The following is a 144179-nucleotide window of genomic DNA, read 5'->3' as shown; positions in this document are numbered from 1 at the left end:
CAACACTACACGTCACCACGCAACACTACACGTCACCACGCAACACTACACGTCACCACGCAACACTACACGTCACCACGCAACACTACACGTCACCACGCAACACTACACGTCACCACGCAACACTACACGTCACCACGCAACACTACACGTCACCACGCAACACTACACGTCACCACGCAACACTACACGTCACCACGCAACACTACACGTCACCACGCAACACTACACGTCACCACGCAACACTACACGTCACCACGCAACACTACACGTCACCACGCAACACTACACGTCACCACGCAACACTACACGTCACCACGCAACACTACACGTCACCACGCAACACTACACGTCACCACGCAACACTACACGTCACCACGCAACACTACACGTCACCACGCAACACTACACGTCACCACGCAACACTACACGTCACCACGCAACACTACACGTCACCACGCAACACTACACGTCACCACGCAACACTACACGTCACCACGCAACACTACACGTCACCACGCAACACTACACGTCACCACGCAACACTACACGTCACCACGCAACACTACACGTCACCACGCAACACTACACGTCACCACGCAACACTACACGTCACCACGCAACACTACACGTCACCACGCAACACTACACGTCACCACGCAACACTACACGTCACCACGCAACACTACACGTCACCACGCAACACTACACGTCACCACGCAACACTACACGTCACCACGCAACACTACACGTCACCACGCAACACTACACGTCACCACGCAACACTACACGTCACCACGCAACACTACACGTCACCACGCAACACTACACGTCACCACGCAACACTACACGTCACCACGCNATCATCACAGTGTGGTGTTATATGCATCATCACAGTGTGGTGTTATGTGCATCATCACAGTGTGGTGTTATATGCGTCATCACAGTGTGGTGTTATATATGCATCATCACAGTGTGGTGTTATGTGCATCATCACAGTGTGGTGTTATATGCGTCATCACAGTGTGGTGTTATATGCATCATCACAGTGTGGTGTTATATGCATCATCACAGTGTGGTGTTATATGCATCATCAGTGTGGTGTTAAGTGCATCATTACAGTTTGGTGTTATATGCATCATCACAGTGTGGTGTTTTTTCTATCATCACAGTGTGGTGTTATGCTGTCTCTTATACACATCTAGATGTGTATAAGAGACAGGTGTGGTGTTATATGCATCATCACAGTGTGGTGTTATATGCATCATCACAGTGTGGTGTTATGTGCATCATCACAGTCTGGTGTTATGTGCATCATCACAGTGTGGTGTTATATGCATCATCACAGTTTGGTGTTATATGCATTATCACAGTGTGGTGTTATGTGCATCATCACAGTGTGGTGTTATGTGCATCATCACAGTTTGGTGTCATATGCATCATCACAGTGTGGTGTTATATGCATCATCACAGTGTGGTGTTATGTGTATCATCACAGTGTGGTGTTATATGCATCATCACAGTGTGGTGTTATATGCATNGTCACGGCAATGTTTCTACTCAAGTACTTTCGCACAGCCGTAGTTAAAACCTTAATAATAATTATACATGAATTTGGGCATTTTGCCAGTAGAATCTTGACTAAGGTTGGTTCATTTATATCTTCACAGGGACGCATGACTGAGCGTTTTTGTAGTACACTGAGTATCAAGCGTAACGCTCGTTGTACGTTCTACTCCATGCATTTGATCTTACGCAAAACAAAAATGTACTTTAACACGTAATTGTCAATAAATTGATCTGTAAATAGACACAGTTAAGGACCAACTAGCGAGCACAGCATCAAGCTGGTCAAGCACAGCAATAACCTTCAGCTGCTCCTATTAAGCTTATCTTTAAACGCTGAACTATTCACAATGCACTGTGTCTAAAGGATTTACCGATCGAGGGGTGCTGGATCCGTTCAATTCGATACCGTGACTTTCTAGTAATAGGTAGCTGTAGTATTGTTATAGCTAGTAAAATCAATATCTTTTTATTATACTTTGATTGAGGAGTTAAATGAATTAGTTACGCAACTTGAACCATCTTCAGCGAGCCGTAGCACTACAACAACACGTGGTCATGAAAATGTAGTGACCGTTCAGGTAAATAACGTTGAAAGAGCGTTAAAAATACGCAAATTTAACTTTAAAACACTCGATCAATGATGATTAAACGTCAAACGGTAGCGTGACTTTACGCATGTGAAGGCGTCACGCAACATTCTTTAACATTCATACTCGACATCAACCTAATGAACTATGACCCCATCCAAAAAACTAGAATTCGGTACAATGTTAATAATGATGACACATTTCCATTATTCATGTCATTGTCCGATCACGACACGATCGCAATATGAAAACATATCCATCACTCAAAGTAAATACGCTTTATTTAAATACAATTACCGTAAATAAAAATAGCCTACAAGTTTATTACAAGTTCGATGCCCAGCAAAGCAGCTGCGGAGAGGTTGCTCTCAAAGGGTCGATATTCGGCACAATTCAGCCCACTACCCAACACTCGCTAACGTTCCAGATGTATAACTTATTTAACGAGTGTGAAGTCTTTACAAGACAAACGGCTATCGTGGTCATAATGGAAGAGACAGTCCCGTGTCCTAACTATGACAGGACCAGCAGCTCAGCGCACACCAACGTCACGCGACGGCGTCTAGCGCGGCACTGGCTCTTCCAGCTCACCTGAGTGGCCAGCGCTGCGGCCACGGGATGTATGACGTCTTACCCCATTTATTCACCCCATTACACGTTCATTTGAATACATCAATGTTGTACACATACTAATAATTTCGTGTGTGATTCTAGATAAAGAAATTGTCAAATGTAAAAAAAAAGGGAAACAATATGGGAATGTTAAGCTATGTGTGTCAAGGGTTGCAACACAAGGGGCGGGGTGCACGTGTGCAACACATGGGGCGAGGGTGCATGTGTACAGGTGTCTTGCAGCGCATGCAACATGCAGGGTACACTCAGAGAAATCAGTGAAACTTTGTAGCAATATCGATGCCTCTTTTTCCCTGTGGGTCATATCCTGACCCAGTTCAGCCCAGAAAAAGGTTGTTTTAGTGCTAGTTGCAGAAAATTCGTCACTAAGTGGACAATTTGAATCATTTATTTCAAGTGAGTGTAGCATGTAACATGTTACGACGCTAGCGAATACAAGCGGAGTGAATAAAACAGTGATTTAAAAAACACTGACTAGGATTCAGTGGAAGACAAGGTAATTAATATGTTGGTTGTAAATACCGTAGACTTTCTTGCATCAGCCGTCGAAACAAAATCTATTTGTTCTTTTGAATTTGAAACAGCACAGACCAGGAACTCGAGAGTGAGTGCCGGACCAGAGAGTGAGTACTGAACCAATTAGCACCTCAAATCTCCATCAGAAGGTCTTGTATACCAGACTCTTGGATTTGGGCTCCAAGAGATCGTAGGTAGACTTGCCCATAGACGCCTAAGGGACTGAGCACTCCGAAAGCGGCGCAAAAGCGCAACCGTGGACTCGGAAGTCCTTAACTCGACGTAAGGACATAAGTTAGACATTGACTTACCGGACAAGCAGAAGAGCAGGTAACCTGCGGACACTCACTGACCTGCCCAAGAAAGAGGCGAGTACAGGTCGCAGTGTCCACCACAGATGCAGGTGCAGGCAGCGACAAGCTCTTGGGGAGCCGGCGTACCGCTCCATGTAGAGTTCCTGCGTTAGAATGAGGAAATATTATATATTTTATAATATTTTAAAATAATATTTCATCCGAACTCTCTTGGAGAAAGTGACACTACAAAACCTAAGTTCCAGGGAAGAAACTACGAGGAAGCGTATCAGCAGTGGATTATTACAATGCCACAAATCATCTTCTGCTCGGTTATAAGCTTATCACAAACCATTTCTTCCTTTAAAAACCTACTATGTTATTAGGTTCAAAGGTAATTAACAATTATTATAGTCTATTATCATTCCATAACAGGACGACGATATAAATTAACATAAATAATTGCACCGAGATAGAACTTGAACAGAATTTCATTTGCAACAATGTCAAAATTTCCTCATACATCTTACCCTTTTTTGATAAAGTTGACCATCACTGAACGGTTTCATTGGACCTTCACCAGACACCAGACTCCAGTCCATGGAATCGTCCGCTTCGATATCGCGGTCCAAGCCGTACGGTAGCATAGAGTCGACGTCACTTGCTCCTTCACAACAAAATTTGAGGTCTTTGTTGTCCAAACCATCGGTGTTTGAAGCCAGAGAAATGGGCTCAAGAGAGACAACATCCACGTTAGACCATGACTCACGAGGACTAAAAAATTTTCCGCTGGAAGGCCACGGATCCGTAAGCTTCATGGATGAACCAGAACTCTGAGCCTCACTAGAACCTATAATTGGTACAAGAGAAAGCAACGGAGGCGTGAGCACCATAGGTGAACCAGAACCTGGAGCTTCACATGGACTAATAATATGTCCGCTGGAAGGTAACAGTTGCGGGGGCACCATAGATGATCCAGAAGAAAGCTGTAACGCTGCAAAATACTGCGCGTTTTGTTCAGAAACTCCGGACGTGATTTCGACAGAAGTCTTTCCCAAGTTAGAGGAAGATAAATTCAATTTTTCGGCATTGCCCGAGCCATACGGCGAAACGTCATCGTTCAGCGAAAACATATCTGTTGAAGGTTTCATTAGCCGGGTATCAAGCCGCAAAATTACAGGCACGCTGCCATGATTGCTTTCAACTTCGACTTCTTCGCTGCAAGAAGAAACAGACGCTCCTGGTTGAAGCTCGCAGTGGCTTTTAGTCTCTGACGCACGATTCTGTGCGGGAGAATTCAGAAGCTCCATTTCTAAAACGGATCCTTGAAGCACATGACGGAACTCGAAGTCAATCAATTCGTAGTCTTCTTCGCCGCCCAGATCAAAGTTTTCGAGGTTCGCAGAAGTTGCCATAGTTTCAGACATAACGCCGGGGTGCGCTATCAGCTTATTTATATTACAGCTCCCGTTGTGCTGCTGGTCCATTGGATCACATCGGTATTGTATAGAATTTTTGTTGTCCTGAAACTCCTCATGGTTTGCTGTTCCATCCCGATGACAATCTTCAAAATTCTCCTTGTGATCTGAAGTATAACGTAGGTCTTTACTTGATTTCTGCTTGTGGCCTGTCAAGTCCAAAAGGTGACACGTGTCATTCTGAGGTTGATGATCTTTAGTGGTTATATCTCCCTGCAGTTCAATCACTTGTGACTTATTGGCATGGACTATAACATTATACTCAGGTAGGCGAGGGATTATCGTCGCTCTTCTGTCGTTGGTTGGTGAGCGGACGAAACACTTCGACTTATCCCTGAGCGAAGGTTCCGACGTGCATCGCTGTACTTCTGTGCTGCCAGTTTCAAAGCGATTGATCAAGTCAGCAACTGAAGACGCGGACCCTGGCAAATTTCTAATTTTGCCAGTGGAGAATGAGGTCTTTCTTCGAAGTGGTGTCACTATAGCTGGTAACTCAGATCGCGGCACACCTCCGCCTTGTCGGTAAATGCCTTGGAAGCGCCTCAAACGTCCAGTATAAAAACCACTGCGACCGGAGGGTGAGATTTGGAATTCGTCGGACACTTCTAAATGTTCGAAGGGAAGTGTGGGAGAGGTTGCTCCTGCCGCAGCACTAGCAGTGGCGGCAGACCGGCATTGTAGCTCATCTAAAAACAAGCAAAATCGTTACCACAATGCTTCTAGAACAAAGAAACAACAGTTAAGGAACTCACATATTCAAACAGTATCACAACGTACTGGTATATCAGCCTTCCTGAAGAATACTCCACATATCGTAAAAACGAATATAAAAATAATCGATTCTGTTTAATTTTGCGGTCTCAAACGAAGCTACATTCAACATATCAATAAAACTGTTAATAAACGACCTTTATAAATGTCGAAGCTGTGCTCTAGTTTTCGTTTATATCGACGTTCAGGGAGGCCAGCAGCTTTGAGTACACCGCCCACACCCTCCCGCCAACGCGTCATCAGCTCTTCTTTGACAGCCTCGATGTCTTCCTCCGAGAGCTGCACACATAAAACTTCTCATGAACAACAGATCGATAGACTCGACACCACTTGAGCAACATCTGACGCCAACCAATCAAATAACTTATATGTAATAACACTCAAATAATAATGATAAGCGAGATACCTTCCAGTAAAAGCTTCATATTAACATTACAATTTGTTTAAAAAGTCAAACATGACTGACTTACTTCAAGGATCGAATTGCTCGATTGCGGGGAAGTGGAGGCCTGCGACTGCTGCGAGCAGGAACACGACGACTGAAGTGTGGGAGTTCGTGGCACATCAGGAATATCTTGAGACGACTGCAAAACCTGTGATGTTTCACAGCCGGAAGGCGGTCGCAGGAGACAAGGAGGCAAAGAAATGCTCCCTGGCGTTGAAATGGACGTGGCTGAATCTAAACGTTGCGGAGTGACGGACCCCTTGGTAGAGACAGCAAGTGGCGATAAAGTGGGGGAAGGCTTGACAATACTCGATTGATGTTGAGGTGAGCGAGGCTGGCAATAAGTCGACGACGGGTCTGGACTTATTGCCACGGGTCTGGAGGGCTGAACAAGCGACGGTGCGGACGAAGTAGAGCGTCCCGAGGCGCTAGCAGAAGGGCAGGGAGAAACGCCATCGCTCGAGTGGCAAGATCGCTCACAGAAGGGCAAGGTCGAGTCCTCCTCCATCTGCAGTAGCCACGTATTGATTACCTCTCTTAAAAAGTGTTAATTATATTTCCTAAAGCGTGCTAAATAGCACTTTTACTAGAAGCATCATTTACTCATTTAAATTACAATGATGAAATGAAATTACATGAATTATCAGAGGTCATATGAATGATCGGACATGCTCCCAATGTGAAGCAATTAAATGAAGGAATTTAATATTATATAGCATTTAAAATACTATAAAATAACATGGATACCTGATTAAATAGTAGAACTTTCCAATTTTTTAATATGGGATTACCTTCCGTGATAACAAAATTACATAAATTGGCAAAACAGAAAAGAATATAAAGAGTTTAGGAGATCGGCAGCTCACCGTGACAGCGGCCTGAATTTCCTTTTGTATATCCGAGCATTCGGCTGCAGACGCAAGATTATGAGAGTCCTGCAGAGTTCCTCCGCTTGCAGCACCAGGTCCCGCGCCCTGCAGAGTTCTTCCACCTGCAGCATAAGATCTCCTTCCTACAACATCAGGTCTCGCGAGAGGCGACTCAAGACGAGACGCAGCAAGCGGTGACCACCGCCGATTCAGGTGCCGGTTGAGCGGCTGTTCCTGCTGCAGAGGTAGGCTCTGAATCGTGAAGGTCTCTTGCGCGGCGCACTCACGCCTTGCCCATGACAGGGACTCGGCCCGGAGGTCCCGATCACCGTGTGGGGACACGTTGAAGGTTGTACCGCCGTTCTGAAGGAGGTAGCGGTGATGATGGGGCTGGATAGGTCCGGTATTGCTGAGCGCCGTGTGGATGACGATGGCGGGGGTGGAGTGGCTGACGGGCACCACACGTCCTAGTGACTGCAGCGTCGACCAGTCAACGTCTTCATGTTCCACGTGTGGATCTTCGTACTCAAACTCGGTGCTCAAGTCGCACTCCAACGTAGGCTCCTGAGGTCAAAATATTTACAAATAAACCTTTGTGGAGAGTAAAAAAGTAATTAATTAATTAAAAAGATAAGTACATAAAAAATAATATTTAGAAATAAACTTTTGTGGAGAGTAAAATAAATAATTGATTAATTGAAAAGATAAATAAAAAAAGATAGATTTCCATGTATGCGGATGGAGTAGTAGAAATCTGAGAAAATTGAAGGCTCGTGCTTCATCCAACAAACTAAAGCAGGTTTACTAATAAACATATTTGTCGACTTCTTAGTGCAACACAGACATTACATTTCACAGATTAAAAAGAAACATCTATTTAAGAAGCATAAACCTATCTTCACTGTAAACTTCCGTCCTATTCTCGACACCAGAGCGCTTGTTCAAGAAGCTTCTGCACCGCTCACCTCAGCGGTGCAGAAGCTTCTGCACCGCTGCCCTGAGTCTTACCCTTTTGTAGGTTATTCGTAATTAGTAATGCCCGGCGTATCAGAGCTACGTCAAAAAGAATGTCACAATTTGGACAATATGATCCTTTCATTTTTCTGCGGGGTTGTGATCAAATTACTGCAGTGACTCGCCTGCTGGGGGAGTGCTGAGGGCGCGCGTTCCTCCCTAAGGCGAGCACTCAGCTCCAGGTTCTCAGCCGTCACGTTCTGATGGACCAAAGAAATATACTGAATCAGAATTCCGAATCAGAATATACTGGATCAGAAATATACTGAATCACAGCGAACGCAATTGTATTGCTGCTACAGGCTGTTCATTTCCACAGGTGAGGCTAGAACCCTAATACTTAAATACGATTGTTTGCATTACTGATGTAGATTTTTAACGTGTATTCAATTCTTTAGTGGAACCTACACTGTCAGAAAAATCACCGTTAAACGGTCTCACCGGCGTTCTAGTGACCGGCCGGCGAGTGAAAAGAAACACCGTATGGCCGTTTTTATTCAAATTTAACACTCGAAACCCGTACATCTGGAAAAAACGGACAATCGGTTTATTTTCACTTGGCGGACGGAAACAAGAACGCCGGTGAGACCGTTTTTTACCGTTTTTTCGAACAGTGCATCAGTGTCAAATCTGTGACCCCCAATCCTGGATAAATCAAGGAAAATTTCAAAATCAAGAATTGCTAAACATTCGTGAATCTCAAATATACTTAAATAAACCGAGGGCTTTAACCTAAGCTTATTACTTCAGCATACACTCCGACAAATGCGTGAAACGTGACAAATTGACCCCTACGTGGGTCAACCTGGGCCAATTTGACTCGGCCAAAAAATATATTACATTGCAAAAGAGGTTTCGCTATTGGGACAATTTAACCCATGTATTTTCTGACTTTGTCGATCTGTAACACCTGTTCTCTAAGCTCGGCACAAGCTTCTGTTTTCAACATAGGATAGTAAAGTATAATCAGCGTTGAATAATAAGCTTTGAAATAATAAACATAGGATAGTAAAGTATATTCAGCGTTGAATAATAAGCTTTGAAATAATAAACATAGAATAGTAAAGTATATTCAGCGTTGAATAATAAGCTTTGAAATAATAAACATAGAATAGTAAAGTATGATCAGCGTTGAATAATAAGCTTTGAAATAATAAACATAGGATAGTAAAGTATGATCAGCGTTAAAGAATAAGCTTTGCATTGCAATGATCTTACCATATTGCATGGTAGATCATTGGTAGATACATACATATGGTAGATCATTGCATTGCAATGATCTACCATATGTGTGTCGGTATAACTAATAAGGGTGTGTTGGTGTCAGCGTCATCACCTTGTGCTGTTGTGCTAGCAGCTCCAGGTGCTGCTGCAGGAGAGCTATTTCAGCATCACGCTCCCCCAGGAGGACGGTGGTCTGCTTCAGCTGATCACGAAGGACGACGCTCGTTACCGCGGCCTCGTCTAAGGCCTTCTGCAGGTCCTGCTGTAGCTCCTCCGTCTGGGTACAATACAACGACATCATTAGGACGTTATAAATAAAAGAGCGCTTTCAGCGTTCATTAGGCCGTAGGCCTGTCGCCGATTCTTAACATAGCAGAACATCCACAGCTTGTTGCGGTCTCGAACGTGCAACTCACCGCTTCAATTCTGCTTTGCTTAACCGCCCGGCCTCCTTGCCGATTCCGACCAGAAACTGGCGCACAGAGCTGGGATCGAACCCGCGCCTCTCTGCGCCAATCTTGGTACTCTGAACTGTAACCGAACGACATACCAACTACAATACAACGACATCATCACGACGTTATGGCTATGCTATGCTAAAATATATGTTCAGACTTAAAATGCCTAGCACCTTATCGAACCCGGTGGAAGTCTTGTAGCTACTTCAAACTACCGTCAGTCTTGAAAAGATCCGGTCAAATGACACGATATTAGGTCTTCTGTGAACAAGGCACGAAAAGGAAAAGAATTGGCGACAGGCCACATCAGGCCTACACTTCAGCGTCAACATCACTATGTTATGTTATGTTATGATACTCATCTTTCTAACGCTGTGACACTGAGCATTAACACAAATAATGAACGAAACATTTGCCCTTAGTGTAAACGAAATAATGATATTTTTTTAATGAATACCGGATAGGCTAATCAATATTCTTTATGGAATGAGCAGGGTCTATAAATGCAATAAACCAGCGTCAGTGTTATTCGTACCTAAAAGCCTGGTAACGATAGTTACCGTCAATGGGTAACCTCAGTTTCCGGATACATTAAGCGGCTTCTACGTAATTCGTACCTAAACGCCTGTCAGTATTGTCAGTAGACTTAGAATGCAATGATAGTCATGAATAAATATTAAAAATATTAGAATGCAATGATGGTCCAGAATGAATATGATTAATATTATAATTTAAATATATAAATATTAATATTATTGGTCCAGAATTAAATCGCAAACAATTTTTGGCTCAGTGTCGTCTGGTGTCGTACCTGTTCCTGCAGCTGGAGGTAAGCTTCTTCTTTCTGCGCCAACTGCCGCTGCAGACGCTGCACCTGCAGACTGAGTGCTGCAGAGTTCTGCAGCTCCTGCACGTGTCGGTCCTGCTGATCCTGCAGCTGCTGTAGCTCTTCTGTTGCGTTGTACAGCTCAGTCTGCAGGCTGTGTGCACAATAGTAATAAAACAATACAACGTTCACAATACTCAATAGGAAATTAGCACAAGAAATTTTTAACATAATAAAAGTTCAACACAATAGAGTTAAACACAATAAAAAGTTAACACCAAAGAAATTTGGTGTTAAAAAAATATAACTTGAACACAATAAAAGTTTAACACAATGAAAGTTTAACACGATACATATGGAACACAACAAAAGATTAATACAATAAAAGTTTAACACAATTGGCGGTTAAACCAAAGAAAGTTTGACACAATAAAAGTTGAACACAATACAAATGGAACACAACGAAAGATTAACACAATAAAAGTTTACCACACTGAAAGTTTAACACAATAGGAGGTTAACACAATAAAAGTAGAACACAATACGAATGTAACACAACGAAAGAATAAGAGAAGTAAGCAGTACCTGATGGCACGCTGCTCGAGCTGAGCACAGCGGGCGTTGAGCTGACCGTTGAGCTCCTCAGCGCAGGTCAGCTGGTCCTTCACACGCGCTTCTCGTGCACGCGCGTCAGCACACGTCGCCCTCGCTGCATCCAGCTCCTCGCGCAGCTCATGCGCGTCTCTGTTAAAATGTTTTATTTTATTATATTATAATTAAAGAACTCATTGAGAGCGCAAAATATGCTGACGAAATGCAATATTAGAATGGATAAGTGTTGGAAAATTTACTACAAGCCTATTCTTAACTGGTTAATACTTCTACAAACCTATTCTCAACTGGTCAAGATTCCCATTCCACTGATGATCATAATGATCAGGAAATGAAGTCCCCGATGATGCGATCATGAACGCTGTTTCGAGTCTACTCTCAACAAAATAAACAGCTACTTGCTAGACTCAACAATCGGTAATTATGGAACATCTAAAACTGGAATTTGATTAACATCACTTTTGACGTGACAGCTACAGAACCTGATTGATATCGCAAGGTTTTCCGCAACAACAGACTTGATGGCAACCGAACACGCGTGTCGTCGAAAGTTTGCCGCAACAGACATCAATCGACAGACACAGATAGTAACAGTCGGCACCAGATAGCAACAGACAGCGCCACACAGCACCAACAGACAGCACCAGACAGCACCATGGGCACCAACAGACAGCACAGCACCATGGGCACCAACAGACAGCACCAGACACCACAGACACCACCAGACACCACCAGGCACCACCAGACACCACCAGTCACCAGACAGCCCCAGACACCACCAGACACCACCAGACACCACCAGGCACCACCAGAGCACCAGACAGCCCCAGACACCACCAGACACCACCAGACAGCACCAGACAGCACCAGACACCATCAGACAGCACCAGACAGCACCAGACTCCACCAGACAGCACCAGACAGCACCAGACACCACCAGACAGCACCAGGCACCACCAGACAGCCCCAGACACCACCAGACAGCACCAGACAGCACCAGACTCCACCAGACAGCACCAGACAGCACCAGCCACCAGACAGCACCAGGCACCACCAGACAGCCCCAGACACCACCAGGCACCACCAGAGCACCAGACAGCCCCAGACACCACCAGACACCACCAGGCACCACCAGACAGCCCCAGACACCACCAGACACCATCAGACAGCACCAGACAGCACCAGACACCACCAGACAGCCCCAGACACCACCAGACACCATCAGACAGCACCAGACAGCACCAGACACCACCAGACAGCCCCAGACACCACCAGACTCCACCAGACTCCACCAGACAGCACCAGACACCACCAGACACCACCAGACACCACCAGACACCAGCGTCACTCACTCGACGTGTCTGAGGTCGTAGGCTTTGGTGAGGTAGTGCGTGGGCGACGCGGCTATCACTCTGCGTGGCGTCGAGTGGTCGGCGGCGGAGGCTCTGCTCACAGTCAACAATCGTAAAAAAATTGACAAAATCATCTATTAGAAATAATGTCTTTTGCAAACATTTATTGCACCTATTGTTTTTATTAGTAGTACTAGTTAGGATATAGTAAGTCTTTTGATACAAGAACCAGCATTACATCTTAAATAAATTGCTCCATAATTATTCGCATGGCAGGCTCACGAAATGCTGATTATCTTGACGGCATCAAAAAACGATTTAAACATCTTATCTTGTTCGTACGACAACAAAACTTATTTTTACTGAGTTTTTAGTTATTTTCCGCAAACACAGACCAACGTATAACTAAAAAAAAGACGAAAAAGTAGTGCAAATCAGAACTGGAGCGATGTATTGAAGGATCACAAATATTAATACGAATGCGCGGTCGCATCGTCGGCATCAACTGGCGCCAAGCAGAATAAGCACCAGGCAATAGATACCAGATGCCATGATATCGAAAATATTTACGAGTTTTCAACTCCGTCAGCCAATCACCGACGGCTTATCAAGCTAAAATCACCAATTAGAGACGAGAAAGCGGCCGTTACATGCAGTTAGGCCTCTACGTGTGCGTATGAGAGTTTAGATAGTATGGCCCCAGATGCTACCGTCCCACGCTTGGCGCACTCGAGATAACATGAGATAAAACAGAATAGCGTAAATAGAGTACAAAGATTGAAATGCCAGCGATAAAAACTCAGGAAGAAGCATCAGGTGGAAGGAAATAGGAACAACAAAGGGGGAACTGAAGCAGGGGCAAAGACAAAGATCGTAAAAACAAGTGGGCTGATTAAAATAAAGTCAGTATTAGAACAAAAAAGAACTAATTTTTTAAAGCAAGATGACCATCATAAGATGGAGATAAACAATGATATACCGTACATACGGTCAAGTGGAGTAAAGGATAATAATTGAATTTAGGATAGGAGATTAAGGATTTAATTGAAGTATACTTAATTTATGATTCCAAGAGGAAATATAATAAGTTTATATAGTCATTAAAGGAAGCAGCTCACCGCGCAGGAGAGGACGGGGGCCACTTGAGAGCCTGCTCCATCACCATGCTCGTCGAGGGCTTGCCACAGAAGACCTGCCCGGGGGGGAATCAAACTTAAACTTAGTTCTGGACCGGGAGGGGGGGATCAAACTTGAACTTGGTTCTGGATATATCTAGTCGAAATTATATTGATAAATTTGTTAAAAAAAATTTGTGGATAAATCTATTCAAAAAGTTTTTCATAAATCTGTTCCTAAAGTTGTTGATAAATCTGATCAAAAAGTTGTGGATGAATCTGGTCAAAAATGTTTTGGATGAATCTGGTCAATAAAGTTGTTGATAAATCTGGTCAAAAAGATTTGGTTAAACCTGGTCAAAAAGTTTTGGATGAATCTGGTCAAAAAAGTTTTTGATAAATCTGGTAAAAAATTTTTGGTAAATCTGGTCAAAAAGATTTGGTTAAACCTGGTCAAAAAGTTTTGGATGAATCTGGTCAAAAAGTTTTGGATGAATCTGGTAAAAAAGTTTTGGATGAATCTGGTTTAAAAGTCTCGGCTAAATTTGGTCAAAAATTTTGGACAAATCTTGTTAAAAGGCATGTTCTCAGATTTCCAAAAGGCAATGTCAAGAACATAACATGTGTTGGCGACAGGCCAAACTTCTCCTATTCACTCAGTGCCCAAGGAACCAAACTATACTTGAGACATAAGGTACCGTAAAATCATAAATAATTAAGAATTTATTACCCCGTCAGCCAATCACTGACAGCTTTTCAACCTAAACACATCAATCATAAACGAGAAATCGGCCGCTACGTGTACATTGGCGAGTTTTGAGTAGTACGGCCTATGGGCTTGAATACATCTGATTTATAACCGTACAAGTGCATGGAAAACTAAAGCCTTTTGTATGGTCTTGATTTCTTGCACCGTTAGTGTACATGCAGACGGCTGGTCAGCTGCACGGCTGGTCAGCTGCACGGCTGGTCAGCTGCACGGCTGGTCAGCTGCACGGCTGGTCAGCTGCCGGCTTTTAGATACGAATAGCACTGACAAGTGAACGTTTATTTATTCTTTGCAGGGTTAAACCCTTTATCTACTGCCGGTAACTCTCGTTACCACGACTTCTGGTACGAATAGCATTGACAGCAATTATTACAACCGAAGAGAAGATCTTACGGCAGACCTGCAGGGTGTTAGGTAGGAATATCATTGACGACGGTTACTACAACCGTAGAGAATATGTCACGACTGACCTGCAGGGCTTTAGTTAGTAATATCACTGACGACGGTTATTATAACCGTAGAGAAGAGATTACGACAGACCTGCAGGGTGTTAGGGAGGAATATCACTGACGACGGTAACTATAACCGTAGAGAAGACCTTACGACAGACCTGCAGGGGTTTAGGTAGGAATATCACTGACGACGGTAACTTTAGATGAAGGGTAAATAATTAAACTACCATACACTACAGGTATAAGTTATGAATAGATAAATTATAATGGTATTGTCTGACATTTTGTGAGGTTCCGAGCGTTGTACATTGAAAGTGCAAATGGTCATAAGCAGTCATTCATCATTGGGAAATATTTAACTGTTAAGGAGTGGTCCCGGCAGCAGCACTAAAGTCCTCCATAAACTTCAACATGATAATATTGTGGTATAATGCAATAAAAATAGCATAAATTAAGGGATATTAATGTGGCATAAAAAACATAAATTAAGGGATATTAATGTGGCATAAAGCATAAAAACATAAATTAAGGGATATTAATGTGGCATAAAGCATAAAAACATATATTAAGACATTTTAATGTGGCATAGAGCATAAAAAAACAAATTAAGGGATATTAATGTGGCATAGAGCATAAAAACAAATTAAGAGCAGCACCTGGGCAGATGAGCGAAGACGTCGTCGGAGCGACGACAGAGCGCGTCCGTGGCGACCGTACCGTCCGCATCAGGCAGGCACTCGGCGAACACCCACTCCGCCATGCTCCCTGTGGGGATGAGATAACAACACACACTTAAAATGAGCAAAACTTGTCCACATAGCGAGGTACAGAACACAATTTTAATGGGCTCTCTACATGATGGCAACTTACACACAGAGAAATGGACTCGTAATGTTCTCCAAATAGTTACGTACTTAATATTCTTTTTTAACCACAACAGGAGCAGAGGGATACGCTCTCTTTTGCCGGGCCAAATTAAGTCAAGGTGATCCACACAAGAGCGTATCGCTATTTGGACAAATTTCCACGCATTACTCGGAATACAGCGCAGTTATTGACGTAAAGTATGTTGTATTAGATGAAGGCTGACGCTCACCTGGGTGGTAGAAGTTCTGCGTGGCATGTGATGCGTCAAGACCGGAGGAAGCCTGGGTTCTCAGGTCGAAGGCTGATCTTGNATTGAGGTAAAGTATGTTGTATTAGGTGAAGGCTGACGCTCACCTTGATTAAATACAGCGCAGTTATTGACGTAAAGTATGTTGTATTAGGTGAAGGCTGACGCTGACCTGGGTGGTAGAAGTTCTGCGTAGCATGCGATGCGTCAAGACCGGAGGAAGCCTGGGTTCTCAGGTCGAAGGCTGATCTTGAGGCTGACGCATACGGCGACTCAGGCGTACCCCAGACGGAGCTTTCGCCGCGCCCTTCGAAGACGCGACACGGCGTGACCAATGGCACGCACTTACGAGGCTCCTGTGAGAGGATGATAATAGCGGTTTATAATAGCGGTTTATAATAGCGGTTTCAGCGTTAGTAGGCCTGTCACCGATTCTTAACATCGCAGAACATTCACAGCATTTTTGCGGTCTCGAACTCGCAACTCACTGCTACAATTTTGCTTTGCTTAACCGCCCGGCCTCCTTGCCGATTCTGACCAGAAACTGGCGCACAGAGCTGGGATCGAACCCGCGCCACTCTGCGCCAATCTTGGTACTCTGAACTGTAACCACTGGGCCAGAAATAACGAGAAATTACATCTACGCATTAGATTTTACATGGAAATTAAGAAACTATAAACGCGGGGAACTTGTGAGGAGGCGTATACCATAGAGTAAATGCAAGCTATCGCCTCGGATTGAATGAGTCATGTTCAAAGGTGATCGTTCGTCGTCGTGCTCCATAGATATACATATATATTAACTTTGAATCGATCGAAATCATACATAAATGCATCATAGCATCAGAAAACATTAAATTGCTTTATTAGCCTTTGGTTCGACACTAAGCGCAAAACATTTCTTGACATCAAAGAATGATGACTCATTAGCTGTTAAGATAAAGTTACTGGCCAGATGGAAGGCCGCTCATCGTTATACGTGCAAAAGGTCACTGGTTGTTTCAGTCTTCGTATCCCATGCTTGATCTTTACTTGAGCTTGTCCATGCAGTAGTGACCTCTTGCAAATAATGGATCTTTCCTTGTTTAAACTTAAAATTTAAATTGACTTGCGGGTATAGAGACAAGAGACTCAAAATAATACGAGTTAACTAAAAAATAAATAAAATTAAGAGAACTTATCTTGAATGCATGTAACATTTAAGAACATTCTGTTATATATTACTTGTTAAAATTACTGACAACTACTTACTATTATTCGCAGCAATAACACTTCCGATATGAATTCAAAGACCACAACGAAAATACAAAATTCCAAACCTAAAGGTTGGCAAGGTCATTGGGCATTATATATAAAAAATATACGTATATAATTATGCTCAAATAAGGAAAGTTTACAAAGATTATATAGTGTCGACATTAACGTTAAAACCTATCGCTAAAAAATTATTTACAATAACGAACTGTTGCCATGAGAAATTTCGTACGATAATTGATCGATGGTGCTCGAATTCAATGACATATTCTATAAAATTAATCATCTTATATATTAAACGCATACGGCTCACTTTGGTCCGAAAGTTGACTCTCTGTAGGAGGTGGACTGGCGAGGCGCTAGAGTCGTCATTCAAGGAGCGCCCTTCTTCAGTGGCTACACGACTGTTCTGAAGAGACTGCTGGTCCAGTGGAGTGGTCACAGGATGGTCAGGGTGTGACGTGGCCGCTGGATGGTCAGGATATGACGTGGCCGCAGGATGGTTAGGGTGTGACGTGGCCGCAGGATGGTCAGGGTGTGACGTGGCCGCAGGATGGTCAGTGTGTGACGTGGCCGCAGGATGGTCAGGATATGACGTGGCCGCAGGATGGTCAGGATATGACGTGGCCGCAGGATGGTCAGTGTGTGATGTGGCCACATGATGGTCAGTGTCAGAGCTGGCGACGAGCGGTATGCATGTTGAGGTGTCCAGAAGACGAGGCGCGACATTCACTCTGCTTAGGTCAGGTGAGTGCGATTCCGTAAGGGCTGGGGAGCTGTCTTTTTTCGTTGGTGTGAAGTTATATGAAACGTCAATGGTGTTTCCGTTGGGTGCTTCAAGCGCCTTTTGTAAGGTTTTTGGAGTCATGGTTGCTTCCTCAAAAGAAATTGGGGACCTGCTAGGATTTGAGTCATCTGGATCAGCGAAAGCAGCAATGTCATGGAGCCCAATAGTGGTTGTTTCAAACGAAATACTTGCGACCTCGTGACCAGGGCTGTAGGTACTCTCGCATGTCGACTGCGTATTCGTCGCCTCATCATCTAAACCAGTCGTCGATACAATGAAAGTGGTTCCACCAGTTGAAGTACGAGATTCAGTTTCAATTGTAGTTGTTACGTCATCGTTTGCAGGATGATCGGCCCGGGATGGGGGGCGTATGGCTCCACCATATGACGAAACAAAAGCATAGGGAGCAACCGTCAAAGCTTTTTTGTTAGGTGATGCACTGGAATCTCTCTCCATATCAGCTGAACATGGCGTCTGAGGTGCCGAGTGAATCTGAGGTACTTTGAGATAGCTTTCGTGAACAGGACTTGCAGAAAGTGAACGATGACAAAGAGATGTTCGATGAGCTGAGTGAAAGGATTTCTGATAAGATGTAGGGGAAGAAATTCCATCACTTGCAAAAAATGTTGGAGGAGACATACGATGAGTGGTTTCATGTGACCTTTGATCGGTTGTTTGAGGAGAAATACAGTCAGTTGTAGGAGATATCTCATTTGTTGGAGGAGATATTCGAGAAGTAGATTCGTGAGACGTTTGATCAGTTGTTTGAGAATACATCCCTTGAGTTGTAGGAGGAGACATCTGTTCAGTTGTAGGAGGAGACATCCGTTCAGTTGTAGGAGGAAACATCCGTTCAGTTGTAGGAGGAGACATCCGTTCAGTTGTAGGAGGAGACATTCGTTCAGTTGTAGGAGGTGACATCCATTCAGTTTTAGGAGGAAACATCCGTTCAGTTATAGGAGGAGACATCCATTCAGTTGTAGGAGGAGACATCTGTTCAGTTGTAGGGAGAGACATCCGTTCAATTGTAGGAGACATCCTTTCAGTTGCAGGAGGAGACATCTGACCAGTTGTATGAGAAGACATGTGATCAGTTGTTGGATGGAGAATTTGGTTCCCTGTATTTTCTACACTTTTAAATATTTCTTCTCCAGTGTGAGTTGCTACTGGGTCAGATGAAGGAGATAATGTTTGTTCAGTTTTAGAAGATGAAGTCTGCATTCTTGTTAGATGCATTGTCTGACATGCATCAGCAGCTAGTTGATAATTTCTTCCATGCAGAACATTTGACTCATCAGAATGTTTAAATGGTGCACTGCCTCCAGCTTTGGGAAACTCATCAAATTTCAACCCCACATCTTGTTCAGGTAAAGGGAGCAGCATTTTGGCTTGCAAGCTGCAAGTTTTCACTGCTTTCTCTGCATCAAGATTCATTGAGCATACACTCTCTGCATTTTGGTTTTCTTCAGTCGAAGGTAACTCGATGTGAACACCACAACTAGAAATGCTAACTTTAAGAGAATTTTCTAGACTTTTTGATGGTGAGTAGGGAGATGTTGAGGTGTCAAGCTTATCATCTAAACGAAGTGCTTTCAGTAAATCACTCATACTCTCATCAGAAACATCATGCACTGGAGTGCAGCTGAGGTTCAAAAATTTACATGTATCATCATTTGCACTACTCTGGTCAGAAATTGCATCATTGCTGGACTTATTTCGATAATCAAGATCAAAAGATATCAAAAGACCACCAGCATCAGAAATTTCATTGAGATTTGCTACACTTGTTTTTCCAGCAAGTCCACCATGATTTTGAGCATGAAAAACTGGCAACTCTTTCACCTGGAGCACTTCATTGTGTTTTTCAATAGTTTCAGTATTTTTAAGATCTCTGCTCTTGTCTTCATCTTTCTCCTTCCCAAAATTACCACTTAGTAAGAAAGTGTCACTTGTGTCAATACCATGAATGGTCTGCATTAGCACACTATCAGAAACCTTCCATAAGTCAGCTATGGACTGATATAAATCATCCTCTTCTGAAGATTTCCTTCTTTTACAGCAAGTAACATTCATGTCAGATGAAGTAGGAGAATCAGAGGAGTCTACCAGTATGCTGTCAGTTACTTGACTGAGAGAAGAGTAATTCTTATCAACAACAGTCAATGATTCAATAATAGGGTTGATCACACCACCTCTATGTATAACTATAGTTTCAGAAGACTTTTTGGGAAAAATTGACCAATCTTGATCAGACTCTTCATTCAAATTGCTTGTAATGGTAGCAGCATTTTCTCTGAGTAGATCTTGTGATTCTTTACTTATGTTTTGGTGGTCATAATTCAAGTGGTCAACTTCATGGAAGTCAACATTTTGTCTGATATGGGTCAAATGTTGAGTCTCCTCAGTGGGATTTAAAGCCTCATCAGAGTAGACTGAATCCAATATAGAGTCAACTGGTATTTTTTGTTTGTTGTACTCACGTAATGAAAAATCCATCAAATTCATTGCTTCTTTCAGTGAACACTTTGAATTTTCTACAATATTCTGGTCCAATTCTGAAAAGTGCATCATATCACTATTCTGTGAATGTATGTTCTTCTGGTCAGTGTTGAGAGTCTTGATTGGTTTGTCAACATCAGGCAGAGAGAAAGTTTGTTCTGGACAATATATTGCACTTGCCTCTGCATTATCCACAGACTTGACTCTATGCAGAATATCGTCTAATTTCATAGTGCTGCAGAATGTTTTTGCTTCTCCTTTTGAATGATGGGCTTTAGCTGATGAATCTGAAGTACTTCTTTGAAGACCTATAGGTTTAATTGGAGTGAGATGGCAGTCGTGCAAAGTTGAAGAGTGTGGAAGAAGAAAACATCTTTCTTTCTTGGCCTTGCCAAAGTGCTCTTCTGTTTGCTTAGATAAATGTTTATTATCAACTGTATAGGGCATCTTGCAAAAGGTCATTAACCTACTGAAACTTTTAAATCTATAGAAAAAGAAGCAAATTATAATATCAATATGTAGGTATATAATTAGGCCTAATCAGAAAACTAAACTGGCAGTCTGGCATTCACATAATCTGAATAAAATTTAAAAGTATACACATACACATATAGGCTAAGATATATATAGAAGGAGTAAAAAGAACAATAATACTTGCAGCCTGCTTCTACTTCTAGCACCACAAAGCAATAGCAAGGCAAGGTTCAAGGTGGACTTCAAGGCTCAAGCAATAACCTAAAATAACCAGATAAGATTAAGAAAGAATCAATTTATTGGCAATTTTTTTGAAATAAATAAATAGCTAGAATGAAAACAAGTAATACAAAAAGAATAAAATTATAAATAACTGCCAGTCTGCCAGAGTTTTGCCTTAAATGTCATTATTAACCACAACCTGGAGGCTGGACCTGGCCATAACAGAAACAAAAGCCCATTTGCAAAAAAAAATGCCTAATACAACCACATCTTCAAAACTGAAGCCAGTAAAGGATAAAAATGAACTCTATTACCATAATATTGAAAAACTTTAAATTCTGAAACATTAACATTAAAGTACTAGGTACCTAAAAGTAGGAACATGCACTCAGCACTGGACAGTCTGGAAGACTGGAATGGAGCATAAATTATTAACTCAACATTCAACAACAAAGTAGATGTTATGACTCCGCAGTCCTAACTTCTGTTGTCCTAACTCATCATTATTCATTATGCTAAATCATTTAATGCTAATTGAATAGCGAGTACCACGTAGTACGTTACTGTACGTACCATAGGCAGAGCTGAGAGCTCTTACGTTAAGTTACGTAATTAACAATTGTACATTACTGCTGCAAAATCTCACAAATAAATCTTCAAAATGCAATTCACGAGATACACAAATCATTCCGGCACAATTTTCAAGAAAAAAATTAGTTTTTCAGTACGTAAAAGTAACTTTGGCTTGAACCTTTCGTTTCTGATGTCACGGTAAAAATGCAGCCTATCCGGTAGTGCCGGTACTAACTTACTAAGTACTATTAGCAATGCATAGTGCCTCTGGCGCTTGCCCTTGCTGTCCCAAAGTGTACAAATACGTCAAATAGGGAACAGCAGCTGCACTCATTCATATATTACTCGGTTTTTTACTCATATGATACGTTTAAGGATATCTATAAGGAAGATGTGTTCACTAAGGTTGAGCGATAAACAACCTTTTAGTGGAAATTCGCTATCCTGATATGATTTTTTAACACCTGACAAACGAATCCTCTTCAATTGATTTTCCAAAAGAGCAATCTCTAGATTTGGCGCAAGTCCATTGAAGATTAGAAAGAACGAAAATTTCGGCTTTTGAATTCAATATTAAATTTTTCAAAGTCAACCTGGATCATTGAGCTGATGCTTAAATATTTAGAAATCAGTTACAAATCAGTAAACTAAATATGACACGAATAGATCGATGCTAAGAATTCTTTCATCCTCATTCGCAAATTAATTAACCGACGCTCGATTACCTGTCCAACCTCTCTTCCTTGCTTTGGTTGACTGTCGCGTATATATCTGTGGGTCTGTAGTTTTTTCTCTATGATCATCTTGGGATTTATATTTCGTGCATTTAGCCGCATTTTATCTTTATTCCAATAATTGCGCATCAATAAAAACTTAGTTTCAGAAAGAAATGATATTCGCATGCAATTACGCCACTAGAACCTAAAACGGCTGGTTGTAAACACGTCCACGATTATAACAGGTCATGATATTGAGAGTTAGGTTGTTGAAAATTGCAGCATTAGTGAAAGAATATTACCAACATGCCAAGGTCCTTAAAATATGTGTTGTCTGAGCGATAATAAGGAAATAACAATTCTGGCCAATAATCAAGATGACCGCAGGCCAAAAAGATTCCCTACAGACCCACAGAAACTCACGCGATCTTGAAATCCTCTGTTCATCCTTTGGGGTGGGGAATCGCGCGGCGGCTGACTCGCGAATGAGGCAATAAACCTTGGAACACACGTCGGCGCGTGCAAGAGTGGGATATCATTTGACAATAATAATAGTTTAAATATCATATCAAGATGATAAACGACAAAAAAGATTCCCTACAGGCCTACAGAAACTCGCGCGATCGTGAAATCCTCTGTTCAGCCTAGGCGGGATGGGACGGTTGGGGCAGGGAATCGCGCGTCGGCTAACTTGCGAATGACCCAATGAAACCTTGGAACACACGTGAAACACGCACACATGAGTGGGTGTAGTCTGCACAACGACTGACCTCTGTGGCACTCCTGGTATTTTTGCTGCGACCACTACTTTGACTCCGGAAATCTACCTCTGCGCTGCAGCGCTGGTGTGAACCAGCCGCCATATATCCTGCCCTACGCCAGCCATTCACCGAAGGATTTCTTTGTGCTTCAGATATGTAACCCTATCCTCGGGGCACGAAGCAAGTGGTATTGATGTGCTAAATCCTGTCACTTAAGACCATCATAAATAATGAATCCTTATTATCGATATCTCCAATCTTTAAGTTATAGCTGTATTTAAATTAGGCCTCTTTGGCAGAGTAGTTGCTACCGCCATTCGGCAGCACAGAGCAAATTCTTGGTATTGATAGCATTTTACCATATTGCGAATTTTTCACTAAAGAAAAGATAATGCCTGCAAATTTGTGGGTACAATGGTATGTTGCTGAATGGCATGAACGTATTGACTTCAAAACCTCAGCATAATTGCCTTCAAACTTTTCAAACATTTTCCATTTGAGGGTTTCTACTTCGATGCCAAGCACTCAGTCTTCGGTATTTTTTAAATTTTATCAAAAATTTCCTCTTCAGCAATGAGCGTTCTTTCATTAATTCGCGGTATCTGCAATGATTCGTTCTCGCTCATAAACATACACGCCGCAGTCGTTCCCAATTGCCTGCATAGGCAGTTCATCGGGCTTATAGGTTTTTTCATAATCAAGTCAAAATTTGGAAACGGCTTATGTACATCTGCTATGTAAATCAGCAAATGGGGTGACCCAGTGGTTAAAGTTCAGAATACCAAGATTAGCGCAGAGAGGCGCGGGTTCGATCCCAGCTCTGTGCGCCAGTTTCTGGTTAGAATCGGCGAGGAGGCCGGGCGGTTAAAGCACAGCAGAATTGTAGCAGTGAGTTGTGAGTTCGAGGCCGCAAAATGCTGTGGATGTTCTGCGATATTAAGAATCGGCGACAGGCCTACGGCCTAATGAACGATGATACCGCTATTATTATATATTTATATTATTATTAAATGGAAGTGCGGTGGGCTTTATTGTTTCGGTCCCTAAACCGCATAGTAACTGTGTAAGGAAATCCTAGGATCAATTTTACAATCAGCCAAATGTCGTACTATCGCAAACTCATCGCTACTGTAAAGCACATCCAGGATCATAATTTCATTGTCTGTAAAAACAGAATCAACAAAAAAAAAGGCAGTATCTCTCACTTTGCACAATGTCCGCTTACTGGCCAAAAGCAGATTTTTTTAATACTGTAATTTTTTGGTAGATCTTAATCCTAATCCTCCAGATCCTATCAATCTTAACTGCGTTGCAACTCATCGACGCGACAACACTTCTCGCTGCGAGTGATCGACATATGGAATAGCCTCCCGATTACATCGTTGACGCTCCGAGTATGAACGTGTTTAATTAAGAACAGAATATATAATAATATAACAATAATATTGGCATCAGTCCATCTCGAAAGATGATGGTTGCGCCACGTCTGTCACCTGCACAACACGCTGTTGACAGCGCCTTGAGCGGCTCGTCAGGCCGATTCGGGCATGGCAGTCCCGACCGCAGTTGGCGCAGATGAAGTCCGATGGTGCGACGTTTTTCTGAGCCTGCTATAGCTTTTCCGGAGACGGCGCTTGTCTTCAAGCCTCCGACTGCGAAGCTCTTCGTCCCTCTGAACTCCCTCCCGAACAGCCCGTTTCCAACCGCATCGCTGTCTGCAAGCTGCTCCCAGATTTGGGGAGGTCGATATCTGCTGTTCTGAGGCTGCGCTTGCAGACATCTTTGAAACACCGGTCGGGCGCGTGCCTGTGGCTATTTCTCCGTAGAGCAGGTCCTTGGGAATGCGACCATCCCGCCTGCGATGCACATGACCGAGCCACATGAGACGGCGCTGGCACAGTAGGAGATGCATGCACATTGTGCAAGATTGTTCCAAAAGAGCGGTGTTTGTGACTCTGTCTTCCCATGTGATGCTAAGGATGCGACGGAGGCAGCGAAGGTGGAAGCACTCTAGGCGGTTTTCCTGTTTGGCGTACGTAGTCAAGGATTCGCTGCCGTATAGAAGGGTACTAAGGACGCACGCCTGGTAGGCTGGTACACATCAAGCTTTAAGCTCATCCCGCTTGTTTGACCACACCCTTTCGTTCAGTCTGGCCATCACACCAGCCGCTTTGGTAATCCTCTGGTCAACCTCGCTGTCGAGAGACAAGTTGCTGATGGTGAAGCCCAGGTAGTTGAAATACTAGGCGACTTCGATCTGTTCACCGTCAATAGTAATAGATGGGATCGCTAATACGTACTGGCCCACGGCGTTTGTTTTCCTGATGCTGATAGTCAGGCCGAACTCCCTGCAGTCGTTGGCAAAGCAGTCCCTTAGCCTTTCAAGATCCTCTTCGGTATGTCAAGAGAGTGCTGCGTCATCAGCAAAAAGCAACTCTCTGATGATGACAGTGTGTACCTTTGTTTTTGCTCTCAAACGAGCCGAATTTAAAAGTTTGCCATCGCTTCTGGTATGTAGATCAATCACCTCAGAGAAGAAGATGCCGAAAAGAGTAGAGGCCAAGACACAACCTTGCTTAACCCTGCTTTTGATACTAAAGTGCCCTGACGTACTGCCATCGAAGTTGAATACGCATTGCATGTCGTTGGGAAGGAGGAGATGATGATAAGACGGGGGGAGGGGGCAACCTATCTTCCCCAGCCACAAGAACAGACCTCTCCGGCTGACAAGATCAAACGCCTCTGTCAGGTCGATGAACGCAATGTACAACGGCCTCCGTGGCTCTCGACATTTATCCTGCAGCTGGCGTAGGGAGGAAATCATGCCTCTGAGCTCTGAAACCACACTCGGAGCCCGAGTAAACACGATCGGCCAGGGCTTGAAGGTAGCCGAGCGCGGGCGTAGACCTTGCCCACAGTGCTGAGAAGCGATATCCTTCTGTAGTTGTTGCAGTCGCTACGGTCGCCTTTATTTTTGTACTAAGTGATAATCTTTGAATCGCGCATATCTTGCGGTACCTGGCCCTTCCTCCAGCAGAGACACAAGAGCTCGTGAAGAAGGCCAAGTAAGGCCTGCTTACCACTCATGATGGCGTCTGGAGGTATTCCATCCTCTCCAGCCGCCCTCCCACAGGAGAGTGAGTCGATGGCTTTGTTAAACTCTTCTACCGACGGTTCAGCATCCAGAGCCTCAACAGCAGGCAAGTCCTCTATAGTCTATAGCGTCCAGCGCTTCCTGTGAGACGTTGTTAGCATTGGAGTAAAGGTCGAGTTAGCTTTCAACCCATCTGCTTATCTTCTCCTGCTCGGTCATGCCGGATATAGGCTCGCCCGACCTAGACCTCAGTAGTGCCGTTTACGCCACTCGTCTCCCAGTCGCTTGCTTGATCCCATCGTACATCCCCCTAACATTGCCGGAGTCTGAGACCCGCTGAATGCTGTCTGATAGTTGCAGCCCGTAGCTGTTTGCGCAGTGGCGAACCATATGTTGGACCTGTTTCCGAGCCGCTCTTAGTGCCTGTTGGTTTTGCTGATTTAGATCACTTTTGTACCGAAGCATCGCTCTTCTTTTCCTGTCGATGACTGGTTCCAACTCACCGATGTTGGCCTCAAACCAGTCAGCACTTTTGCACTCCTTTATGCCGTATGACATGAGAGCATCGTCATAGATGACGCTGCGGAGAGAGCGCCATCCATCGACTGCACGCTCTGTTCGTTCGCCGGGGAGCATTCGGCAAGATGATCGACCAGAACTTGCTTTCTAGCAGGAAAGGAGGCCTTGCTGTCATCAATTTTTGGCTGGCACTTCCTCTTGAGGGAGTGTAATATCTTTGGTTGAATTTTGATGTTAGATATGAGTCATATGACCAAAGAGTGGTCAGTGTCGCAGTCAGCGCTGTGGTATCGCAGTCAATCTTGTGTTGCGCACGCTGTTCAAAGAGTCGCGCCGTGTGATAATCAAGTCCAGCTGGTGCCAGTGCTTCGATTTCGAATGTCTCCAGGATGCCCTGTGGGGGTTGCCTGCCGAAGACCACCACTGCCCTAGATGTAATGGACCATCATGATTCCTGCCTTCCGGAAGGTAGCCTTCAACACTTCAAGCCATCCGTATCTAGGCCGTGGGTCGAACCAGCCCTCGGTCGAACGGCCACTTGTCGAAGGACGATAAATTTCGGAACAGAACTATGCTATCTGAAACCTAACCTCAGATGCGGTGAACGTAAAATTACGTAATTTAACGATGCCTGGAAGTAATATTCGATCCGCGGTCTGGTGGTGCACGGCAGGTGGTGGTCAAGGCCGGAAGAGGACAAAGCCGAGTGGTGCACGGCTATAATTATGCTATCTGAAGCCTAACCTCAGATGCGGTGAACGTAAAATTACGTAATTTAACGATGCCTGGAAGTAATATTCGATCCGCGGCCTGGTGGTGCACGGCAGGTGGTGGTCAAGGCCGGAAGAGGACAAAGCCGAGTGGTGCACGGCTATAACAGGTGTACGTCCGGAGAGATCCAAGGCGTTCGAATCAGGGCTTATTGGTGCACAAAATTGGTGGTGCACGGCTGCGCTCCCCCCTGTGGCACAGCTGTTTCTGGAAAAACGTGTTCGTCACGCACATGTTGCGGTATCAGCAGAATTCTAACAACCTCTGACCGTTTTCATTCATTTTCCACATGCCGTGGCGACCAGCACATCAGGTCATGACTCGTGGCCCGTCCCAACTCTGGCGTTGAAATCACCAACAAGGTATATATGCTCCGACAATGGGATCCCGTCAATGGTATTCGCCAAGAGTTCGTAAAAGCTGTCTTTGGTCGGAGGCGGTGCTTAGAGTGTTGATGCTTATACCGAGTTATACGTAAATGATGTTTGTAAAACCAGCTGAGGTTGAAAGACGCAGAGTGAGGATCCTCTCAATGTCACCATGCGGGTGTTCAATCATGCAAAGCAGGGTGTTCCTGACGGCAAAGCCAACTCTATGCTCCCTAGCTTCCCCGACATCTTTCCCCTGCCAGAAAAAGGTGTAGTGTTTCTCTTTTAGAGAGCCTATTTCAGGGAATCGAGTTTCCTGTAGCGCTGCTATGTCCACATTTAGTCAATGCAGCTCTCTGTCAATCCCAGCGGTCTTACGAAAGTCTGAAATGACACAGAGGTCATCGGATAAACTAGATAAAGACTAGATAAAGCAATGGAGACGTATAGGTTCAAACTTGAAATGCCTTGCACCATATCGAACCTTGTGGAACTCTACAAGAATCAGCGATAGGCCGAATCAGGCCGATTCATCAGCGCCGACATCACTATGAATCACTATGAATCACAGGCCATGGGCCTATTTTTTCAACGCCGACACTTCTATTCTATATGATGATATGATACTGAAACGCATTTCCTATGAACCATTTTTTGCTGATAGGCCGTGCTAGTACTAACTATTATCGAAAAATGTGTCCGTTTGTACAAGTGCATCATGGTCATACAATTCAAAATTGCTCTCCGCCTTACAGATGTTACGAGTCTCTATTTAGCAGCAAATGAGGGTACCAATTTTAACAGTGGCCCAGTGGTTAAAGCATAGAGTACCAAGATTGGAGCAGAGAAGCGCGGGTTCGATCACAGGCTCTGTGCGCCAGTTTCTGGTCAGAATCGGCAAGGAGGCCGGGCGGTTAAGCAAAGAAAATTTGATGCATGAGAGTTGCGAATTCAATCTTGCAACAAGCCGTGGATGTTCTGCAATATTAAGAATCGGCGACAGGCCTACGGCCTAGTAAAGGCTGAAATCGCTATATTCTACTATATTATATATTAAATTATAATACATTTTGGAGGCTGACTTCGTTAAGAAGAACATCATAACCATACCAAAAAACTGTTTCGTTCTTCTACAACAGATTTTCTCGGCCAAATGCTTCGCACTATTCGTTTATTTCTAATTTGAAAATTTCAATAACCTTTTCCTATGGAAGACCTCTCGGAGGTCTTCCATAGGTCGGAGGAAAGGTCTCGGACCTTTCCTATGGGAGACCTTTTCCTATGGAAGACCAGGTTATATGGAAGACCTCTCGGACACTTTTACGGCCAGAGTAAAGGCAGGTCTCCAAGTTTCAGTGAACCTAAAATATCTCCCAAGCTGACGAGAGCAGCTTGATGAAACTATGCACTCGGGCTCAATAGGACCTAACAGTGATGTTTAAGTCGTGAACTCTTGGTAATTTTTTCAGTTTTGCCTTCGTTTTTGAGTAATACGGTCCAAAATTCGCTGTGAGTCTAATATATATTGTACACTACTGTACAGTTGAATGAAACTTTTGATATACATTCTAACCACCTAATAGTGAGGTGTTAGTTGTGAAAATTTTTGCGATTTTGCTTTCATTTTCGAGTTATATGACTATAGTCACTATACGGAAAAACAACTGGCATTTCTGCAGCCGATTGTCAAATTTATAGTGAGCCTAGAAATATATCCCAAACTAATTAACGGAGCTCCATGAAATTTGTACGTGCATATGTTGGGCCACAACGGTGATGTTTAGGTCGTGCTAATTTTTTCGATTTTGCCTTCGGTACACTTCTTTTCATGGTAAATTCCGTGTACTGCGGTCCATGCCGCAAACGAATCCAAAATCGAAAAAATGGTTACAACCACGACATCGCCGTTAGTTCCTAATGAATAGATGTGTTAAGTTACTTCGAGCTTCGATCATTAGTTTGGGAGATATTTTTTTCCCAATGCAAATTTGATAACTGCGCGCATAATCGACCACAGAAATGCCGATTGTTTCTGCGTCCTGCCGCACAACTCATGTACGAAGACAAAACTTGAAAAAAATAGTTAGGATGCATGATATGTTAGACTCACTGCGAGTATTGTAATGTATATCTTGTAAACGAAGGCAAAATGAAAAATAATATCGACATAAACTTCAATGTTATGGCCTAATAAATGCACGTGCAAAGTTTAATCAAGCCATGTTAATTAGTTTGAAGATGATTTAGGCTCACTTACTTGGAAACCGGCCGCGAGTGCCGGGTTGAGCATGGTTGAATTAATTATTAGTTTTAAATAGCTAAAGCTAACTACAGGGACACATTAGTAACACTCCTGCGGCTATGTCAACCCAAAAGTAATTGACTGACGGGATTGTGATGTCCCGCCCAACGATTTACTCTATAACTTGCATGTAGCGCTAAATTCAAGGCATAGCTAACTACAGGGACATATTAGAAACACTCATGCGCCTACATATGTCCAATCTAAAGGAATATTAATAAAGTTTTTTTGGGGATATGTTATTATATAAGCTATTACACGCGTTTGCCAAAGGAAGTTTGTGATATTATTCAACTACTAACAAAAAATATTACGAAAATATTTTTTTATCAAAATCAGTGATGTGGCAAATTATGTCACCTCAGTTGGAACCATATACTACCGGGATTTTCTAGTCCCAAATATATCATTTTTACCATTAACATATATTTAATTATTTTTTACACGGAGATGCAATATTCGGTCCAAGTTCATGATGATTCTGTAGAAAAATGCGAATAAAAAGTTGTAGAACACATTGCCGTCACGAAAGGGTTAATTACCTTGAATTATTATTAATTCAACCATGGGTATAAGTGTCTGAGATGTTTATGGAACTCTGCAGGAGTCATCGACTTATCTTCAATAAATCTAAACAAATTAATGTTGTTTTACGAAAGTCAATACGTCCCTGTATTAAATTATTTATGGATTTTTATATGATAGTAAATTTAAAATGGGAATTTTGAACCAATTTTGTTTTTTATTTAGTGTTTATTTTCTCGATCCCATTCCCCACAATTGGCGTCTTCATTCTCCATGGTTGAACTAATAGTTAAAAATGTGTTGAAATGTTCATTCTCTCGGTTGTATATCCGGTTCCGTATTTCAGTCAGTACAACGCTGCCGATTGCCGAAACTAGGCAGTGCACGTGTTTGGAGAAAGTCAGTTGCGTTCGTTGTGTAAGCACGTGTGCCATTTTGCGCTCTCTGTCCTCTGATTGATTTACTGATAAAAGTTCTCTTAGAGTTAATTTTTGAAAGATTTTCCAGACCAAAGTCATTAAGTAAGTAGTAACACGACTGGCTTTCTCCCACAAGGGTTTGTCAGTCATTCGTTTTTTTTTTTGTTTTTTTTTTGTTTTTTCTACTCTCTCCTACTTCCTTCCTTTTGACTGCAAGTTGCCTGTTGCCATCTTTTTGTTAGTTTAGTTCTTTGTTGTTACTGTTAGGTATGGACTCAGACTGTCTTGCTGGGTCAGACCGTCAGGTTTTGGCCCTCCAGCTGACTCTGGCTCAGGGGTCATTGTGATTGATGGAGTGGATGTTCAGGGTACTATTGTTGAGGACTCAGATCTAGATAGTCTCATTGATGCAACTCCAAATGTGAATGTTGGTGTCGGCCGAAAACGCAGGGTTTGGGAAACAAGTGGGTCTTCAGAAAATCTTGTTGGTACAAAAGTGAAGCGTGTAGCAACTGTCTCTTATACACATCTAGATGTGTATAAGAGACAGGCTGCCATCCGTCTTCTGGGTCAATATTTGCACAGCTGCAATATGGTGACCAGGCTATGAAGTTCCTCAAAGTCTAATTACTATTTTTCTTTTTCTCCTCACTATTTACTGCCACACTGGTTGGTGGAAGTGCTGAAAGAGAAATACAAAGTGAAATCAACAAGTGAAGTGGAGTGATCAAAATCTGAGTTGTGCTCAGGCTGGGAGGTGTGCTACCTGCATACCCGAAGTCTTCAAATCAAATTAAAAAAAAAAATAGGCAGTGCACGTGTTGTTTTTAACGATCAGCTGGGACTTTCCGTCTCACAATTAGTAAATCATTTTTGTTAGAATAATAAATTTGAATAATTATTTGATTAACTTTCAGCTACTGCAATTTTAAACCCTATAATTTCAAATGGGGAAAATAAAACGGTGAGTTGTTAATTCACGATTTGCCTACCTACCTACTTTTGCTAGGTTAGCACTTCTAGTTCCTAGTCCTACCTAAAAATAAAATTTTACTGAATTGCAGTTGCATTCAAAAACTGAATAATGATACTACCCTCAGAGTTGCAGACTCAGTCTCAAATTAAGATTGAGTTTTTTCAATTTAGGCTATGTTTTTGAGATTTTATTTTATTATTGATTTTTTTTCAAAATTTTTGGTATGTAGGTTGCCTAGCCTAAGCCTATGTGTTCAAAGTTTTTGTTTATATGACTTTCAAGATGAGATGTAGAGTCTAGAGATGGTAGAGACAATTATTGAAAATTAGGGCAGAATTCCAGCAGTGAGCAGTCCAACCTATCCAGCCATGCCCATACCCAGCCTAAGGTACCCAGGATGGTGCCGTTTTCTGCGGATTAATCCGGCGTAAACCAGGCTGTAAGCCCTTCTACTGGCGTACAACGCGGCGTAGAAAGAGCTAAAATAACGTTATTGGCGCACATCCGTGATGGACCGGCTTGCCCGATATCGCTTCCTCTTCAAGGTAACGTATGGATGTTAACAAACATTACGGTTCGCCCTAGTAACAAAGCTTAGTCTCTCAATTTGAAAATATTTTAACAAGGCCTGAACATTGCGGACAATCTTGGTAAAAATAAATAAATAAATAAACGGATGAAGCAAATTACTAATTGCGATTCAAATTTGAAAAACTTTCATGTGCCCCGCTATGGCTAAATTTTCACAGTAATTCATTGTTATCGCTTATAACTTTTTCAGAAATGTGTTACTGTTTGAATAGATCAACTGCATAATTTTGGATTTATCTAGCTAGTGTTATTAGAATGAGGTAAGTTACAGCTTAAGAAATTTGGTTGTTGTGACTAATATTCCTTATTGTTTTGCCAGGAGTTGGCACAATTGGACGAACTGATGAAGGAGCAAGTTACTATTCTTTTAAATCGCCTAAAAAATAATGAGCAACTTAATTTACTACACCCTCCTGAGGAAGAGCAAAGAGAGACTCGTCCAACGCACCTCTTGGGTGTCGTCCAACGCACTACCAAGGATGAAGCGGCCGACGTCTCAAAAACTGAAATTCCTGCAGATGAAGAATCGAGTGATTCGGATGACGAGGGTAGGTTTCTTTTAGATCGCACTAGACTAATTTGTTACCGATTCTTTTCTATATGTAAATGAGTTATAATAATTATGAAGGGGTTGAGGTTGCACACAGCACTTAGATGATTCTCATTACTTGAGAAAGATAATTTTCATCGAAAAATTCGGTATTATTTATTTAGCATTATTACGAGTTTTTGCTCTGGAATCGTGGCCATTAAATTTGCGTTCAATGATTTCTAAGTTTTCAATATGTTATTTCAGTCCTTGACGTTTCTCTAAAAATAAGTCTGTGGTGTCTTGATGAGCAGCAAACAAAGCTTTGTCAGCGGCTGGAGACTCGCAGCTCGTGGATGAGGACGACAAGCGTCTCGTCGGCAAGGCGATCCTTAGCAACCGTGGCCTGACACCGCACAGGAGGAAGGATCTCAAGAACCCCCGCGTTAAATACAAGACCAAGTACTTGGAGAAGGTCAAGCGAAGGAAAGGACAGGTCAGTTTTATCCTATTGTCAACAGTACTATTAAAAATTGCTTGAGAACACGTAGCAACCAATTTCTCGCTTGAATAGGGTGAGAAAGCCGTCACTGATTTGTTGACGGAATATAAATAAACGTATTGTTTTTGATGTTACGAATCTTCCGAAGATTTGCCAATGAACAATTCTCATGCATGCTAGGTACTCGGAATAATCGTTATAATCCATGATCGGAGGCAAAGCGTCACGAACTGAATTTATTCTTTGGATCTAGAATTTTGTGATATTGATTTTCCTTGGCTTCATTTCATTATCACTTTCTATCCTCATCATCAGTCATCAGAGAACGAATTACCTACGCCGTTTTCTTTTCCTCTTGCGTAGTGCATTCATCTATATCTTTCATATGTTGCAAATAACCATAAGGATGGTAGTATTGATTCTTTTTTTTTTCTACAGGTCCGACCCGTCAGAAACGAAATTCCGTTTTATAGTGGCGAGAAAACTGGTATTAATGCTTACGCAGTTAAAAGCATAAAGTTGAAATAAACGAAAAATAGACCAACTTTCGTTTTTTTTGGCACTTGACTCCATAAGTGTACATGTACGACAACTTTACCTAAAGTTTAGCAGACTAATCAGGCTTATTGCGCGAACAGAACTAATAGATGCGAGATTTCATGTAATAGGACTTATAGAGGAGTTTGTCGAGTAGGCAGCCAGGGCGTTCAGTTCATGGTTACTCCAGTCTTCCACGCGCTTACTGCTTTGGGTAGTAAAACGTTACCCACGTTTTCAAGTTGGGAGTACTATCTCCAATTGCATATATTCACTGAACGGATAAATATTCACTAAACATGCATGTGCAAGGAAAGATATACACAGCTGAATTTATTTCAATATATGAATAGGGATATTTACAATAAAGATATACAATGCTTCGCGAAGCGTACGTATCTAAATAGACCTTGACTAGGAATAGTGAGGCAATTAACTAATCCTCCACACGCCTAATGTCTCTCCCAAAGAGATGACATTGCTATCCCTTACCCACATTAACGAACTTTTAACAATCATAGACGAGGTATTCATTTCTAAGCATGGCATAGTAATTTGCACCAATGTATGAACTCGACAATCACCTCGTACGGCGTTGCGAACTTAACCTTAGGAAGAAACTTCAGAATACGCGTTAATCAGCTTTCAACTTCTTCCGTAAATTTTATCGCAAACACTTTCGGCAAAGATAATTCCCCGTAAGGACTGTAATCATTTAAATGGTCCAAAAAGATAAACAACAATTTTTATACGTCTAATGAATTCCTTCATTAATATACGGAGGAATTAGCATAAAATTCATTGCAACAATCATATCACATAAGCAAACTCCGATGACGCTGAAGGCTTGGTATTTAAGTCCACGAAGGCGTTCAAATCTTGCCAAAAAATAAGACATATCATTACGCCTATGTTTTGAACGAAAGTCTAGCAATGAACTCCAAATATATGGCTCTTTAGTCTCTACAATAAAAACTTGAAATTATGTTAACTAATTCCGATTCAATCGACAAAAGTCCGAGCTTCTCCCCACGAGACGACACTTAATCACGTCCGCCGAAGTTATCATGGCACAAAAGCGCTACGACCGGAATCAAGGTCATAACAATCGAGGTAACAGTTGTTTTAATTTTTTTATGTTATGATGTATTCTATTATATTAGGTTGTGTTATAATGTGATCTGATATAGAATCATGTGTCATGTTATGTTGTGTTACAATGTGTTGTATCATGTTTGATTGTGTTATAGTTTTTGATGCTATATTATGATGTGCTATAATGTGCTGGGTTGAGCTATGATGTCTTATAATGGGTTTTATTAGGATATGTTGCAGTATAATTTGTTTTGTTGTTCTATGTTATGTTACGATGTATAGTATTATATCATGATTAGTTGTTATAATGTATTGTGTCATGTCATTACAATGTGTTATGCTATGTTATTTATGTTATGTTGTGTTACAGTGCATTGAGTTATGTAATGTTGTTACATTATGTTGTGTTGTAATATGTTATGCTATGATATTGTTTGTTATAATATGTTATGTTATAATGTAATGTCAATGTTAGGGTGTGTTATAATGTGTTGTATAGTGATATGTTGTGATGAGTGCAGTGCTGTTGTGCAGTGATATTTTGTGTTGCAATGTGTTGTGTTGTTAACACGTTGACTACGTATTGGTACATATGTGTACCACGAAATGTATTTCTCCAGGAGGTAGTGGTACATAATTCAGGTTGCCTAAAATCAGCCAAATCCGAGAACAAAAAAGGCCGATAATTCAATGTATTCTAGTTTATATGTAGGTTCCGCTATAAAAATTCCATTTATTTTTTTTGCAGTATTTAAAATTTAATTAGGAAGTACCCCTATCATAAATTGTAGTCGGCCAACGCAATTGAGAAAAACTAAATCACGGAATTTGTCCGGAAAAAATGACCGTCTGGCAACCCTGCTTAAAAAAAGTACAAAAAATGAAATAATAGTACAAGATGAAGCAATCGTAGTCAACTCTGCACCTTCCTGACCATGGCTTTCCAGGAATGGATTGGTAAATTATAGATTCACATTTCAACATCAAATATTTGCCTAGGCTTTAGAATTAGGCAGGCTAGGAAAAGCCTTGTTTTTTTTAATATTGCAGCTCCAATATCATGTTATTTCAGTAGGTATGAAATCTTGCAGCTTTAATGGTATGTACTCTTGTTTGATTGAAAAAGTTGTGGTTATCACTCCAGCCAAAATATTCTGCAGAATGTAATAACAAGTTAACCTAAAACGTTTCATTGAAGATCACATAGTTGCGGTCACGACTCAGAGTGGTCAGACTGCATTATCACGTGTTCAGGTGCCACTTAAGTGAAGACAAATGTTAGTGTTGCTGTACAATTGGACTATTTTTATGGTAAAATTAGATATTTGGGGTAACATGTGCATGCGAGTTGCATGCACATGTAGCTCAGACAGACCCAAGAGCACGTCAGAGCGCTATGTCATACTGTCACTCATACATGACGTAACTCGTACAGACGTACACTATCTGTGATTGGTTTGAGCTTGTTGGTAGGCAACCAAAAGCAAAGTGGGTAACGTGAGGGGCGTTTTTTTTACTCCCATTTTAATTACCATATAAGGTAACTTACCCACAAAAGCGTTAATGTTATGAAACTAAGGAATGAAGTGTCAGTCAGTGTTAGAGGGTGCAACATTCAGCAGCAAAGACTAAACTGAGCAGGGCTGGAAAAGTCCAATTTTTGTCTGAAATATCGCAGCTCTAATATAATATAATTTCAGTAGGTATGAAATCTTGTGGCTCGAATGTCATAAATTTTGGTTTGATTGAAAAATCGCAAATTGCACTTTGCAAACATGTCATTTCATAAAATTTTCAACTTGCGCAATCCACATTGTTTTACCGTTCCCGCCAAAATATCCTGCAGAAAAAAACATGAACATTGTAATGTAAACAAATCAACTAAACATTTTGTTGAAGATCGTGCATAGTTGCGGTCATGTCAAAGCGGTCTGACTGCATTAACACGTGCTCAACTTACAGTAAAGACAATTTTTATTGTTGCCATTTGACTGTTTTAGGGTAAAATTAGATATTTGGGATAACATGTGCATGGACTTTGTAAATAAGTTTGCGCCTCATAAATGGCTTTTCATGGCTAAGATATGGAATTCACAGCTCGGTGAAATGGAATCACGGCTCGAAGAAATGGAATCATAGCTCACAAATCCATTAAACCACGGCTCGAAAAATTCAGTCGCGGCTCGCCAAGTGGATATATTCCATGCCTGAAACTGAGTAAGTAATGTTTGGACGTAAATAGGTAATCAAGTTCCAATTGACTAGAGTCTCAGACATGTCATGGCGTCGTGCCTGGCCACCGGCCAGCCGTTACCGCGTTTGCGCCACAAGCAAGGCATTACAGTCATACAGTGCACCACCCTCCGTCCTCATAGTTGCTTCGTGCCAATACCTACCCCCCCCTCTGGTCAAAGGTACTGCCTGAGTGCCTGTAGCGGCAGATGTACCTGTGCATTTCCCAGAATCCCACCATGCTGTCTGAGGTGACTAAAAAANCGTAACACAATAGAAAGATTTAAAAAGTTTGCATATCTAATAGGTTAAAAAATTAATAATGTGACCCACAAAAAAGAGCCATTATTTAAAGCCTGTCGGAGTACCCCCTGCAATTTTTTTATTTTTGGTAAAATAACTCCAGGTTTTGAAGCATTGTAGTAGAACTCTTCTAGTTACATATGCAAATGACAAATTTTAGGAAAGTGTCATAGTTTGCAAATGGACGGCGCCACCCCCAATGGGGAAACTCTGGCCACCTAATGGCAGCCGTAATGTGTAACATTGACCGGCTTGGAAATTAAGTTAAAATTACCATAGGTACCTATATAACATATTTTATGTTTGATACACCTATTAATGTTTTTTTCTTTATGTTTCAGACACTTCAGAGTCATATATATGGTAATTTTAACTTAATTTCCAAGCCGGTCTATGTTACCCCGTCATGGCTGCCATTAGGTGGTCACATTTCGCCCATTGGGGGGTGGTGCCCCCAATTTGCAAACTATGACACTTTCCTAAAATTTGTCATTTGCATATGTAACTAGAAGAGTTCTACTACAATGCACCAAAACCTGGAGTTATTTGAAGTTATTTTACCAAAAAATAAAATTGATTTTACCACCCAGCCAAAGAAACCCCAAGAGCTGGGGTAACAAAGACCATCACTTTTTTTAAATTACATCAAAACTATGAGAGGCAGGAGCCAGCAATTTATGGTGATTGAAGCTAGAGTATTGACCTGTATTTTGCATGTTTCAATTTAAGTTTAACTTGTCTAATAATGTAATAAAATGACATCATTTTGAAAAAAAAGTGGTCGAAGTTACCCCATTTTACGGTACTCTTGAGAAAAGGCAAAAATGGCATTTTGGGAATGGGAACCCAACCCGAAGTATTCACTTTAGCAGCTCTAGCCCATGATGAACTTTTGGTAAGTCCATGATAGTTGCAAGCATCATAGTCAAAAACTTACTTTATTGACTGATTATGATGCCATTTACTTGAAGCAAATGCAAGATGGTGAAATAAGATGGCAAAAAATAGTGTGTTCATATATGTGCATATGCAGTATGCCTGCCAATGCTTAGAGATAGAACTTAGAATTGACTATGTTTGGACATATACCCGCTAGAGGTAAATTTCTACAGTGCTTGGTAAATGTTTGTTAGCCCTTAGTGGTTGGCTTACTTAGCCGTACTATGATTTAAGTAATGTTTTTCAGTCTTAGGTACCTATAGTTTAACACTTATTGTTTTCCCAGGCTTTGACTGCAGTCAAAGCTCCTGGACTTTCCTTCGCTACAGAACATTGAGCCAACGCGGTTGCAAGCAAGATGGTCTCTGCACTGACCCAGACAATAACATGTCCTTCACCAATACTAATTCTTGCAGATAATTTTATGATACAAGCATAAAAAAGCAATCAAGTTGTTTTTACCATCTTAATAGTAAACTTTCAATGTCAAAATCAGCAAATTTTTCTTACCTTAAGCCACCAAGGCCCCATGTATGATCACTTCATTAATTGAGATTTACTACTTATTTACAAAAATTTTTGAAAAATGCATAGGAGTAAATATATCTCAGAATTGGTCATACTTTTAAGTACGATCATCAAATATTGCAATTTTATTGAATTTCTATGTTGACCCGGGAAAGGGTTAATTCATCACATTAAACCCAAAAACCAAACTATGCTTGCCTCGAGTACAGAACTGACAATGCAACAGTCTATAGCCTGACATGAGCTTACATACAACATGAGCTTATAGATGACATGAGCTGCAGCATTAATATTTGTTAGCCTAAACTGAACTTAATTTCAAAATATTTTAAAGTTGACTTTTTGGCATGCTAGCAGACAGCTAGCATGAAGAGTGTTAAACTAAATCTAGAAATGTTTAATTTTTATGTTCAATTTAGTTAAAATTTGTTTATAGAATTATTTTGTTGTTAGATTCTGTCCCTCAGGGATGTAGTGGCTTTACCGGTTGACTTTTCAACGAGTAAAGAAAAAAAATACTTAAACACTTCTACAAGTCATGAACTAGGAGAATGTGTTTTATCAGCATTTGAACAAATAATGGCTATCAATAATTCATTTTTTTTGTATTATTTTAGTAAAACAACAGTCCAGGAAAAGTTAAAAAATTTTATGTTCCTTCTCAATGCAAATTTCATGGATATTTGAACATTACAGCCTCAACTAATTCAAGACATGATCCTTCATAAGCTGTGTGTTAAGTTTCAATTTTTCAAACAATTTTATGGCCAGACTTGTGGCCGGTCACCCCAAACTCAGTTAACAACTAACAAGGAATATCTCTCAAAGCATGGTGGAATTCTAGGAAATTACTGGTCATTTAAATCCACCAGGATAGCTGGAGCGCTCCAGCGCTGCTCACTTGAGGTGCAAGGTGGTGAGGGGAGCGGTACGACCACGCGCCCTCATACACGAGTGGGCCGACAGCAGTGGCAGCATGCTCATCTTGCTACAATGGGAGCGGGATGAGCTTGCTGCTGCTGCTGCTGCTGCCAGACTGCTCTTGTTGGAGCGTGCTGCTGCTGGCCCACTTGTATTGGAGCACATGGCCATCCCATTTCTATTTTTGGCCACAGCACTCCTCAATTACATAGGTACATGGTCATTTAGAAAGCATTTAGAATGCCACCTTTGAGACTCAAAGTAATGAACGTAGCTTGATGAAACTTGGTACACATATTCATTATGAATAACAATGATCTTTAGCTCATGAAATTTTTTTATTTTGCCTTCATTTGTGAGTTATATGGTGACATGTGCCAAAATTTGCAGTGAACAAGACATTTCTTCAAAAGTACAGAACAGATTTGAACAAAATTATGAATATACTTTCATAACTAATCAACGGTGACATTTAGCTCATGAAAATTTTTAAGATTTTGCATTCGTTTGTGAGTTTTCTTCCATTCTTTCCTTGTTTGATTTAAACATTATGACTTGCTTAAATTCACAGTGAACAAAAAAATCTTTCTTAAATACCCGACTATGCAGCAATTTAAAATCAATAAAAAACCATATACACGTAATTCTCAGTTACTATAACTTTTAGATATTAACAATAAAATATTGTCAGCCTCTTTAACACAAGACCTAGTAGCTTAGATATTTGCACTACCTACCGCACCTGCGCCTTATGGGTGTAATTTGTTCTAACTTCTTAATGTAAAAAAATGGGTCCGCTGGCCTTCTAATCTCTCCTTGTTTCGATGCAATGACATCATTTCACATGTGAGTGTTTCATTTGAACTGTAAGTGCTTTGCTAATTTTTAAATTTAGATATTGAACATTGCCTTAAAGTGAAATGTGAAGCAATGACCTAATTTTGGCATTTAAATTTTAAAGTGAAGTGAGCGACTGAGTGTTTTCTTAGTTATTCAAGTCATAAGACTGGTATGTAAGTTGATCATTACTAGTTAATAACAGCTGGAGCGCAGCTTTAAAGCAATGTATTTTGGTTGTTGAAATAAATTTTTCTCTTGTTTTTCTTCATGGAACAGTCTATATTTTGGCTACGTGGTTTAAATTTGTTATTTACATTTTCAATTTGTTGTTGAACAGTGGTATAATTATGTAGATTTTGTTGTGAATTGATGAGTCTCAAGTTGATGACTGATGATGAGTGGTCCATCTCAGCTGTTTAAGCTGTGCAAGGCTGTGTCAGCTGAGCCGTAACGCTGCATCTCGGTGCAATGCTGAGTGCGCTCCAAGGTAGATGTGGGTGCACTGCAAAATTCCATAAGGTAATTGTAATTAAGAATGCATCTAGAATGGCACCATGCATGCAACTTTGTAAATAAGTTCACGGCTCTAAGAAATGGAATCAGGGCTGGCAAACCCATAAAACCATGGCTCAGAAAATCCAGTTGTGGCTGGCCAAGTAGATATATTCCATGCCTGAAATAAGGCCTTTCAGGTTTGGATATTGAAATCTCTCAAGCCCAGCATGCAGAAAGTGGGTGAATATCAAAAAGTCTTCGGCAACACATCAGCCGCAAAATTTACGCCTTCAGAAGATCGTGCCAACACATTTGGATTGAAATTATTGCATTTAGAAATTACTTTTAAAATTATTGCAATTATGGCAAATCTGAAGACTGCAAGCGCACACAGTAAGGTTTCCAGTACGTTGGAAGGATCAGGATGCAGTGAAGCTTGTGCGGAAATCAGTTGTGATGAGTATGTGTTGCAGTGCATGGAGAGTTGACAATATGATAGCAGCACTTTTTATTTAAAATTACCCAGTGACACATCTTGAAAATGGCTTGTGACGCTTTGGGCTAAAAATCCATATCTTGTTGACACTGCTTGCACCATCTGCACCCTGGTCTCAAGCTATCCACCATAACTGGCAAGTTAAGTGAAGTACTGGCAAAGGCCAAAGTCTAAAATTGGGCAGAAGCCATCTGTGAATTGGCAAAAAGTGCCATGATCTGGCTACTTTCACCTGTTCCTATGACCTTTTTCTAATTACTTTCATGCAAAATAAGAAAAACTGAAACAGTCTCTTTTCATTTGCAATTTATGAAAATAAACCGTGAAATAATTATTTTTACATGCAATTTTTGGAAACTTCTGCTTGATATTACAAATAAGATATGAGGTTATTCTGGCAAGATTTTCTGAAAATTGCAGTCATGATGGCATTCTAAATGCCTTCTTAATGACCATCTACCTATGGAATTCAGTCATGGAATATAGGTATCTACTTGGTGAGCTGCGCATGCATTTTTTGAGCCTTGGCTTTATGGATTTGCCAGCCATGATTCCATTTCTTTGAGCCGTGAATTCCATCTTGGCCATCATCAGCCATGAAGAGCCATTTATGAGCCGCAAACTTATTTACAAAGTCTTATGCATGTGTTATCCCTAATCTCTCATTTTACCCTAAAAACAGTCAAACAGCAACAATAACATTTGTCTTTACTTCAGTGGCAACTGAACATGTGATAGTGCAGTCAGACTGCTCTGATGTGACTGCAATTATGGAATCCTCAACAAAACCTTTTGGGTTGACTTGTTATCTTTACTTTCTGCATGATATTTTGATGTATTGAAGTATTGCAGATTGCGGAATTTGAATTTTTTATGGAATGACATGTTTGTAAAGGGCGAACTGCAATTTTTTCAATCGAACAAAAATACTTGACATTAGAGCCGTGAGATTTCATAATTACTGAAATAGTATGATATTAAAGCCACAATATTTTAGAAAAGGTTTAACTTTTCCTTACTTGATGAAATTTAGGAGCACACCAGCCAAAATTTTGAACTGACGATGGAGCTGGACTCCGAAACGTTTTCTCTTATAAAGATATGGTGAATTTTTGTGGTATTTTCTTTGCTTTTAAATTCCTGGTTGTCTTTACTTCAGTGGCAACTGAACATGTGATAGTGCAGTCTGACTGCTCTGATGTGACTGCAATTATGTAATCTTCAACAAAATATTTTGGGTTGACTTGTTATCTTTACTTTCTGCAGGATATTTTGATATATTGAAGTATTGCAGATTGCGGAATTGGAATTTTTTATGGAATGACATGTTTGTAAAGGGCAAACTGCAATTTTTTCAATCAAACAAAAATACTTGACATTAGAGCCGTGAGATTTCATAATTACTGAAATAGTATAATATTAAAGCCACAATATTTTAGAAAAGGTTTAACTTTTCCTTACTTGATGGAATTTAGGAGCACACCAGCCAAAATAGGAGTGCACGGTCTGGAAAAGGAGCGGTCGCCCTGACACACTGCACTACAACATTTCAGCAACAAAATCACTATCATTTCCTTACCATTTACCACTCTTGTACTGCCTTCAAGTTGCCTCCCAATTTTTGGCCTTTTGAGATTCCTGCTAATAGAATGATATCTACTCTTATAAAATTGTTGATAAACTTCAAGATTAAGCTATGAGTGTGAGCAAGATTGGAAAAATCCTACTTTTTACAAAAATATTGCAGCTCCAAAATAATACCGTAAAGATAAAAATTACTAGTGATAAGGGATTTTAAGGCTAAATACGGTAATATATGTTTAAAAATTGCTTTTTAAAGACAACACTTCTAAAGAATCCAGTGTCTCCAATGTTAAAGATGTACAATGAATTTCTCATTTCATTTTTGAATTATAAAAAAATTAATTCATAAATTTTTTATTATATAATTTTTTTCCAAAATTATTTATTCTGTCAATTGGTTCATGCATTGCCTCCGACTTCACACACGTGTGCAAAATTTCAGATCAATTGGACTGGTAAAAGTGTGTCAAATATCAATTATAAGATTTGTAGCTGACTAAATTTATTTTAAAATTTTTTAACATTGAAAAAAAATTTTTTTTATTCTTAAAATTATTTATTTTGTCATTTGATTTGTGCATTGTCTCCAACTTTACGCAAGTGGGCAAAATTTCAGATCGATAGGATAAGTAAAAGTGCATTAAATTTTGATTACAAGATTTGTAGCAGACAGACAAACAATAAGTGAAGAGAAGTGTTGTAAAAATAGTCCTAATTCTGTCCTAATATTCCAGATATTGTATCAAAAACGTCCTTTTCATCAATGTATGCTAATAATTTGATGTTATTGTTCTGCTCACAAGTGATCTCAAAAAATCCTGATAAAAATGGACTGTCTGCAAATGAGTTTCAAGAATTGCAGGTTCATATTTGTTGTTAACCAAAAGGGACCCTCATATTTATTAACCTTGTTTTTATTGAGACCAAAATTTTTACATTTCAATCAAAATTTTCATAATTTGGGTGAACCTGAAATCACAGAGCATAACTTTGCAGTTTTATTCATTTTTGTTTTGTCTTTTCTTCTAGAGCTCGAAAAAAGAAAACCCCGGTGGCCAAAGTTTCAGAAGGAATTGGCAGTGCCTACAATGAAGGCTTTACTAAGCTTGTGGATACAAGTTCCCGTGACTATATATATGATGAAATTGACCAGTACCATGAAGACGTGGAAAAAGCTGATCTTCTTAAAGCACATAGGGGCATGCATACCAAGCGTGCTAAGAAGGTAAGTTCTTTTGAACTCTTACAAATTTTTTTCAGGAGAATCCATATTTTTATGATCTGTAGAGAGCAGTTCTCTTAGTGTCTAGCTAGTTTTTATCATATTGTTGATGATCTAAACATACCATAATTATTTCCTAACATAATTTGACCAATTTTTAAAGTATGTAATTATTGTGTGTGCATGGTATGAAGAGCAGGATTTTAAAAAGTAAATTAATTAGATCATATTTTTTCTAGGAAAATCTGCTATCCCTAAATATGGGATCATCTGATGATGAGATGGATGAGGACGAGCCAAGTGCCAGCAGTAGTGATGATGAAGAGCCTATTGAGAGCCAGCGCTTCTCTGCTGCAGATGACATTGTTGAAGCTGTGGAACAAAAATTGCCAGATGCTCGTGCTTGGGGAAAAGACAGAAATCTCTATTATGGCACCAATGTCACTGATCAAAACCTTAAAAGTGGGTTTCAGACACTGGCATTAAGTTTCAAATCTGAGTTTTTTTTATTTTTGATTGCAGTATTTTGGTGTGTTGTAAAAGAAGCCAATGTGCTAATTAGCTTAATGTTTTTTATTGCATTTAAGTAAATAAAAGAATGTTGTTACAAACTCTAAATAGAATGCCTGATTGAAGTGAGTAAATATCCATAGTTCTAAAGGGGGGATTGTCTATTGTCCACAAATAGAATCTGCACGCAGATTTATTCATGCACTCGTCTATTGATCTTTTGCAACAGAACGTGCTCATCAAATGCACAAGAAGGAAGTCTATGATGTGGCTACACTTGAAATGGAAGCACATGCTGAGCGCCGCAAGAGGCTTGAGCAGCAGCTACAAGGATTTGATCCCATGGATATTCTCAATGTGGTAATTATATTTTTTATTAGAAATTCACTCATCTCCTTTCAGCATTAAATCTTTGGCAAATTTTTATTTTATTATCTGAGCTGATGATCTAGTAAAACTTTCCTGATGTAATAAGTTAAAAAGATAATTTTTTGGTTATGAAAAAATTCTTTCATGTGAACTTGATAAACTTTATTTGTACAGAGTTGTTTTATATTCATTACAGGCACCTTTAGAACAAAAGGATGGCTGTACAAGTACAAAAATGCCGTTTGTCATACAATCATCTTCTGGTGAAAATCTAAGCAAACAGGAAAAGTTGAAGCTTCTTGAAAAACTGTCGCCTGAGTTTCGGCTTCTCAAAGATGACATGATAGGTAAGGCATGCAATGCCATGATTTTTGTGATAAGTGTTTAATAAAGTTGTTTAAAATATAGTTTCTTCATCCTTCCTAGTCTGATTCTTTTCTTTTTGAATATTTGTAATTTATGACATCGCATCTCTACCTTCTGTACCTACCACTCAATTGTGTGATTCTAGCTTCTAAATTTTTATTTAATTGTTTATTCTTATTTATTAGTATTGAACTCCCAAATTAATCTGAAATGATTTTAATTTGAGCAGCAAAATGCAAGGAGTGCGAGACGATGTGGGCTCCACTAATGAAGGCTCATGCTGATGGTCTCCTGGCTGCCTGTCCCGGCTTTGAGTACATTACTCTCAAGTATCGGCTGTGCAGCAAGTCCGTATTCACTAATACTTTGGTTCAGCAATTATTCTTAATGCTTGGCATGGATACTTGCATGTTATCTCGTTATATTCAAAAACTGGGATTTGTCATTTTATTTCAACTATTATTCATGCTCGGCATGGATACATGTATGTTATCTCGTTATGTTCAAAAACTGGGATTTGTCATTTTATTACAACTGTGTAGGTTCGTTTAAATGAAATTCTCGTAATTATTTTTAGAGACTACAGGATTTTTACCCAATTCATTTAATAATTTTTTGCCATATCTTATTCAACTCGTCAGTTGCGTTAATTCCTTGGGCGGAGGTTGTAGAGATTATTGACTGTTATCTCCATGCCTAATTGAAGAAACCAGTATATACTTTCATTAGTATGGACAAAGAATGTTATAAAACATCTGGGAAAAATGCTGGCTATTCAATTTCCGGTTCCAGTTCCTAATGATAATGAATCACGAAAAAAATGTTGTATCTCAATTGATTTTTTTGTGCCCAGTTACCCGTTGTCGGTGATGAACTACGTGTACGTTATCCTTCAAGAAGGCCACAACGCAGTAAAGAATCATCCCGTGATGGACCGGCTTGCCCGATATCGCTTCCTCTTCAAGGTAACGTATGAAAGTTTACAAACATTACGGTTTGCCTTAGTAACAAAGCTTAGTCTCTCAATTTGAAAATATTTTAACAAGGCCTGAACATTGCGGACAATCTTGGTGTAGAAAAAAAAACGATGAAACGAATTAGTAATTGCGATTCAAATATTAATAATTTTCACTTGCCCCCTAGGGCTAAATTTTCACAGGAATTCATTGTCTTCACATCTAACTTTTTCAAAAATGTGTTACTGTATGAATAGATCAACTGCATGATTATGGTTTTATCTAGCTAGTGTTATTAGACACAGTCAAGTTATAGCTTCAGGAATTTGGTTGTCGTAACCAATATTCCTCATTGTTTTGCCAGGAGTTGACACTATTGGACGAACTGATGAAGGACCAAGTTACTACTCTTTTGAATCGTCTAAAAAATAACGAGCCACTTAATTTACTGCACCCTCCTATACACAGCTGAATTTATTTCAATATATGAATAGGGATATTTACAATAAAGATATACAATGCTTCGCGAAGCGTACGTATCTAAATAGACCTTGACTAGGAATAGTGAGGCAATTAACTAATCCTCCACACGCCTAATGTCTCTCCCAAAGAGATGACATTGCTATCCCTTACCCACATTAACGAACTTTTAACAATCATAGATGAGGTATTCATTTCTAAGCATGGCATAGTAATTTGCACCAATGTATGAACTCGACAATCACCTCGTACGGCGTTGCGAACTTAACCTTAGGTAGAAACTTCAGAATACGCGTTAATCAGCTTTCAACTTCTTCCGTAAATTTTATCGCAAACACTTTCGGCAAAGATAATTCCCCGTAAGGACTGTAATCATTTAAATGGTCCAAAAAGATAAACAACAATTTTTATACGTCTAATGAATTCCTTCATTAATATACGGAGGAATTAGCATAAAATTCATTGCAACAATCATATCACATAAGCAAACTCCGATGACGCTGAAGGCTTGGTATTTAAGTCCACGAAGGCGTTCAAATCTTGCCAAAAAATAAGACATATCATTACGCCTATGTTTTGAACGAAAGTCTAGCAATGAACTCCAAATATATGGCTCTTTAGTCTCTACAATAAAAACTTGAAATTATGTTAACTAATTCCGATTCAATCGACAAAAGTCCGAGCTTCTCCCCACGAGACGACACTTAATCACGTCCGCCGAAGTTATCATGGCACAAAAGCGCTACGACCGGAATCAAGGTCATAACAATCGAGGTAACAGTACGATCGTTTCATAAGATTACGATATATTAATAGCTCTTCAGACGCATGAGTTAATCACGACGAGTATCAAAAATTAGAAGGCAACCACAAATAGGTAACAAATCAAGAGCAGACAGACAGACCAGCTGCAGCTTGCTCACTATTGGAGTAAGAATGGACGCAAGTGGGACGCTTCGCATTGGCTGATCAATATTCTTCATTGTCAGCAATAGTGAAGCTCACAGTTTGTGCGGACTCGATATCCGGATTGTTTGACGGCATTTCATCCGGAATTTCACTGAGGCGATCTCGATCGGGAGACCCACACACCAAGCCAGGGCTGCTGGAGGTCCTGCTTAGGTCAATGTTCAAATCCGCAGCACTGAAAGGTGAGGCAGCAAAATCTCGCACGTCTCTATCTCTGTCGCGTTGTAACTGCTCGTAAACTTGTCGAACTAGTTCGTATTCGCGTGAGCAGCAGTTCAAAAAGTGTTCTGCAAAAAGAAAAGAGCATAAAAAGATGAAAGGTTATGCTTAGACTTGATAATATATCTCTCAACAGTCCTAAGCACGTCGAAAAAAGTAATAACTTAATCAATGCAATCTAATTTGCACCACAAAAAAACTCCATCAGTCACATTACTCACCATTAGGCACTAGGTATCGAGTGAGGACTTCGGCGACTGCAAGGCGCACGTTTGGGACTCCATCGGAGGCGAGTTTGATGACCTGAGGAAGGAGATACTCGCAGTACATCTCCAGAGGCATGCTTCGGGTAGCTAGCATGCGTCCAGCGACCAGTACAAACGCTTGACGTCGAGACCAGACGCAGTCTAAACCAAACTCTTTCACGAGCTTCTCACAAACGTCGATGACGCAGCCTTCGTTTCCCTCATCACCGAGGCGGTGAACTAAAGCGCACATCTGTAATTCAATTGAATTAGGTACAATCTATGTTCCAAGTAGATCACGCCATACAATGAAAAGGTTACTATCGCATGGAATAATATGCATGAATTATTACGAAAAAAAATTGAATACATGTTTTCAATACAAATAACACAGTTTGAATGAATCACACGTTAAACTTTTGAAGTATAAAATAATGCTCACCAGCTCAAAAACTTCGTGTTTATTGTATTTGAGCTGCTCCGCCAAGAGCTTGAAACAGATCCCTTTGATGTACTCATCCACGTCTGCCGGAGAGAAGTACTGAAGCAGTTGAGCGAGCTGGAAGGAGAACTCCACTTTTAGTTTCCTATCATTGAGGGTCAAGAAGGTGCACAAGTTGGGCAGCAGGTGTTTGCGTTGGGCGGGCGGCAGGACTCTAACGAACGCAGATAGATTCTCTAGTATACCAATGCGAACGCATTCAGGTTCGCTGCTCGTGAAGTCCTGGTAAATTGGTATGATGTCAGCAGCAGCATGTTCACCGCCAAGTATGGCCGCCATTTCGTGCATGCTGAACGCCAACGTTCGTCGTACTCGCCACTGCGAGAAAAATAAAATGCAACTGTCATCCAAGTTGCATTCATACTCATATAGAGAAATAAGTACTATACTCCACATGAAAATGTATTCTGAAGTTCTTATTACAATATTTGGAAACATTTCTCAACTAAGCCCCTTAATTGATCCAGTTCATTTATAGACCAGATTCACCATTAAATCACGGCTACGAAGTACGTGACGTACACTACGTTGTGACCGTCGTAGATAGCAATGATGTTTCTGTCATTCAAAACTAAATCTATACATGATACCACGCGCACGCAAAATCGCTTTTACTGGACTAAACAAATATATTCACGTTATAAATAGCCTAAAGTTTAATCTGGTAATAATGTTGCGAATACTCGACCAAACAAATACTAACATACAACACATTGAATGAATATTCACAAAACCAAACAACATAAAATAAATATAAATCGTGTCTGGTTAAACCTGGTAATGTTGTGACAGGTTGTAGTAAGTATCTCTCAAGATGTGCCAGTTCTCTTGGCCAAGAGTGAGCGCTACAGCTGGCATGGCGTAGGCGCAGTAGCGGCATATGTCTTTATCGTCCGTAGCAGTGCGGCTAGGCTCCGTCATTTGCAAGAAGTTCTCCAGCAAACCCTGGAATTAATATATAAATGAAGTGAAATTAATAATATGAAATAATGAAATAGAAATTAAATAAACATATAAATGATAAATTATATCTATCAACCTGAGCTGATATAAGGCCGGTATAACAAAATTAAGCATGAGAAACAATCGAACACTCGATTAAAAATGGATTATAAGCATTGAAGTGATTTGTAATTATAATGATAGTACATGAACAACGGCCCCGCTTATTTTTCCAACTGTGACCGCTTATTGTTCATTAATGGTGAAATGTAACGATGCCCTTAATACAATAATAATCACATGGCAAATATATTCCACTTACATGAGGAATGATATCTTGACTTTGCACCTTCCTTGATGAGTCGAAAAATGAGGACGATGACTCAGCTGAACCAGAGAGATCTGCCAATAACCAACTGTTCCTTACTTCACTGCCAGAGTGATGTCGTTCTATCCTCCTCCCGACGCTCTCATCATAGTTTATAGCTGGACCGTTTTCTCTATATTCTCTTTGGGATTGAGGTCTTCTCTTTAGTCTCAAGTCTATCTTTTCTTCATCTATTGAGAGACATTCACTTAGCGAGCTTAAATCTATGATTGTGTCATCATCAGAGTCGCCTGAGCTGTCCAAGTCTTCTTGAGCTGCCATCACTTCTCCAAATGGCGTCGGTGCGCTAGCTCGCTCCAATTGGGAAGCACTTCGTTCCTTAAAACAAAAGCATTTCACATCGTTAGAAAACATCTGTACATCCCAAGCTTTTTGTACGTACGCAGATAGCTTAAAAAAGTATTTGGATCAAATTCTAACACGCTTCTAGGAACTAATCAGTTTAATTCATTAATATTACAATCTGATTGATTGGAATAATCAGTTAAGTCATTGTTAAATTTAATAAGATAAATTCCTGATCACACTGGACAATAGTAGGTTAGAAACTTAGAATATAGGACTCACCTCTTGTATAGTATGTTGTGACGTGATGCTCTCGTCTTCACTGGCATCTATTGAAGCATTATTTACGATAATGGAAGAATTTTGTAAATCAGAAGTCGAGTCTTCTTCGTGCAGAATTGGAAGCTCCACTTCGGGTAATGGAACGCGCCAGTAGTTGAAAGAATTGAATGAAGGTTCCTCTAGCTCCTTAGGAGGCAGATACAAGGAGGAGGGAGTTACGAAGGGCTGGTCGAGGAGGTTGACAGCTGGTAGAGGGGATGAAGGTGGACGGCACGAGTCGCTGAGGAAGCCTAGAGGTTCACACGAGCGTCGCTTCAAAACTGGGATGGATAAAATATTTGTGGTGCTGCAGTCGTCAATATGATTTTCTTTATGGTGTCGAGTCTCCGTTTCTGATTGATCTCTTGGTTCAGTTTCATCAGCTGATAACTCAGCACCATCTTTCTCATCCAATAAATCTTTAAGCTCTTCTTCGTCCGAGGAATCACTAGCCCTGTCAGTAGAGAAGAAAACATCGTTAACGTCTGTGTTACAAACATTAGCAACATGCTAAGTTTATAGAAGACATTACAAGGAAAAAATATTCTCAAAGGATAGATCTGAAATTGATCAAAGTACAGTAAGTTTATCAACATACACATAACTCGAAGCATCGTCGTCAGACTGGAAGTGTGATATGCCCAGGGCAGCGTTGCGTTTACTGATTGCGTCTGCGTCGCCAAAAGTGCTGATGAACATCCCGAGGGCTTGTAGTGCCGCAGCTCGCACCCATCTGCAACGATAGTATTATGTTCAATACATTCATATTCTTCGAAACGGACGTGAATCAAAATTGAAGGAGGATAAGATATTTTGCTCAAAAGCATACACATTGATCGTTTGTCAAGGTAAACATGCTTTCCAGGTATGAGAAATTCATCTTTCAATTTGTTTTCGTATCACTGAAAATGACGTCATTGGATATCGGTATTACCCGACCATTTAAAAATTCAATGAAAAAGTGTCCAGCACAAGCGACACACTCTTGGAGTCTAAAAGAAACATGCAAGTGAATGAAGACCTGCACTCAGGGACAGAAAATCTGCAGCAGAAATCCATGACTATGGCAGCACGCACCTTCCCTGGTCTGATTAGTGGACTACGACCACGGAGCCACGCACAATCTCAGGTCTGACAATAGACGTAGACGACGAAGCCTTTACCTGCTCTGGTCTTGCAGTGGACCATGGAGCCGCGCACCTCCTCTGATCTGACTTGTGCCACGTACCTGCTCTGGTCTGAAAGCAGGTCTAGGAAGACTGGGGCGAGGCTGATCCGTCGTGTAGCCGGCAGACACACAGTCGCCATCTGATGGAAGCTGTCAGTGCACGCACGACGCGCTTCCCAGGCTGCGTCCCGACACAGGCTCACGAACACTGGCAACTGTGATGACCATAAAAAAGTCAACAAAGGGAATTATAGGTGTGGCAATGAACATAGATCATTATTTAATGTAATAGTGTCGGAATGATAGGATCAAGCAAGGTTTCTACATAAAAAAAATAATTAATCTATCTAATGTCCAGGCGCTGGTTTGACAGACTCAACACAAGGCTTTTAATGTATCTTATGCTCAGGAGCCAGGGTAACAGAATCAAGCACGGCTCTACACAAAACTCTTCATCACTGTAAATTAATTAGACTGATTTCAAGTGATTGTAAATGAATAATGTATGCAAGGCTATAGAAGCATGTAATAAGTAACGAGTACGCTCTTGGCACTCAATGAGTCGTTAACAAGAGTACACAGGAGGTATTGGCTCGAGGTGATCAGCTGGGATATGCTCGCTTGCTGCACCACATCACAATAGCAGCAAGGAAGGATAACACGGCAACATGGAGGAGGAAAGTAGAGAGGAGTGGGGACCCCTGGGGAGGCAGGGTGGGCGGGGACGGTTTGAGTTACGCTCGTTTGGATCAATAGTGAAGTGCGGGCAGTGAGACGCGAGAGCTACAGCAGCGCAAGCGCGCTCTGTTGGGGCGCCTGCGACAACACGGCAACAGAGCTGGCAACATCATCATGGCAACAGCGCTGGCAACTCCAGCATCACGGCAACAGTGCTGGAAATACCAAAATCATGGCAACAGCGCTGGCATCACCAGCATCATGGCAACAGGGCTGGCAACCCCAGTATCATGGCAACAGTACTGGCAACCCCAGCATCATGGCAACAGTGCTGGCAACCTCAGCATCATGGCAACAGTGCTGGTAACCCCAGAATCATGGCAACAGTGCTGGCGACCCCAGCATCATGGCAATAGTGCTGGCAACCCAAGCATCATGGCAACAGTGCTGGCAACACCAGCAATACCACTAAGAACGACGAGATTTCGATAGTTTCCTTGATAACGAAAACGTTGACATCGCTAAAAACAACACCTGAGACAACTACATATATGCAAGACATAAGAATGCAGTTGATAGCAAAAAAGGTGCTTGTGATTATAAGAAATAGGAAAGCTATTGGAACAGACAACTAGGAATTGGTTGATCAAAAGTGAAGATAGAATCTTGCATTCCCAGCTTAACCGTTGATGCATAATAAGTTAATAACTATAGTCATTACAAATGGCATTAAACATTGATTATTTTACCAAGGCTCAAATCATTAAACGAATTCTCACCAAAGATTGTTCAGTAAGTGCGGTGCCAGCGACCTCAGCGAAGACGCCCATATTGGACGCGGCGATGCGTCTGATGGAAGACAGGGAGTCGGAGCACAGCTGCAGGAAGCACGGCAGCAAGTAGCGTACGCTGTACTTCTTCTTCAGTAGCGACACCATGCGGCACATCAGCTGTTGCATCATCAATACAAATACATTATGTCCTTAACCATCCAAGCTAAACGCCGTGCATCTTCATTACATTATGTATTTTAATCACCCAAGCTTAATATCGTGCATCTTTCCCATACACCAGCACATCAGCTATTGCAATATCAGTACATTACGTCTTTATAGCCATCCAAGACTTACGCCGTGCATCGTTCACTCGTCGAAAAATCACTAATTTACGATACATGAGCATCTAGATAATTGTTATTCACTAAGTAAAATGCTAGTAACCTTCCGCTGAGAGCACAAGGTTATTGTCCGATCAGACAAGTATTTTAAATTTTATTGCCATTAAATAATTGATGAACGCTTGATTCTGAATAAAAATAAATATTAAATCAAACCACTCAGCGTGATTACCGATGAATAACAAACTTCCACAGAAAATAATTTTTCAAGTTATTCAAACGTAATTAGGTAACACTCGTTCACTAGAACAGAAGATGTTGCTGTTTTGCTTGAGAAACTTGGTAATTTTGATCAACGATAAAATAATAATAATATGATACGAGTCGGTGATACTCGAGACTTACTGCAGCTTTAAAAATTATAATAAAAATCCGAGTCGTAAACAATTTCAAAAATTAGGTCTTGAGTGGGCCCAGTCAAGGTGTCGACGGTTTTTGGTCAATTAGCAACGATAGGATTGTAACCCAGCAGCGCTCATCAAAGCTGGCTGTGATATGAACAAGGAAAGCATTGCACAGTCACTCTGACGAGAGCTGTCGAGTACTTGGTGATTATTTCTCTCAAAATATGGTGAATATCTTCGTCTAAAAATGTAAGTGCCAAATTCCAGATGCCGCTGTAGTGTTCAGAGAGAAGCGCATCGCTCATCAAAGCTGGCTGTGATATGAAAACCTAACACCATACCTAACAACCACTCTGAGAGCGACGAACAGCTCGCTTTTTTTCGTCCAGAAGCACATGATAGTTCAATCTTGTAGACGATTCCGATGAGAGGGACGAAGATCGCTGACGTAAGACAGCCCTGAACTCGTCAAGTAGGCTGTGATATGATTATTACAACATGGCACAGCGCGACTTGACGCTCCAGAGGAGCCATTCATTCATTCATCGACATTTCAGATGCGGTGCGAGTAGTGAGAGCTCCAGACGCGGTGGGCAACTGCATCAACATCACAAAGCAAGATGAGACTGGTAGCTGCAAGAGAGCTCATCAAAGGTGGCTGTGATACGAACATTTAATAGCGTCTCACAATCACTTTGATAGCTCCCTTGCGAGCATATCGTCAAAGTTGTGCCAAAACGCCCCACTATGCGAAACTTCCACCGTACTATTCGAGTCCGTCTTCAGCGTATGATTAGATTCAGCTGTCACCTTAAGAAAGAAATGCACTTCAATGAAGTCCTCCGATGTTCTTCACATCGAAAGAGCACTTGCCAGGAATCGAGGCGGATGAATGTACACGAGCCACTCCTCATCAAAGCTGGCTGTGATAGCAACGTGGATTGCCCGAGCTATGACAAGCCAGTTTGATGCGAGCGACTCGCGGGGTATTGGTTGGTTCTCTCCATATACCTTGCGTTCACTGCAAAAAGACGAATACTTGACCGACGTATTAGTGAAAGATGAAGGTTTCACCGGCGTATCGAAAAAAGATGAATGCTTCACAGGCGTAACGGAGAAAGATGAATGTTTCACAGGCGTAGCGGAGAAAGATGTATGTTTCACTGGCGTATTGAAGAAAGATGAATGTTTCACTGACGTATTGGAGAAAGATGAATACTCTACCTGAAAGACAAGGTAGTGAGATGTGGTTGTCAGCTTACATCTCACTACCCATGTCTTTCAAGAGGAATATCCTGCATCATGAGTAGGAAATCTTCTTAATCAACGTTAATGCGCAGACTACAATGATGAAAACATCCGCCATGTACGTCTCATTTGAAAAATTGTCAATAATTGATCGTTTATTTGAAAGTGCAATGAAATTACTTGTATATAATTGCGAAAGAATTTTTTTTCTCGGAGCACTTCAACTTATGTAGCTGACTTCTATCCAAAGTGAATCATGGCTGTTTTCACCTGGTTTGGACTGATGGGCGTTGAATGTATCACTACCGGTAGAAATGTTAAAAACGTTCTCGGGAACTATCTGTTTTATTACAACTATTCGATGCAGAGCAGTACGTGTTACTGTTACCAACACAAGAGTCAATATACATCAGTAGATTTAGAATAGCATTTCTACTAAACGTTGCTATGACAGGAGAAAATTCAGAGCATTATTATAGGAGTAGTATTACCAAGAGAGGCGGCAAAGAGACAGTACTCAGAACAAGAATAAAAGCAATATACATATCAAATACACGTCGCTGAAAGATAATAGATTAAGATCAAACACTTTACTATCGAAAATAGTTACGAGTTCGTAACTCTCTCCACAAAACAGTGAAAACACGGACGGCTTTTCAAGCCAAACACCAATCATGGACGAGAAATCGGCCGCTACATGTAATTAAGCTGCCACGTGTACTTAGGTCGCAACGTGTACTCGGGCCGTTACGTGTACTTAATTATATAGGCTGCAAAATGTTCTTGAGTTAGTTTTTATAGTATGGCCTAAAGTCTCACCGCGAGCTTGACAGGAGAAAATTCAGAGCATTATTATAGGAGTAGTATTACCAAGAGAGGCGGCAAAGAGACAGTACTCAGAACAAGAATAAAAGCAATATACTGTACATATCAAATACACGTTGCTGAAAGATAATAGATTAATATCAAAGACTTTACTATCGAAAATAATTACGAGTTCGTAACTCTGTCCACAAAACACGGACGGCTTTTCAAGCCAAACCCACCAATCATGGACGAGAAATCGGCCGCTACATGTAATTAAGCTGCCACGTGTACTTAGGTCGCCACGTGTACTCGGGCCGTTACGTGTACTTAATTATATAGGCTGCAAAATGTTCTTGAGTTAGTTTTTATAGTATGGCCTAAAGTCTCACCGCGAGCGCGTCGGATCTGTCTTCCTCAGACCTGGTCTGGCCAGTGTCGAGCTGAGGGGAGGTGAGCGTACAGACCAGACCGCACACGTCCACCAACTGCTGGCGCTGCAGCAAGCGGTCTCGGAGGAGCAGCAGCAGAGCAGCATGGCCCGTGCGTCGGTACTGCACAGCAAAACGTCGCTCGTGGTTAGAAAGCATCAACTTTTGTTAGAGTGGTGCCATTAATACGGCTGCATCAATAAAACGGTGCTGACCATAAAAACTTCGCTTGTCTTTTGAGGTGTCCGTGTTTAACTTCATTGACAGTGGAGATTTGATATACGGTGCCATTAATGGTAAGGCCCGGAACATCGAAACTAAGCTATCGATTAGGGGGAGTAAATGTTTAACTTTGGTGACAGTGGTGCAGCTATATACGAACACATCAATTTATAGACGCGTACGTATTTTGATTGGTTAGATTGTTGCACGTATTGTTAGCATCTGAATAACAGTGCGCGGTGATTATAACACAATATTAACATTACGGTGCTAATTATGTTAAGCGTAGTGAACTGTACTATTTGAAATGCATAATTCATTATTTTCTTGTATTAACATAAGAGCGCAATTTACAATCAGTGTAGCGTACATGGTGACAGAACAACAACAAATCGGCGGTGATTCGTGACGTGACTAATCACAATTTCAATCTTATTCGGACCTGATTTGAGATGCTGTACAAGACGCGATCAATTCTACTGACCTGGGCCTATACTTTCAAAAAAAGTTAAGAGATCGTAAGTTCATCTGCCAATCATTGACAGCCTTTCAAACAAAATCCACCAATCATAGATAAGAAAATAGAGCGTAAGTACTTACATTCACTTGGCGAATTTTGAAAGTATGGCCCCTGATGGTTAGAGTTAAGTCTATTTCTATCTTATTCGGATCCGATTTGAGATGCTGTTCAAAACACGATCAATTCTACTGACCTGATGGTCAGAGTTAAGTCTATTTCTATCTTATTTCGTTCTGATTTGAGATGCTGTAAAACACGATCAATTCTACTGACCTGATGGGCAGAGTTAAGTATGTGTTCGACAACAAGAGGTAACAGATGTCCCGGCAACACGTGTCCCAGCTCCTGCTTGTAGCGTCTGCACACGCGCCCCAGCAGGTGAACTTGTTCCATGGCCTCATCGCGCACCTCTTGACTGAGGTCTGGCAGCAGAACAACGGTAACTCATGTTACAACCAATTACAGGAGATTGTCACAACAATATCAATGTATCTTAGAAATAAACATGAGAATGAAGTTTCATAAAGACCCATAAACATGTAACCAGACGTTAGTATAAAACCACACAATCGCTCGATGTACAAATGACGTTTTCTTCTTACAATTTAATCTGCAAGTAATCGTCTTCAAAATCCACGTAAAATAATATTAATATAAGAATCAATGTCTTGTCTCATCTCAGTCAATAAGAAAACACTAGATGCTTGCATAAACAGATAACATGGGTCAATATTCGCCTTGAATACACGGTTAGAAAAATTACCGTTAACGGTATTACCGGCGTTTCAGTGGCCGGTCGGTATGTGAAAAGAAACACCGTGTCGCCGTTTTTATTCTAATTTAACACTAGAAATCCGTAAAACATCTTATAAAAACGGTGAAACGGTTTATTTTCACGGGGCGGCCGTTTCACTAGAACGCCAGTGGGACCGTTTTTTCACCGTTTTTTTAACAGTGTAGACTTACCGAAAGCAAGTTTCCTAAGGAGGAGCAGCAGTCCCTCGACCTCCTGACGGCAGTGACGCACCTCCTCCAGCGTCACCGCCAGCTGAGCGCACACCGCCTCTCTGGTGCAAGCAAAACGTCACGTGAGTAACGCGCACAGAAGCGTCACGTGAAAAGCGTGCTTAGAAGTTAAAATGCAGAAGGTTACAATAGACAATCGAAATAGCGTGATGCGGAGCGAATTCCTGGAATCAAAGAAAAATGTTCATTTACAGGGAAAAAATACAGCTGCACTACGAGCAGAGCGTACACAAGAAAAAAATCACGTAACACTAGGACAGTCTCATAAATATATTCGTTCACATTAGTTACCAGGATAAAGGAATAGAGCAACCGTCATCTTCATCGTTGGGCGAAAGAGTTAAATAAATGAAAACTCCTAAGTTGAAATGTTACACTGGAAAAGATTTTAATTCATCGCTCAAACATATGATTATCAAATGAAATTATAGCTGCGCACGATAAATGCGGCATCAAACTTTGACAAATGCCCGTTTTTTCTGCTAAATCTGAAATTACGTAGGAACCGCCGAGCCCAGGTCACATAAAAAAAAATGAAACTCGCGTTGCTTGCTTGAACAAGCACCCACCCCAGCATGCATTTCCGACCCCTTTCTTCCTTCCTAATTGCGCCTCCAAATAAAACTATTGTGAGTTGAGAAGAGATGAGCAGCCTAACAGGATCCTTGGCAGAAGACATAGCAGCAAAATGGTGGCTTGCGAGCAGCAAATAAAATAAATAAGAGACAGCTGCAGCCACAAGATGGAGAGCAGCGAGTCGTCGTACCCTGCATTGGAGGGAACCCATGCCAGGGCGGCGCGTCATGCAGCGATCTCCGCCCCTCTAAGCTCATGTCTCGCAGTGACGCAAAAAGTCTTGCGCATCTGCAACTCACCATCACGCACACTCACTACCACTCAAGGTCTTTTATACATAACACATCGGTCACTGCTTCATGCATCATCGTCTGGAACCAGATTCTCCCACGTTACAATGGCAGCGTAAATCTTTCAGCAAACCTTTCATCGAATTTACACCGTAATCAGTGAGCCATGGTTATGTAATGCATAACGTTATAGTGCAGTCAATGGCATTTAGCTATCAACTTAAGCACACTTTGTAGGAAAAAATATTATCTAAAAAAATGTGGGCAAATACCCCAAGCTACGTTCTAAGCCAATATACGCAACTGGCTAAGCAGCTCTAGATATAAATAAATAGATATCAAACTCATTCCTTCTATTGCGGCAAATACTGCTCGTAAAAAACTGATACCGCCGACACAATAATAGTTATCTGTATATAATGAAATAAAGATGTCACTTCCATCATAACCTCTGATAATATGCTAACCTCCCACGGTTGAAATGCGCGCCATGCGCGCGACGTAACCAGTTCTTGCATGACGTAGCACCCAACGAATCAGCCGTTGATATAGCTCGTGACGTCACTCCAGGCATATAGGAGAGATAAGCTATAAATTTCATCTGATATAGACTCGCAACATTTGGTCTACGGTCAGGCTTCCTATATTGCTCTGGTCTCGCTGTATCAGACGAGCAGTGAATGAACAATCGAACCGTTTTCCTATAGCTAATAAGCGCACTCAATAACTCAAGTTCGCTTGTACTTCAAAGCTTCTGAGCGTCTAAAAGTTATAAGCTAAACGACCGCATTCCGACGAATAAACAATTTTTCGTACATCAAATTATGTGTAGTCAACAGGATCACACTTAATCTGAGTGATGATAGCGGCTAAAAGACGAAAAAACAAATGCCATAACGAACGACAAAAACGGTTTTCCAATTCATACAAGTGAACTTCCAATGAAGTCAAGAACGGAAAAAAGCTTCAGGCAATCGCAGAGGTTCTATGAAACGATGCTATAAATGCACTTCACTGAACGCATGAAATTATAGTCCGATTTTGAAAGACTGCATGAAACAAAGAGTATTTTTAAAGACTGCACGCATTAAATGCACACAACAAATATTCTTGTACAGCAATGAACTTAAATCATCGACGAATCAACGATAAACACTTATTGTAAGCAAAAGCATGACTTGCCTAAAACTAAGGATACATGTATGCACCGCAAAAACTACAATCCCTATATCGAGACCTGCATGGGTACGCCGAAAGCTTCTCGCTACAACAAGGCACGCATGTTTGAGCAGGAAAATGTACACAAACTGAGCTATTCTTGTGTACGGTAGTACAAATATTGATCGGTTATGTAGAAGTTTTGCGATGCGTTTTGATCATAACTATTCATAGTAAATGCAAATAGAGGCTGGACTCACGTACGACTCGATGGAGATGCGACTTGCGGCATCTCAATTTCGCTCTCATGTTATTAAAATTTTCTTATAAGTTATGCCGTTTTCATCGCATTTGGTGTATTATAGTTGCGTATCATAGTTGTCTTAACTGACACTGAAAAAATCTAAAAAATGTTATGTTTTGTTTCCCATTCATTCCAATGTCAACGGTACCTATATATATTCAGACGAAGAAATAGAGTTTAGCTATAAGCGTACTTCATGGGCAGACAATAAACAATAAATAAATGAACTATGAATAAATAAAAGCCCATGTGTTAGTGGCTGAAAAGAGCCATAACATAATTGATGAACGGAATAAGCGCGCCTAGCTTTTGTTAGAGCAGGGCATATCTTTCTTGTAAGAAGCCATGTATTCGCCATATATCTGCCCTCTTGTCTTAATTGTTTCATATCAAGAACTAATCATGGAAAAGGCTAAATAATAGATATTTCTAGCTAAATGCTGCATTGAGACGCTTCAATTCCGAATCCTTATAATTCAAGTAGAATATACTATTCGAGTATTTACGACGAGTTATCATTGAGTACTCCACATGCATATGTGGGACACCTTATAAAGGCACGTTTAGTTTACATAATATAAACTAAACCCATCAGTAATTGTTTGCCTATAAACATCGAGTCGATATATGGGTTGAATATTTCCACATGTTTTCCTTCACTCGCCAACTAACCTCGAAGCTGCGAGTGATTGGCAGCCCCAAGTTAGAACATGAAACGCATTATAAATGATGAAATAAGCGAAACTGAAACAATTGAAACAACTTAATGACAAAACTCGGTATAACTGATGGGGCATAAGAACCTCAATTCGGTTCGACCAAAGAAAATTTGTGTTAATAATGAAACGTATTGGATATACAACTCACTCTATAGTATACACGTAATAAATACTGGTGAATTATTTAAGATACGAAAAATTTTGTTATGTGGAATTGAGAATGAGTTTCAATTTCAACTATTCCTCATTTTTAAGCGTCATAACGCGTTTGCCTTCTTACATATGATGTGACCACGCTCATCGCCGTTGGTGTATTATCGAAAGTTGCGGGATTTCTGCGCAGTCATGTTGAACAAATTTTCTTGCCCAAAAATTGCAGAAACGTTTCTCATGAAATTGTGTGATTCTTTGATTTAATGTATTCTAAAAAATTATTCCACCATAACTGGGAATGTATTAATCAATACAAGATATACAGTATATATAGATTTTAGATGCAATTCGATCGCGTTTCAACAGAACTTTTACAAGAACGACCTAATGTGAACGTAAACGTTCACAAGCGCGCGAGTAATATTTATTTCTGCACATAACTGAGGATATAGAAACAAATAACATATCTTTTTAGTCGTAACACATTGCTGAACCTATAATAAATATCCTTTTTATATACATGGACGAGATTACAAATGACCAATATACAAATGCTGGCGATATTTTCTTTTTCATACGTAGTGAAAAAACACTTGAAAGTTATACACTCAAATGCTGGAACCACGGAGGTTTAAAAATGTGTTAAAAATCTTTTAATTGTACGTTATGCTAGGAAGGATTGTATTGAAAATGCAGGAGCAGGAAAATGTACACAAACTGTACACATTCAATCAAATGAATCAATGCTAATAAAATCAATGTTGCATGGAACTACCAAAGGCGACGTTATTATCTAACTGGTTAATTCGATTTCTCAAGAACATTGATTAAAATAGAATTATTCGAACATTTGGGAATGAAACATCAGCGATACTTGAATCAATTAAGATCAGTATTCTGAGCTTCGCATGACGAACTCGATCACCCGGTGACATATACAGAGATATGCGTTGGCGCGCACAGCATTGATCATCCGAGTATCTATTGTGTTATTGAAGGTGATCAACCTCGTTAAATAGGTCTAAGGTACTGCCATCGACAGACCATTTTCCAGAATTACAAGCGAGAATTTTGTGGCAGCGTGCAGCGTACTGTGTCCTTATAGCTTTTCAGAGAAAAGAGAGAGTGATGTGAGGTATTATATAATTGCTCGGTATTTTCCATAAATCATGATTTCCCTGATTGGTTTGAAGACTAAACTGTTGACGTTAAACTTGACATTTGTGGCCATGAATTTGGCGCCTAAAGTATAGGGTGCTGGTAACGAGAATATAAGTGATTTCGTGTCTAAGCCAAGAAAAAAATTCGTAATTTGATAAAGAATGAAAAAGCTGGTGCGTTGCTGATGTTCTGCTCACGTCAGATAATTATTAAACGGCATATTAATTAAAAAAAAGGTACCGATAAATCTTCTAAGCGATGAAACAACGCGAGATGTAAATTAAAAACTATGGATATTACGGATATAAATTAAGACGATAACTCACCAAAAAGACGAACCTGCTAATGTTATGTTGTTCTATATTTCATTCATCTGTTTTGTGAAATGCATTTTTCAATTTATTTTTTACGAGACTGAAGCAAAGAACTATGGAAATTAAAAATACATTATAACACGATATATGCAGTGATATGCGGCGCTGTTGCCACACTAGTCGTAATAAATGGCTGATTAAACAAAATTGAAGATCTCGTTGGAATCGATCGTGCGAATTGTCTGTCATACTTCACTATTCTTGTTATTTTGACATAATTTCCTTCTTTAACTTCTGATAAGTATATATTATGAATTATGGCTGATTCTTTTTTCTTTCCAAGATTTCATACGTTTTCTTGCAAATTTCCTACTGAGGGAATTCTTTGAAAGATAGATTCCAAATTAATTTTACAACCATCAGTTTACAAGCAAGCTTTTCAACCTAATTGTAGACAATTTCACAAGGACGTGGAAACCTGTTACGAAAGCTCGAGAAGACGAAGCTAGGGGCTTTTGAGATACATGGGGAGGTAAAACTGTCATTCTTGAATGCGTGAAACGCAATTTCCATCAGCTGAAGAGTTAAACCTATCACAATTATTGAAGCGAGAAACTCACTATCCTTCAGTTGAAGGTTGAAACGGATCATGCACCATGCATGCATTAACGAAGTGTGGATTGCACTTTACATCATCTTAATGGTGAATCTCATGAGGGATAACTAAAGTCCGGGCCAAAACCTTTGTCAATAAAGCCTCCTATGATTCTTTAATTAATTTAATTGATTTTTATGGCTAGCAAATACCGGTATTGTTCATAAAGAACATGACGTTCGCGAAAACGATTCCCCAAGTTTATTATATGCCCTAAGTGACAATACGTAGAGTAACATTCCTGAGTCATAAAATGATACAAACACTTATTACAAACTAAGAGTGGAATTAATTCTTCACGATACAATAACCGAAACACATTCAAGAATTTTAAAATTTTTTGAGGAAACCAAGTCATGCAAGGAAAGGTTAATAGAGTGAGAAATTACGACAAATTAACACTAGTAAAAGAATGAATTTCCGACTTGACCAATTCGATTACGTACTCTATTAAAACTAAATTGTTAAAACGCGTGTAAAAATAGGGTTTCAATTTTGTCGACATTTTTTCCTTACAATCATTTACACAGGCCGCTATAAGAAAATCCTGATAGGTTATGGACTGCATGGTGCATGAAGTATGCCGTTATAGTATGTGCAACTACGGCTGAAGCAACTTCAGGATTTGTCTCGCCTGAAGTCTTGCCAAGAGAATGCAAGCTCCTCACATCGAGAACGATCGCTCCGCAAAATTTATCTCGTGGATGTAATTCTGTTGTGCAGACACTATCTACCCTTTTTCTCGCCCCCTCACATGAGAATGAGTCGCGTGGAAATGTGCAGCTCTAAACTCCTTTTAATACATGCTCAGAAGGATTGAATCATCGTGCCGGGGAGTAATGAATGAGGTCAATGAATAACTGAATAAAAAAGCAGCGCTCCGATCATAACCTAAAACGTAATGAATTCAAACTCATCTTGTCTATTCTAACAGTGTTTAGTTGAAGAGGGCAACTAAAAATGCTATGCCAGTAGAAGTAAGAATATTGCATAAATGCAATATTCTTACTTACTCAACTCTTCACTAGGCAAACCATCAAACGCTGCAAGACCCTAGATTGATGACACCACAACGTTTTTCGTACGAGTATGGACCACATAATAGACGAAATCAAGTCATTACCCGACAACTAGTTGAACAGAACGATTTCATACAAAATGGAAATAAGTAAAGTTTCTTTAATTAATACAAATTTAGAAGACGAGAAGAAAACTTGTTGCAAGTATAAGCTATACACGCTCTAAACTAAACTTCTGGTAAACACACACGCCTAAGCTTAAAATGGTGGGAATAACTTTTGTACGAGAAAACAATAACTTTTTTACGATTCAAACTAACTTTTAAATCAAGGGGAATTGATCATTATACGAAGCGAATGGATTAACTTAAGCATTATTCCAATGAAAGATTCTGAAATGACTTGTGTAACTTTGAACAGGAAAGTTTCACCGTTTAAACAATATTAAATTAAGCGAGGTAATACGAAAGAAAGTTGAGTGGCTGTACGACTGAACTTCAGTGCTAAGTTCCCCGATGTTTTATCATTACGTTAAGAAAATAGATATCCGTGAATCAAATGTGTGCTGTTGAGCAAGACTATTTAATTAATAACTAATAAATCTAATTAAGTTAGCTTCTGTGTTTCATACAACGTTTTACAGGCCAAAGGAACGTATTACAGGCTTTAATATATACACCCTAGATTTGTTTCTTACAGCTTTATTGCCATAATTCCAAGTCAGAATGATGAAGGCACACACCAAAACATCAATCCTCATCTCAAGTCAAAAGTTTTGAGGACAAGTTTTACAAGATGAAAGCTGCATCGCAAACTTTGTCGAAGCCTACACCCCAAGTTTTCCAGTTATTCGTCATAGTAGCTTAGATCGAAATGACCAATGACAATCATTATAACAAGTTAATTTGTAAAAGATGTTCTCACCGAATATAGCTATCTTAACATACGCAGTACACAACAGCTTGCTCATTTGCGAGCCATCCTCTAGAAATAGGAACCGCAGGTGTAGCCCAAATATGCCATGGACGAAAGCCACGCAATGAAAAGACACATTCAAGTGACAATAGGCCTTTAGGCCTAATGCATCATGGGCAGTTAAACCGACGTATTCTTAACCGTTTACCGTGTGCTTGAGGGTGGTTATTAGCCTAAATTGTACGTCAGAAATAGACGAGTTTACTTGAAACTCTAGCAGTGAAGAATTTATAGTAGTGGTTTAGACTGATGGTACCATCCGGAGATATTTCATCAATTATTCGAGGGCAATGAACAGTGTGACCGGTAAATGAACAAAATCATTATCGATAACATTTGTGCCAAATGTAACGCGATGATTGTGGTTAACTTTGCGTGATAACAAAATTGAAAATGTTTGGGACCATTGGTGGACGGAATGAAGATGAAGCAGGATTTTTTTGTGGAGCATCCAGCGCCATGACCCGCAGCAGCTGTGGGCTGCAGCGAACACCCCTCTGGTGAGAAGGGCATCGTGGCGTCGCACAACCACCAGCAGAAGCTACCGCCGCCAAACTAGAGAGCTATTTTGGGAGAGTGCCATCGTTGCCTTCTTCCTCGGCCTGTTTTCCTTCTCACGCTACAAATTCTTGTGCCGCCGCATCCTCAGCCCAACAATAGGCAGCAGCACTCGCAAGCCTAGAAACTACACCCGCGCTCAGCAATGAGAATATCAAAATGATCGGAACATCATCGTGGTAATATTATTAATGACTCAAACATAATAGGGCTATTATAATAGATACATGAAGCTTATGTATACCAACACGAATTAGACACCTTTGCTACGTAGTTAATTGAAGATGAAATTTTTTTTTAAGTAGTTTTCATGGACACGTTGTTCGACGAGCTCGGCCAGTAGTACACCATGCGAAACTTCAAACCCCCAAATATATGGGACGTTTGATCATAGAGAACAATTATCAATTTAAACAGGTAAATAAAAGTGCTAGCTGAAGTCTAACAATGAATTGGTAGTTTGATACGTTATCGAAGGCAAGCCCAACAACAAAACCTGATAGAATGAAGGAAAAATTTAACTACCCAAAAACGACTAGGTGTTACGCGAAAATGTCTAGCTTGGTCAAAAAAAATTACTAATACGGTTACTATATCAGATAGTTGATGGTCAGGTGTTAGTAATTACTATACAAGATAGTTTATAGTCAAGTGTTCGTCCTTCGTGACAACGATTCGAAATAGTCTAATATGGACACAAAAGTATATACTTAGCGTTTCAAATAACTTTTAAGACCTCGTAAATTACAAGAAATTACATAGAACGCCAGTAGAAAAATAATAGACCAGGATTGAATTTTTCGTATGTTGTTAAATTATCTTCTGCGATAACAATATTTCAAAATTTCCCAATATGACGAACTGTTTTCACCAAGATTTTACGGTTTGTTTCAAATTTGATGCTCACCAGGAGGAGTTTAGAGAGACTTCATTTAAAATACAGAAGAAGTAGCAATAGAGAAAAGATAAGCAATAATAACGTCATCATATTACATTTCAGCAATAGTTATTACACCGCCGGAATTATAACACTGTGAATAACGAAAGAGTAAAGCGCCACTATAGAAGAGGTAAGAAATCCGAGCAATATATAAGCACAAATAAGTAAATATAATACAAAAAGCTAAAATTTTTTCATAACCAGGGTTGAGGAGGTTAGGGAATTCTGGAAGGCAGTAATAAGGAAGGCTATGGTCTGCATTTTAACTTGATGACAGGACAGATTTAGTACACGGATGGTCCTCAAAGGATGACACGATTCTTGTTCATTGTAGGTACTGGGCAGCGACGTGTCAAACTAATGAATAGGCGATGAAATTCACAGTCAAACACGCAAGCAATAAAGAATGATTTTTGACAAAAAATTTTTACAATTAAGATGAGTAAGTTCCTTCCATTAGTATTTTCACATTTCGATACAGCTGGTTCAATCAGAAAGACTTCGAGAATTATGATAAATATGGAAGCTACATGAAATCAACGAAATGAATGAAATTCAAGTAAGATGGAAGCAAGGATGAAAGAGGACGGCTACAAAAGACAAATTTGGTTCCATTGTTAGAGGTAACACAGTAATAGACTGTACTGGCATGTAGTGAGTGAATTAAAAAAATACTTGGGCAAGGAATACAATGACAAGGTTTGACCGGGCAGAAGCATTCAAAGTTTCAACACAAAGACAATGAGTTGTGAGAGGGAATGGAGAGAGCGCATGGAACGGCCACCTGACGACCGACGATAAGGTTTGTGACGCTCGGGACGTGCCTCTGCATCCAGAGCGATACAGCCGGGGCCTCAGCACTGCTGCGCCCCATTGCTGGGGCCTCAGCACTGCTGCGCCCCACTGCTGGGGCCTCAGCACTGCTGCGCCCCATTGCTGGGGCCTCAGCACTGCTGCACCCCATTGCCGGGGCCTCAGCACAGCTGCGCCCCATTGCTGGGGCCTCAGCACTGCTGCGCCCCATTGCCGGGGCCTCAGCACAGCTGCGCCCCATCATTGATGGGGCCTCAGCACTGCTGCGCCCCATTGCTGGGGCCTCAGCACTGCTGCACCCATTGATGGGGCCTCAGCACTGCTGCGCCCCATTGCCGGGGCCTCAGCACAGCACTGCTACGCACTATTACCGGGCCTCAGCACATACGGGCACTATTGCTGGGGCCTCAGCACTGATGCGCACTATTGTTGGGGCTTCAATAGTGCTGCGCATCATTGCTTGGGCCTCAGCACTGCTGCGCACCATTGCAGTTTCGAGTAACTGACGAGTCAGTACAGCACCACACCAACTGTGATAATAAATTCATTAAGCTACGTTAACAGACGCACTCCTAGTCTGCCTATAAAAAGCTTGGTAAACCTTCGGCAGTTACCTTCGATCGACAAAAGATCAATCCCAATAAATTTTTCCGTTACTGATTATCCTGCAGTGTATCAATAATTGTCTTCGTTGAACGATAACAAACGATGATGGAAGTAATGCGTTTAACGACTCGCAATATGCAGCGTCTTGTTATGCTAACGACTCGCATCAATTACCAAACATTAAACTTGATAATAAAACATGTGATGGGGCCTTGCAACTAAAAGCCCCTTTATAGATGCAGGTTTTAACGAGATTACCCTTCTGTTAAGTGAACTTTTTAAATCAAGAAGCAACTGAGATTTTGCAAAAACTGTTACAACCTTTGACCCTGTAACAATTAAAAACAATGTTTAGATGGTAATTATGTTGATGGTTTATGAAACTGATGACAATTTCGAGGAATCTTTCAGGGAAAAGTAGCGACTCCTTAATACAGTAATCGCATGCGCCTGTTAGAGCATCAGCTGCTTACTGGAGTTACCGGATGTAGAGTGTCCCAGTACGTTATAATTGCCCTAAACGACCATCGCGATTCCATCAGATGCGTATTGAACAGTAAGCGCCAGCAATGACGAAGCCAGTTAAAGAGTGTGACGTTAGAGAATCAATTGAAGACGACTTCGCGAGCAGCGGAAACTAATGTTAAAGGGATGATCAAAGGAATGGCGCAAGTTGCGTAGGGGGGGCGCGAAATATTAAAGGCGAAGTGCTACTATGCGGGGGCGTCTGGCAACACTTGGTTGCGAAGAGCAACCCAATTTTGGGGTGAGGTGCTGCTCTCTCCTTGAGGCGGCTCCCCTTCCATCTGCCCGCACCCCACACACACACACACACAACTATCGATCCTGAACAGCAGCGGCATAGGACTCTGTAGAAGAACTGCTTTCTGGGCCAACACTTTTAGGACGGCATCAGGTGACTCTTCGACTAACTCGCACCAGTCTAGATAGAGTTTCTCTTGCCAGTATAGCTTTGCTGCGCTTAGCGTGTATGAAGCTAATCCTCCAGGTTCCAAAGCTTACGGCGTTCGCAGTGCTGCAGAGCCAACAGTGGCTGCAAGTGGCGCAATTTTTTTCAGGTTCATCAAGATTTTGGACCAATCAGAAGATTTAACGTGTTCGACAAGTACATACCTCAAAATCTAAAGCTATAAGGCGTGCATCCAGTAAACCCTCAAGGTGTAAGTTCATAATAAAATTTGATGTAATAGTTGAATATTTTCCATACAACGGGTATGAACGGGGTTTGACGCAAAACGAAAATGAATAAAATTTTCATTTTCCCTCAACGAATAACGCAGACTTGAACCTGTGGCCCCGACAAACTGCAATATCCGCGCACACCAAACGAAAAATGTGATCAGTTAGAAAGCCATATCATTGAAGGTTCGAGAAAGATCATTATTTCATACGTGTTCGTGATGTCAAGGTCACTAACGTATTAATACTGTTAAGTCGAATAAGATGAGAAAAATATTATTATTATTATTATTATTTTTAAACAACTTATTGAACATAGTTTAGCGTTTTAGAAACTTGACAATTATTGACAGAATTAATTCGAGAAAAAAACTCGTCTACAAAGTACAACCCCGTAAATGAAGAGCAAATCAACGAGCAGTCATGGTTACACTTCTAACTATAACTGTCAGAACCCTTGAACTATTCGCTGCTATAACTGCATAGACAACCGTTACAGATTCTGCGACTACCACACATGTCCAACACATGCGTGGGCCCCAACAGGTATTAAGAAGGCTTCTTCAACAACTGCTAACACTAAGGAGTAAGGACAGTAAATTATTATCGTGGTCGTTTTCAAAACATTAAGCATCCGAAATTCGCTACTGCAAAGACATCTTATACTGCAGAAGCATCGACAGCACGAAAATTAATCAAATGGAGACAAATAATTCAAATGGAATTTGAGTACATAGTGCTTGCTAAATAATAATGTGACGTGAGCACTGTATGAAGAACAACACATGCCAGTGTCAGCCACTCAGCCCAACAGCAAAGAGAGATGGACGTCGAGAATCTCGAAATAAGATGAATAGAACGTAACAATAATTCATCATAGGACCATTGCAATTAAATTTACGGCATAACCTAATTAGCCACGCAGTAAATCGCCAATTCATCACGCTCGAAAAGGACGAAGAAAGTAACTATCCAGAGAAATTATAAAACTCCAGTAAAACAGGATAAATATTCACAGTAGAACTTTTTGTTAACATTATAAACAACATCCAAAGCAGAACTATTCGCAAACATGATAAACAACATCCACAGTAGAACTATTCGTTAACATGACACAGCAACATTCACAGAACTATTCGTAAACATTATAAATAACATCCACAACAGAACTAATCGTAAAAAAACACGAACGAAAAGCTCGTTAACAAAACAGAGCAATTGGCTAACGGACAGGCGTGGTTCGGTAAAGGAAAACATCGTGTATGTTGAATTGAAGTGATCACGAGTTCGTCAGCTGTCAACACGGCGCGCTGTGAAACAAAAACTTTAACAAGGCAGTCATCGTGTACACAGCTTTGGAAATATGAAGGGATATCGTTATCAAGAGGCCGAAAATGGCGATTTCCTGCAAGTTGTCATAAGAATGATAATCGAAGTAAGATCTAAGAAGAGAAATTTTTAACAAGCAAATGAAGAGCCCAGCAGGTAATTAAATCGCAATACTTCAAGTTGGCTTATAATTAACAGGACAACAAATATGTTCACTTTTAAATTGACACAAGATTATGCACTAGAATACAACTTCTGCATTACTCCTCCAAAATTTGTTTATTGTAAGATTTATGAGAGCGGCGTTATGATGGTTGACTTTGAGTGGTCATTAATTGGCCCTATATAACAGCGAGCGCCTGAGATCAACACAACCCTTCCCCCCACAAAAAGATAGTATTTAATCTTTTATACCAATATCCAAAACTCGGCAAAAAAATATGTATACCGGCAAAAAACAGCTTGCATATCGTGTTTAGAATTCAAGTCATTGTAGGATGGGCTAGAAGACACGACGGTGCTATAATACCAGTATTAACTCGACACCTATCGTAAGCCAGTGCTTCTATTTAACAAATTTTGCCAACAGACTTACTACATAGACAACTGCTACCATACAATAATGTGCCTGGAAATCGAGTAAAACGATTACTTGATTTAGGTATGTAGCTGTTCGACTCGGTTAGAACATCTTCAATTGCTTCAATTAAAGTATATATAAACCATCGACGCCAAGCACTGCCAGGTAAAGGAACGTGCGAAATAACTTGTAATTTACTTCACCCTGCTATCATCACTATCAATTATTGCTAAAGACCATTTGCCTCTGATCGCTAATATTTGAGAGGAAAACACTAAGGGGGCAGAAAGTTCATGATATTAAATACACTCGTCAATTCATTCACTTGCTGATAACATACACATATGATGATTATAATTAGTTCTTCAACGCACACACTGAGAGAAGTGAGGTTTGGTCCAAATAGCGATGCACATATTGCCCTGTCTGGGTCATCTTCACACAGTTTGACCAGGAAAAAATCGTGTATCAGTGCTACAAGCAGGACGTGTGTCACTATTTGGACAAACATTACCCATTAATTTTGTCGACTGCAGAAGTGAAGTAACTACTTACATATATTTTTTTAGATCTGGTGTTCCTAACTTCCTACCATGCAAATAATTTGGTTCAGTGGTAATGGGTAAAGCTGCACTAATCTTAATGATGATGAAGGTATTTGTTTCCATAAAGCCTCCAAATTGTTAAAAAAATCAACATAAAAAACCAGAGATTAAAAAATCCCAACTGCTGGAACCAAAACACTGACGGGAAGCATAAAATTCTTCACGAGTCCTTCACTGGATAACAGAAAATCTGAGATAAGCGATCTGTTCCTGAAATGTGTTGACCCAAATTCTGCGAGATCATTGAAATACATTTCTAAAAAATTAAAGCATGATCATTCAACCATTTAACTGATGATAGATGCTAGTGAAGAAGGCATGAATGCAAATCTTCTGAGGTAATGCATAAGAACATACAAATTTCACAAGTAAAATGACAAGATTTGAACAGTCTCCAATAGCCTTCCTCAATTTATCATCTCTAGAAGAATTTAAACACAAAATAATATAAATGACACGATCTTCAAATCATATACATTCACATTCGATGTTACAGGCAACAAGCTGCATTGCAAATATGGCATCAAAACATAAAATAATCAACGCAATTTTGAAAGGTTTATTCAGAAAAAACGTGATTTAAGCATCGCGATAACTTGGTATATGTCAAAAAGGTATGTTATGAATGATCGAAAATTATAAATTGTGAACCGTCGCAATTCGGAAAGAGGCAAGCAAGACGAGCAGAATTGTGCGTTGGCTTCATGATTGACTGTCACTACTTACCAATAAATAGGACGTGACGCCGATCATGATGTTGTCATGTATTGGAAGTAACACGTGGTGAGCAGCAGGTCCTACGAATGGTCATGACAGGGCCTTCTCATAGGCCTAGGGAGAGCGCGGCGCACTGGCCAAGCCATGAGAGGCAGGGGCGTGTCGGAGCGTTCGAAGCTCGGGCTACACGAAACCTCTTGATGCTCTCGCTACACTAACACCATCAAATCAGGACATCAACCAGAGGGTCAATAGTATCGTACGTAGCATGTAAAGTTGAGCACTGCACACGAGGAGGCACATCACGAACCGCACTCATGATGACAACAAGTGTTATATGATAATACACCATGGGGAGAGGTAGAAGTTGCAGAGCGCGTCCTCTCCCTCAGAAAGCTAACGCAAGACTGCCGCCTTAGCTGCCACACCCCCGCTCTAACACCGCCCTACTCGCCCCTTCCTTCGCTCTAACGTAACTCGTACAAGTCGCTCGCTTCCGACTACAGCACCACCACCTACTACGACCAGAACTATTTGATAGGTGTCGCACTACACAGCCATTACCTCTCTTCTCTCCAAACTGGCGGCATGACATCCAAACTTCAGTGAGCGGCGGACGTCATTCATTGCGCAGGGTTAATGGCCTTCATGACACAAGGCCACAAACTACAACATTCTGCGTTCTAGTTTTGATGAATAACAAAGCGGTTATTTCACAACCTCTAAGATTAATTTTATTATACATCAGGTTTAGTAAACATTTCTACAAAATTAAGCTACAATAATCCTTTGCAAGCACGTCAGTCGTCCGCCAAGATTAAGCAATTACCAACGCCATTGCATATTCATAAGACGAATAATTAAGTCCTTACAAGCAGCAACCACAACACATGTTCGGCAAACACTCGCGTGACTTCATCTAGCGTAGGACGATCTGATCATTGAGTATAACTTTATGAATACGCACCGCACAAAAAGGTAGAAAACGTGCAACTTGTTCACTAACATGTTGTGATGGAGGCCAAACAGATCATTTAGTAATCCACGAACACATTTCAGCCAATAATTTACGTCAGAACGACTATGAAGCAAGCGCCGGCATACACAATATAAACACGAAGCGGTTAGTTCGAACGGTCGAACACTAAACGCGAATCTCATATTAGTCATCGACGAGTACAATACAATGCAAGGAATGAAGCCAGTAAAATACAATGTAATGAAGAAAGACGACGGAAGAAAGTGCGGTGATAAGCCAAGAAGAGTAAGTATGAAGGAAATAAGAGAAGAGAAAGCACAGACGCATGAAAATACGAAAGAAATAACAAATCAAAATTCTTAAAATAAGAAGGAAATTTTATGACGAAAAAAGGATATTTGATTAAAGCAAGTAATGAAAAATGAAGAGGTTAATCTTAAGAAAGAAGAGACAACGGAACAAATCAAACAAGTGCACGTTAAAACAAACAAGAAAAATAATAAAGTGAAACGAAATATAAAACTTTACAAACAGACATCGAAAGAATAGAGTGAAAATAATAAAACTTTACGAACAAACATCGGCGGAATGGAGTGAAACTATGAAAAACACTTTACTAACATACAACGGAAGAATAGAGTGAAACGAAGGAAAACACACAAGAAATGGGAGAATAGAGTGAAATGAAGCAAACAAGATGTATGAATCGAAAGGAGCCATGGGACAGACACCTGACAAGAGCAGAAACAGAGAGAGGCGAGGGCGGCAAGACGACAAGCGCTGCGGTGCAGCAAGGCCGCGCAGCTGCAGCTAGCATTTCCCGCGCTTTTGTGGCGACTGAGAGAACGCAAGTCAAACGCGATTGCACCAGTGTGATCCGTGATAATTGCTTCAGGCGCATCCCGAGTCTCTATTTCGAAACTTTACATGAATATTACATATGAAATTAATTTTTTTTGCGATATTACGGGCTTAGTCATTGTTCGGTCACGGGGTAAAGAATACTGCGAAAAAATTGTGTTCGAAAAACACCCTTGTTAGAGGAATAATACTGGTTGGCGTACAAGAGGGTTGATGCTCCCAGCGGTATGGGCCTGTCCCATTTCTTGAAATAATCGAACATCGAAGCCCAGTTCCAGAAACAGTGATAGGAGTGGGCGTCATTCCTGCAACAGGTGAACCAACTTCCAGCTCCGGAAATTGCTGCATTTCTCAGTGCTGAGCTTCCGAAATATAAGAACGTGCATGACTAACACGGATTCGTCGAAATGAAAGGTGACTAATATATTACATACTTTAAAAATGAATATGTTCGCTTTCCTACAAATAACGTATGGATTTATACGTACGATACGCGCTTCAGAAACTTGATGCACAAGATCATTTTTATTGGACGACTGAAGGCGTAGTCAAGGCAAGCCGAATGTGATCAGCGTTCTAGCGCGAGTTCAAAGCTGAGACCAGGCGATAAGGAGCGAGAGCGCCAGAAGATAAGACTGGGGAAGAACTAGAGATAACCCGACGTAGCAGCAGCACCGGCACAGTGAGTAGAGGTGTTCTCATTGCTTTAGGCTTAAGATCGTAGGTATGCTAAGTGCCGTCGTGTTAATTACAGCGATGTTTTCCAATTCTCCGCCGTCTTACCTAAAGTTTGAGCTTCCGAAGCAATTTAAATGTATCATGTTCCAATAGCTGTAATGAACGTCTGTAGTTTAATAATTAACATTGCCCTGATATTGGACTGCAGAAGACAAACCCAGGAATGTTTTTTTAACAACAAATCAACTATGTGGTAAATGAAAGTATCAAAAGACCCTTCATGCCAACGGGAATATTCCTTTTATCGGAAGCTCACCGTAGAGTAAGCGCGCCAAAAAGCCAGCAATCTACGACGAATACGAAATTTTTTGGGATATATCAATATTTTGGGAACGATTTTCTGGAATAGAAACACTTGTCACTTACACGAAAACGTGGATTTGGAAAAGTATAACGAAAAAAAAACGTCGATGTTTGAACAATATTTTGGAGTACCTAAACCCTTCCAGTGGCTATTTACATTAGCCAAAATATTGCTAACAGAAGTTTCAAGTGATGAGTTTTCGAATCTCACACTTAGAAGCCAGTGCAAGTGAGATGTAGCAAAAACAAAGTTAATTACTTCTTGTAAGGTTTCAAAAATTCAAACAAACTTAGATATAATGTGCAAGTAATGATGTGCACCTTTCCGTTTCCGGGAAATAAATCCTAGCGCTTCTTCTCCGTTTCAAGTGATCGATCAAATAAATAGTTATAGAATGTATACTAAAAAACGAAATAGAAAGTTAACACTAGCAATCAGCCTGTCAACTAAAAATATCAAGATCCATCTGTCAATTGGAAATGTGGAGTCTGATGTTTGCAGCATCGTAGAATTATCTATATCCGCAATAATTTCCGAGTATACATATTTAAAATTGAGTTGCTAATAACAATAGAGGGCTAGTTAAGAATGAACTACGTACAGGTTACTAACACTGCCGTCCATAAATTGTGTTGCTAATAAGTAGAGGGTCAAAATTACGGAGATACAAGGCACAGTATTTCACGGCAAACCTTGAGATCTTCGGTTCTATCTATGTTCTAAACAGAGGACCTAAGATTCTTTACTCAATTTTCACCGGAGCCTTGGAACGGTAGTACTGAGCGGAGTGCCGAAGTTGAAATAGCATAGAAGCAAGTACGTTGATAGAAGTTTCAGTGAACCAGGCCCCTGAAACACCGAAGCCATGGAGAAAGCCCAGACCGCGCGGTGGTTGAGCACATTCCAGGCAAGTGCGTCGTACGAACGAACACACGCCACATTCCAGCACACATCGCCTATTGCTCTCTCACTCACCCCACTCACTTACGTGCCTACTAGCCATACTTGTTGCAAATATTGCGATTTTAACGCACATTCGAGTTTCACTATTTAAGCAAAATAGTGGTATTTATAATAGTGTTGCTCTATTTTAATAAATAAATAGCAAAAAATTACCATCAAATTTAAAACACATCAAGTGACGTACAACCTAATAGTGTTCAACTACTAGACGTCAAACTACAACTCGAAACACATCGAGTGAGGGACAATGTGGTTGGTTACATCACCTTTTGCCTACATCACATAAGGGTTCAAGCCGCATGGATGGCTAGTTCGGGTAAAATTTGTCCGAATATCCAAAAATGCGCGCTGTGAAAAACCAGCAATAGAAAAACGACGGCTGCATCCAGTTGTTGAGGTTATCTTAACGATACTGATGCAAACGATGACGATGTCGAAATACAGATTGAAACGTTCACAAATTTATTCCGTTTGGATTGACCAAGTTTCAGAGTCAAGCTACAACTGGAACAATAACCAATTAGAATTATTAATACCACAATCGTGAGTAGACAAATATATAGCGAGTCAAACTGGCTGTCTGACAAATAAAATTAATGAAGCGTGCACGTTTTTCTAAACATTCAACTAAATAAATAGCCCAATTAATGGAAATAAGGATATCAATGCACTTGAAACACGACACATAGAGGAATAAAAACAAGGAAGTTGTAAAATTGCAATAAAACTATCAAATATCTCTATGGTTTATACTCATCATTTCATCAACAAAAATTAGAGACAAGAATCTTGATATCATGAAACTTCAAATTTTCATATTGCACCAACTTACAAGAATCACACGCGCCACCTCTTAGCAACCCAAAACAGACACCGCTAATCTTGAGCAACGAGAAAATAGCGGTTGCGGGTACCCACGTACCATGCGGGTCGGACTTGGGGCGTAGTGCCTTGTTTTCATGCCCAAACTTTCTAGATGTTTGGCGTAGTGATGCGTGATGCATGCTACTACACCTAGAGATTCATCATGCTGAAAGTATTGATGCGTGGTGCTAGATCTAGATGTTCGTCATGCTAGACATATCGATGAGTGGTGCTACATGTAGATATTCATATTGCTAGATGTCTCGATGCGTAATGCTATATCTGGATATTCATTATGTGAGATTTAGGGATGGGTGATGCTACATGACGAGAAATGTGATGGTAGACATAGCAATACGTAATATTCGACGATACGTAATACGATGCCAAGGTTCGTCGTAACGATGCCGAGGTTCGCCGTAGCGATGCCGAGGTTCGTCGTAGCGATGCCGAGGTTCGCCGTAGCGATGCCAAGGTTCACCGTAGCGATGCCGAGGTTCGCCGTAGCGATGCCAAAGTTCGGCGTAGCGATGCCGAGGTTCGCCGTAGCGATGCCGAGGTTCGCCGTAGCGATGCCAAGGTTAGACGTAGCGATGCCGTGGTTCGACGTAGCGATGCCGTGGTTCGATGTAGCGATGCCGAGGTTTGACGTAGCGATGTCAAGGTTTGACGTAGCGATGCCGTGGTTCGACGTAGCGATGCCGTGGTTCGACGTAGCGATGCCGTGGTTCGACGTAGCGATGCCGAGGTTCGACGTAGCGATGCCGAGGTTTGACGTAGCGATGTCAAGGTTCGACGTGGCGAAGCCGAGGTTAGACGTAGCGATGTCAAGGTTTGACGTAGCGATGCCGTGGTTCGACGTAGCGATGCCGTGGTTCGACGTAGCGATGCCGAGGTTCGCAGTAGCGATGCCGAGGTTCGACGTAGCTTAGCCGAGGTTTGACGTAGCGATGTCAAGGTTCGACGTGGCGAAGCCGAGGTTAGACGTAGCGATGCCAAGGTTCGACGTAGCGATGCCGAGGTTAGACGGAGCGACGTTCTATGTCGTCATAAAATAAGTATAATCCAAGGCCCAGAACGTATTAATTTTCAAAAACTGCTGATGCAGAGCTAACAGTTTCTCTGAGGAGTGATAAGACTATAATTGATACTCGATTCCGGCCGAGGAAAGTAACAATTCTCACTTTTATACTGAAATATGATGGAACCGAGAAAATACTGCATATCGTTTGTAACACTCAAATCATAAGAAATTTTCATGACTATAACGCGATCCGCCTTCAATTAGCCGAAATGGCCAGCGATGTATAATGAACAGGAGAAGCATCACTCATAAATAATAGCCTAAAAATGAATTAGTGATTCGAGTAGCACATACAGAAGAACTGACATAATAACGAATGATTAATAATAACGATAGGAGCAGCAACAACAGCTGCAGTAGCAGCAGCACCAGCCGTACGCCGCGGCCAAAATCCGTCGAATTCCAGAGCGTGTAGGATCTCTCGTCGGTATAGACTTGAGAGTGGGACACGGAGCTCTTCAGGATTCTCGACTTACAGCTTGAGGCATTCACGTTTGGAATTCACAAGAATCTTGTTAATAATAATATACTACTTTCGTTTTTTTCATTTGCAAATGTGTGATTTTATTTATCATTCTAGTTTATTCATTCTGCCTCAAATCATTTTACCTATCACATTCTTTCTCAAATAATAATTAATAGATTAACACTAGAAATTCTTTTACCTTCTGCCTCATATCCTACTTAGTGATAAAATCTTAAAACCATCTCAACTAATTTCTAATCGACCCTATGACACAAACCGAAACACCAGCAATGGTCGGTATAATAAGAATTTTAGTGACGGAATGAGCATGGGGAGGAGAGGAGGGAGTAGTAAAGCGCGGTCACTGACTCGTAGGGATTTTTTACCAGCCTCTTGAGGGTATGCATGGAATGCCAACCATCTGCCCGTAGACACGGCACCGCTACTCTCACCACAGCTGCTCTCCCAGACCACGCAAGTATGCAGCTCCAACACTCGATGCTTCGCAATGACTTGAAGTAGCTTAAACCATTCAACAATGATATATATCGGATATAGATAATACTACTATGCAAAGTCAATGATAAATAGTTATTATACAGCAATCTACTATCACCGTACGGCATGGATGCGGATCCAACACACAATATTTCACAGTATACAAGAACATTCAGCAACGAAAACTACGCAGAGGCAACATTCAACAGCTTAGGAAGTTAATCCAAACATCGAGTGGTACCCCATTTTACATTTGCCGCACTTAAAGCAAGGAAATTATCATCACATCAACATCGGTTCAGCAAACAATTTAACTACGCAACAGGGAACTCGAGCATAGTACTAATGGCAAATATAAGTAAGATATGTCATCATTACTGGCAATTAGGATTAGTATTTTATAGTGGCATCTAAAATTTGGAATGACCTTTGAAATTCTTATTTCAACTTGAGATAACTCGTGTGAAGATTGAATTATATCAACAGGAAACGCAAAAGAAGATTATTATTGACGCAATATATAATACATTCTACACGATATTTCAACAAAGATTGATAACGGTGATGTTGATGAACGCCTTATACATAATATAATACATAACCAATTTCGCGAAAGACAAACATAGGTAAAATGAAAGAAATTATTGAATTTGAAGCAGTTGTTCTAATGTGGAGGATAGTGATGTATAATATCGAAATTTAGCCATAGAAAAGTTTGATTTGAAGTAAAATTCATAGATTGTACGAAAAGCGAGTAATTGTCAATACCGTTGATTATCGACATGCTGGTAATGATCGATCAGAGCAGCAGAGATTCGTTTTTGGTTTTGGATCATTTGAATTAATTTAGCATGAAAACTTTTTCCTAGAATATTGGTACTATGGTCAATTTAGAGACACGGTCAGTGAGTTGAAACTGGATGGCGATGTAGCGCGTATTTTCAAGAATGTGACCAGAGCAGAGCGAGCTGCGCAGAGGTATGGACATAGGACGAGCGGCGGAAATGCCAGACATAACGATGCCAGGAACCGACAGAGTGGGCGGATCAACAGTACAACTTGACGTAAGAACTTCATGATGCATAGGCAGTCTTACGCGCCATCGTAACATTTAAACGTGGCTTATCCTAGACACGTTATTGGCGAAAATTAATGTAAACATTTTCGTTTGACGCAATGAGACAATCGTTACGTGGCTTGCTTGGCCCACAGATCCGATGAGTAAGAAAGTATTCTTCAAATACATTTTTACAATTGATGAGACAACACCAACAAACCCACTCATGCCTCACTCATTCCATTTTAATGTATTTTTCTTTTGTTTCATGCTTTAATTCATATTAAAATTTTATATTCTTTTCCTTGGAGATCGACATGACTTAGAACGAAACGGTTAAGAAGCTACGATTATGACTGAGATGGCACTGAAATAGAGGCAAGGCTATTAGTTATGAGTTCAAATAGAGTATGAAGATGTCATATCATCTGAGAGATAAACATGAAGGCGTCTGGTCTAGATTGTTAGTTATTTTAAATTCATCAAGTCGTTTATTTTAAATTCGTCAAGTCGTTGTGACTGCAGACGCGACCTGAAATCTTGGTGTTACAAGTTTACCAAGCACAAAGCAGACTTTCTTGACCCATGCTTGGTAAGCTTAATCAAATTAACGCAAGGAGATCCTCGCACTGTGGTACGGTGATCTCACGACGATTATAACCATGCGACGTCAGACGACGACTAGAACTAGCGAAACATGGCAACGTCAGACGGCGACTAAAACTAGCAAAGATCTCGAGACATGGCAACGTCAGACTATGACTAGAACTCGCGAAGATCTTGAGACATGGCAACGTCAGACTATGACTAGAACTCGCGAAGATCTTGAGACATGGTANAATATGAACTGTCTCTTATACACATCTAGATGTGTATAAGAGACAGGTACCGTGCTGTGGCCGGGAGTACCGTGCTGTGGCCGGCAGTACCGTGCTGTGGCCGGGAGTACCGTGAGGTGGCTGCCCTGGCCATGCAGCAGGCAGCGTCGTCTAGAAGGACGGATGCTCAGCAAAGGAAACACCAGCGCAGCAGCTGTTCTGAGCTTAGCCAGTGAGGGAGCGGGCAACACGCACACCCCAGCGTACACAGCCTCATACACATACACGAGAATCATTTCCGGCCAAACTTCCGTACACGCGGAGCAAGAAGACGCCATAGAAGGGGAAGACTAGAGCGTCCGCTCCTCTTCGCCCTCACTAGCCAGCACAGCTGCCTCACGTTTACGCCATTAAAGGCGAGACAGAAACGGCACCAGCACACACCAAATAAGCCAACCTCCGTCATTTCTTGTGCCAATATCGCACGGTACATGGAACCGAGGACATCACTATTTAAAAACCAGGCCATATTTACTACAACAGCAAATTTAAATTCATGTACGCTGGAATTGGCAAGAAGCAAGCCATATTTGCTAGCGAAATCAACGCTATCTTTGATTTTAATTACAACGGGTTATAGTTTAGTGTAGCAAAGTTGTCAAAATAGCTCGGTAAAATTACGGACCATAGGTGTACCAATAGAATTTTTAACGTCAATCACGATTACAAGTAAGAAGCTATTTTTAAGACGTCTTTTTGACTGACGAGACGACTGCACTGTACTCGTATAGGGGATTTTCGATACTCACGCACTCGTTTCATGAAACAAAAACGTTTCCCGTTTTTCCCGTATCGTGGAACATATCGTTAAACAATGAAATTTAAAGTTGTAAGCTATCCCGATATTTCGCCTACAGTTCTTAAAATGTACATGTAGAATTAAAATGTTTAAATAATTGTAAGAATTTTGCCAATGGAGTTCTCTCACACTACGGTAGCGGACCAGTTCAATTAGCGGCGGCACTTCATCGATACTAGTTCAAACGCCTAGCAACATCTCCGAATTCAGTTCCAATTAATTCAAAAGAATTTAACCTAACCACGACATCTCAGAATTCGGTTTCAGTTTATCCAAAATATTTTAACCTAACCACGACGTCTCTAAATTCATTTCCAATTCATAAACCGTATTTTAACCTGACGTATTTATATACCGACGTATTTGAATTGAGTCCTTGTTAATCAGAAGTATTTTAATCTAACCTCAAGGGATCTTCGCATAAACCAATTAATTGAACTGCATAGGCAGCTTACGATTGCTAGGCGATCGTAAGCCTTCCCAACACGATTCTAATAATTAACCTTAAGCATTATATCATCCACAATGGACACTGAAGGTCGTTAATTTAAAAGATAACAAACAATAAACTCTCCAAACATTCTTAAATGATAAGAAAAATATCGAGATCTTATTGTAATATATCGATATAACAGCCAACATACCGAAAACAATATTTGACGACTCCAAACATGTTGAAACATTCATCTATCTCAATTTCTTGATCTTCCGCATAGCCGCTAGACCAAAAGCGTCGGATCAAGAAACGATAGCAATAAGACGTACGTATAAAGGATATAGATGAACGTTTAAGCATCGAATGTAATAACAAAAATGAACGTTCAAAGCATCCAATATAATTAAATATATGGACATTTAGAAGCATCAAATACAAAGTAATTAAGTCTGTGAACGTTTAAAAGCATCGAACGGCTAGGTACGAGGTGTAGGAGCAGCAGCGGCTGTTGCTGCTGCGGTGTAGTAGCAGCAGCAGCGGTTCAGCGAACGCTTGATAGCAACGCTCTCAATGAGGCGGCCTGAAGGCTCGTGTGCAACAAGCCCAGTGGGACTGACGCTCCTGAGCATGCGAATCCTGATGTAAGAAGTAGCTGCGACCCGAACCTGGCCTCTAGTGATAGATAATGGCTCATCCACCAACCAAGCTTGTCCATCTACGATATCGTACATGCTTTCCTATTCCTAAATTGCTATCAGGATTGTAAAATTACACAAAACATTAATAACTTACTATGTCCAAATATAGTAGGAGGAACCTGAAATAGATCACGCCTCATAAGTAAACTACTGAATATTAGTGTGTTCTTTTAAACATCCGAGTATGAATGAAAGTTTGAAATATAAATAAGCGCACGCACCTACTAACGTATTTCAATAGAGAGTAGAATACGAGCTGACATAGGGCACACAGTATGGTGGTATACGGCAAGCACCCCACACCTCCCTACTCCCGTAGCGCTCGCCGGCCAGCAGGCCCCCCAAAATCCCCCACGTTCTCCCTCCTGACCCCCACAAGAGCCCCGCTCTAACGCTCTCCCGCTCAGCGCGCGTGAATGCGTGCGTACGTTGCACTGAGCGAGGAGCGTAAGGCGCAATTTGAAGGAGAGACTCGGAGAGCATCTCCGGCTGCTCTGGTTCTGGTATGCCATACATTGCTTGCTTCACTCCTGCTGCTGCTGCTCACGCGCTTTTGCTCTCACACAAACTGTAGCAAAATTAAACTGAAGCATCTCGTGCAATAGCACCCATGGCCTCAGAAAGTTGACCGAATACGAAGGAAATGCAAAAGATTTCCAATAGTCGGAAACTTGTTTCAAACGCCTAATCAATTGTACCCAAGAAATGAGCGGACGATCAACCGTTGCATAACAATCGAGAAATGGATCATGCGCCGAAATAATTTGTTATGGAAGGAGTTATGCTGAAGTAGACACAAACATTGCATTGTCGCATCAATTATTCATATTTGAAATACAATTAATATTACTTCCTCTAAAAAGTTACAAACAAAAAAATCAGATAATCATGTGTAAGCAGCATCTAACAATAAAACATGGCAATTATTTTTACTTTGTAAAACAGTGATGGAGATCATGAGAGTATTTGTAAACGAAATATTATAAAACAGGCTATGAGGAACAAACATCAAAAGGCAAGGGTAAGTGAGGAAGGAAGGAAGGTCGTGCAAGGACAGACAAGTATTGTATGTGAAACATCCACACGAAGAGAGTGAGACGTGCAGCACCGCATCGAGCTTGCCGCCAGACGTGGCCTGGGCGGAGCCTGGGTAGCCACGCCCCCTGCCGTCCTCACGGCAGAGCGGGACTCGCTCCAGCGGCCGCATTGCAAGGGCCCCTCACTCACCAACATCGCGCACACCGGCTCCATTTTGAGCATAGATATATCAATCAGCCCGCCTAATTTAAATTTCAAAGTTATACTTCTGGTTTAATTAAACCAGAAGTATAACTTATAAGTTTAATTAAATTAAAATATTTAATTAAACTAATTGAGTGTGCCTATTACTTAGGCGTGAATAATGACAACGGCATTTCGATTCACTGACAAACAATGATAAAAATTTGACACTGTCATCAAAATAAGTCACTTAACATTTGACCACTAAGAGGAAAACATTTTATACAAAAATCAAATGCTACTAGCAAGTGACAAACTCACATGTCTCGACGCTTCCACCATACACAAACTGGAATGAGCTTAATGGGTGTAGAGACTTGGCTGACCGAGCAATGAACATCTCTGGTGCGCACAGCAAAAATACATTGCGTAGTAATGGTCACAAGAAACTAAGGGAGCACCACATCCCTGAAGTCTTCACTGCCCACGCAAAACTAAGGGAGCACCACATCCCTGAAGTCTTCACTGCCCACGCAAAACTTCCCACGCAAAACTAAGGGAGCACCACATCCCTGAAGTCTTCGCTGCCCACGCAAAACATAAGGGAGCACCACATCCCTGAAGTCTTCACTGCCCACGCAAAACTAAGGGAGCACCACATCCCTTAAGTCTTCACTGCCCACGCAAAACATAAGGGAGCACCACATCCCTGAAGTCATCACTGCCCATGCAAAACTAAGGGAGCACCACATCCCTGAAGTCTGCACTGCACGTTATGTCAAGCTGCACCACGATGCGCGTTCGGTAAAATGCAAATAAATTTTTCTGCTAAATTATAGTTTTGCTTGTGTGTACCAGACTGTATAGCCTTCATACTTAACATAAGTAAAAATCGGAAACGGAAAACGAAAACAGAGGATTGCTTAACAGATGAAACAAAGCCATAACGGGAATTTCGATTTTCTACGAACGAGAAAATCAGCCGCTGGCGCATCTGTTCCATCAACTGCGAAAGGCAATCAGAACTCAAGCGCAGGTAAATCGAAAAAAAAATCGTTGCATCCAACTCAAGTTACTTTGGCATGTGTTAGGTTCACCTTTTCTGAAAGTATCCCAGATATATTAACATCATTCTTTTTAAGAGCAGAAAAATTGAACCCATGGCGCAGTATAGATCTGCTCCAATAAACTATACGTCATGTACTCAATAAACTATACGTCCAATAAACTATACGGCTCAACAGGCGTGCAGCAATTAACAACTGCTGGATGCGTGTGTTAATTGTGTGCACTTCAACTGTGCATGTATATAGTCCACCGGTTCAGTGTCTATATATACCTGCTAGAGGATACATTTGCGTACTAAAACAGCGCGAAGAGAGTTTAGTTAAATAATATTCAATATCAAAATAGAGCACGAGGCAAGTTTCGTCCATCTAAATTCAACATCAAAATAGAACACAAGGCGAGTTTGACCGAGCCAAGTTGAACGTCAAGCATGAGGCATGCGTGCAGGCGAGCATGCATGCAAGCACTCGCGTCATTTCCAGCAAAGAAATAAATAAAGCGACATAGCTCGAAAGCACGCAGTTCTTCTACTTTAATGTAATCTATTGCGGCGCTGATGGAAATTCATTAATTAACGCGTGCAAGTAGTTGCATGAGAATATGAACATAAAAACTTCAAAGATTTCCAGTGTCAATGGGAATGCAGAGCTCGCTGAAATTTACACTGGAAACATTCTAGATTTTTACACTCCAATACTCCATGGATGTCAAGTTTGATATAAACTTATTTCTTACGATGGTCATCTTCGTAAATGCCATTTAATAGCCAAGTGCATGCACGTTCTAATCATATGCACGTTTTTCATGAACAAGTTAAATTTGGTTGAGCATTTACTGGACTTCGTCGTGTCTGAACATTCGTCAAAATGCAAGTTGTGCCAATATAGAACAGCCAGGTTAATGCATGTCAAGCATTTTACCAGCCTGCTGAAAATTGACATGGAAACTTACGATGACGCTTTTATACCATCGAAATTTCATACCCGACAGAGAATAAAACAATACCTTTTAATTGGATGAAAAATCCGGTTCAACAATTTCAAATAGAAACACGCTGAATCAATTGCCTCCAGCAAAACGGTTGATACATAGTTTGCCATTATAACGGGAATTGCAACTAAAGTACCTTGATCACTTAATTAAACACGTTTTCAACGCTTAATATAGTTGAACATGGCGGTCTAGACAGGCTGTAGGTTATTTTACCGCTTCGACGAACGCGGAGGGCAGCAGCGTACTTGCGAGTATAAATAGCCGAGATGCGCAGTAGCTTTCGCGGAACAAAACTGCAATTATTCCCTCTTGAACAAATAACGTTTGATGAAACTTACAGTTACAGTTAGCAACATTATTTAAGGAATACATGCAAGTGTTGTAACTTACCTTGGCCGACGGTGTACTTCTTCACGATTATTATAAATTTAATCAACTCGTCGAACATTTAAAATAATGCCAAACCAAATCATTTGAAAATACGTATTTATAGGAAAGGTTTAAAAAATGATCGCCTTAAAAATAAAATTTTCCAGGGTCATTTCCCCTGCTCCATCAACGTACAAAAACATACAGTTTAATATTACAGAGCAGTTTTAATAATAATAAATTTGATATACAGCTTGATATTACAGTGGAGAAAGAATACACGGGATTTTAAATTGACAGGAAGTGAACATCATCACTGCATCATGTATGCCACTGAATAGCAAAAAAACTCACCTAGTTTTGTTGTTGATGCTGTCGCTGCGACGCATAAGTCTCTCGACCACCGTGTCAAGTTCTTCGTTATCCTCGACGTTATCCGAGAATCCGTCATCATCAAGCATGAGGCTAGCGCCAGGCTCGAGTATGAGTCCACTGAGAGTCCCCACATCCACATCCCCGTCTCGCGAGGCACCGCTGTATCCCAGTCCACTAAGGTTATCATAGCTGGTGCACGCACCGCTACCGAAGCCGCTCGTGCTGGCATCTTCCTCATTGTCGTCATCGTCGTCGAATATCGCTTCTTGGGCATCCTGACGATACGAGTATGTGGTTGTTGTGGTGGCAGTGGTGGTAGCGGCGCGGGAGCTTTTGTACTGCAAGTCTTCCTCCTCATATTCGAGTTCCTGGTCAAACTCGTACACGTCCAAGGGAGATAAGGCGGTCGTCACGGGAGAAGTGTCCGCACTGGAGGGCTTCTCCTCGTGGTCTTGTTCCATTGCGCTGCCTCGCGTCGACCTCAGATGCGAGATCTACACAACAAAAAAGCGTACATTCTTATTGAAATTTCATTAAATAAAAATGCATCCCAAAATTTATCATGTTAATAATCGATACGTCATCTGTTATAATAGAAATCCCATTGTTTGTTCACATCCATTCATCATGAAAAATTGAGTAAGTATATACAATTTATGTATTGTTTTTTTGGATACATTTATACATATTGCTTCAACTTTACATAATCATCATGTTTGACAGCTTTTGAGCCTATTGATAATTTATAAGGGAAAGCAGAATGGTTTGTGCAAGTATTCCGCCTCTAACCACATTCACAACAAAAGACTGATCACAATTGTGGCTAGCCGTTTGAGTGCTTAATAATCGAAATATTTTTATTCACAGAAGAAATACCAGATGCTTGTGATAATTGTTTATAATAATTTCTTGATGATCATTAATTAATGTATAGAAGCAACATCAAGGAATATTTATACACTTAGAATTACCACAGTAAATTATATTATAGGTAATAGGAAAAATTAAAGTACAAATGCAATTTATCAGCATTATATTCATATCTTTACACAGAAAAAATGTTGATATAATATCATGCTGCATTAAGACAGCATTATTTCATATTAAACTTGTTTCAGTCTCCATGCACCCTTAACAACACGGCTACTTTGTTGCTAGTGCAATCCACTCCTGGTAGTGAAAGTACCAGGAGTACTACTCATGCTCAATTGTGAATGTCTACATGATGAATAGCTAAGCTGTAGACCTAAGGTTTTGTGTAGAAAAAAGGGTGCTGAATGTAAGTGGATACAGAGGAGATGGAAGGAGATAGGATGAGTACTTCAAGCATGATGTTGATGTGAAGGAAACTGTGAAACTGATCCACAGGTTAACACCTGATGGTATCCCACTGAAACACCTGTTGTTGAAATGCGAGGCATGTAAGAGGAGATGAGTAATGATGTAGGTGAATCTGAAAGATGGCGGTTAGAGTAATTTAATGGGGCATGGAGAACCTTTTGAGTGTACATATTAGACCACTTGTGGGTTTTTTGGAAGAAGCAACTGTGTCTGTGATTCAGATTGCAAAGACATTTGGAAGCTGAGGGCGATGATGCAAAGGATGCCATGCTTTATAAAGATTTTATTTCAGCATATACTTCAAGTTGCTTGCTATAGGGTTACTATATGATGTTATGTGATTATGAAGCTGTAAAATTTCAGCACAAAAAGGAAGTTTTTTCAAACTAGCCACCAACCATATTGATATTCATTTTGTAAATATATACATATATTCATATATTTGAAGTGAAATCAGCAATCACCCATTGCTACAATCATGGCTCCAAATCTTAAGGGTATTAAATCTGATGTATCCTGTGGATCTTTTGATCCTAGTCAAGGCCCCATAGCACCTAACTTTTAGACTCTCTGAAGACTTGATCTATTTTTTACGTAACACAAGCAAAATTTTTGTTTAATGTTTTGAGAACTGCTCACCATTTATTGACCAATTAAGCTATGTTTTATTTTATTTTAATGACATTTACCTAACATATTATAAATCAGCTAATTATTTTATAATTTGTCTGCCTGGTGGTAAGAAGAGTGCAGTGGCTGTCCAGTGTCCATGAAATGAATCCTCCAAGATTTTTCATTTAAATTTTTTCTTCAAGGCTTTCAGTAAGAAAATTCAAATAAGATGAATCAACAAATTCTGAAGTTTTCTTCAACAAACCTCTCCTTGAGTAACTTAGCTTGGTCTGTCATTGCAGGGAGCCAAATAGGAATAAGTAAATAATAGATTTAACAAATTAGATATTACTGAAAAATCAACTCCAGTTAGCAAGAAAAGTTTTCAAGTCTATTGTTCAACTTGAGCCTTTCAAGTTAACAGTTCATTTTGATTGCCAGATCTTCAAGATTTCATCAATATCATCTGTATATTAATGTTTTTATCTATGAAACTTTACTAGTTCCATGAAGAGCAACTATCAAGTCTCAATTGCCACTATGAACATGAGAGGAAAATATCAACTCAATTGTTTCCAGAGCTTACGAGCCATAATGGCTGTTATAAGACACATGCTGGACATCTAATTAATTGTTACCATCAACTGGGATGACTTCCACCACTGCCACTACAACAGAAACAAATGGCAGCAAAGCAAAATAATAAACACTGGCCAAAGTGACTGGGATGACTTTGGCCACTGGGGTGACTTTGGTCAACATTTATTATTTTGTCTTGCTGTCATTTGTTTCTGTTGTAGTGGTGGCCGAAGTCACCCCAGTTGACAGATACTATAGGTACTGCTTAATAGAACCATTGTAATTCAAATTAACTCAAAACAAGCAGGTTGGCCTGGTATCACTGGGGCTGGATAAATTCTGCAATTTTTTATCCTTATTATCCCAAGTTTTTTCATCCCTGTAACCCAATATCAGAGCTTATTTATTCTAATTAAATGAATCCTCTTTCAAGTCTACATAGCACACAGGAAAAAAAGACTCCGATTTGATTTTTGTTTCAAAATATGTAAAAAAAAACTTTGTATCTAACAAATTGAACTTTTACCTGCCTACTGATAAATCATTTTTAAAATTTTTATCCAATCCTTTCCTATTTTCCAACTAAGAACTGAATTTCAGCTTCTGTTAATATTTCAAAATGAATATTTTGGAGATGCACATGCAACAGCCCCTGCATATTTGCAGTGCCAGGCTTCAAACACACCTGAGTGTAAAGTATAGTACAACATAGATCGAGGATGCTAATTTATTGCTGCAGATGCCATGATACAATTGTGGCAGACAGTGGTTACCAATTGTGCTTCCCCATCAATTCAAGACTAGAATTTTTCTATTTTATACAGAAATTTTGCAGCTTCAATTTGACATATATTTGATAACTTTGGAATCTTGTGGCTGACTCATGAACCTTTGTTAAGAATTACAAGACAGTTTATACAAGAGATATTGCAGCTAGATTGCAGGAGAAATTTAACTTGCCACTTGGAAAGTATAAATATTCCATGTCTGCTTAGATTGTAATTTACAATAGATTTGGTCAATAGCAGATGAACAATGTAGACTTGCCATATGTCATGGATCATGTGGATTAATCAAAACTGGCTGTAGATACCATCCAGTCATCCACTTGGTGTTGATTGATCAATATTTTATTTGCAATAGGATATGAAACAAAACAGGGACAGAAGGTCAGCAACATAGGGTAAAATGTCTCACTACAAGCATAGAATATAACCTAACTTTTCTAGCTGCAACTAGAGCTGTTCAGCCATTTTTGGAGCCTAAAAATTTCTGTTAGATGAATGACCTCTCATCTTATTGTCATCAGTACACTATAAATCGCATGATAAATTCATCATATAACCCGTCAAACTCTCTGAACCGCTGAAAAGCTGTTAAAAAATTTTAAGAAGAAATTTGATCATGAGAAAAGCTGAGAATTTATCGAAGTCTTTACTGTCTGTTGAACCTGCACCATAAACATGTCCACATCACCTGCACCATAAACATGTCATCACCTGCACCATAAACATAAACATGCCATGTCCAATGTCCCATGTCCCATTGTCCCATGTCCCATTGTCCCATGTCCCATTGCCCCATGTCCCATGTCCCATTGCCCCATGTCCCATTGTCCCATGTCCCATTGTCCCATGTCCCATTGTCCCATGTCCCATTGTCCCATGTCCCATTGTCCCATGTCCCAACAATTTCGCGTTGTCGTTATCGTATTAATTAGGCAGTGGACGCCAGCGCCACTTCGATAATTCTCCGATAATCCTCCAAAGAAATAAAGAAAATGGAGGGTTTAAAGGTACAACTAATTCAAAAATGACCATATGCCAAGCAGGTTGAGCAGATAAGAATGTGCAGTACATTCCGGTAAATAGGTATAAGCAGGTTATTGGCAGAAGCCTATTCGTACAGGTTTCCACTGTGAACACTTACATTATTATCCTATGTTCATTCTTGTGGCAGGTTGGAGCAGGTTGCCCGCGCGGGCAAACCTGCTTCCACTGTGTACGTACCCTAAAAAGGGATGGTTTTGAGCGTTTTTTGTTAACTTCTTACCATGAAACATTTCAGAAACAAGTTTAGGCTCATTTTATAGCTCTCTGTGAGGGCTATCAAATGGCATCTTCAAAAAAAATTCCACATGCTATTTGTAAGGCGCTAGACGCAATATAAAAGGCTCCTAAATCAATCTTGGAATGGGGTAAAAAGGGACACTTGAAATAAAACTCAATTTCAAACATTTGAAGCATACAGAGTGTACTCATCTATTACTAACAGTACTCTGAAGTCCTCCTCTTTCATTGTAGATGATGTAGATGTAAAATAAATGCCATTTTCTGTGATTTTTACTTGTTTTTCCTTTATTGATATGATATTACCATATTCATTAATTACTGTATTATTAAAGTGATATTACTGTATCCATGGACATGCCATTGAGCATTGGCAACGACCTTGTCCACTGCAAGCTTCATATCAGCAGCCATGTAGCATTTCTTCTGTATCTGTAAGCTTACAGGATGGCTTGTAATTTCGCACAATTTTAATCAAGTCTAATGATTTCACTATAACAAAAAAAATCGTGAAAAACATACCTGAAACAGAAAATAATGCTTTAGTGACAACCATCATATGTTTTGAAGAAATAAATCATAGTTTAGGTCAATTACTTTTCATTCCATGATGCCCAGTGCACAATTCTATATATAGCATTCTATGTACAATTTTGTGATGACCGATAAATGCACTAATTTTTTGATAATTTTTTCACCGAGCGAGGTAAATGTAATCAAAATTGTTTGTTGATAAGCAATTTTTTTTTGTTAACTGGAGCCTTTGCTAACTGACCTTATAACCTGGTTTAACTGTAAATGCATTTTAAGGGTGTCCCTAATTACCCCCGGGGGTGTCCCTTTTTACCCCATCACGCAGAAATGGCTGCCATTTTTTTTAACGAGATAGGCAAATTCTGTCAATTAAGTTTTCAAGCCAACACCTGGGTGCAACTTTTAATGTAAGTGAAATTTTTCAATATGGCAAATATTTTTTTTGCTCCAGACCTTAGCAGAGGTACTTTTCCAAAATCGCACTTTTCACACTTTTTTTTCAGAGATAGTAAGAGTGGATAGTTTGATTTCTTGACTAGCTTTATACACATGATAGATAGAAAAATGTTGAAGTTTATGCCACTATTTTTAGTTTTGCAATATTTTGATTAGTTTAGCTACTACAACATTTCTACGAAATGTGGGATGCACATCCCTATTTACCCTGCCTGTCCCTTTTTACCCCGTTCGACGGTATGTGTTAAAAATTTGTTTATTTGAAGCCACAAGATTTTTGTGACAAGTTTGTCAATTCCAATATTGCCCCACTATGCTGAGTTTGGCAATTATGTTCCTAAGATCCTTTTTAGGCCAAAAGTGTTGCCAGTGCTATAGAGGAATTTTTGCCAGAACCACGTAAAACTTCCAGATTTCTTGCCAAACTACATATATAAATGTATTTACTGAGAAATGTATTGGCAAAATTTTCTGAAGGCATAGATTTTTTGTGTCCTCAGAGATCTTCAGATCCACTCTTTGCACCCTGACATGCCTTCTAGCACCAGGAGGAATTTAGTGGCTCTAAAAATGACAAAATAACTCTGGAGAGCATTTAGCATTAATGGAATATATCTACCTTTGGGCTCCAACTAGAGCTTTCTTGCCATTTTTGAGACTGCGAAATTACTGTTAGATGAATTAAATCCCATTATTTCAAGTACTGGTATCACTGATGACAAATTGGAATTGGAATTAAATGCATGATGATCTCCAGTCAAGAGCTTTAGATTTGTCATTGATGCTGCATAAAAATCTTTTACTAGTGTAAAATAATTTAAATTTCACATCGTGCTAGGCAGTTGAAAAATTTCAATCAACAAGTATTTACTAAAATTTTAATGGACCACATTGAGTTATACATGTCAACATCCTAAAAACATAAATAATGCACTAAAACATTTGGCATGGTCAACTTTGCCTTCCAACCCTCCTCCATCTCAGCCCAGAACTCTCCATTCTTCAAGGCCCCACTCTAATCATCCTCCTCCTCCCCCATGACTTCCTCACATTCTCTAAATATCGCTTCACACTCTTAAACATGGTCACAGTTGCTCCCTCAGACAGACCCACAATCATTGCCATCCACTCTGTACTTGTTCTCTCATTATCTTACACCCCACTTCCTTAATCTTAGCTCATTCATTTGGAATCACCTTCCTCATAGACTGCTGGCATGAAATATATCTACCATTCAAACTGCAACTAGAGCTTTCCCACCATTTTTGGAGCAGCAAGATTTTACTAGATGGATTAACTCCAATTTACTTATTGATAATATTGCATAGTCACGCTGCAAGATTATAAAAGAATAAAACATATGTCACTTTGTAGCTGCAAGATTTAATTCATAAGTAGGTAAATCCCAACCCAATGTAGATATACAGAAGATCTTTCTCATACACCTCACATTCCATCAAGTGTTTCACAGTTTCCTTAATGGAAACTGTGAAGCCTTGTAAATTCTAAATGTCTTTACCCTATGCAATAGGGTAAACACACCATATTCCGACACTTCAAAGGACATAGCAAGAAAGGAATGGCTATAAAAAGAGCACCCTATTGCCCAACTCGAGTTCTGATTGCTTTACGTCACTCTCAAAATACAACACTATGCGCCAGCAATGATGAAACGTCACAAAATGTTGCCATATTTATTTAAAAGCCTTTATAATTCAAATCTACAAAATTGCTGAATTCCAACGCTGTGTGCGACTAAATTTGGCATATTGTGAGACTAATTCTGACAGCGCTTCAAAATCATAATTCATAATTCCAATATCCTGTTTTGGAATTCCGACGCCCTGTGTGAGCTGTATTGGAATACGACATAGCTCAGAACGAGCTGTGTGTGTCTAATTCCAAGCTGTGTTGGAATTAATTTTTATATGTCTAAAACCATCTCTGAACTTAATCACCTATCAATTTATTTACCAATTAAAATCGGCAAATACAAGTATACTTAAAGGATTCATAATATATTCACAGACTTATAAAGGGAGCTTCTATGCTAAAAATTTGAATTTTTGGCTTTTCCAGTTATTAAGCTCATCTTACAGCTTACTTTTTGCCACATTGAATGGTACTACACAACCATCTCTGTATGTTGATTTATGTTTTCAGGACAGATCCTGAAAGGGGGGAGGGTGGTGGGGTCCCTTCACTAAAGTCTATGGGGATAATTACAGCCAAGCTATATAAAATGGCTATCACTGGACCTGCAGCTCAGTTATCACTCAACCATCATGCAGAAAGGTGTTGATATAGTCATCCTATGTACTGCTGACTGACTTTGAAGTGAGATAACGCTTACTTCCGGTATCTAAGCTGCGTTACATGCCTTTACATAGCGCGCCACGATTTTTTGCCTCTACTGAAAAGTTTGAAAACATGAAAACCTCTCTCATGGCAAACCTATCTCCTCCTAGAGTTTTGAAGCTACATCAATGAGACATATACCATTTGATTTGCAAAGAAAAGATCTACAAACTGGTTGTGGGCTTTTATCCAAGTTTGTTATAGTTCGGATTTTATTTTGCAAAAAGGGTGGGGGGAAGTCATGCAGAGACTTTTTAAAGGAAAAATTGAAAAATTAAAAAAATTCGGACAAAATGCTCCCACACCCACAAAAATAAGAAATTAAAAAAAACCATGACCAGTTTGTAGATATGGTCTTTAAGCATCGAATGATATTTGTCTTGATGTTGTAGCTTGAAAATCCTAGGAAGAGATAGGTTATCTAAAGTACCCCTTTTTGGCTGTTTTCTAAGAATTTCACGTTTTCTTTCAATTTTTTCAAAAAATTGACATGAATAAAAACAGAGTTTTTTTAGGGTTTACACATGTGTACCAAATTTCCAATTTAATCTTCTGTAAATTACCTAGATAAAATTTAGGGTAGATGCTCCTCTTAAAAGTCTCAGACCATAATATTCTTTCTACACAAACAGTTTATCAGTATTTGGTAGAGCAAGGTCAACTATCAACTCTTGACACATGTTTTGATGTTCTCACCGGGTGATGTGGACTTTTGCTCTGACAATCTTAACATTTTCTCGCCAGACCTAGCGTTTTGCAGAAATATTGCGCGCAATAGTATGACGTCACTATTTCAACTATCTACGCATGCGTGGAACTAAGACAAAGCTTAAAATAAAGAAAAAATTTAAAGTTAAGAAGTGTCAGAATTACCAACGATGTTGGAATATGGTGTGTTTACCTTTATCATACCCCCTGCCCAAATGGGGCGCAGTGCCCCAGTCCTCAACTGTGGAGCGCTCCAATTGTTCTGCTGCACCTAAATGATCAACCACTTTCTGGAATTCCACCATGTAATAATTCCTTATAGTGGCTTATACTTCCAAACAGTTACACAAAACATTTGTCTTCCCTTCCCTCATTTCACCTGTATGTATGTCCATTCATATACAGCAATCATGCAATGAAGGTACATACAATACATAGTGTAAATGCATTAATGCAGTCATGCAGAGACTTTTTAGACATTTCCTCTTGCTCACTATCATTATTGAGTCCTAAAGTAAAAGAAAAAGTAAAGTAGGCCAGTGAAGTATCATGGATTCCAGCATTTTCATACTTAAGATATTGGTTTAAATCTAAATCTAGAGTAGATAAAGAGATTAAAAAGGAACAGGGAACTTATTCTAAAAACCTGTAGTAGCTATGAACTATTAGTATGGGATTGTAGAATTTGTTCCTTCAAATTCAACTCTATTTAAGCAAGTACTAGCTAGGTATCATTGAAGACAGAGAATTTAATTTATTGATAATTTTCTTGTAACTTTTTCCCAATATATCAAATAATATTCATTATTTGCACTGTTAAATAAAAAATCAGGGTAGGGTCTGGCCCGTCTGGGTACCAAAGGACATTTTTATTTTGTTGACAATGTTTTAGTCATTCATTATCAAGTTACAAGACGCATTGTCATTGTGTACCTAATATTATTAGGCTAGCCTTAGGAATGATTAGGAAGTAGGCTAATGAAGATAATCTTGATTCTTAATTAATGGAACTAAAGAAGGGGAAAAAATGTAATAACTAACACTAAGTATTTTGTTTGGCAATATCCGAGAAATTTTTACTCAAATTTTAAACATTATTCACTATCATAGCTACTGGACTAGGCTACCTACCTACTATTTGAAATGATAAAATTTATTCCTTAGCATAACTATTTACTTTTATAATTATTTCTTATCTCTTTCAACATATTAGTAGTGACAGAAACGTAAATGATGATTTTCAACTCACCACAAGTAGCAGAGATTAAACGAAATTTTTTATTATATTGCACAAGTGTAAAAATAAACTATAAAAGATAGCAACACAAACTACTGCTGCGCATTTTGTTTTGAAGGCAAGATTGCTACTGGGCCGCCATGTTGGGTAAACATTCATGACGTCAGAGACATGAGTAAATTTGTGAATGAATAAATTCCTAATATAATTAAAGAAGTTTATATGATAAAATTTTCTCGGTTTTCATATGGTTTACACCAATTTTTCGTAAAAATTCTATATACCCAGAGGTAATCGATTTCTCTTTAGTTCCAGTTCATGCCTTCATCTTTCCCCATTCCATTGAGTAAAATTTCGTCTTTGACTACTCTGTGCAATTAGTGTTAGATGGTATTGAAATGTGTACCATGAACAATTATTTTATGCAAAAAATGGGATTTCCGACTCATCAATCTTAATAAATGACTCATCAAGCTAAAATAAATTGTCTTGATGTCGTATCCATGGTATTAGTTTTACCATGGTCGTATAATTTAAACGTAAATCAACTTAAACTCAACTTTTTTAATTTGTAGTAAACTGACAGAATTTTCGGTAAATTAGTTTCTACAGCTAATTAACACAGTTAATTCATGTGATCGAATTTGAGATATCCTACAAAATAGTAGAAATTTCTTTATAAACTACGTTCGAGTCTCTCATTACGCCACCGGAAGTTGTTTTCCTCATGTGTCGTCACTCGTCAGTTCAACCACAGCAGTCGCAGAGATGACAGTTCAGAAACGGTAAGATTTTCATATAATCATTTTTCCAAATCTGGAACTATTTCACATACATTCAGGTCTCTCCAAGATCATGTAAGCGCTACAAGAAATTAAGTTTTTCCCAAACTAGACAATAGAAGGAAGAGTGCAAACAACATAGAATAACGCAATGAATTTCATCAGCAACATAATAATGCAGGGTTTAAATTTTAATGATGTGGTTTTTATTCTCTTCAACTTAATAAATGCCAAAAAAATTCAGATACATAAATTGTGCGAAGATTATAACTATTTGACATTATACAGAATCACAACACCTGAACTCTCACGCAGAAAATTCGTGAAGAAAATTGCAATCATTGCGTAGATGACTGGGGGTGGGGGCCATCCCCAGGTGAAGGTCCTGTTATGTCGCACACTGCGCAAGCGAACATTTTGTGCGGGAAATAATGCCTTGAATATCTAGAGCACATGATGGATTTGATACGATTAAGTTTATATTTATCTCGGAAAATCAGCTAATTAACTTTTGTACGGAAACAAAATATTATGGTTAATGAAAACGCTAAGCAACACAAAATCAAAGTTTTCTTCCGAGGCACTAGGGTTTTGACGCTCTCCGCTAGAATTATCCTTAACCTGTCAGCAGCAACAGCACTACAGCACGCACTGGTCGGGGCAAATTCTACAACAGCCTACTTTGGGAGCGTGGCATGGAAATTAGGTTACAAACGTTTAACAAATTAAATGATGAAGATAAACATCGTTTTGCAATAAATATAAAAATACCGAACGTGTGAAAAGTGAAATCAGAATCGAAATGTTCTGTTTAGAAATTTAATGGAGATGAAGGTGATAACACGCAAAAAATGAAACCTTGAAAAAATGAAAAGTTTGCACTCAGCAAGTAAATAGTATAAGCATCATTTCAATCAGATAATAAGAGAAATTACAGAATGGTTTCATAATAGATATATTATTGCTAACAAAGCAGGGCAATGGTGATATTAAAAATAGAAAACAAAGTCTCATTACTCACACCCGAATGAGAGGATGGAAATTCAATTAAGCAACACCGGGTACTAAAAAAATTACTCGGGAGGTGAAATTCAGAGAAATGCTAGGAAAATAATTACGTAAATTCTTCTCTTAAAAGTATCATATACGTAAGAAGAAATACTAGAAATGAAGAAATAAAATTACGTATTGAAGCTACATTGAAGATGAAAAAAGCTCCAGATTACGCCAAATCGGCCTTTATTCCTTCAGCACCGAAAAGAAGTATCTGAGTTGCCACAGTTGAGGAATTCAATGGAGTGATGCCACACATACAAGCAAACTGGATAGTGTTGACTCGAACGATTTATTCTCTGACGGCCTTCTACATATAATTGAACTGTGTGTGCGACACCATTTCACTGTCCATATCACCAAGGAACAATTATGCTATACATTGTGCTGTAAACTTCAAGGAACCAGAGCGTCATGAGTATTGTACTCACTCCTTGCACATGCAATAGAGTCTTGTGTTTGGTAAATAATTTCACGAGCCAGCGCACTAGCACTATTCATGGAAAAGAAATTAATTCAAATTTGGGTGTAATAAATGATTAGGGTCTTACTTACATTTTTTAAGGAATAGATCGGTATCAAGTGAGCTCTAAAAACCGAACATTTTTATCATATTGTGCCCTTCTACAGAGACGGTGATGCAAGATTTTCTACATCGCCCTTTCAAGTGAAAAGGTAAGCAATAGAGAACATAAATACACAAAATTATTTTAACAACAAACCGACAAAAACAAGGCAGAAATGTAACACGAAACACCACAGCCACACAAGACAAAGGAATGTTAATAGTTGCATCAAATGCCCAGGGTTTGCTTTGGGTTCAAGCCAACGCACATTTTTCCTCCATAAATAAATTACTCAGATGGAAAAACGAAGATCTGAAGACAATTGAAGCAAGATGAAGCTAAATTTCTTATGACAAGATTCAACAGAAGTGGAAGTACATAAGCGGAATTTCAGTGACGGCCAATAAATAAAAATTATCGCTGAAATATTAATATAACACGAAATGATAAAAAAAGTATTTTTAGATAACTCCTTTCCACCGATTTTAGTCTCCTCGATATCGAAAATAATAATTTATAGCATATTATCAAAAGAAATTAAACACCAACAAATTCATCACAACAATAGCATACATGGTAGCAGATATACTTGATATAAGTTAGCATACTTATATAATTAAAAAAAAAAAAACAAGCGTTTAAGGTGAAGTGAATGCACTTGGTGAAAACTTGACAAGATGTCGTGCGGTGCACGCTGCAGGGATTACCCGCACTATTTACACAAGGCAGCGCAACAAGTAATGACTTCCCCGCGTTTATAATCGGAGGGAAGTTGAGCCAAGAGTAGCTTCTTTATAATACCGGTCCGTAATACGTGAAGTGAGCAGTAAAGTAACAAGACCCTCACAATCTATACAAGAATAATCAAGTTTTTTTTCAAAACTGAACTTCGGACAACATAATTCCCACCACAGACACCAAAATGAAGAGTTGATTAATCCATCAAAGTTCGCTGAAAGTTGCGGGAAAAGTATGCATAAAGAAGCGGGGCACGAATTAGCTTGAAGGCAGGAATAAATGACCAATAGAAGGATCTCGGTAACCTGAAGGAAAAGACTAGGTGAACGTACGAATGCTTAGGCGACGTGAAAAGACTAGTTGGTGGATAAAGTAGTTTTTGTGGCAGCAGTAGAGGTATTATTTAGGAGAAACAGACCTACAATCTATGTGCGATGTGATAAGGCTTCGAATGTAGGCAAAAAGCGTCGAGTTATAGCAATAAGAAAAGTAGTGAAGGAAATGGCGGCATGCGAGATGATACGACGGAGTTACTGGAAAACCCACAACCGAGGCATTACACAGATTAAAGCTGCTACAAGAAAGACTAAGAGTGGTACACAAAAATAAAACACAAACAATAACAATAATGCCTTCATAACACAAACCGTAAATATTATTAACACATTGTATTTCGAATGATGAGCTTAAAAGCAACAGGAATCAAGATGAAGATAAACTTCAGAAGCTGCAGTCTCGTGCCAGTCCAGCTTAAATATGGAAGTTGCACTAGACTCAGGATATATCCTTACATCCTCGAAGGTGTCTTACCCAGCAATGGATAAAATTCAGCAGACCATTGATCAAATTAAGCAAACTTTGAATCAAATTCATCAGACTGTAGACGAAATTTATCCAGCGACGGGCTCAGTCTTGGCAGCGGAGGTGACGATGCTGGCTGGCGCAGGAGGAGCGGGGCGCGATGACGCAGACGAGGTGCGCGAGTGCGAGGGCGAGGAGGGTGCAGGCGAGACGGTCGTCTGTACGGACGGCGCAGGCGGGAGTTTGGCATCACCGTGCGCTGCAGCGGCCTCACCGTGACGGATCTGTTCAGGCACACAAAAAATGAGATCAAAGACGCAAGAATATTTTACAGAGTCGACATTACAAACAAACTTAGATCAAAAATGCAAGCATATTTTACCGAGTCGACATTAAAAAGAAACTTGCTTAACTTAGAAAACATAACTTAACTTAACTTAACTTAAGAAACTTAGATCAGAGATGCATGAATATATTACCGAGTCGACAATACAAACAAACTTAGATCAAAGATGCCAGGACTTTTTACCGAGTCGACATTACAAATAAAGTTGTACCATAGACACAAAATATTTTGCTGACTCGACATTACAAACAAACTTAGATCGAGCAGCATTGCACATGGAATATATTATACCATCAACAAAATAGAAATAAACCTCCACATTAATTAATGTGGCCAGCAGCTCACAATGTTGGCAACGCCGAACTTACAGCGCTTGTAAGCCACTCCCATCAACATCTGCATCAAAAATTAAATAGTGAATTCCGTTCCCACTTTCGAATTACTCACATTTCTAGCCTGTTGTAAACAGCAATTGCTATCGAACTACTACTATATATACTTCAATTGAATTATCCAACAGAGCAGCAACCTACGTGAGATATTGTCCTATAATACAACTGAAATATTCAATGGAGCAGCGAACTACATGTGCTACTCTACTACACATCAACTGAAATATTCAACAGAGTAGCCACCTGCATGTGCTACTCTACTACACATCAACTGAAATATTCAACAGAGCAGCGACCTGCATGTGCTACTCTACTACACCTCAACTGAAATATTCAACAGAGCAGCGACCTGCATGTGCTACTCTACTACACTTCAACTGAAATATTCAACAGAGTAGCGATTACATGTGCTACTCTACTACACCTTAACTGAAATATTCAATAGAGCAGCGACCTGCATGTGCTAGTGCTACTTTACTACACCTCAACTGAAATATTCAACAGAGCAGCCACCTGCATGTGCTAATCTACTACACTTCAACTGAAATATTCAACAGAACAGCGACCTGCATGTGGTACTTGTAGATGTTCTCAGTGCTCTCGAGCACGCCCGCATTGAGGTCGAGGGTGCGGCCCCGCACTCCCTGCTGGGGGGGCGGTTATTCAACAGAGCAGCGACCTGCATGTGCTACTCTACTACACCTCAACTGAAATATTCAACAGAGCAGCGACCTGCATGTGCTACTCTACTACACTTCAACTGAAATATTCAACAGAGTAGCGATTACATGTGCTACTCTACTACACTTCAACTGAAATATTCAATAGAGCAGCCACCTGCATGTGCTACTACTTTACTACACCTCAACTGAAATATTCAACAGAGCAGCCACCTGCATGTGGTACTTGTAGATGTTCTCAGTGCTCTCGAGCACGCCCGCATTGAGGTCGAGGGTGCGGCCCCGCACTCCCTGCTGGGGGGGCGGGGACAGCCAGTTGTAAACGGAGCCCACGAGGGGCACGTGGCGCAGCAGCCCTTCCTGCCAAATCTTCTCCTCGTTCTCACGGCGGAGGTCTTCCGTAGCTGCCTCAATGCCTGGGTAATATCAATCTCAATAATTCAGTGTATCAATAATATCTCAATAATATCAATCTAAACAATTCAGTGGTTCATTAACAATAATTCAGTGGTTCTCGTTAGGTTGCTAAATTTAATACGTCTCAACACGCAGGCCGCAACAATTCAACACACCTCCACACCCATTCTGGCTTTTCCTATGAAAGAAACAACTTTAAATTGGGAAGTAACTTCCAAATCGTCCTTCCACAATTGGAAGTCACTTTTAAATTTATTAATCAGCTTGAATCTGTACGAAACTTTTTACACTCATTCTTATAGGTAAATTTAATTAAAATTTTTAATCAAAACTCTCTCGAAAATATTCTAATTCCAATGCAAAACTTTTTAATTGGAGAGATACTCATAGTCATTTAAACGCACCTTTTTTGACAACCTGGGTCATTTGCTCAATAAATTTGGATGAGGACTCAATCTCTTTGCCCGTATTGTACACGAGGGCGAGAAGCTCTTGAAGATCCGTCTCCTCAGTGACCATGCCAAAGCGCACGCAGTTCATACCGTCGCTCCCTTCGCCTGAAAGCCAACACAGAATTAGGAGTGAGGATTTAGCGAGGATTTCCAGACTCTTTCTTTATTTGTTTCTTTGTTTTAATGTAACTCTTACACGGTATACGTTCAACACCGAAAAATTCAGGTATTAATTTATATCACACAATTGAACAATTGCGCGTGTAATGTTGTTGCATCGTGTTATGTTGTTGTAGTATGTAATGTTATTAAACAAATGTGTAATAACAAATACATCTCAATACAATTGAAAGCAGAAATTAATTTGTACTTCTGTATTTATAGAACGAGTATCTAAAAACCAGTGTGAATAGATTAGAGAAATACATATTCATTAGCAAACATAAAAGATATACATGTTCTGATTACGCAAGAGGAACGGACCGAGCGAGAAAGCCGAGTCAGTGGTCTTGAGCTGCTCGACGAGGTGCGAGTTGAGGAAGTTGACGTCTTCCTTAGCAGAGTCTGGCAGCGCGCCCTGAGCGAGCCACACGTCAGGAATGTAGCGCACCCCCCCAAGGCCCGCCCATTGCGGGATCTCCGCAAGCTGCAGGTTTTCAGACTGCCCCACAAGCTCATTGAAGACCTCGCGTTGCTTTACCGTCGCATTCAGGATATCCTGAGAACAAAATTCAGCATAAGCTATGGAATCAACCTTAGGTATGCTAGGGTAATCAACAATATCTAACAATGTAACTCTCAGCGTCAGGAAAATAATATATAAATTTTTCTGAACAGCAAAGAATTGGCCAATGCCATCCAGTTGCTAAGAGTGTAAATCACGACATGAGGATCTGTTACTTCGGCCACTAAGTGTACGTTGGCAGCTACCTGCACTTGAGTGAGCTTTGATATTACGGCCACAGCGGTGCAGGCGCTTGGTGAGCACTGAACAGCACGTAACTAGCAAAGATTACCAAACAACCACCAGCAGTAGCCAGTACGTAGTGCTAACAACAGGAACGAGCGACTCACAATCTGCTGGTCGAGGCACTGAATGAGCTCCTCGAGGGCAGGCGGCGAGAGGTGGTGAGTGAAGGGCCCTTCTAGCGGCGACCAGCGGAGGACGTAGCCAGCGCCTTCAATGGAGACCAGCTCCAGGGGGATGTAGCCGCCCACCTCCCGGCGGACCACTTGACACAGCTGATGAAAACAATGCAGAAGAATACCAATTTGAGATCCACACGGTATTGCTATTGAATGCCTGCCAGAAACACGACAGATTCTGAATCAATGTTTTTGAAATAAAAACAGTTTATCAAATTTAAGATATACATAGAGCACGCGCGTGAAATATTGAGCACACGTGTGAAACAATGAGCATAACTGTATTTATAGAATTAGTAACACGGCATGACTACTCAGTCAACCCTCAAAATTTTATCGATTCTAGATGTAATTTAATAGAAAGGAAATCAGTTAATCATTTATGAACGAAACTGGCGATACTCAATCAGGGAAAGTTGAAGCCAAATTGATCTCAAAAATAAAACAAGACTGACATAAGAAAAAATTTAACTCAGTACTCACTGCATTGAGTGACAGAGAGCGCATTTTCTCGTCGACGAAAACATGAAGTCACGGACGGACATGACGAGCGAGTCACGGACAGACATGACGAGCGAGTCACGGACAGACATGACGAGCACAATGGCGCCTTTTTTCCATAAATGAGAAAATGTGCTAAAAACACTCAAAGTAGCCATTTTTTCTCCATAAATGATCTTAAGACTTAAGTTTGTCGCTACATTAGGAGCTGCAATGCTAACAACCTACGTCATGGGCGCTTAACACTCACCCAAGAGTTGAGGTTGTCGTAATACTCGGAATTCTTGCCGTCCTCGAGACCATCAGGCACGTACTGGAAGACTACAGTTCCGCACACAGTCTCCAGCAATTGCTGGAATTTTAAGTACAATTAATTAGAAAGTATTGCAATTGCAGTGCTAACGCCTTACAATTGCATAACTAAGGTGAAATTAATCATTTATTATAGTAGCAAGTTATTATAGTAGCAGGTATTGTCATGCGCCGGCTGTGGCTGGAGGCGAACGTGTGCTGCTGTGCTACGTTTACAACATACGGCAGTGTATAAATTTATTACTCTCGTGTTTGGAAACTACGTCGCAAATCTTCATAATCATGTTTTTTTCACTAGGAGGACTACGCTTTGAGGATCTATTAACGTTGAAGGCCGTGCCATTAAATCTGACTGTGGCAACCGTTACTGTTCCGGAACCGATCTGCCATCTTGGTTTGTTCGGCCATCATGCCGATCAGGGCATCTTTTTAATTGCGTGATGATTAAATTGATGTTAAACTATGACATTATGAACTGGAAGTTAATTTGAAAATATACCCTAAATCTGGCAGCAGATCATCGTACTGAACACAAGCAATACTAGTGAGTGAACTGACATTAAAAAGAGTTAGGTTTAGAGAGAAAAATCATGAATAATGCAGTATCCCATTGTACACGCGAGGTACCAACGTAATTAGGAGTCTATTCAAGAGTTTCACTGCGTCATCACGTATTGCGTGCCGTCATAATGAGACAAAGCAATCATTATTCAGCCTTATGAGAGAGTAATTTTCCTCGTCAGCACAACAGCGTCAGCAGAACACTCACTGCAGTGCTGGAGGGACGGCTGATGAGGTCAGCGATGGTGACATGAGGGGCGCTGTCAGCGGGACGAGGGCTCTGGCGGTTATAAAATGATATTGACTGCTGCTTCTGATGACCCATGAATAATTTGCACAAATAAAATAATCAACAAATTAAACAAGGAAAAGCATCTGCAGGGTCAAATATTGTTAGGAAATGCATTGTAATTACACATTATTGTAATTAGAATACATTAACAACATCCATGGCAACTATTATCAAATACATGAACTAATTTCTCAAATCCATCTTAAGAGTAATTAGGAAATTCTTTAAATCCTGTTGAAATATACCATTCGAATCATAATATCACACAGATATCATTAACAAACTATCATACTCAGCTCAGAACATGAGAACATGCATCTTAAAAGAACCAGAACATGTCTCCCAAAAGAACCAGAATATGTCTCTCAAAAGATCCAGAACATGTGTCTCAAAAGAACCAGAACATGTCTCTCAGAACATGAGAACATGTCTCTCAGAAGAACCAGAATATGTCTCTCAGAAGAACCAGAACATGTATCTCAAAAGAACCAGAACATGTATCTCAAAAGAACCAGAACATTTCTCTTAGAAGAACCAGAACATGTCTCTCAGAAGAACCAGAACATGTCTCTCAGAAGAACAGGAATATGTCTCTCAGAAGAACCAGAATATGTCTCTCAAAAGAACCAGAACATGTCTCTCAGAAGAACCAGAACATGTCTCTCAGAAGAACCAGAACATGTCTCTCAAAAGAACCAGAACATGTGTCTCAAAAGAACCAGAACATGTCTCTCAGAACATGAAAACATGTCTCTCAGAAGAACCAGTGTGTCAGAACTCACCAGCAGTCGCACCCGTGGCACGTCAGCGAGGTAGTGCTGCAGTTGCTGGCCCAGCTCAAACGCTAGCCGAATGCGTCCTGAAACACCGCTGCTGCCCAGGCTCTGTATACCACAAATTAAATCGCTTCCTTTGTTAAATTGTTTGATAGCATGGGCTGCCTTCCAAGCAACTGATACTAGGGCACTAGGGCGTAGTAGTCAGCAATTGATTTTGCTCGGTCGTAAGTTTCTCGATTATATCCAAGTTCTTATTAGTTTAGATATTATTTTATTATTTACGTTATCATATTACTATTAATATAGATTTTAGTTATTATTACTTCTTATGATGAATATTCCATCTATCATGTACTTTAAACGAGATATATCTATCTATCTATCTAACAATTTCATGTCATTTCTTATATTTTTTGTTGGCTAATTAATACAGTTATGTTTTTATCATCCATCGACCCTCTGAGTAAAGGTTGCATTATAATGAAAATGTAGAATAGTACGGGACTATAAGCACTACAGCAGGTCATTCAAGCCGAGTTTTTGATATTGAAATAGTTTTATATCAATATTTTAGATAAAGTACAATGAAGTTCATTGAGCAAATATACATTAAAGCCTGCACAAGGCAAGCTTTATTTACCAGTACTGAATATAAGGACGTTAGTAGCTAGCTTTGCATGTAAAAATTTCACATGCAGTACACTGAAAATCCAGTATCCCCAAAGAGTTCTAATTAAAGTTAAACCATTCCGCAGTGATTGGTCTATTAACTCTAGCGCATGAAATGACTTTGCATCAACGATCGATAAATTGCTAGAAATCCTATACCTACAGCTGCTCACTGAAATATTTCAGTGACATAAAGTTCAACAACAACGGTTTGAGTAATAGCTTCATCTCCAACATTTCCATTTAAACAAAACTGAGATCTAGTTTTCAAAAATTTTGAGTACAGTTGAAAATTTTCATGTCATAGCTTCATTACTGCTTGCTCTGTGCCCAACGTTGGGTGATGCATGAGGTAGTTTAAACGTGAACATTTGACATACTTTGAACATACTTTCTGCTATGGTTTGCAAACTTTTGTTTGTGATGACCTTTTACCGCATTGAGCATTTTACTTTTATCTTGAGAGCTAATTTTGTGCCGTGCCTAATCATCGTTTTTAATTCTTCAGAACTTATGGGTTGGTCAGACGCGGGAGCAAGTTGCTGCTCCTATGCCTCTTCACGCGCGTTGAAGAGTAGCCGCTCCCGCAATTAGGCAGCACAGAGCAATTTCTTGTGGTTGATGGCAATTGCTACCATCTTGCGACTTTAAAATAAATAAAAAATTCTCCCAGTCTCGATTCCATTCATGTTTTTTACCTTCGAATTATTCCAGGCTCGTTCCTCAAGGTTTTGTCCACCATTTATTAACAAGTTTCAGATGACTGATCTGAAAAAAATAAATAAATTTCACAGCCCTCACGTAGTGACTTGAGCACAAACCATGAGAGTAATCCAGAGCTGCAGCGTGTCCACTCTGACATGCATGTTAAGTGCAGTGAGGCCTGCTGCGTGGACACAACGATCCTCCAGCACGCGGTACACCGTCACAAATGGCAGACCCGGCACCCCCAGCCACGTACCCAGGGGCAGCATCATGCTGTCTCCTACACTTGCAGGCTGCATATGATAAAAGAGTACCAAATTCAACGTTGTGAAGATAATGTTTGGTTAATTTCATTATTATACACGATATGCATAGTCAAGAGTTCAGTTTTGAGACGTGAGAAATGTTGAATGGGTCCATGTTTTATGAGCAGTCATCTAATCTAAAGAAAGTGACACAAAAAGATTGGTGACAAAAATTGAAATTTATAGGAAAAAGATTTAAAGTAGTTCAATCAACGAACTGTTTAGAATTTAAATTTTTTTCAATTCCTTCCAGCAAGCAAGTATGGAGAAAGAACAGGGAGGAAAATATGCAAATTTCCTGAATAATGTCAGGATCTGAGGTGTGTGGAGATCCCATCACAAATAATGGAATAATACTGACCAGATTTGGTGAGTTGGGAAGAGTGAGAGCAGCGAGATTGTGGCCTTCCACGTGCAGCCAAACATCGTGACTCTGACACACCTCCTGGATCCTGGTGACATTGTCAACACCGCCTAGCACGCCACCACCTGGAGTACAAATAATTAACAGTTTATTTCATGAGAGAATCTGCAATATACATATCATCATCAGACAAAACATCAACGTGACAAGGCTATCACTTGAGAAAACTTTCTATGTGCGTATTTTTCACACAGTCCAAGTAATTTTCCATTAGTTTGTATGCTGACCCACTAGCATCAACCAATTGTAAAACCAACAGTGCCCTAAATGCTGGATGACAAAGGATATAGTATCATGGCGCAAATCTTAATGCATTAGTAACTTATATTGTATAATGTAGAGTATATTGAAATGCTACACAACATAATATCAAGTGAAATACATCCACTTCCGAAGAATTGAAAAAAAATATGTGCAAAGAATTTCAAGTTAATTAAAGTATATAATGATTAGGATTCCTAAGATACTCGTGTGATAGAATACACACAAACCAAAATAATGCTTAGAAGACTTAGCAGGGACAGAACAACTCACCAACATTGGCGATAACCATTAATGGTTTCTTCTGAGCAGCAAGGTCCGCAGCAAGCATGCGGTCCAGGGCAGCAGTATCCATAGCTACAGGAGAGCCAACCACAGTATTGCATGGCACTACCCGCACACTCCCACCTCCCAGGCCCAACTGTAATGTCAGGAGTTACAATAAATAACATTACCACAATTCATACAGTGAAAAAGGCTCATATTAAAAAAAAAAAACTTTTGCATAAGGAAACCAACACCAAGATATTACTGAGCAATAAATTAGCTTGTTCCTAGAAGATTGTTTTAGACATCTCATGAAGGGTCTACAGTTACCAATGAAATGTCTTCCAAAGGTTCCAAATAAATACTCAATAGATTAAAAATATATCTAAAAATGTAATAATGGCGGATATCTCACAGCAGTGGCAAGATGCATGGGCAGACTGGAATGAGCTGTTGCAGCCACATAGATTAAGGGAGGTCGAGCATATAGGGTGAGGTGCCCGTCTGTTGCATAGCGAGGATATTTGCTGTGAAGCAACATGCGGCCAACTCGCACAACACCCTCACGTTGGTCTTCAGTGATGCATGTGGCACTTTCAAATTTTCTGCATCAAGGAAAATGCTTACACTAGTGTATTGATAGCTTTTCAGTTGCCAAGATACATCTTATATAAATACCAATATCTCAAGGTGTCAATTACTCAATGAAAAAACTGAGCCTAAGATACACATTATTTATCAAATGAACACAAACTTACCTGAAGAGACGAGTGACCCAAAGAGAAGTGTCCGAGAGGAGACGTGTTGCAAGGCGACGCAGTTGTTGAGGATGAAGAGTGGTGAGTGCAGCTGATAAGATGTGGCTTGTAATACTGATGCGGCTGATGGTATCAGGTAATTCAATACTGTAAGTGATGTCAGGCTCAGATTGGTCATACTGTATCAGGTCCTGGAATAGATGAAGACATTGTAGAGCAGTTTAATTCACAAATTTATGCAATAAATGATTACTTACTATGAGGCATACGGTTTCAAAATAACAATGAAATGTGGGAAATATTGCCCAAACTCAATAATTAATTAGGCAGTATTTAGAAGCAATAAGTTCACTTTTATTCAATTAAGTAAATATCAGGTGAAGCATAAATATTATTTTTCTTTTTTGCAAAATATTATGTACCTGCAAGGCTGCAATAACAATACACAATGTACATTCTAAGGATTATTAGAAATACTTAACAAGGTTATGTTCAATTAATATCCTAATGGATTCAACAGCTTCAAGATTTAATTTAAACTTAAACAAACCTGGAGGAGGCGCAGTACATCAGAATAATGTCTGGGGGTGGTAGCTAGGGGCTTGCACTTCCTCTCATCTTCAGACAATGGCTCATTTGCATGACCAAGTACATCTAGGAACTCCTTACTAAATTTAGCTAGCACATCAAATGCACTTTCTTCCTCCTCCTCATCTGTTTCTTGGACATGTAAATCTTCTTCTTGGATGTTCCCTTCAACATTATCCTCTTGGACCTCTTCATCAGGCACATTGTCTGCCACAGCAGCTTCAGTGATGGCTTCTTCTGCTTGATCAGTTATACCCTCAACAACACTCATAGCTTCTTAATGTATGTAAAGAAAATGTAAATAAATAAAATAAATTGAAAAATTCCAAATCAATTTCTTTTAAATTAATGAGGCCTTTTTAAGAGAGTTTAATAAGGGTTTCAGTCACTTGATAGTTGATATATTGATAGTATCATTTAAAAATGCTGTATATTTTTCTTACTCTAAGACAACACAAGTAAATAACTGAAGTTATATTAATCAGTCTCAATTAAATCTTGACAACTTGGCTGATAATAAAAAATGTTTATATATGAATACCTATATTTATTTGATAAAGTACCCAGAAAATAAGCATTTGTACCAGTACCACTACCAGTAAAACAGTCACAGTGCCCAGTAAAAAAATTCCACCTCTTGATTTATGCTGACAATGATGCCAGTTTGCCAGTTGCCACATTACTCAAATGCACAGCCTCCAATTGTCCAATAGAAATAATGTAATGTAATGTAATAGTGGTTTCAGCATTTATTATTCCATTAAGCTTGTCACCAAATATTAATGGCGCAGAACATTTATGGCTTGTAGCGGTTTCAAACATGGAACTCACTGCACCAATTATTCTGTGCTCAACCACCCAGCTTCCCTGCAGATTCTGACCAGAAACTGACATACAGAGTTGGGAATTGGGATTGAACCCGCACCTCCCTGCTCCATTCTTGCACTCCAAACTCTAGCCACTGAGCACCCAATGCTCTAATTTACAAACAAAACTAAATCACATCTCTCTAGTGCTCAAAACAGCATTGTAGTCATCAATCATCATAATTCACTATCATGATGATGTTGGTATGCTATGAATGATTGTATTGAAGTTAATCAAACCCAACAAATCATAGTTCTGACTAGTATTATATGACTTTTAGTGACAACAGACAAGCAGCAAGCAACAAGGTATGAGTAGAATTGACTAAGTGGAGACTTCAAGACTTATGTGGCACAGTGGTTGAGTGGCATAATGGCATTGATGGTTAGAACTTAGTTAGCAGGCCTAGGCAGGAGGCTGCAGCCTAGAGGCAGAGCTCACTTTGCTACCTAAGTGGCAAACCAGAGATTTTTTAGAATCAGTTCATTTTTAATTTTGTCATTTACTCAAGGTTTAAACCAATATCTTATACATGATGATACTGGTATCATGGTATGAGGTATCCATGATCCCTTGGCTTTTAGACACATAAAAACTAATTCCGACACAGCTTGGAAATGGAATTAGACATACACAGACACTGGACTGACACAGCTCTACTAACAACACTTCTCTTCAACTTCACTTCTTCAAGTTGTTTGTCTGTTTGTCTGTCTGTCTGCTACAAATCTTATATAGGTCAATATAGGCTAAGCTAATCAAAATTTGACACACTTCTACTTATCCTATCGATCTGAAAATTTGCACACTTGTGTAAAGTTGGAGACAATGCATGAATCAAATGTCAAAATAAATGATTTTATAAATTAAAAAAAAATTTCCAATATGAAAAAAATTGAAAAAATAATTTTGTCAGCTACAAATCTTATAACTGATAGGACACACTTTTAGGCTACCTACCTGTCTAATTGATCTGAAATTTTGCCCACTTATGTGAAGTCAGAAAGGCAATGCATGAATCAATTAATAGAGAAAATAATTTTGGAAAAATTTATATATTAAAAAAATTTATATAGGTATAGCCTATTAAAAAAATGTAAAAATAATTTTTTTTCAATATTCGAAAATTAGGAGATGAAAAATTCATTGTAGCTACATCTGTCTGTAAGATTGGAGATACTGGATTCTTTGGAAGCCAGGAAGTGTTGTCTTTAAAAAGTAATTTTTAAACTTATATTATTTTAATAGGATTTAACACACTTCTAGAGCACTGTTGTACCTAATTATAAGATTTGTAGCAGACAAACAATTAAACAACAAGAAGTGAAGCTAAAGTCTAAAGAGACCTATTGTAAAAATGAACTTGAGCAAGAGACTGAAGAGTCTAAAAAGTCTCTGCTTTGACACTCTCTTGTGTCGTGAGTTGTGACTATGATCAGTAGGCCTACCTAGCCTAACCTAGGTACGGTAAGGTACCTACTATTGCAATTGGCAAGGTCAAGTTTGCAAAATTTCAGATCAATTAGACAGGTAAAAGTGTGTCAAATATCAGTTATAAGATTTGTAGCTGACAAAATTATTTTTTCAATTTTTTTCATATTGAAATTTTTTTTTTTAATTTTTAAAATCATTTAGGCCTATTTTGACATTTGATTCATGCATTGTCTCCAACTTTACACAAGTGTGCAAATTTTCAGATCAATAGGATAAGTAGAAGTAAAGAAGTGTGTCAAATTTTGATTATAAGATTTGTAGCAGAGTACCTAAGCAGACAGACAAACAAGAAGTGAAGTTAAAGAGAAGTGTTGTAATTATAAGATTTGTAGCAGACAAACAATTTTAAACAACAAGAAGTGAAGCTAAAGAGACCTATTGTAAAAATGAACTTGAGCAAGAGACTGAAGAGTCTAAAAAGTCTCTGCTTAGACACTCTCTTGTGTCGTGAGTTGTGACTAGCTATGATCAGTAGGCCTACTATTCACTATTGCAATTGGCAAGGCAAGACAGATTAGGTACCTATTAAACAAGTTTGCCATGTTCTTTCCGATGTTATTTGCGGCCCTAATCATAATGAAACACACAATTGATATTCATCACAGTTATTTTATTAAAAATGAATGCTCGTAAACCACTATTTCTAGCCAATACCTACTTTATAACGGAAGAACTATTACAAGCAGTGTCGTCCCGGTAAATCGTAACTCTTTTCCGCCTGTCAGCACTGAGCCACGTAAACAGAGTTTTTATGTTACGTTGATGGTTTTTAAAGTGTATCAATCACAAAAATTGATGAGTCACATATTCTTTTACATGACACTACCAACCATTAGCGAGGCATATGGAATTTCGGTCTATAGTATATTCTCAAATAATTAAACGTTTCGAGAAATTGAGTGCTGCGACTTGGATAAAACGATGTCTCGGACAAATTTACGGTATCTGAAAATAATACCAGGAAAATCCTGAAATAACAGCCACCTCCTACAAGCAAGAAAAATTTGACTGTGGCTGCAAGTGGAAAAATTTGGAAAGCCAGCAATTAATGCCATGTCCAGGTGTGACAGTCGGCCTGCGTGAGGTCATCTCTTCACCTTCAACAAAGCACACACACACACACATGTCATTAGCCAAACTCTAAGTAAAGCTACGGTAGCTTGGTTAATCATTGTAGTGATTGTACTACCACTAACCTACGTTTTCCTAGTTCATCCCACTTCTTTTTAAAGTTACATACATCTAGAATGAACACTCCTACGTTAGCTAGCAATGGTGGGAGCAGCCCTCCGGGTGTATCTTCATCCAATGAAACTGCAGCGGCCCATCGCCGTGAACTGAGTGTTGTTGTAGCTTGTTTACTACAAGAAGCTGGATTTGTTACTGTGGACAAGTGTGCGCTCGGCACGCTAGTCGAGATTTTGCAGAGCAGTAAGTACTAAGTATTATATTTAATTGTTGAAATGTCAGTAAAATCTGTGCCCTGTGGTAAAATATTCATGAAATGATCTAGTATTGCAATGTTATCAAGTTGTTAAGGTTTAAAAAAAAGGTTAGAGAGGTTTTTGCACTTATATAGGTTATAGCTACAGAGTTAAGGTGGTACTTAATTAGTATATTTTTATTCAGTAATTTTAAACTGTTTGACTTTTTTCTTAAATATTGAAGTTTTTGTTGCTATGTTCCATTATAACGATTTCTAATATTAGGCCTAAGTTTCTTGAAATTGCAGATACCTCTATATTGTTAACTTTCATTTTTTATTTATACAAATTGCATGTAGAAATAGGCCATTTCTCTTAATTTTCATCAAATAAATAGGGAAAAGGCTAGAGAAACAGGTAAAATGGGCCAGATTCCCAGGTGTTTTTGTCCAATTTTGGGATGGCTACTGCCCAATTTTCTAGTTAGGTATTGCAAGCTCACACCTGACACCACTGTGAAAAATTAGGTAACTGTGATGCCAAGATAAGGATTTTAGGTCCTAAATGTTCCTAGTATTATTCAGGATTTATTACCAGTCCCTAAAATCTAAACCTTCATAATTTGGCCAAAATGCATTCAAATAGATATTTATTAAGGAATGTATAAGCAAGATTTTATGAAAATGCTGATTTTGCTGCTGAAATGTTGCCTAAGTAAAGATCCTCAGACCTCAGATATTTGCTCATGTCTCTGCACATCAGGTTGCAGAGACCAGAGAATGGGCCAAACATATTAACATTAGCATCTAAATAGATATTGCTGGCATAATAGTCTCAAAATATTCATTTAAATATAATTTTTACATTAAATTTGGATGGTTTTGCTAGTTCTGTCAACAAATCTTTGGACCTCGACATCGGTAATACTGGCAAGTGGCAACACTTTAGGCATAAAAACCTAATCTCAGTGACGTGGCATAGGTACTTGCTTTCAGTTCCCATCAAACAGTCAAATGAGCTTTTTTTGACAATAAAGTGAGTAGACTTTAATTCTACTCTAGTACTCTTAGCCTCTGAAATTTAGTTCATTTATTTTATAATTTAGACAATTTTATGTCTAAAATGTGTTCATATAATCAAATTATTTTTTTTAGCTCTGGTTGAGGTTGGCCGGACTGCACGAGGATATAGTGAGCTGGCTTACAGGACTCAACCTGTTGTGGCTGATATTGTTCTTGCATTTGCTGACATGGGCATCAATTATGATGGCTTGCAGGTAAGGCAATATATGGTATCGAATTAAAATCCCTTTTTATAAATATTTATCAAAAATAAATGATGTTCCCATCTGGAAATCAGACAGTTGTGATTATATTGCCATCTTTGAAATCAGACAGTTATGACATGGTTGACATTTAAATTTTGTATTCGTTAATAAATATATACTGTCTTTTTGTTCATCATTTCTTTTTAATGCAAAAGCTACAATTGTTATTTTCTCATTTTAACATTTTTAAGATGAAAAATGTAAAAGCATATTTGAGTTGATATTTTGTTTCCAGGCCTATTCTCGAAGGGTTGGCCGCAGTGTAGTACCTCCTTCTTCTGTCCAACAAGACAACAAAAGTCACTCCATTTTACAGGTTGGTCTCATATAGCAGTAGCAGTTTGGATCTTCAACTTATTTCTACCTTTTGCCTTATTTTGTATGTATGAACTGTTTGTCTTCTTTGCTCAGAACTTCTTCAAGTAGTTTCCAGCTGATACATTTTTGTCAAAGATTTTGCATTCTGCTATTTTGTTTGCCTGTTTATCCAGACATTTTCAAATCTGTTAATATGAAACAACACTTTAATTTGACTATAGACTGTGAAGCTGTCTTTCTGAGCAGGTTGGCGATAAGAAGCCTCATTTTGGATACATACCTGACAATTTGCCACCTTTTCCTGACACACATACCTATTGGTGAGTTTTTGTGCATAAGTTTCATTCAAAACCATTTTGTGCAGCACTGGTGTCTATAATACAAATCTGACTATTGTGTGATATTGTGTACATACCTTAGCCTCTAAGAAGAGTCCTAAGACCTGTTTTTTTCAGTTTCACACCAACAGTTAAGCAGCCAGTAACGGAGTATGAGGCAATTCGAGAGAAGGCAGCTACACAGAAGCGCGATATTGAGAAAGCACTCACCAAATTTGGGACCAAAACAAATCCCACAGAAAGTCTCTTCATTGCTGATGACAGAGAATTCGCCTGTGAGTCTTTTTTATATGTCGTTCTTGCCTAAATGCTTACAACGTTTCTGCATTACTCATGGTATCGCTACTGTGATACTGTGAGATACACACTGAGGGGAACTACACCTACTGCAACCTCTGATGAATCAAACTACTTTTTACATTATGTTTTAGGTGTAAATTTTGTGGTAACTTTTGCCACTAAAACAGACTCAAAAGAATCCAATATAGGTTCTACTGTATTTTGTTTGAAAGCTATTGCACTTCTACAACTCAAATTATCCTGAAATACATTAAGTACTCAATTAAATTCAATTTAATAATGTTGCTGTAAGAGCTTTCATTTTGATGTTGGCATTGTTGTTGTCCTGGATTAAATGTTATGTAATGATGTTTCCATAAAAACTTTCCTACCCATTTTTGTGGTGATCTGCGTGAATTAAATATAATGTAATAATGTTGCCATAAGAGCTTTACTTATGATCTTTGTAGGGATTTGCGTTGATTCAATGTATGTAATAGTGTTGATGTAAGAGCATTCCTTTACCACACAGTGATCTGCGTGGCGCCGAGCCTCACTCAGAACATGGATGCCCTGATGCCCAGAGATCAGGTGTTCGAGGCTGAACACGACTGCACGGTAGCGAGAGCGCGCCGTCGTCGCCTCGACCGCCTGCACCATCAACAGCAACAACAACAGCTCAAAAATGAACAGGGGGAGCCTGAACAGGTACGTTGCTTATATTTCGGTCATGAAGGCTACGAGTATCAGTTTTATATCAGCTTACATAATTAAACTATGCAGTAACATTGACAGAGCTTGAACTCAATCTTACCATGTGAATTAACGGCAGTAATCACAGGTTGAAATTAAAATTTCTAGAAAAATAAGTATAAAATGCTGATTTCTTTCTGCTCTCTATTTTTTGTATCGGATCTCTCCAGTCCAGCTATGTCTCTATTGAAGAAATTAAATTCTTTGGCATCAAATAGTTGATATTCTTATGATATTATTTGCTTGCTGATGTAATATTGAAACTTAAAACTATAATAATTTGTAGACGTTCTTTCATTATATATTATTATTATTAGTCATTATATATTCATAATAATTGCATCTTAGTAGAGATTTTGCGTCGACTTTTTATGTAAGCTTTAAGTGCCAGTTTTTATATTTTATTTGAGTCATGATCACGTTTTTCTTGAATATTTTCCCATTATCAATGGATTTACTGGAAATATGCCTTTAGCTATCAAGTCATACAATGATCTGATACATACGACGTTATAATATAGGCTTGTTTTGTTAATTTAATACCTATCAATGATCTTGCATTCTTCTTTCTTCGCAACAGGAATTGAAGGCAATGCCTGAAATAACAGAGGTGGACATCGCCGACAACCCTTACCTCCGCCCTGTCAAGCTCCCTCGCAAGAAGACGTCACAAGGCCGCCTCAAGTCACCTGACGTCTTTTCACCTACCCGAGACTCCCACCAGCTCGGCCCGAACATCAGCAGAATTGTTCTCAATGCCAACACCGATCCTGCAAATATTACCGATCCTCGACGATCTTTCCAGTCCCCTAGTCCCCGCACGGACTTGCTGTCGCCGACACTTGAGCGCTTCAGCAGCGACGTTCCCCACGCCGAGCTGGATCTCGAGTACGACGACCAGCCAGGCTATGATGAACAGCAGCACGACGCTCCGAGCCCGGCAATCGAGGATCATGTCATGCATTATGAGGATGAATCTGCTTAAAATTGTCATTCATTTCATGTACGTCAGAATTCAATTCTCCCTCAACGTGACTTTAGAATTAGACTTTTTCTTGCGACGGATAATTTTTCATACTCATGATCATGTTCTCTATAGCCGGGCATCAGAGAAGCTCGTATATAATTGACGTAATTATGTCATTTAATTCACGTCAGAATTCGCTCGTTTTTTCTCTTTTCACACCTTTTCCCAATACTGCCAATTTTTTAACCAATGCTCATTTCCCTTGGTTAAGTGTAAGATTTTCTCAAAACGTTTTTCCAGCTTAATTCATGCAGAAAACTGCGTATGGAACGGACGGCAATGATTGCTTTTTGAATATGCATTATGCTTCGCATCAACGAGCGTAGATTGAGTGAGTAATTTAAATTTATTCCTGGTTAGTACTTTTTGTTCCTAAATACAGTGTGGAGAAAACATCAGCAGCTTTTAACGTAAATGAAATCCATTTATAGCGCATTTTCTCATTTATTGAAAAAATGCCCTATTGTGCTCGTCATGTCCGTCTGTCTGACCTTCCGTCTGTCCGTGACTTCACGTTTTCGTCGACGAGAAAAAGCGCTCTCTATCACTCACTGCAGTGAGTACTGAGTTGTATTTTTTTTTGTGGAAGCCGTCGACCTGACTATCTGCGTGCCTATTAAACTGACAAAAATCTTTCCATCTGACTGTATATGTACAATATTTATTTTCTATTATTTTCCTTCTACTAAAAGTACATTTTGTGAATAAAATTATCGTTCAATTAAATTTTGTATGATTATTAACACCTATAGTATAGTATCATGAAAAATTAAATTTATAGAAAATGGAAAATCCTAGCTATCCTAGGAGCTGGTGAATAAAATATATAATGCACTTCGCACGGAAAGTGAGAACCTACACTCTTCAGAAGCAATTAGTAATAAATTTGGTTAATTAAAAAATATTCTATGTACCCTACAAGCAGTCCGGACCAAAAAAAGGTTGATCTCCCTCCAATTCGCATGAACATCTTGATCATGCGTTGCAACTAAAAGCTTCGATTTAAAAACGGAAAAAAATAATGCTGTCAAGAAAGGAAGAAAAACGTGTAAGTTGCTGGTAACTTCCCGAACTTCCCGAAACAGCGACGTTCTGTTCACAAGTAATCCTCAGCACCAAATCCTCGAATAATTCTAAACAGTAGAGAAGTTCATTACGAGACACTAAACCTCTAACTAAATTAGCGTCCGTTGACGCGTAACTCTAACCGAAAAGAAGGGCGGGCTTGTCACTAAGTTGCGGTAAGCGCCTCGCTCACAGCCTCCGATGCGACACCTGCGTGTCGTGTTGCCGTGGCTTGAGCTGCTTAGTGTTGCGCATTGAAAACATTTTGATGAGGTTTGACGGAACCTTTTGAGACCAAACCAACATTTTGATGAGGTTTAACTGAACATTTTTTTATCAAATACATACGTAAAACGCACTATGCATGCACACGATTCATATTAAATTATCTTCTGGAACACCTTACACATATTTTCACTGTGGTGGTCAATTTTACAATTTATCCTCGGTCCATATTTAGAGGTCTCGGACAAATTTACGGCCGGACCCGCGGCCGGAAAGGTTTTCTTAGTGTTTTCATGGGTTTTTCTAGGGTTTTTGTGTTTTTAATGGAACCTGTTCCTAACTGAACCTAACCTGCGAGGTTTTCGTTGATTGGCGAGGTTTTTTCTATGTTTGGAGTCCGGCGGCCGCGAGACCGGCCGCGGGTCCGGCCGTAAATTTGTCCGAGATGTCATATTTAGCGTCATATTTAGGCGCAAATAAATGCGCATGCATTGGGCGAAGATTACAGTGAAGCTTGAACTCTCTTGTTTGAGATAAATCAATCGTTTAGTATTGAATGACTGGAAATGCTCATGCAGCATAACAATCTCAATCTAATACAAAATTACGCATTTCCTTCATAACTTTTTATCGCATGATAGGTTTATTCAAACTAATAAAATTGTTTCTATTCTTATATTTATTGAGCTCCACAAAACTAGGTGAATGAGTTGTTCTTTGAATTTCGACTATAAATAGGTGAATACAGTAATTAATATTTCAAATGTTATTGAACGCCAGGTTACATAATCTACAGTCGCTTCTTCATAAGCTTTCGTAGCGAAGACTTTTGTTAAATAAAAGCTTTGATCGGAAATTCCCTGACTTACTTAATGCTACAGTAAAATTACAACTGTAAATGCGATCATTATCGCGGGTTCTGTTGAAAATCCAGTACAATTTAAGGGTTCCTCCGCAAACTCGTATAGGCTGAAAAAACTCAATGTTCAGGAAGGATCTTGGATAGGTTAGTTCACTTGTGAGCGCCATGACACGTTATTATATAAAACACGTTATTTATCTCTTAGCTTTAAACACGCTAGGCACATTATTATATAAAATAAATCATCCGTGCCGTTAATTTGTATAAATAAGCGCTACGTACAACTTAGCAATGACAGGTTATACACTCAAAGGAATGAATAGATCATACAGTCCAAATACCGACAGCCTGACGTAGCCCTTATACATCCTTTCGACCGGCCAAACAGGGTCAGATTGACCCACACAGCATCAAAAGTGATCCATTATTTGAACAAAATCCCTCCCTTTTCTGGCGTGTAGTGTCTCTGAATTTTGAAAGGATGAAACAATTAATTCTTACATCGATCTCGGCCACATATGAGCCTGGGCCTTAGTAACAAACCTCATTTAAGCACACGTAGCGGCCTAAGTGCACGTAGCGGATGATTTCTCGTCTGCGATTGGTGGGTCTATCGCAGACAAATTTACGAACTTCTTTTTTTATATAGTACGGCTCTAAGCAAATAAAGAAGTATACACTATAATACACCGTATAAGAATTGATAATTCCAGGCCTTTCTTGGCTCTTACAAATTATGACCGAAGTGCTAAGTACAACAACGAGCACAGTCACTCGGTTTTATCTCTTACAGAAACATGCAATTGGAAGTCAACAGTTGGCTTCATTAATTACTCTATGTAATATGTAATAACTGTTAACTTCTACATTTTATTATTCAACTGCGTTAGTACTAGCGAAGATTTCTCATGCTCACCTAATTTATGCGACAATAATGAATAGTTGTATTGTATTGTAGTCCGTTTTGAGGTTGCTTAAATTTCCTTCGCGACAGGACACTTGTTGCACCTGGATTTATCAAACGAATTTCAACGCGTATAAGGAATAGTTAGAAACTATTCCATTTGCAGTGGCGATGCCGATAGTAATTTGAGAGTGTGTTCATAAAATGCTATTATAAACCATGCACGTTTTCACTATTTAATAATAACACCTTATAATAAGGTAAGTACAATATCTTAAGCCCTATACAGAGGAAATCTCTTGATTAAAAGCTATTGCAAATTACGGCTATATGTCGAACTTTCGCTTGATTCGACAATTTCTTATTAATTTGTTCAACGTTTCAAACCCTTTGGGTGATGCTATAAACTACTGGTATTCAAATTTAAGTAAGACTTTAATGTATACCTCATCAGTAACAGAAGCCTTAAGTGTATTTTATTGCAATTCAGTAATTACTCATTAACATATATATAGCAATTTAAGAGAACAAGTTGAATTTCCGCGTATTTCATGCATTTCATTAATACTTCACGATACTTAGAGCACCAGCGCGATGTAATAACTATAGCCTCTATGAATGCATTACATCTTACCTCAGAAACTCTCTTGAGCTTGATTTATCACACGCCTGTATTATGTATATTGGTATGTACCTGCGCTGGAAATATATATGTTGATCGTTTCACTGCTACTTTCAATCCCACATATCTTTTGGCACATATTACCACATCCGTTCTACATTAAACCAAACTATGGCGCACAATAAATCAGATTTTCTCAGCTAACTTTTCCATCTACTTTAGTCACATTTTAACGTCACCACATTGACCAAGCTTTATATACACACAGTAGATCTTGCACAGCGCACTCTCGTATTCCGCACTCATCAGTCCAGTCGAAGTATGTGCCGTAACAACACTACATATTTTTCCGCACTAACCATCAGCTTATATTTCAATGATCAAATTTCCAAATGATCAAATGATTTCTTAAGAATTTATGGTTTTCGATGCTGTATAATCCTTCAGTACGACGTGCAGTACAGGAGCAGCCCTGTCGCCATCACGAGAAGCTGTGCAGTGAAGTGATGCCTCGTGGCGCTCGACACTTGATTGCACGATACAAATCCAGTGTTAGTGCATTAAACAAGGATTTTTTATTGGAAAGTGTTTATTTGTATGAATGTTTTTGTTAGAAAGTGTTGATCAATATGAATGCTTTTGTTAGAATATGACGATTAAATTACATTAATTAAAAATTATATATGAATAATTCTGTTCGCCAGCGCAATTATTGTTAAGAAGTACATATATTTGATAACTTTGCCCAAAAAGCTAATTGACAGGGAATTGCAAGCAAATGAAGTGCCAATTAAATTCAACAAAATTTGGTTTCATTGAAAATTACTAGGTGAATTTACTTGGCACTGTCTTTCTTTTTAAGTTGTTAATCATTGTTAAGATCACACAACATAATACCGTGATTACGTAATATGGAACGTGATTTTGATTTCGTTAATTTAATGTTTTATTATGTTTCCGTATTTATTTAGACTTACCAGTTACTGAAGTCTCCCAGGTGTAGAAAAAGTGCATCATGGCGCGCTTCTGCTGCTCTAGCAGACGACTATCCAGGAACTTTGCTTTGTCGCGGACAGGTTGTTTCCCTTTTTTGTTAGAAATGTTATTATCAGAAGTAGTGGCAGTGCCAACGGCTGAGTGCCAGGATGCTCTGTCACTTGCAGCGCTGGGATAACCAGGAGGAGCCAAAGATGCCAAGCATTTGACGGTGAGGCGGCCATCTTGGAAGTGTTCTTGCGTAGCTGTGAACCGCAAGCTCGAGACGCGCACCAACAACCCGCCTGGCTGCTCCAGCGGATCGCTCACCGTAACCGACTCCTCCTCGGATACCTTGAAAATTCACGGGTCATAATTAAAGTATGGCAGTGTCAGCGTTCATTAGGCCGTTTGACCAGTCGCTGATTCTTAACCTCGCAGAACATTCACAACTTGTTGTAGGTCTCGAACACGCAACTCACTATTCCAATTTTGCGTTGTTTATCCGCCCAGCTTCCTCGCTGATTTGACCAGAACTGTAGCAGGAAGCTGGGATCGAACCCACTACTTACAGCTCTAGTCGTGGCACTCTAAAGTCTGAAACTGTAACCACTTGGCAACCCCAGTGATACATTTTTGCGCGTAGCACTAGTACATCCTTCTCTCAGCCATACTGGGTAAGGATGACTATGACAAGGGCGAGAAATTCATCGCAATTCGGACAAATTTTTAATTTTTTTTTAAGTATGAAGCTATTCCAGACTTTGATTAATCGTTCATAAATAGAAGCCAATTATTACTTATTATAGGAATACTAGCTTTACATCATGGACATGAAATTCAAGGTTATGATTATGAGGTTCAGTTTGAGTACTTACTTGTTCCTAATCAAAATGCTCTCTTCGTTCTTATAATTATAGAATATTATGGTATTATTACATAAGAACATCTAAATTTTGAATGCCTCATTATGAATAATCCACATAGTCATTGATATTTTTCAATGAATTGCACTTATTCCTCTCGATTTTGGTGGAGCTTCAAGTCTATTTGCGGCTTTTATAAGTTGATTGCGCAATTCAGAGACGACTGAACCTACACAAACCCGAATTTAATACCACCGCTGCCCTGAATTAAAATTAGCTCATTTCCCGAGTTTAGTTGCGCTCTTAGTTGATTTGCGACAATTATATGTTAATTATTTATTCTCGAACTTGATGGAGCTTTTGTATAATATTTATATCTTATATTTTTAGCCATGTTGGGTGCATTTTGTATTGTAAGTGGCAAATAGATGAACTGGATGCAACGAGTTAGCTAATGTCAACCTGTAGTCAATACAGCAGTCGCGTCATCCCGCCATTGGTTTTAAGATCGGAAAAAACCGCTTGCGCCGCGGATCAAACGTCGTTTCTTTTATCCTAAATGTTGCGTGGCTTCAATGAACCGTCGAGGCCTGAATCCACGTTGTACAGTTTGCTCAGCGTTGCACAGTTTTGTCAGAGTGGTACAATCTGTTTAGCGTTTTACAATTTGCTCAGCGTTGTACAATTTGCTCAGCGTTGTGCAGTTTGCTCAGCGTGATACATTGCACAGTTTGCTCTGCATTGCACAGTTTGCTCTGCATTGCACAGTTTGCTCTGCGCTGCACAGTTTGCTCTGCATTGCACAGTTTGCTCTGCAATGCACAGTTTGCTCTGCATTGTACAGTTTGCTCTGCATTGAACAGTTAACTCTGTGCATTATTTGCTCTGTGTGTGAGTCAGAATTCTCTCGTTCCAGCATCTGCAGGCAAGAGTAGCATTGTTTCTGGTTCACGAAATCAGTCATTTTGCCTATAGATGATGTGAAAAACTAAATTACTTCTTACAAATAGTTTAGCTTTGCTGATTGAACTAACACTAACCATTTTTCTATTTCATTCTATTTACTAGAATGAAAAATGACACTACATAAATGGAATAATAATTATGAAAGATCAATTGATTTTGTCTATTAAAGTATTAAATTTCGTCGAAATTAAGCTAATTGAATTATATAAATTAAGTGCTGATGCTATACATACTTGCCGGCCGTTGAGTAGCCAGGAAAGGTGTGCTGGGGGATGTGAAGGGGACGACGTACATGTCACCTCCACCGAGTCATTAACCTTGTACTCCTGCTGCAGACCTGACACTGAGGGGCCCGAGCGAGGGGGATCTGTCATCACACTAATATTATTATAATAATATTAGAATATTACTTATATTGTTATTAAAGTGTCACCTCCACCGAGTCATTAACCTTGGACTCCTGCTGGAGACCTGACACTGAGGGGCCCGAGCGAGGGGGATCTGTCATCACACGAATATTGTTCTAATGATAGTAGAATATTACTCATATTATTATTTACAAATATTATCATTATTACATATTATATTATTATGCTTTTATTAGGACCAGAATGAGAATTAAGTTTTCTCAGAAACAGGGTTATTATTCATTTTGATATTATTACATTTTAGAACTGAGATATTTGCTCCTACCAGACAGTAAGGAGACTGTTTTATTTATTGAGTTCAGGCGATCAAACAATTACGGATAATTTCCATTACCATTGAATACCAAAAATCATTAATAAATACATTAATTATCAAAAACACATGACATAACATATAGTTGCTCAAACAGAAATGTTCAGCTTTATGCTGAAAAATTGCAAACCCAGGACTTCTACCGCCATACCAGCTGGAGGCGGTGTCGCATTTAGACGCAAACAAAAAGATACGCAATTTGGTCTCAAAGTGCAGCGTACAAACCAAAATCCCAGCTGGGTTTAGAAGGTGATATATATTATGTGCAGGCCCGAAGTCTCAAAAATCAAACTCCATAAGCCCGACACTGACCCAGGACCAGCATCGTGCCGTGACCGATGACAGTGGTGAACTCCGGTCCCTCAGCGGACACCTCGCAGCGGTACTGACCGGACGCCTCGAACTGCAGGCCTCTGGCCACCACGTGACTGGCCTCCGACGCGCCCTCCTGACCAACAGCACACCAGGATGACAGTCAAGTAGATTGGTAATGATAATAATGATCAATATATTTTAGTTTGACGATAACAGTGGTCATATTATATTTAGCTTGACGCCTCGAACTGCAGGCCTCTGAACACCATATGATGCTACTGATGCGTTCTTCTAACAACCAGCACACCAAGATGATAGCCAAAAGTTAGGTAATGATAATAATGATCAATATATTTTAGTTTAATGATAATAATGGTCATATTATCTTAGTTTGACGCCACGAAATGCCGACCTCTGGCCACCATATGATGCTACTGATGCACACTCCTGATTACAAGCACACCAAGATGAATCAATACCGCCAGATATCCATAAACAAAATAATTCTAATTTATTTTCCACAATTAAGAGGGAAAAAGTTTCGGACAATTTCCTGTCATTGAAACATGACGTGAATGCAAATAAAACTATTAACTGCAGCATCTAGACCAGATATTGATAACTGAAATAGTTGCATCCTAATTTTGTATTCCACATCCGAACAATGACGGAAAATTTCCTTTGTCCTTGGTAAGCCAGTGCATGGTTTACCATAGAGTTCCTTAAGTGAAAATTTTCAGCTGATTCCGTATTAGTTTTGTGACAAATTTGGATATTGTCCGCAGGTTTGCGCCAGATTCCATATTTTGTACAGCTTTTGTGCCAGATTCGATATTGTGCGGAGGATTATTTGTCTAATGAATAGGAACGTTTTTGCTCTCTTATTACCAATATAAATCAGTAATGCATGGTAGTCTTTTGAAGAATTTGAAAACATTTCAATGAAAAAATATTGGTAACCAAACTTAACATTTCAATCATTAGCAAAACCCACGTCGAAATATGTTCATGCAGCGCGTAAAGCAGCGCTCGTTAGCTGGAACGATGAACGTCAGCACTGCTGATATGTGAGCGACATGAGATGAATGTTTGTACGACGTCCAGTAATGAGGTAGTCTTGTTTTGACTCAGACTGACGCTTCGTAGAAACAAAAGAATGAAATCTTCAAGCAATTGCGAGGACTAAATTATCGGAGCAACTGTTAAGAGCATTGCTGGGAATTATCTATGCAAGCTAGCTAGGTTACCTAATTTTGTCTAAAAGAGATTATTCAACAGAAAAATTAAAAATTTGTGTATGAATACCAACTATGCTGAACAAGGTTCATTTTTTATGAATATCAACGGGAGCCGAGTGTATGTGCTCGTGAAGTTGTTTGTCTAAATGCTAAGTCGCTAGGAGCGTTAAGTTTGTCGTCATTTGTGCCGACTACACAACTGCTAAGAGGATCTCTCTTCAAAAACTACTCTTTTCTGTCCAGCGCGCAGCAACTTACATGAGAAAAATACACGTAAGCTCAGGACACGAATTTCTCAGGTCCTGTTCCCTCCCACTTGTCATTTTTGGTTCCTCTCTCAGCTCGAACAATCGCGGGGAACTTGGTACGAAATTAGCCGCCATAAGATGATTGGAATATGTTCTAATAAGTGCACCTGCACGGCGTGGCCAATCCTGATAGTTTACGATATAAATAATCTAACTAAAATTCTGGATCAGGGCTGAATATAGATTGTCTATTGTTTTTTACTGAGTTACATGATTCTATTTTATATTAATGTCAATTACACACTAGTTGTAACAACACTTATGCTATAGAAACCATATTTTACACATATTTGACAAAGTTTGTGTGTTTGAAGCCTGATATGACAATTATGTAGAGGTGTACAAGAATACTTATCGTTTCGGGATATTACCTGGACCTAAAAAATTTTTCGAGCGGGAGAATAACTGAGGCATTGCAAAACTTAGCGGAAATTACTATATCAAAAATTGATATTTTATTGAGAGCTATAGCTAAATTCGATTTACAAGAAGTAAAATATAGATTTTTTAATTAAAAAAATAAGCCTCTAATGGGATTTTTTGCAAAATTTTGGGTTTGAGCGGATTCTCCTATAATCATTATACATGTGTATATTAACTTTATTATTCTTAACCTGATTCGGATAGATGGGATTCTGAACAAAGTCGCAGGGATTATCTAAACAAACCCGTTAATTTGGTCATCATCATGTTCTACTTATGAAATTATCAAGTCAGATAATTTTTTATTGTTGAATAAAATTTTTAGATAAAAAATGTTTTGCTTTGCTATGTTACAATATTTTAGATAGCAACTCAAGATTAGAACTCAAAATTATAACCTAAGTTGTGTCGTTGATGCAACAATGTTCATTACTAAAGTTCACAAGGTTGGAGCAAGTTTGCACATTGTCTGTATCATTACCGACACTCTATTTAAAATTATCGTCAAGTCTGAATGTAACTCCAGCATTTGTTGCCCAGCAACGTCACCCTAACCCTGGATAATTAGAAGACGATGAACATGTGGAGGCTTATGAACAAAAGAAGCGTTTCTCACGTGGCAGCTTGCACAACTAAATTGTCATTTCAGTATTGCTTATGTTATTCATAATGGGCTTTCTTATGCTTATGAAGAAATATCTCGTTAAACTAGTAATGTGGAGAAAAAATCAAGAAACGTATTGGCCTTTTTAAGTGTGACTTAAAAAATATACTTAAATATCAGGAGCATAGTCCGTAGACTTCTCTTATGATCATCATGAAAAGTATTTATTATTGCTAGTGTAAACCGTTTACATTAACCGTAACAAACACAATTTTTTCCGTTAAATGTACAACTCTTTTTATTTTCTTTACGGTTGGCAAAACTTTAGCGTGAAGACGCACACAAATATCATGTGTGCGAGATCAACTACGTATATATTTGGGAGTTGAGTGGATCGTTTCAAATGACTCGCTCGAGAGACGGACTTTCCGGTGTACGAACCTCAATTTATTGAAAACTGTATAGCGTACATAACTTTAGAGTAAATTTCGTTAGAGCTTTCTCTTGCTCATACACTAACACAGTAACACCTAATGTATGCGGTTTCAAAATATGCCCTTGATTAAATAAACACTGAGAAAAGCTCTTCTTGTATTAAAATAAAGGGGCAGCTGGATGCATCTCATCGCTTCAGCTTACCTCAAAGTTGCCAATTTTGTGGCTACGGACGACGGCCTTACCAAGACAGTGTCGGTGTCGTTAAAATTCAAACTCTATACGGGCTGCTTCTGCTGCTCTTAGTTGACTAATATTTGAATATATTTTCTTACGAATTTATTATGAAACACTACAAATTTTTCTATGCAATCAAGAAACCTAAATCTATTGTATAAAGTTGCGGATAGAAGCGCACAACGACGAAATTTGGGATATTGTGACCAAAAATAACACGTTTGGTTTGACCGGACAACTGTTCCATATGAGGCTGGCAGTCAAAATTCAGCAACTGTCAATGGAAATTTTGACACTTTTTGACATCGCTGTGGGTTTGTGACGCTCGCTATGTTAAATGCCACGGACATGCAAATTTCCCAGGGGAACGTGACAGTGTCAGTGGACATTTTAGTGCATAATGTGCCTGTGCATGAAACTAAAGGAATATTCGCAAATTCATTTTCAATTCTCTGCATGAGATATGCTGCATTTGTATTGTCAGCCTGAAAATAAGTTCTACTTGTATCATTATTATATTGTGATACTTCATACCACATGCAAAAGGATCTAATCGCCAAATCGAAAAAAAACAATAAAAAATTATCAGTGAAATTAATCTGTTCAATAAACCTTGAATTTTCTGATGTAGTAAATGATATGTTATAATAATTATTGACAAGATGTTTACCATGCACTTAACAAATAATAATGCACTGTCCACCATGCACCTAATATAACACCTTCTTTATATATGCATGCCATTTTGTACTCTATATATCACATATCAATATCCTCCATCATAGTTTAAGGAAAATTTCTATATATAAAAAATCAGTATACTGGGAAGAGTCGTTAAAATCCTTGTGGATTGTCCTACGGTCGACGTACTTTTAACAGTAATTTTCGATGTCGCTATCAGACGTAAATCAGTTAATCTTTTACCATACAACTTACATCGACGACGAAGCCTTGGCGCTGAAAGACTTCATGGGAAGGCACTGAACTTTTTAACATGCAACTCACATCAACCATGAAGCCTTGGCGCTGAAAGACTTCATGGGAAGGCAATGAACTTTTTTTCAACATACAACTCACATCCACGACGAAACCTTGGTGCAGTAAGACTTCATGGGAAGGCACTGAACTTTTTAACACACAACTCACATCAACCACGAAGCCTTAATTGGCGCTGAAAGACTTCATGGGAAGGCACTGATTTTTTTTAAATTTTTTAGTACAACTCACATCGACGACGAAGCCTTGTCGCTGAAAGACTTGATATGAAGGCACTGAAATTTTTTCAAAATACAACTTACATCGACGACGAAGCCTTGGCGCTGAAAGACTTCATGGGGAGGAACTAAAATATTTTTTAACACACAACTAACATCCACGACGAAGCCTTGGCACTGAAAGACTTCATGGGGAGGCACTGAATTTTTTACATTTTTTAGTACAACTCACATCAACCACGAAGCCTTGGCGCTGAAAGACTTGATATGAAGGCACAGATCGAGGCACGTATCTGTAGAACTCGAGGTCGTCTTTGAACCATCGCACGGAGTACAGCGATGACTCGCCAGCGTCGTAGTCGCAAGTGAGTCGAGCTGACCCACCTCTCAGCGCGTAGTCAGGGATGACGGTGCGCAGTAGGCGGAGCGGTGACGAGCGACCTGCGTGACGATGGAAACGATTACAGAGAAAAGTATTGTAATTAAATTTATGTATGAATAGATGATATGATATAAGCTTAAAAGTAATTCCAAGAGTTTCAGAGATCACACCAGAGCAGAGCTATAAAATATAGCACAAAATAACGGATATATGAGTGGGAAAGTCCCTTGACACGTACGGCCATGGATGATTGTCTTAATGGTACATTATGATATTCGCGGGCTTGGGTTAAAAGAAAATAAAAATAAAACACGTGGATAGAAACACGTATACAGGAAGATAGGAAGCACGCATTAATTTATTTGCATACAATATATAGATATGGATATGTATATATATGTAGCAAATTACGCTACATCATGCATTTACTACAGTCTGATGTGGTCCTTGGGCCACACGAAAATATATTTTATACGACAACTTCCAATTTAATCACACTTATGCGAGCACGTAACACAAATTTTTTTGTGTCCTCTCGCTTTTGAGTGGCTCTAAGGTTTTTGCCTCCATGTTAGGCCAGTATCGGCATATTTTAGTTCATCAGCTGCCAGTGGTCGGGCAAACCAGGAAGGCTCAGTTACTCCTCGTGAATATATAGAGCTGAGTTTGCGAAATGTAACCATGAGAATCTTGGTGATAAATAATGAAAGCACTTACCAATATCATTATATAGTCATTAACACAGAGAAACAGGGTTAAGGATAATTGCAGGACTTGTGCATGCGCTGTATACATCATAAGATTTTTCAGTTTAAATTGAAGGGCTAAAGGCAAAAATTTGCTTTGGCACACAATGTTAGTATTGATCGGTGTAAAAATGAAATAGCAAAAATGTGCTGACCTGCACAGAATAGAAGTAACAGCACCATGATGCATGACACATGGTCGGGGACACCTCTGCTTTGAGACCTGCAAGTAGACAATAACACTGAAGTCTAATTTAATGTTTATCGCGTAAACTGTTCTTATTAACTGTTGCGATTAATGCATATGAATACATTAGACAAGAGTTTTAAACGAGGTTCTGTAAGCTGGAAGGCTATAAGTAATAAAATTACTAGATTGCTTAAATCGCAAGTTAATCAGGAATTTAAAAGCAAAGAAATTCTTTGTTTTTAAATTCCTGGAAGGCTATAATATAGCTTGTGTGGTAAAAGCTCCTGCATGCTCAGAGACAGACCATAAAGCTGACTCAGTGTTTCACGCTCCAATGCCTGGCTGAGGTCAAGTTAATCTTGCCTTACAGCGTTGATTGGAACCACGACCAAAGTCTGCATCTCGACAAGGTGTAAAGCCGCCATGCTTGAAATTTAGAGCCTGGCGCTGAGCATTGGCGTGAACATTTCGAGTTGAAACTACAGCGCGAGCACGAATGTAAACTAAGTACAGCGATTTTTTTTGATTCTGGCGAATGATGCTGATCAATAATATATAATTCACCATCCTGCTCTGGATCGTTTGTGAAACTTGAAAGTTGCAGTGCACCGAAGCTAGAGCGCTGCTTGCTGCCGCCTCCTGAGAATGGCATCGTATGGCCGGCTTGTGCCTTATTAAGACCCGCTTGTAAAAGGCTTTCTTCGACTTTGTTTGCTCACGCAGATCAAATTTCGTTGGGCGAATTAACTTTCAGGCGTGACTGAGACGAGTAAAAGCTGGAGAACCTTGCACGAGCAGCTCAATTTCGACTTTTTACGATCTGCACGCATAAATGGGCAGAAAAATTGATAAAATTCTTCTTGGAAAAATTCTTCCTCTTCTCCAAACGATTGGAAATTTATTTCAGTATTCTAAGTATGTGTAAATTGGTGCACAAAAACCGTATTAAATTGGTGCACAAACTTCAAATCTTAACCATATAATAACCAGCAATTTACTCGTTCGATCGTAGACCAGGACATCGTGGTGGCGTCGATCGTGTGTGAAGTACTGCTATTTCTCATGAGCCTTCGGGTTCAATATGTCCCTTAGGAAGAACAATCGGGGCCGTTGTCCTTATTTTTCAGCCAGGTACGATGTTAGGCAGCAAATGCAATCTTTTCAGTCTTGTTCCAGCCGCTCGTTCGTAGGTGGCGGTGTGCAGCAGAAGCAATCTTTGGTGTGGTGCGGCGCCGTGGATTAAACTTTGCCTCTAATTACTTAGGACATTACGAGTACGCGAGAGCGAATATTGCGAGTAAAAACCTAACGGGAACGGGCGTTAGGCCGTGAAGCTTGAGAAGAGAACCCGGTGAAGCAAACAGATGTTTTAGATGTGTATGAACATAGTACGAAAAGGTGTTGCGCGGTTCCACTAATAATCTGATATGTTTTGTGATTTGTCAAACAAATGACTGCGAGACTTCAATCTCAAAGGAGTTAGCTGGATCACATTTTATCTGACAGTTGCCCGCTTTTCAGACTGCAACAATTGCTGCACGAATTGTTGTTGGCACGGTACGACGAAGCATCAGAATGTTGTTGGCACGATAAGACGAGGCATCAGCATGTTGTTGGCACGAAAAGACGAGGTATCAGCATGTTGTTGGCACGATAAGAAGAGGCATCAGCATGTTGTTGGCACGATAAGATGAGGCATCAGCATGTTGTTGGCACGATACGACGAAGCATCAGCATGTTGTTGGCACGATAAGACGAGGCATCAGCATGTTGTTCGCACGATACGACGAAGCATCAGCATTATGTTGTTGGCATCAGCAGAAGTTCGCAACTGCACTTTTTCTATTCAAGTTTTACAGTCTCGTGCAGAAATTCAATAAACAACCACAAAATCATTAACTCGGACGTGTGCGCCATGCAGTGACTCAATCCAAAATCCAGGGCCAATTCACTTACGCGCCGAGTTATCTGTTGATCAAGCAAAAAATTCGCCGTATTTTGTATTTATAAATTCTATACACATGCAAGATAGCCTCACCTCAAATTTACTCTCGATGGTTTCTTCCCTCACTCGTAGCTTATGAGTACTTAGCTCGAGTTTCAAAATTCAATTAAAGTTAAGTCAAAATAAGGTCCTCTTGAACCGGGCATGGTGAATGTAATCGTACATTCACCCTGCAGAATGTATTTTGTTCCAACTGATAAACACGGTGCTGCATGAATAAACACAGTGCTGCATGAATAAAATAGTAAACTGTGTGGTAATAATAATGGTAATTCGAGACTTGATCAAGCCCATAAGTAAGTGATCATCAAAGTCTAATTAAGATAAGGTGATGCAACAATCGGTCGCTTCTTTACTGATGGCGGTGACTGATCGTTAAACGAAGTGAGCAATCTGCCCTCGTTGGAGTCCGACAATGTGGCCTCCTCTTGAGTATATTTGAGCAAAACAAAAGAACTGAGGCGGACCCAAATAACGCACACAGAAGGTGCCGTTCTGGCAAACACTCTCTCCAGCTGTTCGGTAGGGCAGGAAGGTACAAGCCACCTGACAGCTGGAACAGCTTTGCCAAGAACAATGGTCTTGCTTGGGGACAGACAAGTTTTGGGAACATCATTTGAAGAAAAGTTAGTTATGCTACCAAGATTTATTTTGCTCTCATAACTTTTGATAGCAAGCCCGTCACCTGTTCTGTTACAGTTTCATTTACTACTTGATGTTTCCAGCACAACTTTGTAACACGTAAACGGACTAACCAGGTACATTATTCAAATTAAATTACTTTTCAATCAATCAGTCGTTCATTATGCGTATTGATAATATAAAAATTTCAAGAATAACACTGAAGATATGAGTCAAAAGTTGTCTAATTATCTAAGATGAACTCATTCAAAAGATACAGGAAGAAGGTTTAATTTGATGTCGAGTTTTGGCGCGAACATGACGCTGTCGTTATGGGACTCGAGCTCGGTCTCAATGGCGTGTTTAATATGCAGTGTTTTCTTTTGGCGCAGCAGGTGTCGGAAGTTGGCCCATTGGCATGTCGGCATATGAGACCACAGGCAAATTATGCTCTAAGTTCTGCGGTCAGCCATGCTAAGTAGCGTCTCTCGCCTCTGCACTAATGAATTGGAGCGCAGATTGTTGCCCTGACTACGAGACTTGTGGGCGCTGATGCTCACGTAGTGTACATGTCGGTCGGTTGTCCTGGTTTTTGGCCAGATCTCTGTACTTGTGTTTTCATGTGACTTGCGTTTACTGTTGATTTGTAATCAAGGAAATTCGTGTTATCATTGCATGGGTTTATTTTTCGCTAGATTTAATTGAACTTCATGAGGGCTTCTGTTTTTTCGTTGAGAATATGGCCTCAGGAATACATTTCAGTCGCCTTCAGCAGCGTGATCAGAAGAGTTTTGTTTCTATTGAGTTTTAAGCTTTGGTCTTCAAACATTTCACGAACGCTAATGTCCAGAAGTAATAATTTCATGCATATATAAATCGTAGCACTATTGTATTTTCTTTTTTTTCCAGACGAAATTTTTGGCAGAAGGAAATTTCAGCAGACTTCAGCGTGACGAAAGCACAACAACGTGTCAACATCACTGCCCTTCGTGCAAACTTCCAGAAGTTGAACCCCGCGTCGGATTTATATCTCACTGCCTTCCTCCACCATTCTCATCCACCGTTATAATTTTTTCGACTTATAACCTGTGCTGCCCATGCATCGTCATACCCAGGCTCAGCAAACTCAGGCTGGAGGAGAACGAGGCTTTCGCTAAATTTTTCGACCAGCGCCTGTTTGGTTTTGAGCTTCCATGTAGCGAACGCCATGACAAGACATCTCGCCTTGTGTTCCTGAGGTAAATATTGAGTTGTCTTCAACTACTTTTTCTTATTTTTATTCTTGAATTAAAGCCAGTTTTATTTTCAACAATAAATTTTATTGTAATTTATTAACAATAAGCTCACTAAGTCAGCTCTAAACAATCATCTGGCTCCCATATTCTCAATTAATTATGAACTTCATTAATTACAAGCAAACGGCCGTTTTCTTGCTGTATTCATTTCAATTATCCTCGAAATTTCCACATCATAGCACCATTGTATCTGCTTCATTTTTTCCTCCCTCGACTTCTTAATTATCGTGCTTTAGTTTATCTTCTTTAGGCCTTCAGCACATGACTTCTACTTTGGCTTGCTTCCACACGATCTTCTCTTATGTATATGACTGCGTCCTGCACTTCACTGTAAATTCGCATACCATCGCTTATCTTTTTTTATGTCTACATCCCTGAACTTCGACCAATTTATTCAGCAATCCACGTTGCCACATGCAACCTCATTCCCCTCACTTTACTCACACTCGTATAATCATTAGTCTTTACCCACATCATTTCTCATTCACCTCACCCCACTTAGTGCACTTACACTCGAATATTCATTACCCAACTTATACCTCATTCCCCTCAATCCACTCACATTTCAATATCCACAACCCGCCTCATACCTCATTCCTCTCACTCTACTAACATTTCGATATTCATTACACACCACATAACTCATTCCCATCTCTCTGCTCACACTCCAATGTTCATTCCTTCCGCACTCCTAGTCCTCACCACCGCCTCACTACACAGCCCCACCACTGCCTCACCCCTCAGCCTCACCTGTGCGAGGCTCGCCTCATTTAATTAGCCTTCACTTCATTTAACGCCCGACTCGCGCTCTCTGAACTTTTGCAAATAATTTCAAATGAACAGAACGAATCTGTCTTAAAATTTGCTCCAGTGCGAGTGGCGACGCGGACGCTTTTTGTTGATTCTCTGAAATGCAAGAAACATCGAACTTCTTGGGAGTCGTCGAGCTACAGGTCGTGATGTGATACGAGCTCTTATTTTAACTTTTAAACATACAAAGACAGTTATTAATATCATATGAAAATAAAATAAAGTTACGTTGTGATCAGGGTTACCAGATGGCATAAAAAACGGCCAAGTCCGCTAACAAGAAAGGCCAAAAAGTAAAAAACTCGATATTTACTAGTATATTTGTAGGTTCCCGTGTAAAAATGTTATTTCTTTTTTTACTGTTTTTAAAGTTTAATTAAGAAGTACCCCTATCATAAATTTAAGCCGGCCAACGCTAAAACTAAATCGCGGAATTTGTCCGAAAAAAGAACGTCTGGCGACCCTGGTTGTGATATTATATTATTCGTTTTATGTGGCCCGAAAATATTTAGACGAATAGAATAGAAGTGACGGCACTGAAGAAATAGGCCCATGGCCAGTGGCCGATTCTTGTACTTTTCGTGACTTGATTCACAGGGGATCCGGCCTTTAGAAACCGATCTTTCCATAACTGACGATTGCTTGATGAGATAGCTGCTGGATTTATTGCCTGGTCCGTAAGTTGCTAGGCATTTCAAGACTGAACATACAATATGCTCCTGCATAGCTTCGTCTGTTCTTGAAGGCGTTCATACTCGAAGCGTCAACGATGTTTTCAGGGAGGCTGTTCCACATGTCGGTGACTCGAAGCGAAAAGAAATGTTGTCGCATGGATGTGTTACAACGCAGTTTTTTAGTTTATAGCCCTTGCCCCTGGTGTTGGTTCTTGTTTCAAATTCTAGTAATCCTTGTAGGACTTCGTATAAACCGTGGGTATACTTGTAAAGTGGCGCTTTATTATAAAGTAATAAAGTGGTAATAAAGTGGCACGTTTTTACCCAAAGAGATATACGACTGAAAACCTGGGGCGGATCTCTTACATCATATTCTTTAACTTTTCTTCATAAGGCTTGCCTTTTGATCCCGGAATTATCCTTGTTGTCCGTCTTTGAACAGTCTCGACTAAATTTTTGCCATTTTCTAGTTTTTGTGACCACACGGCATTGTCAAACTCTAGGTTCGGACGCACGACAGCGAGAAACAACAGCTTCATCGCTTCTGCATCTAGGAACTCATATGAGTGCCCGATCAGTCCAAGTCGTTTATTAGCTTTATTAACTTCAGCGTCAATATGCTTAGAAAATTTCAACTCATTGTCGACATTAACTCCTAAGTCTTTTTCCATTGTCGACTTCGACATCATCACTCTGTCGTTGCAACCGGGTTTTCTTATACTGTAATTTTGCTGTTCATTGTTCTTGTCCATGGTGGATTACTTTACATTTGTCAGCATTAAAACGCAGCTGAAAGTTCATACTTTAACTGTTCAAGAAACATAGTAAACAGAATGCGAGAAACGTGAAGTTTCGAGCAAAGTTGCTAATTTATAGTTATTAAATGTAAAAAATTATCAAAGAGTCACATAATGACTTCGTAATAATGAGTATGGCTAAATTTGAATGATAGTCTGCTTTTGGCACCAATGTTTTGAGTTAAAAATAGAATACAAATGTACAATAAAATAAAATACAAATACATATATACAATAAAAATACAAATATACAAGGAATACCTAAGAAATACAAACAAGGAGTAGCGAAAATCGGAGGACGAATGCCGAAACCTGTTGACCAATTTTCGAACATTACGATGATCTCTAGTACAAAAATGTTCGTCCAGGATGGTTCCGCATATGCAATTAGCTTGTTTTGCTCGAGTTGGTTTAGAGACTGTTAAATTTAAGATAACATGATTGTCAAAGAGAATTCGATAGCCTGTGAGCTGCCTTCAATATAGGAGTTTACTATTTAACTGAAAGCTATCGGGCAGTTGAACATCTTGCTGACAATCATGGAACTCTACGTGAATTGTCAAAAATCCTATGGAGCTCTTTCTATCGCAAAGCTCCGTATACGTTATTGTCAAGCGACGTTGCTGGTTTGGATAATGAATAGCAACTTAAGAAAAGCTTTCTTCTCTGTTTTTTGTTGATAATTAGGAATAATCGATTGGCTCAATTAGAGGTTAGTAAATAGAATCATAAAAAAGCTTTCGCGAGGAAAAACTAATCACAATTAGAATCTCATGCAGACTGGTCGTGAAAAGAATGAATACTATTTAAATCTCGCAGGAAAATTATCTATGAAACTCAACTAAATACTATTAATCTGTTGCCAAAACTGAAAATTTATAACGATATTTTTCGCTGTTGTGTAGCAAAGCAAATTTAAAGTGAAGGATTTTAACCACAATGTACTCAATTTTAGCCTTCATGTATGATAGAATTTTCGAACTACAGAGAAGTCAATGTGCATAGATGTGAACTATAACAACTGAATTTCAACAACAAATTCAGAACTTGAATAAAACAGGTAAAATATACTGGAAATTGATACAGGGTTAGGACAAATAGCATTTCTCACGTTAGAAATAATGTTTAGCTAGAGACGACTGTATTTTTACAACACTTCTCTTTAACTTCACTTCTTGTTTGTTTGTTTGTCTGTCTGTCTGTCTGCTACAAATCTTGTAATCGTAATTTAATACACTTCTACTTATCCTATCGATCTGAAATTTTGCACACTTGTGTAAAGTTGGAGACAATGCATGAATCAAATGTCAAAATAAATTATTNCTAAAACTAAATCGCGGAATTTGTCCGAAAAAAGAACGTCTGGCGACCCTGGTTGTGATATTATATTATTCGTTTTATGTGGCCCGAAAATATTTAGACGAATAGAATAGAAGTGACGGCACTGAAGAAATAGGCCCATGGCCAGTGGCCGATTCTTGTACTTTTCGTGACTTGATTCACAGGGGATCCGGCCTTTAGAAACCGATCTTTCCATAACTGACGATTGCTTGATGAGATAGCTGCTGGATTTATTGCCTGGTCCGTAAGTTGCTAGGCATTTCAAGACTGAACATACAATATGCTCCTGCATAGCTTCGTCTGTTCTTGAAGGCGTTCATACTCGAAGCGTCAACGATGTTTTCAGGGAGGCTGTTCCACATGTCGGTGACTCGAAGCGAAAAGAAATGTTGTCGCATGGATGTGTTACAACGCAGTTTTTTAGTTTATAGCCCTTGCCCCTGGTGTTGGTTCTTGTTTCAAATTCTAGTAATCCTTGTAGGACTTCGTATAAACCGTGGGTATACTTGTAAAGTGGCGCTTTATTATAAAGTAATAAAGTGGTAATAAAGTGGCACGTTTTTACCCAAAGAGATATACGACTGAAAACCTGGGGCGGATCTCTTACATCATATTCTTTAACTTTTCTTCATAAGGCTTGCCTTTTGATCCCGGAATTATCCTTGTTGTCCGTCTTTGAACAGTCTCGACTAAATTTTTGCCATTTTCTAGTTTTTGTGACCACACGGCATTGTCAAACTCTAGGTTCGGACGCACGACAGCGAGAAACAACAGCTTCATCGCTTCTGCATCTAGGAACTCATATGAGTGCCCGATCAGTCCAAGTCGTTTATTAGCTTTATTAACTTCAGCGTCAATATGCTTAGAAAATTTCAACTCATTGTCGACATTAACTCCTAAGTCTTTTTCCATTGTCGACTTCGACATCATCACTCTGTCGTTGCAACCGGGTTTTCTTATACTGTAATTTTGCTGTTCATTGTTCTTGTCCATGGTGGATTACTTTACATTTGTCAGCATTAAAACGCAGCTGAAAGTTCATACTTTAACTGTTCAAGAAACATAGTAAACAGAATGCGAGAAACGTGAAGTTTCGAGCAAAGTTGCTAATTTATAGTTATTAAATGTAAAAAATTATCAAAGAGTCACATAATGACTTCGTAATAATGAGTATGGCTAAATTTGAATGATAGTCTGCTTTTGGCACCAATGTTTTGAGTTAAAAATAGAATACAAATGTACAATAAAATAAAATACAAATACATATATACAATAAAAATACAAATATACAAGGAATACCTAAGAAATACAAACAAGGAGTAGCGAAAATCGGAGGACGAATGCCGAAACCTGTTGACCAATTTTCGAACATTACGATGATCTCTAGTACAAAAATGTTCGTCCAGGATGGTTCCGCATATGCAATTAGCTTGTTTTGCTCGAGTTGGTTTAGAGACTGTTAAATTTAAGATAACATGATTGTCAAAGAGAATTCGATAGCCTGTGAGCTGCCTTCAATATAGGAGTTTACCTCAGTAACATGGATACGGACAAAAATTTTTGCCCCCATCTACGTAACCCGTTTACCTACAGCTCGATCTCTACCTACATGCAGCTACACCCTAACATTCGGAAGTGGCACCTTTATATTTATACCCTTCCCTAGAGGGGCAGGACAGTTTGTTGTGCTAGGTAATGCCTAGTGCTTGAACTATGCGGTGGGGGTCTGGGGGGCGAGAGTTCGCTTCCCGCTTTGGGGTGAGAGGTTTTTCAGAAGTAGCTACTTCGTCATAAGTCCCAGCCCGGGATTCGAACCCTCGGCCTTCAGATACATCCTACTAGCCCAAACCGACGCCTTTAACCACTACACCAAACTGTCCCACGAGCTGGCAAGTGGAAACTCGTATTTGAATTGCGTAACATCACCTAATATATTGTGGATTATTTTCACACGTAGTGTAACTACTCGTCAGCTCCCAAAGCGATGGTGCCATAAAAGCAGTATTTGAAAGAAACAGCAGTTGTAAAGTAAAATATAAAATTATTGAATTAACATGAAAAATTAAGATGTAATTTTTAGTCTTTAGTTTTAGAGCTGGTGTTATTTTTTCACTGCCAACGACAGGCCGCCATCTTGGATTCCCCGCCCTGGACGCCCAAGACTCACCTTCTCAGCAAGCGGGGTCAAGCAACCAGCCCACATTGCCACCCCACCCCACCCCCCACACCCACAGCCGAGATTGTAAGTTGGCTACCAAAAATTAAGGGAATCATAGGAAGTATTTATGACGAGTGGGACGCGTTCTGGAGGCTGTTGTTTGCAATTTGTTTTCAAGAGTCCTTTAGGCCTAAAACTTTGCAACCGCAAGCACCGCTTTGGCAAGCGTTTCATGTGTTAGCGGTGCAAATGCTGATAACCTGTAATAATTTCTTCCGTGTAATAATGTAGGAGCAATTGCCAATCGTCAATCAAATTGTTACATTTTAAAGAACATTTCAGGATTGAAAATTTTCGAGCATAGTAGTTTTTTAAGTTAGGTATTACTGGAAATTCTCAATAAAGCATGGAAAAGTAACTTCTATATTGCAGGAATTGCATAATCTACATGCTAATATAGAAGATTTCTTTCCTCATATGTCAGGGTGGCCCAGTGGTTATAGTTCAGTGTACCAGGATTGGCGCAGAGAGGTGCGGGTTCGATCCCAGCTCTGTGCGCCAGTTTCTGGTCAGAATCGGCAAGGAGGTCGGGCGGTTAAGCACAGCAGAATTGTAGCAGTGAGTTGCGAGTTCGAGACCGCAAAATGCTGTGAATGTTTTGCGATGTTAAGAATCGGCGACAGGCCTACGGCCTAATAACGCTGAAACCGCTATATATATGAAATTCCTTGTTCCGCTGGCCCTAAAGTGTACGGAATTTACTCCTGAAATTTAAGTAAAAAATTTATTCTCGTCAGCAGGATTTTTTATAAGATTTGAATCACATCACAATAAATTTGAAAGGTATTGTAGCCAAGTAAATTTCGTCACTAATTGAACGAAGCAATGGTAATGATTGGCCTTCGAAGAAGCAATTATTAGTTGCTGAAAAATGAACATTAATTTTCTGTATTTAGAGTAGTAAGAAGGATGGCTTGATT

General features: G+C 39.7%; 7 protein-coding genes across 10 annotated transcripts in view; 2 read left to right on the top strand and 5 right to left on the bottom strand.

The window, feature by feature from the left end:
• Positions 1–12517, bottom strand: part of LOC108680073 — a 13701-nt gene extending 1184 nt beyond the window's left edge. Inside the window, exons 1-10 of the mRNA XM_047882359.1 lie at positions 11931–12517; positions 11269–11427; positions 10669–10837; positions 9512–9676; positions 8301–8375; positions 7159–7725; positions 6318–6800; positions 5985–6126; positions 4129–5762; positions 3655–3762 (exon numbers count right to left, since the gene is read on the bottom strand). Coding sequence (XP_047738315.1) covers positions 3655–3762; positions 4129–5762; positions 5985–6126; positions 6318–6800; positions 7159–7725; positions 8301–8375; positions 9512–9676; positions 10669–10837; positions 11269–11427; positions 11931–12517 — 4089 coding nt within the window. The remainder of the gene's footprint in view (positions 1–3654; positions 3763–4128; positions 5763–5984; positions 6127–6317; positions 6801–7158; positions 7726–8300; positions 8376–9511; positions 9677–10668; positions 10838–11268; positions 11428–11930) is intronic.
• A 126-nt stretch (positions 12518–12643) lies between these two features.
• LOC108680071 lies at positions 12644–20691 on the bottom strand. Its single transcript, XM_018168829.2, has 6 exons — positions 17665–20691; positions 16270–16453; positions 15640–15748; positions 14925–14931; positions 13766–13839; positions 12644–12740 (listed from the first exon to the last, which is right to left on the bottom strand). Exons 1-6 carry the CDS (start codon positions 20641–20643, stop codon positions 12644–12646), a joined length of 3450 nt encoding a protein of 1149 aa, XP_018024318.2. The 5' UTR covers positions 20644–20691.
• An 11502-nt stretch (positions 20692–32193) lies between these two features.
• LOC108680070 (something about silencing protein 10) lies at positions 32194–47844 on the top strand. Its single transcript, XM_018168828.2, has 8 exons — positions 32194–32345; positions 44979–45174; positions 45411–45633; positions 45911–46041; positions 46247–46397; positions 46646–46763; positions 47270–47381; positions 47737–47844. Exons 1-8 carry the CDS (start codon positions 32329–32331, stop codon positions 47842–47844), a joined length of 1056 nt encoding a protein of 351 aa, XP_018024317.1. The 5' UTR covers positions 32194–32328.
• Positions 47842–98753, bottom strand: LOC108680077 (serine/threonine-protein phosphatase 4 regulatory subunit 1). Of its 2 annotated transcripts, XM_018168834.2 has the most exons (14): positions 98571–98753; positions 88644–89158; positions 59282–59382; positions 58589–58737; positions 57535–57696; positions 54349–54519; positions 52952–53106; positions 52322–52456; positions 51685–52177; positions 51052–51435; positions 50562–50732; positions 49728–50105; positions 49262–49538; positions 47842–49108 (listed from the first exon to the last, which is right to left on the bottom strand). In XM_018168834.2, the coding sequence occupies exons 2-14, from the start codon at positions 89123–89125 to the stop codon at positions 48822–48824; spliced, it is 3345 nt and encodes a 1114-aa protein (XP_018024323.1). In that variant the 5' UTR covers positions 89126–89158; positions 98571–98753; the 3' UTR covers positions 47842–48821. The 2 variants fall into 2 exon arrangements, with proteins under 2 accessions (XP_018024323.1, XP_018024324.1); XM_018168835.2 differs by lacking the exons at positions 88644–89158; positions 98571–98753 and adding an exon at positions 74023–74406.
• Positions 98754–99481: 728 nt separating this feature from the next.
• On the bottom strand, positions 99482–115389 carry LOC108680078 (pyridoxal-dependent decarboxylase domain-containing protein 1). 3 transcript variants are annotated; one of them, XM_018168837.2, is made up of 16 exons: positions 115373–115389; positions 112316–112629; positions 111766–111956; positions 111423–111612; positions 111014–111161; positions 110417–110544; positions 109867–110043; positions 108380–108481; positions 107514–107585; positions 106683–106784; positions 105860–106027; positions 105269–105503; positions 104738–104890; positions 104208–104332; positions 103803–103880; positions 99482–102782 (listed from the first exon to the last, which is right to left on the bottom strand). In XM_018168837.2, exons 2-16 carry the CDS (start codon positions 112622–112624, stop codon positions 102588–102590), a joined length of 2373 nt encoding a protein of 790 aa, XP_018024326.1. In that variant the 5' UTR covers positions 112625–112629; positions 115373–115389; the 3' UTR covers positions 99482–102587. The 3 variants fall into 3 exon arrangements, with proteins under 3 accessions (XP_018024326.1, XP_018024325.1, XP_047738318.1); XM_018168836.2 differs by lacking the exon at positions 115373–115389 and having other exon boundaries at positions 112316–112858; XM_047882362.1 differs by lacking the exons at positions 103803–103880; positions 115373–115389 and having other exon boundaries at positions 104130–104332; positions 112316–112858.
• A 278-nt stretch (positions 115390–115667) lies between these two features.
• LOC108680080 (transcription initiation factor TFIID subunit 8) lies at positions 115668–120655 on the top strand. Its single transcript, XM_018168838.2, has 7 exons — positions 115668–116145; positions 117293–117414; positions 117701–117781; positions 118030–118103; positions 118239–118396; positions 118933–119108; positions 119734–120655. Exons 1-7 carry the CDS (start codon positions 115962–115964, stop codon positions 120136–120138), a joined length of 1200 nt encoding a protein of 399 aa, XP_018024327.1. The 5' UTR covers positions 115668–115961; the 3' UTR covers positions 120139–120655.
• Positions 120656–124301: 3646 nt separating this feature from the next.
• LOC108680069 lies at positions 124302–134150 on the bottom strand. The gene is made up of 7 exons (XM_047882363.1): positions 134063–134150; positions 132413–132621; positions 127719–127854; positions 127092–127166; positions 126899–127032; positions 124836–125187; positions 124302–124384 (listed from the first exon to the last, which is right to left on the bottom strand). The coding sequence occupies exons 1-7, from the start codon at positions 134148–134150 to the stop codon at positions 124302–124304; spliced, it is 1077 nt and encodes a 358-aa protein (XP_047738319.1).
• Positions 134151–144179: the final 10029 nt, after the last annotated feature.

Source organism: Hyalella azteca, unplaced genomic scaffold (genome assembly GCF_000764305.2).
Source record: "Hyalella azteca isolate HAZT.00-mixed unplaced genomic scaffold, Hazt_2.0.2 contig10289, whole genome shotgun sequence".
In the NCBI taxonomy this organism is placed as follows: domain Eukaryota; kingdom Metazoa; phylum Arthropoda; class Malacostraca; order Amphipoda; family Hyalellidae; genus Hyalella; species Hyalella azteca.
The sequence above is the reverse complement of the archived record's forward strand: the minus strand, read 5'-3'. Positions and strand labels throughout refer to the sequence as shown.

Excerpts from the sequence above, each read along its gene's own strand:
- LOC108680071 (XM_018168829.2), bottom strand. The coding sequence starts at position 20,643 with ATGAATTTGATGGATTTTTCATTACGTGAGTACAACAAACAAAAAATA. Across the intron at positions 15,749-16,269 it reads GCAGAACTTCTACCACCCAG|GGAGCATGGCGGAGTGGGTG; the intron begins GTCAGCGTCAGC and ends TCATCCCCACAG. Across the intron at positions 12,741-13,765 it reads CCCCCGTCCTCTCCTGCGCG|AGCCTCCGCCGCCGACCACT; the intron begins GTGAGCTGCTTC and ends GACTGTGAGCAG.
- LOC108680070 (XM_018168828.2), top strand. Across the intron at positions 46,398-46,645 it reads TCTCAAAGATGACATGATAG|CAAAATGCAAGGAGTGCGAG; the intron begins GTAAGGCATGCA and ends TAATTTGAGCAG. Across the intron at positions 46,764-47,269 it reads AAGTATCGGCTGTGCAGCAA|TTACCCGTTGTCGGTGATGA; the intron begins GTCCGTATTCAC and ends TTTTGTGCCCAG.
- LOC108680077 (XM_018168834.2), bottom strand. The coding sequence starts at position 89,125 with ATGGAACAAGACCACGAGGAGAAGCCCTCCAGTGCGGACACTTCTCCC. Across the intron at positions 54,520-57,534 it reads ACAGATCCGACGCGCTCGCG|CTGATGTGCCGCATGGTGTC; the intron begins GTGAGACTTTAG and ends ATGATGCAACAG. Across the intron at positions 53,107-54,348 it reads CACTTACTGAACAATCTTTG|TTGCCAGTGTTCGTGAGCCT; the intron begins GTGAGAATTCGT and ends TGGTCATCACAG.
- LOC108680078 (XM_018168837.2), bottom strand. The coding sequence starts at position 112,624 with ATGAGTGTTGTTGAGGGTATAACTGATCAAGCAGAAGAAGCCATCACT. Across the intron at positions 110,545-111,013 it reads AATGGTTATCGCCAATGTTG|GTGGTGGCGTGCTAGGCGGT; the intron begins GTGAGTTGTTCT and ends TTTGTACTCCAG. Across the intron at positions 106,028-106,682 it reads ACGACAACCTCAACTCTTGG|CTGTGTCAAGTGGTCCGCCG; the intron begins GTGAGTGTTAAG and ends TGTTTTCATCAG.
- LOC108680080 (XM_018168838.2), top strand. The coding sequence starts at position 115,962 with ATGAACACTCCTACGTTAGCTAGCAATGGTGGGAGCAGCCCTCCGGGT. Across the intron at positions 117,782-118,029 it reads AAAGTCACTCCATTTTACAG|GTTGGCGATAAGAAGCCTCA; the intron begins GTTGGTCTCATA and ends CTTTCTGAGCAG. Across the intron at positions 118,104-118,238 it reads CCTGACACACATACCTATTG|TTTCACACCAACAGTTAAGC; the intron begins GTGAGTTTTTGT and ends TGTTTTTTTCAG.
- LOC108680069 (XM_047882363.1), bottom strand. The coding sequence starts at position 134,150 with ATGCCATTCTCAGGAGGCGGCAGCAAGCAGCGCTCTAGCTTCGGTGCA. Across the intron at positions 132,622-134,062 it reads AAACGATCCAGAGCAGGATG|GTCGCTCGTCACCGCTCCGC; the intron begins GTGAATTATATA and ends ATCGTCACGCAG. Across the intron at positions 127,033-127,091 it reads TGACTCGGTGGAGGTGACAC|ATCCCCCTCGCTCGGGCCCC; the intron begins TTTAATAACAAT and ends GTGTGATGACAG.